The sequence below is a fragment of the Pinus tabuliformis genome, chromosome 5_1, assembly GCF_031772625.1.
Source record: "Pinus tabuliformis cultivar Carrire ecotype Pingquan chromosome 5_1, CPIR1, whole genome shotgun sequence".
Taxonomy (NCBI): Eukaryota; Viridiplantae; Streptophyta; class Pinopsida; order Pinales; family Pinaceae; genus Pinus; species Pinus tabuliformis.
In genome coordinates this window covers 240,140,224-240,284,402 of record NC_142305.1, presented here as the reverse complement: position 1 = coordinate 240,284,402, position 144,179 = coordinate 240,140,224, and the positions used below count along the sequence as shown (strand labels likewise).

General features: G+C 39.8%; 1 protein-coding gene across 5 annotated transcripts; it reads right to left on the bottom strand.

Moving 5' to 3' along the window:
* Positions 1 to 26,425: 26,425 nt before the first annotated feature.
* LOC149164299 (glutathione hydrolase 1-like) lies at positions 26,426 to 142,030 on the bottom strand. Of its 5 annotated transcripts, none has more exons than XM_089432033.1 (9): positions 141,707 to 142,030; positions 141,419 to 141,556; positions 139,970 to 140,131; positions 48,522 to 48,877; positions 47,579 to 48,094; positions 47,244 to 47,479; positions 28,364 to 28,628; positions 27,357 to 27,494; positions 26,426 to 27,183 (listed from the first exon to the last, which is right to left on the bottom strand). In XM_089432033.1, exons 3-9 carry the CDS (start codon positions 140,043 to 140,045, stop codon positions 26,908 to 26,910), a joined length of 1,863 nt encoding a protein of 620 aa, XP_089288159.1. In that variant the 5' UTR covers positions 140,046 to 140,131; positions 141,419 to 141,556; positions 141,707 to 142,030; the 3' UTR covers positions 26,426 to 26,907. The 5 variants fall into 5 exon arrangements, with proteins under 5 accessions (XP_089288159.1, XP_089288157.1, XP_089288160.1 ...); XM_089432031.1 differs by having other exon boundaries at positions 141,419 to 141,512; XM_089432034.1 differs by lacking the exon at positions 139,970 to 140,131 and having other exon boundaries at positions 141,419 to 141,512; positions 141,707 to 142,029.
* Positions 142,031 to 144,179: the final 2,149 nt, after the last annotated feature.

Sequence of the window (144,179 nt, the reverse complement as noted above, 5' to 3'; positions counted from 1 at the left end):
TCCATACCATCAATTATCAAACCCAAATATTTATTCGGATTATCATAACACTTCTTTCGATGCTTGTACAACTTTTTCCTTTCATTTGTTTGTTGTTTGCGATGCTCTTGAAGTTCTTTGACAATTGAATCTACACAACATAAAAGAAAGCCATTAAGAAATATGTTTTCATAGTTGATGACTATACAATTTTAAAAGTTAAAGTTATGAATGCTTACCTCTTTCTGACCCTTCACATGTGTCCCTTTTTTATTTAAGAGAAGCAAATGTACTGCAAATCCCCATCCTTGTCTTCTTAGGAATACGGATATTGTTGAATTATTTCTTCCATACCTTCACAAAATATTGATATGTAATAAAGCGGCCATGTCCCTTAGCACCTTCTACATATTCTTTGAATAAGTTGTAGATTTCTCGTCTTGAAAAATTATCTGGAATATGTATTGTCTCTCTATTTGGCATACACTCTCCATGCTTTGAAAAGAAATCTTTCATCCATGACATTGCAGTATTTGATAATGGCCCAAACTGTCTTTTATGACGTACTTCTAAATAAAATGTGGGATCCTTTTCCAAATTTTCTTGAATTCTTGAAAGACGAAAATTCCCAATCGAATGAAACATTTTGAAAGCTTTTCTATAGATAAATAAAGTCCTAATATGATAATCATAACCTGACAATGTAGATTGCATGCACCCAACTCAATATGAATTTTGCATGCTTTTATTCATTGACAAATATCTCTTCCTGCTCTCTAATGCAAATTTGAAATCCATATGTTTCAATCAATCTTTTTGGCAACATTCACTTGAAATGAGAGCGCTGATAGAACTTCTTCTCGTCAAATATTCTGCTCTATCCCTTGTATAACTAGAACATATTGCATTGATATGAAAAACTCTGCTCCTACTCCTCGATACAATATTTCTTGGCAACATCTCCATCATTGGATCATCATTTGTACAAGGATTTTCATCAGCTATGCTTTTCAAATACTGACTTGGAGGATATTCTTCATCTTCCTCTTTTTCAGTGCTATTTCATAGTCCTTAGAATTCAGATTGAATGGAAAATTTGATTCGATGTTTAATGGATATTCTTCCTCATGTGCATTGTCAGTGCTGCTCTCATAGTCCATAGAATTAGGACTACGTCGAAAATGTGACTGTTTACTTACTGAAGGTGCTACATCCTGTTCTTTGTCACTGCTACCTTTATACTCATTAGAATTAGGACTAAGTGCATCATCCTGTCCTTCATCACTGCTGATCTCATAGTCCTTAGAATTAGGACTAAGAGGACACTGTGACACTCCATTCTTTTGAAATTCATCATCATGCTCTTCATCACTGTTGCTCTCATAGTCCTTAGAATTAGGACTAAGTGGACACCGTGACACTCCATTCTTTTGAAATTCATCATCCCGCTCTTCATCACTGCTGTTATCATAGTCCTTAGAATTAGGACTAATTGGACACCGTGACACTCCATACTTTTGAAATTCATCATCATGCTCTTCATCATTGCTGCTCTCATAGTCCTTAAAAAAAGGACTAAGTGGACACTTTGACACTCCATTCTTTTGAAATTCTTTATCACGCTCTTCATCACTGCTGCTCTCGTAGTCCTTAGAATTAGGACTAAGTGGACATCGTGACACTCCATTCTTTTGAAATTCTTCATCATGCTCTTCAACACTGCTGCTCTCATAGTCCTTAGAATTAGGACTAAGTGGACACTGTGACACTCCATTCTTTTGAACTTCACCATCATGCTCTTCATCACTATTGCTCTCATAGTCCTTAGAATTAGGACTACGTGGACATCGTGACACTCCATTCTTTTGAAATTTGTCATCAAGTTCATCATCACTGCTGCTTTCATAGTCCTTAGAATTAGGACTAAGTGGAATATGTGACTCTTTATTTATTTGAAATTCTCCATCCCCTCTTTCATCAATGCTGCTCTCATAGTCCTTAGGATCAGGACTAAGTGGAAGAATTGACTTTCTATTCATAGTGGAAGAATTCCCGCTATATTCATCAATATGAATAGAGTTGTTACGCGATGAAGATGTTGATGCTATATAAATTGAAACTTCACTATCAGGACAATCCATCCCTTTCAAATAGAAGATGTTGAATGATACAAATGGAGAGTCTCCTAACGATATTATATAGCTTAGAGAATGAAATTTTCCCTCCAAAAAGTTTCGCGAAAATATTTCCCTCCAAAAAGTTTGTTAGAATTATTTTCCTTCATTATTTTATCCTACAATTTATTGAAAAATGTAAACTAAATTTTTTTATGAAATAAATCATTAAAGATAAAATTGTAAACTACACCTTCTACATAAATTATTTTAATAGTTAAAGTATATAATATTTACTAAACAATTGAATGTTTTTTTAAATTTTTATGATACATTCTAAAACAAATTAATCCCACATTCACCCTGCTGTAAAACAATTCCATAATATTCACTTTATCATATTTTCCTTCCTCGCCATAAAAAAATTAACATGTTAATTTTTTTTTAAACAAATTAATCCCACATTAACCGTATGGTAAAACATCTCCGTAATTTCACCTATATACTAAATTCCATTATCAGTATTACTCACATCACATCAAGGTTTTCTGAGGTTCGTTGAAAGACTTGGAGTGAATTTGTGGAGTAGCTACATTGTTATCAACAACATATTCAATGAATAATTCTAGCAATTGAAAGGTTAGTTAATTTTTTTTTCCTTGAAAATTTTCATATTAAATTAGTTTAATGAAGTAGATTTTTTTTTTAATTAATACTTTTTGTGCCCCAAATTAACCAATATGTCCGTCGTAAGCATGGTGGCCTGGTAAAGCTCACGACGATAGCCCACCCCGCGCCACCCCGGCGGCCCGCCCGCCCACCCGGGGTGGCATCCCCACCCCACGCCACTTGCCCGAGGTGGCTATTGGGTGATTCCCGGATTCGCCCAACAACCACCTCGAGCTGGCGGGCAGGCCGCCGAGGTGGCGCGGGGTGGGCTGCCGCCCCGGCAGCCCGCCCGCCCGCCGGGGGTGGATGGAGGGCTACCAGGGTGGTGCGGGGTGGGGCTGTGGCGAGAACCGCCCAACCCCCGCGGGCGGGCGGGCCGTCGGGGTGGCGCGGGAATCGCCCAACCCCCACGGGGGGGCGGGCGAGCTGCCGGGGTGGCGCGGGGTGGGGCTGCCGCAGCCCCACCCTGCGCTACGTCAGCGGCCCGCCCGCCTGCCCGCGGGGGTTGGGCGATTCCCGGAATCGCCTGCCACCCCGCGGATGGGTGGGCCGGCGGGGTGGTGCCGGGGGGCTTCTACCATTTCTCCTCATATTGATCTCCTTCTCCGTCTTCAATCTACCCCTCAAGGGGGACGCTGAGGGGTAGATTGAAGACGGAGAAGGAGATCAATGTGGGGAGAAATGGTAGAAGTTGTTGCCGCAGCCCCCCTCGTGCCACCCCGCCTAGCAGGCTGCCGGGGTGGTGCATGGGGAAGGCTATGGCAGCCCCCCGCACCACCCTGGCGGCCACCCCACGGGTGAGCGGGCCACCGGGGTGGTGCGGGGGGAGGCTGTGGCAACAACTCCTACCATTTCTCGCCCCATTGATCTCCTTCTCCATCTTCAATCTACCCCCTCGCCCCATTGATCTCCTTCTCCGTCTTCAATCTACCCCCTCGCCCCATTGATCTCCTTCTTCGTCTTCAATCTACTCCTTAACCTCCCCCTTGAGGGGTAGATTGCAGACGGAGAACGAGATCAATGTGGGGAGAAATGGTAGGAGTTGTTGCCACAACCTCCCCCCGCGCCACCCCGGCGGCTCGCCTGCCCGCAGGGTGGCGGACAATTTTCTTAGTGTTAATATTTTTTTAATTTCAATGATCTGATTATACAAATTAAAAATTTATGATATATTTTCGTTGTTAATTTAAGTTAATATGTTTTCGTTATTTACTGATTTATGTGTTTCTATTTTTCAGGAAAATGGCATCAAAGAATATTTCTGTGAATCTTTCTCGACCAAAGACTCTTAAAAGTGCATCTCCAAAAAACATTGGTGAACGAACTCCACCTGAGCTCATGGCTACAAATCTTTCAAGTGCCTCAAATGATAAGAAGATGATTTCATACTGGAAGAATTCAAAAGAAGTGAAATTTCCATCAAGAATCTGGTATGTGAAAGAAAGAGAAAGCCAAAATGTGAATATATATCTATATATTGATATACCGAATGATAATGGAATTTATGAGGTGATGGGAAGAGTCATAGATATGTGTTCGGTACCAGACACTGAAGTTGTTTACATACTTACAAAAGCTCCCAAGTCACATGAAAGGATTAAATACCGACTATCATATTCATTGTATGACACGAGAGAGGTATCTACAAAGTTGTGTAAACAAATCGTAAATGAGATGAAACAAAACATCGTAAGTATTGTTATTTATATTTGTATTCTGCATTCTTATAAGTGTCTCACTATATTTTTTTAACTTTGTTTTTATTGACATATGATATTTTTTTTGGCAGAATTTTGTTGAAAGTTGTTCAATTAGGTTGGGAGGCATTCATTTCATAGAGCATGATATTATGAAAGTTGTCAGCGGTTTTTACTGTCAGAAGAAGATATGGAAAACAAGCAAAATGTAGTAATTGATGATGCTACAAAACTACATCCAAGGGATCAGAAAAAAAGGCCTCTAGTGGATAAATCTAGCAAGGGTAGACAAGTTACTTTTGAGGACGATGAAGTTAAAACTAACAGTGAAGCATATGTTGTCATTACTGAAGATGACATTGGAACTGAGAAGAGTCGTAAAAGACCAAAAGTAATAATGCCCAAGAATAAATTTGTTACAGTTAATGATGAGAATGTTATGAAGAAGAAAAGTAAAGTTGAATATTTTGAAGTAGTCATTACCAGCAGTCAAGAACCTATTGAAACTTCAAAAGAAGGCAGAGAAATCATTACACCAGGAGTTGATTTAGAGGATGGCATTATCAAAACAAAACAAAAAGCCATTCGACAGAATTTGACAAAGAGAAGCTTAATTGATGGTGGTCGTACATTTTAGCTTAATGTAAAAAAAACCTATAAGGCAAGTGAAGGACAATGTCAATATCAAGTCAGAAAGCCACATCATCTGCATGTTCACAACTTGAAGACATTGATGAGGTACAATCCATATGCTCATGTGGTTAGTTATGTGTTTTTTGTTGATCCAGTTCAAGTTCCCAACAAAGAAGCATTTGATAAGTCAAAATGTTTTGAATACAATTATTATGTGCTTGGGGGGAACCATTCTGTAGAAGCTCAAAGACAATTGATGGAGGAATATCCTAATAACCCACGTTTTGAAACAATGAAATGTATAATTTATGCTGGTTTATCAGATACAAAAGCAAAGTTAGTGGCAAGGGATCATAATTCATATAATGAATATAGGATGTCTATGACTTTCATCCAAAGGGTTAGATTTATTCATAGTGAATTTCAAGAAAAATATGGTGGGGATAGGATAAATGTTACTGTAGATTTCCGAAAAGAATGTTGTATGGAAATAAGTTATCAAATTGAAGAGAAAACCAATTCAAAAGGTGGAAAAGGCAAAAAAATTAGTGATTTATTCAGAGGTGTTGATAACATTTTCTAGTTGGCATTTAGAACTGAAGATGTATGGGAGTTGATTGATGAGATTTTTAGCATGTGGGAAAACATTGGCATTAAAAACCAGAAGGTCAAAAAGTCTAAGCCATTGATATGTAGCAACAGTAAATCAACTCCTAAAATGAAATAGCTTCCAGAAGATATGACTATCAAAACAATATTATCTCGTGTGAGGTCAGGGGAATTATCATTGGAGGAAATGTCCGAGGAATTTCAAAAGTAAGTTTGTTGAATTATTTTTATTTATTTCTAGATTATAATTTTTTTTTAAATAAAACATGTTGTTGTTAGTAGTATTTGTTATACATATCATTATATTAAATTTTTGTTACTTTATCTATGCAGTCACAAAGTTTACATGAAAATTCAAGAACAAATGGTTAAATTTTTGAATGAAGATAATTGGGATTATGTTGTATGCAACTATCCAGATTCAAGTTCTACATCAACATTAAAAGCTTTTTATCTTGCATTTAGAAAGGTATCTTGATTTATACATTCATTTTTATTCATCTATGTTCTATTTTTAATTTGTAACTTACACATATATTTGTCTATTTTATAAAATATGAAGAAGGATGATAATGGAGTACCAAATAGTTTCAGAACCTTTATTGAAGAAATAAAGATCGAAAGACTGAGGAAGCAATGTATTAAAAATGTTGAACTTGATTCAACTCTTACTCATTTCATTTGGAATGGGCTAGACACTATTCAATATCAAGTAATACAAGGCGACTGTGAAGACATTGCTAAACTCATACCTACAAGGGATTATGCCCTAGTTAATGCAAATATTCCCCATGGTTTCAATATTCCAAACATTTACTATGATAGTGGCCCTTATACTTATCAAGCTCTTAGTAAAGTGGTTGCGGGATTTGTAGAAGTCACGTCATCACCATTATGGAGATTTGTGACATTTCATTCAAACACACAATTGGCAATGATATTGTCAAGCTTCAAGGGGAAAACAAATTCAAAGATGCAGCTTACATGGTAAGACATTTAAAATGTATATTTGATTAATGTTGAAAAATTCATTTATGTATAAGTTAATTGAACTTTTACTATTTCATGTTACAAGCAAAAGTCAAATCTTCTTAATCGTGAAGATCAACTATTTATAAATGATTGTGAGTTCATTCATATTGATAGTTGGGCAAAAGACGATAGCTATATGTCTATGATTTTTAATCGGGTACACAGAAAGAATCATAGCCAAACACTAACTTATGATGCTATTGTGAGAAAACTAACATATGAGGACAAAGAAGCAAAATAAGAGATAGTTAACATTTATCAAAAACCACAATTATTGATTAACTATCTTATAGACATATGTTCAAATGAAGGAGATTGGGTTCTGGATTTATTTTCTGGCTCAGGTAAGTTTTATTATATGGAATTGAATTTCAATATGTTATTTTTAATTAATATGTCATTGTACTAATTTACTTCATTATTTCTTTTATGCTTGATAATTAGGTACAACACTAGCATGTTGCCTTCAAAAAGGAAAAAATTGCATTGCAATTGAAAAAGATCCAATACAGTGCAATTTCATTCAGCAAAGAATTAATGCTCTTCAATTTCTTCCAGATGCAATGCAAGAAAGTGGATTGAAGAAAGGGACTTTAGTGAATCACGTGTGGCAAAAAGGCAAAGGAACCCCAACCACCATTACATGGAATGTTTGGAAAGAAATATATTGGGAGATTCGTAGACATCAAAGATCCATTAGAAGAGGAAAATGAGAAAAATGAAGCAGAAAATATTGTGGAAGAAGACAATGATGAAACTCTAGAGGACGAAGAGTTTGAATTACGTGACATTGTTGATTAAATTTAAGTTATGCTTGGAAATCAAGCTCATTTTTTGTAGCTATTAAGTAGTTATACTTGTAATTTTTTGACTTTGACATTTTATGAGAAGAATATACACTCAATTAAGGTTGTTATGCGTTCAATATTTGTAATATGTGATTTTCACATTAATTTTTAAGTTAATCATTATTTTTTGAAAAAAAAAATGATTATTATTATTTTTTTACATGAAATTCATAAAAAAAAAAAACTATTATTTAACCATTTTTAGTTAAAATTTTTGTATAAAAATTGTGATTTTGACATGTCAATTCTAGCAAAAAATTATCAAAACGTGTAGTTTTTTAGTTATATTTATGTTAAAAATGGTTATTTTTATGTCCATTGTTAAAAAATATTGTTTTTTACAAACAATTATTTCATGTGGATTGAAAAATTAATTAATGATATATAAATATGTAGAATATCGAAAATTCAAAATATCAACTACCTTTTTTAAATATGCAAAACAATAAAAACCTCATTATAAAAAAATTAAAATTAAAATAAAAACAAGAAAATATGAAAAAAAACCACTTCAAAAATTATTGAATTTACAAAATAATTATTTACATTTCATACATTAGAAAATAAATAATAAATAAATAAACCTTTTAAAAAGAGGGTCTGGTGTAGAATTACCACTTTTTAAAATCAACATAAAAAAAACTACCATTCTAAAACGCAATGTACATAAAAAAAAATTATAGTGCCAAAAACTATGCTCTAAAAAACACGTGTGTTCTGCATCACCCCTTTTCAAAATTGGGTCACTTTTTTGCTATCTCTACAAAACGGGTAACATTATGAGTTCTCGTTTCAAAGTTTACATTGTTAAGTGAATTCATGAAGAGGTTCCTAGTTTCATAAGGAATCAAATGGGAAGAGTAGCCCTAACAAATCTATGAGGTTAGTATCATGTGAATATGATTTGATATTATGTGCTTATGCCTATGTTTATGTTATAAAAGGTAATGCTAAGGGATACATCAACTAAATGAAAGTAGTGCAATCTGCGACATGTTGAGACAAGCATGGATAGTGGAAAGACACTAGAAGCTAGTTTGCTTGATAGAGACAATGTGGCCTCCGGCTGTGCAATACTATTGTTGTGTATATGTTGTACATATTGTACCTGTGGTGTTGCGTACATGTGGTACGGTGTGCATGTTGTATATGTGGTGCTATGTATAGGTGGTGTTGTGTACATATGGAATATGTGGTACTGTGTACATATGGTGTTGTGTGCATGTTGTATATATGGTATTGTGTACATATAGTGATATGTGCATGTTGTACATGTGGTGCGGTGTGCATGCTATATATGTGGTGTTGTGTGCATGTTGTACATATGGCGTTGTGTACGTTGTGTACATGTGGTATTGTGAACATGTCATACATGTTGTGTTGTGTATATTCAATATGGTGTTACTAGTATTGTGTAGTCATTGTATCGCGACATGTGTATTCGTGGTATTGTATGATGTATACGTATATGTATTGTGTTGTACACTGGGTTTAGGTGTATGTGTCATGTTGTACGCCGGGTGCAGGTGTATGTGTCGAGTTGTACACTGGGTGTAGGTGTATGTGTGGTGTTTTACATTGTATATGTATATGTGTTTTACAGTGTGATGAGATATGCAGATACGGGACAATCTAAACCCTTGTTTCTATTGAGGGTTGACGCAGGTTAGTCTCGGGATACCTTTGTTGCTATTGAGAGTTGAGTCAGTTTAGTCTCTGGATGCCCTTTTTGTTGATATTGAGGGTTGAGGCGATTTAGTCTCGGGATACCCTTGTTGCTATTGAGGGTTGAGGTGGTTTAGTCTCGGGATACCCTTGTTGTTGATATTTAGGGAGGAGGTGGTTTAGTCTCCGGATTCCCTTGTTTCTTAAAGAGAAGGCACTGGGTGCTTGCTGGGTTTGACAACCGAATCAATTGTGTACAAAAAGGACAAAGAACAAAGGCAAAAGAAAAAGAATCATTTGAAAGATAAGTATCAATATTTTATTTTAGTTTTAATTATGCATGTGATCTATGATTCTGATTTATTATGGTTGCATTTTGAGCTAACTGGATTTAATATATTTATACACGATGATTTGATCGAAGAGCTAGTTTGACCTGTTGTGACCAGAAGTAAACAGAATTGTAAGTGTACCTTATTGACAAGCAAATAATGAGGTATGATTTGAATTTATTTGAATTCCTTTTTGTCTAATGGCATTCATGTGCTTGGTACAAAACATCATGGTTCGAAAATGCTCGGTTTGGGTGAATTGAAATTGAATGCAAGGATTACCAAAAACAGTAAAAGGAATTGGAATACGCAGTAGTATGTTGGTAAAAACATTCAGGAGCGGGGCTATTGTGGGACAATGGTACCCAATATTGTCCATTGATTGGCATGAGCATGTTATGACTAGTATGATGGTTTTGAGGTAGGGATGTGCCTTAGTTTTTGGACCTTCCGATGTGAGGAAACCTTGCGAAGGGATGCATCGCCCGGAATAGGGGATGTTAGGGAACTTGGAAGGTGAGTGACTACATGGAAGGAGATGACTAGATTTACCAAGGGACTATGTAGCAGAGAAGAGAAGGTCGAGGGATGGATTTGTTTTGGTCATTAGCATTTCCATATGGAATCATATACACATTGGGAGTGTTCCCTAGAACAATGAGTTGGTAACTGTTCACTGAGGGATCATGTAGCGCAAGGATCGTAGCGTTGGATATTGGATGCAGACTTTGGTTTTGATAGTGGATTCTAAACTTCTTGGGAAGGAGGTGAATCCCGGTACTACTTTGAGGGTGGAGGTGTGAGCCTCTGGAATCCCTTGTAGCAGATGCAGACATCATATCATTTTATTTGTTGGTTAGAGAAAATGTGCATATGTGTATCCGTGTATATTATTGTAAATACTGTATCGAGCTCAATTTATAAAGCTCCATAGACAATATGGTTATTTGTTGGTTGAAGAAAATGTTCATAAGTGTATGTGGTTATTATTGTAAATATCGTAATGAGTTGTGTTATAAAGCTCCAGTAAGCGGTATGTTGTTTTGTTTCCACCATTAGTCATTGTAAATACTACAATGAGCTGGGTTATAAAGCTCCATATGCAGTATGTTTTTTTCATCGGTCTTGCTGGTTGTGGGTGTCATTGCACACCGAGGACGGTGTTCCCCTAAGGGGGAGGGATCTGTAACAACCCTGGGTTAAAAGTTCATGTAATAAAGTTAATAAAGGAAAAAAAATAAGACTAAGGCATGGGACACGTATTCAAAATTGAATGGTGGGAAAAACATCCTAGTGGGTGTTTATTTTGGTTTATTATGGCTAAAAAAATTGACAAAGGAAATGGAAAAGGCATTGAAAGGCAAAGAGACATTAATTGACATTTTATTTATGAAAATAAGGGAAAATAGGAGAAAAGAAATGTGAAAAGTCACAAGTTGCATGTGAGGAGGAAATTGAAGGAAAATAGAGAGAAAATAAAGAGATTAGAGACATCAATAATAAAAAGACAGTAGAGCATTAGTTTGGGGCCTTTTGTTAGTTCAATTTTGGAATTAGTCTAAGAGAGGATAAGAGCACCAAGAGGACAGGGAAATCAAGAAAGCAAATGAAGTACAAGGAAAACAAAGGAAGGAAAATAAGGATAAGGTCGGATCAAACGGCTTCAACAGGAATAATTGTAGGTACCAGGTTGCATGTATGATTTCCTAGCTGGTTTTGGTATGCATGGTATATGAATGTGTGTATTTGGTTCATTCACTATCATTGGAATGGGTTTTGCTGGGTTTTGTTAGTGGTTTTAGTCTTGCCTTTCCATTTCCAGATAACCATGGTATGATGGGATTCATTCTTGGTTGAGCTTTGGATTGCCAGAAGGTTTTGGATCCGAGTGAGGTGGTCTAAGGAAATTCCCAAGGGTTTGGAGTGGAGACGGTTTTCTCCAGGAAGCCCTCAATAGGTGGGTGGAGACAAGAAAATTCCCCAAAGGATGGTGAAGGAATTCTGAGGCATCCAAGCTCAATTTGGTTTTGTGATCTTGGAACCAGTTTAGGTGAGATCACGATAGTGTGAGGGTGGAGGTGGTTTAACCTATGGATTTTCTTGGTTATTTATGGATTGGTTTATCCCATGAGATCCCACATTCATGCTTGGAATATGGCACGGGGGTGATTGGTTGAAAGAAAGATTTGGTTCAACCTAATCTATGGTCGGGTGGTACGTGGAAGTCCTTGACTTGGTTGGCTTTTGCATATGTCAATAAGAGCTAAGTTATTTTTGTATCTTATGAGTAAATGTACTTGTTATTAAGTGGCTTTAATGACTATTCTATCATTGTTATTTATCTAGTTATAAGCATGGTCTTATGACAAATCCAAGTTAAGGCTCTTATCATGTTAGATTGATAAATGAATGGTTAATGAATGCATGACCTAATAGATGTTATTGCAACTATTGTGAGAGGGCATTAGTCCTTCTTGGTAAACCTCAGATAAATTTGAGATGTATATGTTCAAATGTGCCTTCATGACCTGCAGATTTCATGTTCATCATATGTTTGACATAATGAATGTCATGGTTAGATCGAGCTAGGTCAAGTACTTGATTAAGCTTTGTGTTAGAGGCTTTGTCTCTGTGTTATTTATCATTTCTCGGAGTTTCATTAAGTTCTAGGAAAAGGTTTGGATCTTAGCCTTGAAAAAGTGGCTCAAATCTCGGGGTCGTTGGCATAGAATTGAGTGAAAAAAATTGCAGTTGTTGGGAAGTAGGCCTGTGGGAGCGACCGGGGGATTCCAATCGCATAGAGGCCTTGTAATGGGAGCGACTAAGGCTCTAGGTCAGTGAAAAATAAATTTAAGTTAGGGGTTGGGCACCTTGAGTGGTTGGTTAGCTCTTGATGGTCCTGTAGCACATGAGAGAAGTCAGTAAGGTCTTGTTTTGTTGGCTCCATTTCTTTAAGGTTAACTAGGAGGTTGAGTCATGTCATAGTAGCCCTCAGCTCATGTTTACCCCGAGTAGGGCAGTGCAAGTGGGTAGATATGGGAGGAGGCGTTACATGTATACATTTTAAAAAACATGTAACAATATTCTTAACCATAGAGATTCATAGCCACTTTACCATGTAAATTTTGACTTGTAAATTTTTTTTGTTACAATATCATGGTCGATTCCATGGCTTATCAATACCACATGATCAATATGACATGTGTTGATATGAAATTCTCTTTAATTAATTAATTTGGGATAATTTAATTAAAACAACATGACTAACTTAGATAAATCTTAACCCTTGATTTGTACATATATATTACTATGAATATTCTAACATATTCTATAAAAGATGGATTTCTGCCATCCACCTAATATTTACTGATAATTAAATTAAAATTCTAAAAGTTCTATTTTAAAACTAGTCTAGATCCATCTTAACCTTTGATCTATCAAGCATCGAGAGGGATCAAATCTCTCAAGGTGCAAACCTTAAAAATTTTAACCTCGAGAGATTTGATCCCTCTTGGCACTCGATAGATCTGAGGCTAAGATGGATATAAGCTGGTTATATAATATATATACTTGTCTCTATGTGTCTCTTTTTTATTTTGTCTCTACCCCATTTTCTTTCCTCCTCTCCCCCCCAATCTCTCTCTCTCTCCTCCACTCCCTCTCTCCCCCATCTCTCTCACTTTCTCTCTCTATCTTTGCTTATTCCTCCTCCCCCCCTGCTCTCTCTCTGCCTATCCCTCCCTCTCTTTCCCCCATTATATTGTGTTTAAGAAAATATCTAAATTAAAAAAACTCAATTGATTGTAAAATATTAAACCTATATACAATAATGAAAAACATAAAAGAATCACATGTTATCTTTTAAGTCACTTTGTTTGCTCTCATCCCGTTACTCCTTGGTTAAGATGGACCTTGTTCTTAATAGTATTATTTATATTATATAAATTTCACATCTCTCTATATAAAAGTATTCTCATTTTTAATTTTATTAAAACCTTGATTTAATTTTTACGGGAATATTTTTTAGTAATCATGTGGAAAGAGGGTTTAGATATATCTCAAAAGTAATTATAACTTTCTTGCTTAGATTTAATTTAAAAAAAAAATGATTGTGAAATAAGTTATAGTTTTTGGGCATTTGGTATTGATAAGCCATGGTATTGGCCCATAATATTGTTACAACTTAATAATATCCATAGTAAAGTAGGGTGAATATCCATGGTTAAGAATTTTGTCATATTGTTCTAAAATATTTTGATTGTGTAATAAGTTATAGTTTTTGGGCATGTGGTATTGTAACGAAAACTATTTACAAGTTAATAGTATCCATGGTAATGTGGGGTGAATTTCTATGGTTAAAAATCTTGTCATATTCTAAGGTTATTGTAAGTATTAAGTTTTTATGTGCTTATTAATTAAATATAAATATGGGTAGGAAATCATTATTTTAACTTATAAGGTAAAATGGATTTTAATTTATACTTAGTACTTGTATGTTATATTGTTTAATGTCATATGTATATTATGATTTTATTTTATCTTATCTAAAAAATTGTTGGTAATTTTATTAATAAAAACAAAATTAAAATATAACAAATTGAATTTTATTATTGTTATCACTTTTAATTTTTAAAATTTTTTATCAACATTTAAAAATGTTTTCTTACATTACATCTACACATCTACCCTATACTAGATTGTCGAGCGCCTCTCAGCCTAATAAATATTTAATTCTAAAATAAAATTTAACTTATTAAATTTTAGTTAAACATTTATATGATCCCAGTTAGATAATCCGTTGTTCCATCTCCAATCTGAAAGAGACAACAACATACCTATGTTGAGAACCAATCCTAGGCGTGGATTCAATAGGTTAAACACTAGCTAGTAACATTATGATCAATCCTTTGTTTGCAAAGCTTTTCAACAGCATGGTAGAAAATAGAATCAGTAAGTGGGCAAAAGTAAAAGCAAAGAGGGCAAGAGGACAAGCGGGTTTTAGGCTGAAGCATGCTATAGTGGATCATGGTACCATGTTGAGACACATTGTTTGGGAGGAAAAATAAGAAGTATTATGCTACTTTGTTGACTTCAAAAAGACATTTGACACAGTCCCTAGAGATAGGTTGTGGCGTAGAATGGAAGAACTTGAAAATCCTTTGCATTATAGAGCCATTGTCCATAAACTTTATGAATAGGTGAAAGTCAAAATTAGAACCTCAACGGGTATTTTAGAAAGCTTTAGAAGTGACATTGGATTCAAGCTAGGTTGCCCTCTATCCCCTACTATTTTTGCTTTATATATTGATAAACTGGAAGAGTAGGTAAATTTGCAAGGTGGAGATGGTGTTCAGTTGGGGAGTTTGTGATAAAGATTCTTTTATATGCTGATGATCTTGTATTGATTTCTAAATCGGCCCATGGATTGCAAATGCACCTATATGCCCTTGCGCATTTTTGTACTAGCAAGACCAAAATAATGATTTTCCCTAATAAAAGGAAGTAGACCCAACATACATTCTTCTTTGGAGGAAACATTCTTCAAGAAGTAAATGAGTACAAGTACCTTGGGATTGATTTCAACAACAAAACTAATTGGGAGGACTGCAAAAAGAAGAGAATTTTAGGAGGGTGGAAAGCACTATATGCTCTTCCAAACAGATGTAGAGAGGCAAAGTTATGGGATTGGAAAACGATTGAAGTGATTTTGGACTCCTAGTTTGTCTAGTGTGTTGAAAAGTGTAACTAGGTTCAATCTTCATAATGACATGTAATTGTGACTTTTATAATTGATGTAATGAAGAAAAATAAAATTATTATTGTAAGCCTTGCTTCATGGGTTTGATAAGAAAGTGATTTTTATTTTAATTGACTCCCATTGAGAGCCTTAGGATTGGTCATTAAAAGTCAAAGGGTCTATGTCATGTATGAAGAACCCTTCTTGGGGATATATCAATGTAAATGAGCCTACAAAATGTCTAGATAGCCCTCCAACGACAAGCACTAGCCATCCTCTTCAAGTCGGCCTCCAAATGAATAAATTAAACGCATGTCGACTCATAGTTAAAGGGACACATCCCTTCGATAGATCATGTCGGCTTATTTATGGAGACAAACTACTATATATACACAGCTAGGCTCTTCGCATTTACACACAGAAATTCGGACATGTCTCTGAGATTTTTGGATAACAACTACAGTAAAAAATTTGGTGGTCTCTCTGTGATTTCAGATGGGTAATAGAAGAATGAAGTTCGAAAGAGGTTACAAGTCAAGTTCAGATCTCTGAATTTGGTGGGCAATCACAATCAGAATTTCGGATGGGCTGAACAGAGAGAGGTTCGAATCTCTATTACAGTGAAGACAATTTGGATGGGACAACGAAAGGACATCAAGGAATAATGAAAGGCCAGCGAAGCATTGTCTAGGTATAACAGTTCAGATATCATGAGTTAAGGGTTTCAGTGCTACAACAGAAGAACATCACTTGATAGAAGTATATATATACTACATCTCTGTCCTTTGAAAATGCCATAGCTCGGTGCTATCTTGGAGACCACTGTGTGTTCGTTGAAGAGATGATCTCAAGATGAAGAAGGTCGAAGAGGAAGAGGAGTCAAGATAAAGAACAAAGAACTAGTGTCTTGGTCTTGGAGTGGCTAATAGGTCAAGGGTCTTGGTCTTGGTCTTGGTATTGGTATTCGTCAATAGGAATCTCTATAAGAAGAATTTGTGTGGGTTTTCCTCTCAAAGAGTGAGAGGTTTTGGCCCTGGCTCATTGCCTACATGCTGTGTCTCTTATATATTTATGTTCATGCATTGGTTACTATTTGATGAAGAAGAACACTAATAATCTAACAGGAAGAAGATCCTAATCTAAAGAAGAAAAATGCATTCACAAAAAGTCACTAATAAAAGAGAAATCACCTAATGCTAATGCCCTAGATTTCTGAGTATGGTATCGAAGCTAAGGCGCTAAAGTCAAAGGAAGGGCATCTAATCAAAGAGACACTAAGATTCGAGTTTCAAGAAAGGTATCTAAGTAAGTCGAATATAAATATCTACTTTAAAGAATAAAACCCTAGATCGAAGAAGTAGTCTACAACAACAAAAGTTTTGGATCCTCTAGTCATCATCAAAACACCACAAAGACACTCATCAAGTTATCTACAAAGCAAGGTAGCTCAAAGAACATTAAAGACAAAGGTCACATCATTTTGAAGAAATTTAAAACCCTAGAAGCAATTCTGATTTGCACTCATTCACTACCAAAAAAGTCAAAGTATCTTGAAGGCTAGAAGGCATTGTCATCATCTTTCAGGTTATAAGGCAAGCAAGGATTCTCTCCTTATCCTTGAAGAAGATCATCTGAGGAAGCAAAAAATCATCCTCATCAAAAGGAGCCAGATCAAAAGGAATTGTCATCATAAGAGGAGAAATCTTCTTTATTGAAGAAAGGCTTTTCATTTGGAAGAAGATCATCCAAAAGGAAGCAATAATACATATTCTTCAACCATCATCAAAGTCATCAAGATAAAGATTTCATCTTCACTTGTCAAGTAAGTATCTTTCATTCTTTAATCAAACTTGGTAAATGACTTTGTGTTTGCAAGGAGATCTATAAGTTGGTTGGGTCATCAAAATTCCTTGCATGAAAAAGGAGGATAGATATAGTCCTCGAAGAAAGAGAAGTCATTGAACACATCAATGGAAAAGGTCTCCTCTGAATTCACGAAAGGGATTCTTATGAAAGGTCCCCTCATATAGCAATATTGGAGACAACAAAGAGATGTATATGATAAGATCGTAAGACTATTCTTTTAAGATGCGATAAAGAAGGTCACATGACTTAGATCTGATCTACAAAAAGTTGAAGGTATCAAAGAATGAAGGGATATCTTCATAAAATCTCAACTGCAAGATTCGGGAGAGATGATAAGAAGATAATCATCATTGTTCTAAATGCACTAATTGACGAACAAGGTAACAAATATCCATGGGGATAAGAAAGTTACCTCATTCAAAAACTTGTGGTTTCTATGCAAGATAGAAGAAGACAAGTTGAGGGAAAAAGTGTTGAAGGTTAAAGGAATCAAACATTTGCAGGAAGGAAAGGGAAGTTTGGAAAAATTGTTCCTCATAAAAAGAAAGAAGAGCATAACTGAGATTCAATGCTATGGATGTGAAATTATGGACATTACAGGAAAGGTTGTCCTAAAAGGACAATATCAAAAGAAGAAGAGAAGAATCACATATCACCAAAGAAGTGGAGCCGAAGAGAAGAAGTCCAAGAAAAGAGGAAGTAAGAGATCTCTACTACGCTGAGATAGTCTCCCTCACAAAAAAAAAGTCTTGTCATAGCTCCTAAATCTTTTATAGGATATGGCTATATTAAATAATAAGATGCATCGTGGCATCATGGAAGCATTAGAAACAAGAGCTCGTGACATCACCATAGGCAATCATGAAGGATAAACAGTACAAAATCCATGGCAATAAATTATGAAGGATATAGCTCTTGGGAACCTCATTGCAAACTTAAGGAAAGGAAGAAGTCATCCAGGACAAGGCTCATCATACATCAAGTCAAAAAGTAAACATCTGTCAGGTAGGGATATACAAGATCCTCAAAATTCTCTAATAGAATCTTCATCGTAGGATTCACCAATCTAGAGAGGAAGAAAGTGTTTCATCAGGGACTCCAACTTGTGGAGTTCATGGGATGATGATATGATGACATAGGATATTTAGCAGATAAAGGGGTTGAAGATATTTTCAATCAAGGAAGCTGCTGAAAGAAGCCTAGATGACCTAAAGCTAAATGAGGTATGTATGTTTGTATTTAATATTATAATGTCATATCACATGGTTGTAGGTAACATGGATCACTAATTCTATCTTGAGAAGCATGATAAAGGGAAAATGATCTTCTCTGAAAGGATGCAGGAAGGCATAGGTCACACTAGATGAAATCAACATAATATGTCCTCATATGAAGTATGAGGTGGTTGAGTACAATTAAGGAAATTTGATTGGAAGCTCCTGGGAATGGAATGTGTGAATAAAGGAAGGAAGAGAATGTGAGATGTGCAACCATGATAATGGAAATCAACATCCAAAATACCAAGAAGATTTGGCTAGGAAATCTCCCGGAAAGATATGAAGACTCTGATGGAAGTCTGGAAAAGATGGAGACCCTTGACAATGGATATATTTGGGAGATGTGTCAACATGAATGCGGGATGATGATACTGTGAAAATTTCTAAATCTAACGCATCAAAAACCCCTACTGCAATTTCTGGTTTACTATAGCCTACTTGTTCCTTACATTAACAAGTTATTTAATTGCATAAACATCAAAGTAAATATAAATGCAACCTTCATAGATATACAGATCATGCACTGGAGTAAACATAAACAATAATACAAGGGACACCGTTATTTTTGGACAATTGTCCCCAGAAAAACATAATGCGGGAAAACTGGTGCAACATATATGAGGGTTTTATTATTAAGCAGATTCTAGAATACAACTAGGGTGCCAAAATTGGCTCACCCAACAGAGAATGTCCTTGGCGGTAATACCTCTATCTAGAAATAGATATTCCGGAAAATCAACAACCGGATGATCAACCCCGCAATGACTCTAACTGTTCCTTGTGTTGGACAGTGAAAGTTGCTCCAAGCACTGCTTTGGAATTGCGTCACTCTTCAGGAACTACATCACCCTCTCCCAGCTAATTTTCTCTCAGTCTGCCCCAAAGAATTTCCCCAGCACTGCCTCTAAAGCCTAGCGTCAGTCTTTATGTCCCTATGCACTGCTTGTGTCAGCCTCTACGACTTTTGCGTTAGCCTTTTGCATCAACCTCTACGGCCTTTTGTGTCCTCTACATCAGCTCCTGCTGCCTCTGCGTCAGCCCTTCCAGGGCCTTCGCTGTCTCTCCTGCATTGCGCTGCCTCTTTGCTATGTATTCTTCAGCGTCTTGCTAAACTGATCACTAACTCGATTTCCTCAACAAGCCTCGCCCCAAAAAATCAAATTCTTGATCTTTCTTGGTGTGTCTCCAACTAACCCTCAAGCCTCCTCTTATACTTTTCCTGTTGACAATTCAACGACCAGATTAAGTCCCTAATCAATGGCTAAGATTAGAACTGACTTGATCCTCGTCACTTAGAACTTTCTCACCCATATTATATTAATACACATTAATATTTTTATTTTCTTAAGTTTAGACTTAAGAACCCATTAAAAATATTAATTATTTTAATATCTCTTCATTCGGGTGAAATTTCTCCAAACGATTTATGGGTCTTGGAGATCTCATGTGCCTTAGCCTCTCCACTAAATTTCAAGGCTAGAGCACATCCAATGCTACCCAAAATAAACACTCCCTCTTAGCGAGGAATGCGCTCTAGCAATGCTTCACCATAGAAGCATCACACTGATCCTCTGCGTCGGTCCTCTGTGCTAATGCTTGGTGCCCCACATCCATTGCACTGTTGCTTCCTGTACTGTTTCCCATGACACTGCCACTGCTACATCTGTATTGCAATTCCCTCTCAACACGCTGCATCATGCTACCCATAGCACTGCCACTGCTAACTACTGCACTGCAACTCAGTTACCAAGAAGTAAGTAACTGAATTCACCCAATCAATGACATCCTGGTCAGTCTGGAAGCCTTGTGATGCTGAAGCCACCTTTGCTGCTACCTTGTGATCCCTCTGCTGCCACTGCGTTGTTGCAACCTCTACTATGCCTCTCACATCGCTGCAACCTCCACTGCGCTGCTATAGACTTCTGCACTCTAGTATTGCCTTGTCGCTCCATCACACCTTGCTCCACTCGACACCTGTCATCATGCTACTATCTTTAAGGGCTCCTGTAGCCAGATGTGATCCAAGAGTTTGGGCCCCTCAAGGATCTTGCCCCTCTTCTGTAGTCCTTTCGACTACAGCTCTATGTCTTGCCACCTCTTCTCTGGAGGCGCATGAGCACTCATGGCACAATCATCATCAGTCTCAACATCCTTCTCCGCCTTTGCTGGAGCAGCCTTTGAGTCGGAAGCTTCTCCCTTGCCTTTCTTCTTGGGGCACTGAGAGGCATAATGTCCAAGCTCCCCACAGTTGAAGCACTTCACCTTGGAGATATCTTTCTTCTTCCTCTTTTGAACCCCCTGTTGTCCCGTAGATACTAGAGATGCATCCTCCTCCTCCTCTTTCTTGATTCGAACTCCCTTACCGCTACTCCCCACCTTAGTCAAACTCCTTATCTCCTCGTATCGAAGAGTTTCCCACATCTCCTCCCAACTAGGGAGAGTTGCTCTGCCCAAAATGATTTGGACAAACTTCTCCCAGTCCTCGGAGACTGCATTCAGAGCATTCTTGACCATAAACTCTAGATCCAGTGTAGACCCCACAGAAGTAAGCTGGTCACAAATTCCTTGCAACCTGAGAAGGAACAAATCTATCTCCTCACCTTTCTGCATCTGATATGACCTTAGCTGATTCTCTAATAAAATCTTCCGTTGCATGGAAGAGCCCTGGTATAAGATGGTCAACGTCTACCACATCTCCCTTGTTGTGTTATTCTTAGCAATATGTGGTATGACATGATCCTTGACCCCGTCTAGAATCATGCATTTTGCCTTCACCTCAGCCTCCTCATAATTCTCATTTGCATTAGGGTCAACTGGGACAATTATAGTTTTCAAGGCATAGTCCTTGATGCGATATTTATCCAGGGTTGCTAGGATCTTGGCCTTCCATATGACAAAATTGGAAGCCTCGTCCAATCTATCTTGATCCCTCAATCCATTCACTTCCATCTCTGCTCCTCTTCTTTAGACTCCCTTTGCATCCTAATTTCCCTCTCGGAAATCCTCTGGCCAACTGTCGAATCACTCCTCTCCAATCCTCCTTTGCCGTTGTAACCCGGATCTAGATCTCTTGGCTAGAAATCTGTCGAGGTATTCCTTCCCTCTACCTTGGTTCAGTCTCCTTAGACACTGTTCTGCACTCACAGAAACAGTGTCCCACCAGCTCCACAAATCAAAATCTGCTCAGCTCCCTTAGCCCCGACAACTGAAGAATCTGAGCCCTTTTGGCTCTGCGCAATCACAATGAGAGCTGGATTAGCTCCTCTTGGTCACTGTGTCAATCCTTCCCGGCTGAGAAAGATGACTTGGCACTGCGTAGGTTTGATCTGTCCCCCCTCCGCCTTTGCGCTGGCCTGGATAACTGACGCAGCTACTGTGAGGGATCCTCCTAGCTACTGCGTTAGCTTTACCTGGCTCAGAGTGCTAACGCAGGCATTGTGTGAGCCTCTGCGTCACCTTCTTTGCACTACGTCCCTCCTCCTTCTGTGTCTCTGGCTTTGGAACAACGTTGTCTCTCGGGACAGTTGCTTCTCTGTTGCAAATTCTCATATTTTCTCAGTTGGTATCTTCAGTCGCCTATGATCTACAATCGTTCCGATACCATGTGAATTTTTTTGAATCTAACACATTAGAAACCCTTACTGCAATTTCTAGTTTATTATCTTCTACTTGTTCTTTACATTAACAAGTTATTTAATTGCATAAACATCAAAGTAAACAAAAATGCAGCGTTCACAGATATACAAATCATGCACTGAAGTAAACAGAAACAATAACACAAGCGACGCCGTTATTTTTAGACAATCATCCCCGGAAAAACCTAATGCGGGAAAACTGGTGCAACATATATGAGGGTTTTATTATTAAGCAGATTCTCGAATACAACTAGGGTGCCGAAATTGGCTCACCCAATAGAGAATGTCCTTGGCAATAGTACCTCTATCCGGAGACATATATCCCGGAAATCAACAACCGGATGATCAACCCCATAGTGACTCTGACCGTTCCTTGTGTCGGACAACAAAAGCTGCTCTGGAACTGCGTCACTCTTTAGGAACTGCATCACCCTCTCCCAGTTGTTTTGCTCTCAGTCTGCCCCACAGAATTACCCCAGCGCTGCCTCTGAAGCCCAGCATCAGTCTCTACGGCCCTCTGCAATGCCCACGTTAGCCTCTATGACTTCTGTGTCAGCCTCTACGGCCTTCTGCGTCCGCGTCTATGGCCTTCTACGTCAACTCCTGATGCCTCTATGTCAGCCCTTCTAAGGCCTGTGCTGTCTCTCCTGCACTACACTGCTTCTCTGCTATGTATTCTTCAACCTCTTGCTCAGCTACCCCTCACTGCAACTGATCACTAACTCGATTTCCTCGGCAAACCTCGCCCCAGAAAATCGAATTCTTGATCTCTCTTGGTGTGTCTCCAACTAACTCTCAAGCCTCCTATTATACTTTTCCTGTTGACGATTCAACGGTCGAAATTAAGTCCCTAATCAACGACTAAGATTAGTACCGGCTTGATCCTCGTCACTTAGAAATTTGTCACCCATGTTATATTAATACACATTAATATTTTTATTTTCCTAAGTTTAGACTTAGGAACCCATTAAAAATATTATTTATTTTAATATCTCTTCATCCAAGTGGAATTTCTCCAAACGATTTATGGGTCTTGGAGATCTCATGTGCCTTATCCTCTCCACCAAATTTCAAGGCTATCGCACATCTGATGCTACCCAAAATCAACAGATAACTACAGGAAGATGTCACGATGAAAGACCATCATAAAGGTAATTTTGTTTTAAGTGTTCATTTCTTATTTTTGAACAAATATTTGGATGGGCTTATGCAAGCCTACCAAAGGGAAGAACTGTGGATGACTTCCAAAAGGACCATATAGAAGGATGTAATATCCTTTCGAAAATATGGCATGAAGAAAGCAACATGACATGAAGCAAGGTCAGATGAAGATTGATGGATCACTTTCTAATGAAAGGAATGATGATATGACTGACTTGTGGATGAAAGTGATGGATGGTCTGTGCCCTATGAAAGAAGCCATAAAAGATGAAGACTCCTGGACAAAGAAATTCATGACATCGAAGGTAGGATCTCTTCAAGCAACTAATCAAGGAGCTGTTGTAGGTCCCTAATTAAGAGGGAGCCTGAAAGTAAGTTTCTTACTTGGAAGAAACTTGGAAATTCCTAAGCCAAGAGGGAGCTTAGGTACATTCCTTCCGTAGGAATGAGTGCATTCCATTATTGGAATTGATATGTCCTCCCTAATTGAGAGGGAGAGATAGACACATCATTTTGGTCTTCATCTAGGAAGACCTAATGGAGGATTGGGTAATCATCTCGCATCCGATACCCTGAGGATAAGATAGGGCATTGAAGATAAGGGTAGTCGTGGACCAATATTCTTTGAGGACTGGTTATCCAAGATAAGAATAGTCCATAGAAGGTCATACTCTGTGAACACCCAAGTGGAGTATGTACCTTGAGAGACAATGATTTTGGTGTCTATGAATCATTGGTCTCGCCAGCATTGTGCTCTTATCATGTGGATAGAGTTGCTAGTCAAGGCCTTTCTATGTGACAATGATGGTTGATATGATGCTAGACATATGAGTTACCAATCTGATTCTTATTATGAGAAATTCTTTAGATTGAGAATGACCAAGTACCATTATGAATACCTCCCTAGTTAAGAGGGAGTGTTGAAAAGTGTAACTAGGTTCGGTCTTCATAATGACATGTAATTGTGACTTTCGTAAATGATGTAATGAAGAAAAATAAAATTATTGTTGTAAGCCTTGCTTCATGGGTTTGATGAGCAAGTGATTTTTATTTTAGTTGGCTCCCATTGAGAGCCTTAGGATTGTTCATTAAAAGTCAAAGAATCTATGTCATGTATGAAAAACCCTTCTTGGGGATATATCAATGTATATGTCTACAAAATGTCTAGATAGCCCTACAACGACAAGCACTAGCCATCCTCTTCAAGTCCGCCTCCAAATGAATAAATTAAAATCATGTCGGCTCATAGTTAAAGGGACACATCCCTTCAATAGATCATGTCAACTTATCTATGGAGACAAACTACTATATATACACAACTAGGCTCTTCGCATTTACACACAGAAATTCGATCCTATCTCTGAGATTTTCGGATAACAACTACATTCAGAAGTTCGGATGAGGTTATAAGTCAAGTTCGGATCTCTGAATTTGGTGGGCAATCACAGTCAGAATTTCAAATGGGCTAAACAGAGAGACGTTTGGATCTCTATTACAGTGAAGACAATTCGGATGGGACAATGAAGGGACAACAAGGAATAATGAAAGGCCAACGAAGTATTGTCTAGGTATAACAATTCGGATATCATGAGTTAAGGGTTTCAGTGCTACAACAGAAGAACACCACTTGATAGAAGTATATATATACTACATCTATGTCCTTTGAAAAGGCCAAAACTCGGTGCTATCTTGGAGACCATTGTGTGTTCGTTGAAGAGATGATCTTAGCATGAAGAAGGTCGGAGAGGAAGAGGAGTCAAGATGAAGAACAAAGAACTAGTGTCTTGGTCTTGGAGTGGCTAATAGGTCAAGGGTCTTGGTCTTGGTCTTGGCATTCGTCAATTGGAATCTTTATAAGAAGAATTTGTGCAGGTGGCTTTGGCCCTGGCTCATAGCCTACATGTTGTGTCTCTTGTTCATTTATGTTCATGCATTCGTTACTATTTGATGAAGAACACTAATAATTTAACAAGAAGAAGATCCTAATCTAAAGAAGAAAAATGCATTCACAAACAGTGACTAATAAAAGAGAAATCACCTAATGCTAATGCCCTAGATTTCTCAACACAGTGATGCTATATGGGTGTGAATTGTGGGCTAGCAACACCCCCGTCTCAAAATGGAAACAAATTGAGAAAATTCAAAATGCTTGATCATGAGCAAGTTCAAAATAAAAAGTTAGGTACCATATGAGATAATGTTGAGTGAAACATGAGAAACTCCCATCGAAGCAATTGCTATGGTGCAGCTCATAAGATATCTAAAAGGAATTGAGCAAATGGGAGTAGGTAGATGGCCTAATGTTATCTTGAACATAGGCATGAGTGAAAGAAATAAAACATGGATGAAACAAAACTACACATGGATGCAAAAATGGAATATCTACCTCAATGCCTGTCCCACAAATAGCAAGGAGCTAAAGAATTTTGTTATGGAGAAGTTTCATAAATGGGTATGGGGAAAATAATTGGGTAGAAAGAAGTACTACATTGAGGAATTCAACCCTACGTGTGATCTACAACAAAAAGAGTTCATTGGAGGTAGCATTCCGTGGATGGAAAAGGTTCTTATTGCTCACTTAAGAACCAACTTGCATCAACTTCGGTGTGAAACAGGAGGGTGGAAAAGGCCTAAAGAAGATTGAGAAGAACGGTTGTGTACATTTTGCACGTCTGGAGCAGTAGAATAGGAAAAACATTTCATTTTGGAATGTGATGCATTTAAAGACATCAGAGAAAGTTATGAGAATATGTTAGCATTGGTTTCTTGGCATTGTCTTTTCAACAAGGGGAATGTTGGAAGGTTGGGCTAGCTCTTCATCAATTTGAATAAGAAAATGATTGAATTGCAAAAGGTGAAACACAGGGAACTAATGGTCCCATGGACTATTTTTAGTCTCGTAGACGTTAAAATATGATTTCATTTCAAATGTTAATTATACAAATGAATATGTTTTATATGGTTTTGAAAATCAAAGAATGTTTCAAAAAATAACGCTTTATATTAAATTTGAATATTTTTTGAAAAATATGGTTTGAATATACTTCTAATCATAGGAAAATTGAATTTTTCATTATATTAATAATGGCTTTGTTTATTTCTCTATTACATGGAAATTAAATATTGTCCCAGAAATTAAATATTAACAATATGCATCTCAACATTGATTACTTTATATGTGATCAATTAAAACTTTTATTTCGAAGGGAAGGAATATCACTAACAAGCTCACACAATCAGCTTCCCAAACATTCAAACATGACATCTTCGGTTTTGTGACCAAATGTCTAGGTAAGGTGGTTAGTTTTTTTTTTTTGGGAATTAGACTGAGTCAGCCCCAATGTTGGATGGAAGAACCATGTTCACCCATGGGATGCTATCACTAGGATTGTTCTAAGCTCAGTCAAGTTTAGACGCCCCTTGGAATAGTTTAATTCCTGCAAAAGTGGTTCTATCCTCAAACCCTTCCTATAAGATTTGAACCTATGATACATGTCTTAATTGAATGTGCATTCTTCCATTGTTGCTTGAATGCCACATTGATGAAGCAGGACACAGAGAGAAAATACCAAGAAGTGGAGAGAAAATACTACTTAGTTGTTCTGAATGCAAGGGAGACTTTACAGATTTTCATAAGGATACTGAATTTTATTTCAAAATCCAGCAGGAAAACCAGCTTTCCTTGGATCACTAACTGCAATGAGATTTCCATATACAATATTCTTTTTTGCTTCATTTTGACCTTCCAATTCTGTCATATTTGCATGAGTATGGATATCATGAAGAATAATCTGGCAAATTGATCCTCCGACAACTCCCTGTAGCCTGTGGCCTCGTTTCTGTAACCCTGCTATCATTTTACTCGGAAGTTCAATATGTTCTCCCAAAACAGTTGTCCAGTTCTCATAGGAAACTACATTTGGGATCAGCTGCATTTCATCACAACAGTAATAAACGCTAGTGAATTGTGTGTTTGCATGTGTGTATGTATCTATAAGCTGTGGAGCAAGTGAAAAGTGGTAAACTTGAAATTTATTAAAATGAACATTGAAACCAGTAAAATATGTATCACAGTGCTGAATCAGAAAAAGGGTTATCAAACCTGATGATAAACTCGAGGTGCAGTGACAGATGATAATGGATCCATCCTCTTGACGAAATAGTTTAAAAACAACTCAGTAGTTGCAGCAATTATTTTGATTCCCCCACTTGCACCAAGTACTGCTCTCAATTGCCCATCCTGGTAATAAAGGAAACATATATATTAAAAGAATGCAGAGCTTCCATACTTTAAGATCTCATTACTGCACATGTAGTTCACAGTAGAAGTCAATATTGTGATCCAGGTTAAGTCTCCTCTCCAATATTTCAATCAAATATGTTTCTCATCTTTTAACACTTATTTTGAACCAGCTGGTCATCTCTTATTGGATAAGTGAAAAGGAAGATTGTTGAGTGCCAATTTCACCCGTTACATGAATTCCAGGAACAAGATTTTAGGGATACATAATATCAAGCAACGAAAATGAGGATCTAGAAACCAACACAAAATTTATAACCAAGTAGTTTTGTATTTAGTTGTGAAAAACACTGCTTGGAACTAATAATAAAACAAGAATGCTTCCTGCAAACAACATGGCAACAGGATAGTCATCTATATAATAAAAAATGAGCGTGGGAGTGGGCAGATGGAGGATCGTGGAATATTGTTCGTTTCAGAATTTAGTTAGATGATTGGATTGCTGATGCAACAAGTGATGAAATCAGTTGATCTTTCTATGCATATGTATAAAACTGTTTGGGGACTAAATACCTCATCTAATCCCAAGAAACAGACAAGGTAATATTAGATTGGATTGGGAAACTTTGCACGGCAATCTCATCAAATTAAGAGATTTTGCAAAGGACATGACGCTAGCATGGTGCTGCAACAAACAAATTCTTTGCAACATTCTTGAAGCCAAATATATTGTAATGAAGTGCAACGACAGGATAAAAATATTCATAATATTCATAAATTTCCTGCTGCTCCACTGAAATTCTTTTGTATCCCATTACCAATTATAAAAGAAACAAAAATTGCAACAAGAGAGAGAGAGCTGTAATTACCTGCAAAACTATTGTAGGATTCATTGAAGAGAGTGGGCGCTTGAAAGGTCTTATAAAGTTTACAGGAGCTGATGGAAGATCATTAGCAGAAATGTTTGAGGGAATTGAGAAGTCATCCATTTCATTATTGAGCACTATGCCAGTTGTCTGAGAAAGCAATCCAGCCCCAAAGTATGCATTTACAGTGCTTGTTATAGAAACAGCATTGCGATTCCTATCAACAATGCAAAAGTGGCTAGTACCATGGTCATCACTTTCATTCCACCTGCAAAAGTAAATTGGGTTTCATCAAGGATTTTCAACTCTATTACAGTATTCCAAATCCCCTTGCCAAAAATATTTAGCATTGTACGAGCTACAATAGAAATATATGCAAAGTACATACCTTGTGGCACCCACTCAGGCATAATAAAAGCATTGCATGCAGCAATTAATCAAACAAATGATTCACATCTCTTGAGGCTATGGAATTGTTGGAAGCTACCTTGTTCTTCTAAATATGATTCCATCATCTCAAGTTCAAAAATATGAAATATGTATATTTTTTAGTCTATATGATGCTGTCTTTCTGTACAGGAATTGTTGGAAGGTACCTTGTCCTTCTAAATATGATTCCATCACTTTGACATCAAAATTTGGAAATATGTATATTTTCTACAGTATCTATGATGCTGTCTTTCTGTACATGATACCCTAGTTTGTGATATCATCAACTAAAGTTGTGTGCCTCTTCTATAGTAAAAGAAATTAATTAATGAAAAGATGGTTTTCTCATTCTACCCTAAATGAGCACTATACTTATCATATTGAAATTTAAACTTGTTGGAATTTTATTACCTCAGAAGGTGTACCGCAGGGTACTGTTAATGGCAGTAGTGGTTAGAAAGACCTGGGTGCATACAAAGAAGGCATGTGTGACATGTGTGCAGGTCCAAACAGCAGCAAGGCAACCCTCCAGCCGATTTCTGTACAGAAGCTCCATATAGCCCTTCAGTGATTCCTTACAGCAATAGTGAGAGCAAAGGAGCATTTATGGAAAGAGAGATAGACGATGCATGCATGTTTTTGCATGCAACATCAACAGTATAGTTCCAGTTTAGATGCCTTTTATATTTAGTAGTTCAGTTCTATTTCTGGTTTTGCTTTAGTTAATATTTGCATACACAATTAGAGGACGTAGGTTCCTAGTTAAGCAAAGTGCTCATGCATGTGGATTCTAGTCTGAGTTAGGGCACATATCTCTAGGTAGATGCATGCTTGTATGCCTCATTTCATTTTCAGCAGAGGTGCACTTCACTTATGCTCATATATCCATGCAAAAAAGGTGCTTTGGGGTTATGATTTAATATTTGAAATTTCCAATTAAAGTGCTGTTGTGCATGTGTTTAGATTCATTGTACCTTCTACTTATATAGGAGAAGGCAGGCATATAGGTTTTATTCATTCAGTTTTCAGTTCAGCAATTAACAGTTTGCTATTTTCCTCTACTAGGTTTTCATTTTCAGAAGTAATGAATTGAAGCAACAGGTTTTGATGTTATTTTTTCGTGTTTCCATTATATATTTTCTACAATTTGTGTTTATGGATTCTAACAATAATTACAAAGAGCATTTTTGAATAACTTTAAGTTTTCTGCTGTTTTATTTTCTGAAGGAATTCTTTTAGAGTGCAGAGGTTTGAGAAAATCTAACATAGTAACAAAGCCCAGTTTCTGAAATCTTCCAAATACCCTTTATGAAGAGGCAAGCTGTCTGGGGCAGAGAGTTGTTGCAGGATTTCAGTGGGTAATATGTCCAAGCTTCAGCATTGAAGCAAAATCTGTGCCTGTGATGGCACATGGACATGAGAAGGGTTGTGGGGTATGAAACTCTACTTGATCCAGCGAGTGGAGATTGAAACTTGTTCAGTGGAGCTACATTAATGGCCATCCCTAGTATGTGCAAGAGTCACTCGTTGGAGGGAGCCTCAAACTTTGTGCTGTGGAAATTGAGATTGCAAAACTTCCTAGAAACGGTAGCTTATGACACCTTGTGGAGAAAGTGGTTTTCCAACCTACGTATCACAAAGATGTGGAAGAACACAATAAGAAGATAGTGGGAATGAAGCAAATCCTATTGGATTCAGTGAAGAATAACCTAATTCATCATATCACCAGGAAGAATACTACCAAAGAGATGTATGATGCCTTGCAAACCTTGTACTAGAGTGTGAATCTATCCAAGTAGATATTCTTAAAGAACAAGCTCAATGACACCTACATGAGCAAGATAGATACAATGACAAGCTATCTCACGAAGATATAGAGTTGAGAGATTAGATTGCTGCAATTGGGGACACAAATAAGGATAATGAACTAGTTCAAATTTCTTTGAATGGTCTCAGTCTAAGTTGTATGAAAACCCTGCCTAGTACATGTACCAGTCCCAAAAATGTGAAAACTAGTACAAAATGGCCTAGACACATTGTCAGCCATTTCGGCAAAAAATGGCAACATTTCCACAATTTTTTGGCTTGTGGGCCTGTTATAGCAAAATCTCATACTTCTTGAGATAAATTCTGAAAGATCAAGTGTGAAACCCATTGCACCTTAGAGGGGGTCACTATCACCTCACCAATCCTCTTCTCACCTCTCGGCCAACTCTCCTCCGGCTCAAGGGGGGTTCTCCCTGGGATAGGATTGATAGAGCATCGTAGTTCCAAGATTTGGGTACAAAGGTTCCTATGGATTAATCCAAAGGCTTATATCAACCAATAGAGTCTCAAATAGGCTTCTCGAATACACCAATTCAAGAAATTATCAGATGGTTCTGGAGATGAAGCACTAGCTAGGGAAAACAAACTAAATACCTAATGGTCCTGGAGAGGAATCCCTAGCTAGGGAAAATAAACTAAATACCTAATGGTCTTGGAGAGGAAACCCTAGCTAGGGAAAATAAACTAACTTACCCTAGGGTTTGAGATCTAGGGTCTCGAATTTTCCAGATGATTAAGGGAAAGAAAAATATATCTATATTCCTCAAATACTTGAATGAAGGGTTTAACTCAACAAGGGGCAATGAAGCAAATACCAAATAGACTTAGCGCATGAACATTTATCCCGTGGAACATAATATGAAGATATAACAAATAAACTAACTTACTTCACCATGCATCATCCAAGATTCACCGTAAGTATCCATGAAAAGAGATCACATTACATCACAATTCTACCCAAGAGAAGCTCAACTTATCCATCCATAGCCAAATTATAAGAGAGAAAAATGATATGAGATATCCTAAGGCTTTTCTTCCCCAAATCCAACCATGACAAATTGAGAAGTACACCTCTATTTATAGAAGAGGTGTTCAACTTCCCTCTCAATTAATCTTCTAGACCAAAATCCCCTATTCTAGCCTAAGGAGCGGCAAAAGGACCTCTTCAACAATTAATTATTCTAAAGTAATACAAAGTGGGAATTTGATGCCACATGCACAAAACTTAATGGCATAAGCATATTACCCACCACCTCTGGGTGACACCCATAGGAGAATTTTTTCTCCTAGACGGTCCTCAATCGGCAACCAACAACCCCTTGTAGCTACCAGATAGCTCGATGTGCCACCATCTCCACCACCAAAGCTAGCCATTATGCACCCTTGCCCCTCTGTCATGATTGTATGCTTGAAGGTGGAACTTCCAAGCCCGAAAGTATGGCTTTCATTATGTAGTTGGGTAATTTTGTTTATTTATCATGGACACTTTTGGGAATGGATTAGTAGGGGGATTCGATGGAAAGGATGGTCTTGGTTTGTACTCTTGGAGCCTCGAGCAGTTATATAAGAAAAATCAATAAAAGGAAAAAGACATATGAAGAAGGGTGGAAAAACAAAGGTTGGGGTAACTCATGTAACATGATTGCTCCCTCCTACATTCATACACCCAAGTGTCGGTTGCCCTCATCATGGCTACACTTGTAATGTGGCATGTAGCTTGGAGCCTTCCCCTAATGTCCCACTTTGTTCCATCATTATATCACAAGATACCTGCCACTTAAGGGATGTACCATGGACTTGTCACTCCCTTAGAGGTTGAAACCACTTAATAGGGTCCTTGATTAACCTCCTTCTTGAACTTGGAGACACTCGTACGTTCTAAAGCCCATTATGGAAGGGCACGCTACTGTGAAGTGTCCACTTAGTTCCATGATTTGTAAGCTCATTTACTCAATTGCGCTGATGATTTGTTGTACTGGAAGGTGAAGAGATGCATTGGATCTTATACAAAATTGCAGGTGGGTCATTTTAGGGTTTGGTCTCCCTATACAGGGTCCAAGCCCTCCAGAGGGTCATATTGGCATTTGTAGGGTGAGCATAGAGAACCATGGGCCTCCACTATAGCAGAGAGCAAATAGCCACATCATCGTATCCTTCAACTCCACTCAATGCTCGCTCTTATTCCATTTATTTGGCGTTGATGATGTACCTAGACCACCTTGCCTAATTGACTACACACTTGCACCACACACTTGGCAGTTGTTCCAGGGATCAGATGAGGATGTGTCTCACCATGGGAGATAAAGAGGGGGCTTGCATCAATATTCTAGCCCTTATAGATGGGATACAGACTTGTTTGATCCACTTGGAAACCCATGAGGATGTTTTTGTGCCCCCACAACCACTTGGGAGCACCACAGGTCATTTGGTTGGAGGTTGTTGTCACTCCCAGAGACAGCCTCGGATTGCTTACAAGACCAGTGCCCGAGTACATCTAAATCAGGAGTGTCTCAAATGATTCTCAGTAAAGGGAGACCTCACTTATGTTCTATATATATATATATATATATATATATATGTATATAGATACACAAACACACACACATATATATAGGAAATGGGTTGGTTCATTTGTCCAAAGAAATAAGACATGAATTTTTGGTACTTCTTCACAGGTTCAGATCTCAGAAATATGCATAAAAATAGTGGAGTCTGAGTAGTCCAAGGGCTTACAGCTTAATAAGCTTTTGCATAGCAGATGAGAGAGGAAAAATAGAAGGAGAAACTCATCACATAGAGCATAAGGCTTCAAGACTTCTACACTTAACACATAGAGCTTGAGGCATTAAGGATTTCTATACTTATTTGAGTTACAAGCAGAAATAATGGATGAAGGAGGGGTTGAATGCTATGATTCACGTGTTGCAGATTTAAAGATATGATTTCAATAGTCCACACAGGTATATGCATCAACAATATTGAGACAAGTGAATCTATGATATAATTACAAGCACTTGCATTCACATATCAATACAAATAAATATATGAGGAAGCTTGAAATATTTCTAGCAATTATAATTGCATGAATACAGAGAAGAAATATGAACACAAAATGGGTTTCAACAGAGGGAACACATACTGTAATTCTTGAAGAGGGAATCACCACCATTCCCTTGATATTCTGAAAAATTTGTGTTACAAAGAGATACAGTCTGAAAATAGCATGTAGTGTTTTCTATAGAATTTCTAAACCTTTTCTAAGTCTTGCTTTCCCCTATTTATCTGGAGAGGGGAGAAAGAACATTCATTACAACAAAATATCTCTAGTCTAGACTCAGTTGTCAGGTCGACTAGCTGTCTCAGTCATAAATGGCTTTGTGGCCCAAAATATTACAGAATTAAATGCCTCAGGAAAGGAGGCACGTTATAGTACAACAAATAAATAACCATAAGATGCAAAATATACAAAGATCTCCTTGCCCATCCTGTGATCATCTCTACTGCAGGAGTTGTTCTACTTAAGGCATGGCTTCCTGCACTACTTCACCAACCTCTGTCTTGCACTATAGGTGTCTTGATGTAATGTAACAGCGAAGTCTCTCGGCCGTGGGCTTTTTACCTCTAAAACAAGTGAAACGGGCACTTTTTGATTTCCCCCTTAGCCCCTCTTTATTATAGCCCCTTGTGTGACTCTCCTCATATGACCGGGGGTTGGAACCAGGGGCTTAGCCCTTTGGGCACTAAGGCTTTCAACCGCTGCTCGGGGGCCTTTTCCTTTGTAACTTGAAATGCCTTTGATAGCCCCTTACACCGCATCGGCCGATATCCTGGACACGAAGACCTTATCAAATAGATCGCAATAACTTATCGCATCTGGGGTCCTTTTTCTTTGTTACTCGGAATCCCGCATCCCGACGCTAAATGCACTTTTCCTTAAGTTTCTCCCCTAGGTAGCTGTGATTGTCGATATGCGAGATGACATCAACGTTGCCACGTGTCACCCGGAAATGCGCCTATAGGACCCCTGAAAACGTCAAAACTTCTTGACACGTGTCCACCAATACTACCACGTTAGTGTCCGTACTGCCATGTCACTGATGACATCAGTTGCCATGTTAGCTCTGAGGATCAATCATATGCCGCCACATGGCCCTCTAGAGGAGAGAGAAAAAGGCCTGCCCGGCCTTATTTTCGCATGCATTTCCTTTGTTAATGAATTTTGTCCCTCCTCAACAACTTTGCATTAAATCGCAAGATCGACGTTTTTCCATGGTTTAGAGTGGTGACCCTGCCGATCGCCAAAAATGCGGGATTGCAGGATTTTCCATTGCCGATATGTCGTACCGCCACGTGGAGAAGAGAGAAGGGGGCGGCCTGGTCCTGTTTTTACATGAAATTCCTTTGTATTTGGTTTTTGGCCTTTCCAGAAACTTTTACACTGTATCACAGAATTGGCCCCTGCACGGTCTTTAAAGTGGCAACCCTTTGCTCCGCCGATATGCCAATGCGTTGATCGCCGATACGCCAATATGTCGATGCGCCGATGCCACGTGGAGGAGAGAGAAGGGGGCAACCCTGCCTTGGTTTTACCATGCTTTTCCTTTGTAAATGAATTTCGGCCCTCCCCGACGATGTCACACCATATCGACGATTCCCCCCCCGCAATTCCTTAAGGATGGCCCATCAAGTATTGTAGGGGCCATGCGAGACTGTGGGATGCGGGACTATTGTGAATGTGGGGTCGCCGAGATGCAGGATGCGGGATTGCGGGGTCACCGAGATGCGATTTGCGGGATTGTGGGGTCATCTCCATGGGTCTCCAACTGTTCAAAGATGTCTTTTCTCCAGCGTTGAGGGCTTCTCAAGTGAAAATAGCCCTCCCTAGTCTCTAAAGGTGAGACCATCCTCATCTGGGCCCTAAATCAGTTGCCATCCATCAATTGGTGCTAAGGCCAACCTGGGTCATGCTGGGTCCAGGTGTGTCATCCTGAAGAATCATCAAATTGTGTGCAAAGGAATCCAACGTTTTGGGTGAAGGAGGTGCCTTGGAACATGTGTCATATGATGCTACTGTTAGGAGGCCCTAGAGTCTCAATGCTTCACTTGTTTATGCCAATATACTTCTCTAATGACCTGGGTACTTATGGAGAAGGTGCCCAAGACATGGGCTACTGAACCCCCTCACAATCACAACATAGATTATAGCGAAATCAACCATTCATTACGTACAAAGATCATTATTGCATCTAAGCGAACCAAGCTTGAATGTCATGGTTTATGTAATACTTCAAATAAGGATTCCCTTCCAAAATCAAGGCCTTGAACTCACAATGGTGTTTTCTCCTTAGGTAGGAGTGGCTAAAAGACAACCCTATTAGGTGTTTCCAGCCCCTAAGGGGAAGTATCATTTCCTCAGTCGACCCTTCAATGATTGGTGTTAATGAATAGTAATAATGGTAATGGAGGGGATAAGACTTCTTGGCCAAGTGCCATGATCAAAGGGATCGGCTGATGGGGGTATCCACATCACATCACTGTTGATTTTTGGTAGCATCGGATGTGCTCTAGCATTGAAATTTGGAGGAGAGTCTAAGGCACATGAGATATCCAAGACCCAGAAATCGTTTTGAGAAATTCCATCTGGATGAGGAGTTATTAAAATAATTAATATTTTTAATGGGTTTCTAAGTCTAAACTTAGGAAAATAAAAGTATTAATGGGTATTAATAAAGATAAGGATGAGAAGCTTCTAAGAGATGAGAATCAATTCTGTTTTAATCTTAGCCGTTGATTAGGGACTTAATCTCGACCGTTGATTCATCAACAAGAAAAGCATAAGAGAAGACTCGAGGGTCATTTGGAGACACACCAACAGATACTCAGTATCTCAAGGAAATTCAATTCTCAAGAGAGAGGAGGTCGATTTCAGAGGGATTTGCAGGGTGGAGGAAGAGGAGGGCTTCAACAGCAAGCAAATATCGAGGAGGAGGTGATGTAGGGGCAATGGAAGACAGCGCAGAAAGAGAGACGCAGTCCAAAGAAGAGACACAGGGCCTACAAAGGCTGACGGAGAGGGATGCAGAGCCACTCAAAGCCATGCTGGGTCAATCAGAGTGATGCATGGGTAACGCAGAAGTGGGAGAAGGGTCTCCAAAGAGTCAGATAGTCTTAGAGGAAAGTCTCAGGTGTTTTCTTTCAGTTCTCTGTAAAAATCATTCCTTGTAAAAGAAATTGTTGCTCAAGATTAATAAAGGCCTCATCTGCTACGCTGGTTTTCTCACATTGGGTTTTTCCGGGGACAATTGTCCAAAAATAATTATGTCAATGTGATTGATTCTTGTGCATGTATTTTTTCTCTGGGTAATTGTGTGATAATTGTAGTGGAATTTATTTTAATATTTGCTAAAGGAATTTCATAAATAACTTATTGAGAATAATAAGTAGTTGAAATAAATCAGTTGTTGCAGTGATAGAATTTCAGTTTAGAAATTTTCACATGGTATCAGAGCAAAGATCCGACAACAAGAAAGGAAAATTGATTATGGGTCAAGAGCATGATGCAGAGGCATCCACTCAAAGGGACTCGTGCAGATTTTCAGAAGAATGCATAAGGGACGAATATTCAATGCTGGCATCCAAATTAGAAGAAGAAGCCGCTTGCCTTGCAAGCTCTACCTCCTCAGAGCAATGTTTTAAAAACCGACTGGTCTGAATTGATAATCGGTCAAACCGGTCGGTTAGCAAGCCCACCAGGTCAAACCGGCTTAAAAACCCGGTTTACCTCCTCATTTCACCTTTTTTTTGCCCTAACTGGTCCTAACCAGCTGGTTTAGGGCGGAACCGGCTGGTTTGTGGTCAAACAGGCCGGTTAGCTGCCACGGCCACGGAAGACCCACGCAACACTGTTTTCCAATTTTTTAGGGTGTTTTGGAGGGAAAGTAAGGGTTCTTTCCCTCCAAAAACACCCCCTCCAAGACTTTAAAAGGCCCTTCTCCCTCTCATTTGTCTCACACATCTCATTCAGAGTATTTGTGAGTTTGATTGGGAGCTTGGAGAATGTTTAGTTTTTGCTGGAGTAGTGGAACAACAGAGAGTTTTAGCTAGGTAGTAGTCATCATGCCTCCAAACGCCAAAGATACTGGATGAGCTCATTGTGATATGATTGATGGCAAAATGATCTGCCAATATTGCCCAAAATCCATTGAAGGAGGGGGTATTAACAAGTTCAAGCAACACTTGGCTGGGATAGGAGGCCATGTAAAGCCATGTGGAGCACAAAATGAAGTAATAGGGCATATTAGGGCAGAATACCTTCAGAAGTTTGAGACTCAAGTCACTAAACCAATAGAGAATTTTGTGACTACAAAGTTTGGGAGTCGAGACTCAACCAACTGAGTTTGATCATGATGACTCATGAGAAGTTTCAAGCGATAATATTGATCACTATTATCATATATGTAGACTTGAGTCTTGTAGTAGGCCACTCGCCCCATAGTTTGTAGGCTTTGTTTTTGCACTCTAGAGGCCATTTAGAGCCTCATTGCTTATGTATTTTGTCGATGATATGTATTGCACTCGGTGCCATTTTGATATATTCACCTTTACATGGTATATAAATGAGGAATCTTTGCATATTTTGTCTCTTTTGGCTTGGAATCATGGTTTTAAATCTTAAAAATAGTTTTTTCATTAAAAATTAATTATTTAATGTTTTTTTTAAAACTGGTTCGTTTAGACCTGACCAGTCCCGGTTCGACCGGTTTCAGTTCGAAACCCAGTTCATTAGGTGCACCGGTCTGGTCGCCGGTTTCGGTTTTTAAAACATTGCCTCGGAGGTTTGGTACATAGACAGTGGAGCTTCTTGGCATATGACAGGAATCCGAGAATGTTTTTCAGATTATTAGGAAGAAAGAATGAATTTTCAGATCACCATGGGGAATAAGGCGAAGTGTACTCCAGTAGGAAGAGGTACCATAGTTTTTCAAACCGAAGCAGGAGAGCGACTTCGGGCAACCAATGTGTTGCATGTGCCGGGATTGGGGATGAACTTACTTTCCGTATCTCAACTTCAAAACAAGGGCTATGACGTTTTCTTCATTAAGGAGAAAGTGTATGTCAAACACCCAAGTTGGAAAAAGAAGGCTCAGATTGGAATCAGAAGTAACAGAATGTACGGGTTACAACTAGAATCACTAATGGCACTGATAGGCAGTAATGGAGACAAAGACTTGAATGAGCTATGTCACAGGAGGATGGGACACTTGCACCATGGGGCTCTGAGAATTCTCACGAAAACAGTATTAGGAGTTTCAAAACTAAGTATTGAATGGGATGATGTATGTAGAGGGTGCGCTCTGGGCAAGTATGCCAAAGTTGTGTTTTCTAGAAGTAACAATAGGGCGAAGAGTGTGCTAGGATTGATACACTCAGACATCTACGGACCGATGTCCACAAAATCTCTTAGCAGTGCCGAGTACTTCATCACCTTCATCGATGGCCATTCCAGGAAGACTTGGATCTACTTTTTGAAAAACAACGATGAGGTTTTCGGTTGATTCAAAGAGTTCAAGGCTCTAGTGGAGAATCTGACAGGAACGAAGATAAAAGTGTTGCGCTCGGACAATGGTGGAGAGTATGTTGACAAGGACTTCACCCTTTTTTGCGCTAAGGAGGGCATCAGAAGAGAGTGGACAACTCCCTACAATCTGGAGCAGAATGGAGTAGCAGAAAGGAAAAACATGACTATTGTGGAAGCAACTAGGGCAATGCTGTATGATCAAGATATGTCTAAATTCCTGTGGGCAGAGGCATGCAGCACAACAGTTTATGTCCAGAATAGGACTCCTCACAAGGCATTGGGAAAAATCACTTCAGAGAAGGTCTTCACTGGGAAGACTGTTGGAAACCTAATCCTCTATGGGTTAGTGTGGAAGCCGAATAGACTAAGGAAGTCCAAGAGACCTTGGGATGTGGAACCCAACGGTCAAACCATGTACTATAAATGTATATGTTTTGTTAATAGAAAACATACTCTCATGTTTTATCTTTCATACTCTTTCTACCATGTGTGTGTTTAACATGGTATCAGAGCAGGCCTATTCCTGCCCTTCATAATTACTTTGAGCCATTTGTTTTATGGCCTTTCTGTGCAGGTCAGTTTTGCATTTCATGAATGTTTTATCAGCCATATTTTAGCTGCATTCTCTGCGCACAATTCCCCAAATAGAAAATTCTGACATACCTCACGCTAACGCTTCCACTGGTCTGACATACCTGCTCCTGTCGCTGCTGGATACCTGCTCCTGCTGTGGAAAATTGTGCATTGAGACTGTTATACGAGCCACTGTGTTGTTTGCACACTGCTCCTCTGTCTACGCTCAAAGATTCACAGTCACGCCATCATTACGCATCGTTGTATTCTGTTAAACCCCTTAAATACTCTTTGTTCCAATTCTGATGCTTTTTTATCGAAGCCGACGGTTCACTCCCCTGACATTGTTTGAATACGATGCCGTGGTCCGGTGCACGGTCTCACTCTATGGAGAGGTGTTGTAGTAAATCTTTGAGCGGTTATTTTGTTACATTGGTGTGATAATTCTCATTGGCAGTCGTTTTCTTGAATCTTCGTCTTTAGCTTTGGGGGTTAATACTTTTGGGCCTGTCAACTTCAAAGGGAAGAGCGAGAAGTCTTGTGGTAGAAGTCAATTAACATCACTACAGTCCATCTCTGCATAATTGTTGGTCTCAACAGTGCTTTCTGAATGGGGAAAAATCTACTAATACCACGCCTGGCGAGAGAATTAATAAGTTCTTCATCAATTCCGAGCTTGGAAACATCAATCCTTTCATCGTCACCGCCAAATTTGTTTTTGGCTCCGACTTTTTTATCATAGTCGTTGTATTCTGAATCTGAGGCGTCTCGACCTCCTGACGCCCAAGACGCATGCCTCTCATCCTCTGCAACTACATATTCCACCAACAATTGGGAACCCACAATGCAGCCGAATGCTCCGACTAACTGGCAGATTGCAGGCTTCGGAGGATTGAAACCCTTCAAGTGAAACCTCGAGAGACGAGCAACAAAGTGTTTATCGGAATGAGATTCTTTAGAGGAAACAAACACGAGGAGAATCGAAGCCCTGTTGGTCCTCCTCCATTGAGGGATTTCAATAGGGGAAAAGCCGTAGCGGCTTTGGCTTCCTTCGAACTCAGTTGTCTACTTGCCATTCTTCTGACACCATCAGACCTACTTCTATCTAGTTAGTATAATATAACACCCTCGTTATAATATATATATCATATACCACCAGTCCACGAACGTTGCTTCTATACTGCCATATCGCTCCCATACCACAATGTTGTATACCAATGCTCCTATGCCATACATACCACCAAACTGTTGCGGTTCGTATCCTCCCAGCTCCACCGCCTGGCCCATACCACCATGAGTTGGTCGTGTTTATATGGTATGCTGCATAACTCCATATGTGTGTTAAAAAATAAATAAATTAAGGTCATGTCTTCAATAATGTGTTGATTGTTCAGTGAGTACATGTATGTTTTTGAAGACTATTGAAATATTATGCAATTCAATTCTTATCGGGTCCCCTTAGCACAAAAAAAAAAGGAGCACTTTGAAGAAGCAACACGGGGTCACCAACTGGTATCATTAATATTCCATGAGCTGAGGGTTAGAGCAGGTTTTGGAGGGTCGTGGCAATCTGAAATAGAGTGAAATCATAAGATGGCATACATTGGATCAGTTGAGATTATATGACTATATGTGCGCTCACTATACTTTGGAGTTAAATATGTGATTTGGTTTCAATAAATTTTATATGTGCATTGAAGACAAATTTATGTCAGTAGAAGAGTCACAGTTGTAGGAGTTGTTCTAAGTTTGAACAAATTTATGCCATTCAAAGAGTGAAGTCAGAAAATAAAAGGATTTTCCAATGGGAACACATACTGGTATTTTGGCATTTTTGTTTGCAGCAAGTGTTGAGATATAAAAGTTTTCAATAAGAACCAATCTGCATTGTCTAGTTTGTTGGCTCCTTGCAAATTTTGGGAAAGAAAGAATTATAGTGTTGAATGAATACTTAAGGTGATTCCTGGTATGCTTCAAGGCATTGCAGAAGGCTTAAAGTTTGTATACTTGCAGTATTTTCAATTAACATAATTTTGTGGCACTTGTGTGTCATGTGAAATACAAGCAACCTGTAGATTTGGAGGTCAAAGGGATACAAACACAATCTACATATATATGCATTGATTCCTTGTTACTTTGACTGCTGCATAAGAGTTTGGTGGGTTGTATAAAGGCAATGATTGTTTTGACAATTAAAAGTAGTCTTTTGTGGAGGAAAGTTTAGTCGGTTGTATTGTCAGAACATAGTGCTAGTCATGAGTAAACTCTTATTTTTATGTAATGGATTGTAATTGGTGCTTGCTGGTTGCACACTGATCATTTGCTACACATTTATAAAGGATATTGTTGTGTACTGTGAGTGGGTATTACTTTTCTGCATTGAGTAGTAGTTGTGATCAATTTTTAAGGTGTAATTCTGACATTGAAGAAAAAAAATGGCCAGAATCAATGAAGTATTAGAGTTCCTCAAAACTCTGATATTGTCTACTACTCATGATACATTAAAAGTTAGCAAAGTTTCTCTCACAGACATTCAGGTCTGTCTACAAAATGCACAAGAGAAAATTGATTTTTTGCAGCTCGAATCTCAGCTACAGCAAGAAGAATTAAAACAGAGGAGTCATCATTCTAAACCTGTTTTTATTCATAAGATTAAAACAGACTCCCATAAAGCAGAAGTTGTACATGCAGATGCAGAAATTCAGTCTGCACTTCTCAAGCCCATCATCGGACCTTGGGAAGAGCTTGTCCATAACAAGCACAAAACTAGTCTTGGATATGACAAGGACTTGTCCTTTCATATTCCAGACTACTCCAAACCAATCCAATTTCAAAGTGCTGGATTCATTCATGACAGTTCACCTCCAGCTGTTCCAGATTCTGCCCCTCTTCCACAGCACCCACAACAGATTGTGAAATGCCAACACTGTGATCAAGTTGGCCATATGAAAGATCACTGTTTTTATCTTCATCCATGTAAGCACTGTCATAAAACCAGTCATTCTTCAAACAGACCCTTTAAAAACAAACCTCCTACAAGAACAAAGATTCATCTTGGATGGATCGCTTCTTGGCAATGGGCATCAACAACCAAGAAGATATTTCAATCACATGTCAGAACTTGTTCAAGAGTATTGAACAGTCTTGCAGTTGAGTTTTTTTCATCTTCTCGCCTTGTATCTGACAGGGGGGAAAATGATGGTCATCTACAAGCTTCAAAGCCACACCAAGCAAGCCTGAGCCACAACTTGCTACACCAGATTCAAAGTTGTAGCCAGAGACAAAGATGCCCATGAGCATGCCTTCAGTTGGTAATCTGAGACACTTCCTCTAGCAGAAGACTTCGTCTTCTTGCCAGACTTGGAAGAGTTCCAGAAATTGCATTAAGCATTCCAGAGTTGTTGGTCATCCTTAAACCATCACAAGTTGAGACTTCCCTTTTCAGGTTGAAGTTCTCCCTTTTATGCGGGGTGAGACCTCCCTTTCATGGTTGAAGGTTTCCCTCTTCAAAACAATAGGAGCACTTCCTCTAGCATAAGACTTCAGCTTCTTGCCAGTTTTGGAAGAGTTCTAGGAATTGCACTAGCATTCCAGTGTTGGCGGTCATCCTTAAACCACCGCCCTTTATACCAACATTTTAGAGAGCACATTCAGCCAAGTGTTGCCATGCATTTTTTGCACATTTTGTATTACAACTCTCTTCTTGGACTCATACATAACCCTTCGGATTAAGGGGGGGAATGTTAGACACCTAATCCTCTATGGGTTAGTGTGGAAGCCGAATAGACTAAGGAAGTCCAAGAGACCTTGGGATGTGGAACCCAACGGTCAAACCATGTACTATAAATGTATATGTTTTGTTAATAAAAAATGTCCTCTCATGTTTTATCTTTCATACTCTTTCTTCCATGTGTGTGTTTAACAAAGACACCTGAAGTCGGCCATTTCAGGATATTTGGGAGTTTAGCATATTGCCGTATATCCGAAGAGAAGAGAAAGAAATTAGAACAAACTGCTGAGAAAGGATATCTTGTGGGATATAGTGAGAATGCTAAGGAATATAGAGTCTATCTTCCAGGGAGTAGGAAGGTAATAGTTCAGCGGGATGTAAATTTCATGGAGGATAGAGCTTTCAGGAAATCTCGAGAAATGCTTCCGAGGAGTAGTCGAAATACGAGCCGTTGGTCAGACCACTTCAACCAACGGAAACTGGTACCAGAAATCCTCCTGAAGAAAAGGCTTCAAAATAGGAGGAATCTCAGGAAGAAGGGGAGTTGAGATATGTACCTACTACCAGTGGAAGAATGAGCTGGGAACTCCGACAGATTCTACGAGATGCAGAAGACTTCATTGGTGCACCCAGGAATAGTAAAAGGGAGCGAAGACAACCAGACAAATACCAAGCCTTAGTAGCTCAGGTTGGGGAACCTTCTAGTTTTCAGGAGGCCGTTCAGCATCAAGTATGGGTAGATGCTATGGTGGAAGAATACAACTCTATAATGGTCAATGATGTCTGGGAAGTGGTACCTAGGCCTCAAGACAGATCAGTGGTAGGTTCGAGATGGATCTACAAGGTCAAATATGCTGCAAAGGGCAATGTGGAGAAATACAAAGGCAGGTATGTGGCAAAGGGGTATGCTCAGAAGGAAGGGATAGACTACGAAAAAACCTTCACCCAATAGCCAGGTATACTTCTATTAGGACCATGATATCTCTTTCAGTGCAAATGGGGTGGGAGATCCATTAGATGGATGTCAAGGCGACATTCTTGAACGGGGTAATAGAAGAGGAAGTATACATCAAACACCCAGAAGGTTTTAAGACACATGAGAAGAAATCTCATGTATGCAGATAAAAGAAAGCCTTGTATGGGCTGATATAGGGACCTAGGGCATGGTACGGTCGAATTGATGGCTACTTGCAAAAGATGGGGTTCATCAGGAGTGACATAGACCCTAATCTCTACTATCTAGTTGTAGAGAATGAGCCTCTAATCCTAGTGTTATATGTGGATGATCTCTTATTGACAGGATCATCCTGGCTCATCAAAGACTGCAAGAAGAACCTAGCCACAAAATTCGACATGAAGGATTTGGGACAGATGCATTATTTTTTGGGGTTGGAAGTTTGGCAGCAGAAGGGTGAGATCTTCCTAGGACAAGGGAGATATGCTACATAAACCTTGAAGAGATTCAGGATGAAGGACTGTAGACCTATGGCTACTCCAATGATCACCAATTGGAAGAAGATTGATGCATTAGAAGATAAAGATGTCGATCCCACCTTGTACAGGTAGCTCATAGAGGTCCGTGATGTATCTGGTCAATACTAGTTCAGACATTTGTTACGCTATCAACACCTTCAGTCAGTTCATGGTAAAACCTAAGAGGGCGCACTGGGAAACAACCAAACATGTTCTCAGGTATTTACAAAAAATATTCGAGCATGGACTATTGTACACCAGAGGCAATGATATCAGGTTGAGTGGGTTCACTAACATAGATTGGGTTGGAAGTTTAGTAGATCGGAAAAGTACAACTGGGTACTGTTTCAACATTGGATCAGGAATGACCTCCTGGTGCAGTAGGAAACAGAAATCCGTGGCTCTGAGCTCAGCTGAAGCAGAATATATGGCAGCTAGCACAACTTCGTGCAAAGCCATATGGCTTAGGAAATTGCTTGTGAATCTATTCAGGAGAAGGATGGAAGTGACTAGGATCATGTGTGATAATCAGAGTTGCATCAAGCTCTCTGAGAATCCAATATTTCATGATCGGTTGAAACACATTGATATCAGGTGTCACTTTGTCAGAGACTGTGTCCAACGAGGGGCAGTACAGTTGAGATACACTCCTACAGGAGAACAGGTGGCAGACATCCTCACCAAGGCTCTAGGAAGAACAAAGTTTGTTCATTTCAGGGAGAAGATGGGGATGGTAAAGAATCCATTTCAATAATGGATAAGTATCAGAAGTTGCAGTGCAACAGTTAGCAGTGGCAATGTTATGGGCAACATGATGCAACAGATTGAGAGGGAGCTGCAGTACAGATGTAGCAGTGGCAGTGGCAGTGTCATGGGCAACAGTATAGGAAGCAACAGTGTAGATGATGTAAGGCAGCAGGCCAAGCATCAACACAAGTACCAGTGCGGAGGATCAGTGTAATGTTTCAGTGATGGAGCATTACTAGAGCACATTCCTCGCTAAGAGGGAGTGTTGATTTGTGGTAGCATAGGATGTGTTCTAGCCTTGAAATTTGGAGGAGAGGCTAGGGCACATGAGATCTCCAAGACCCAGAAATCGTTTTGATAAATTCCATCCGGATGAGGAGTTATTAAAATAATTAATATTTTTAATGGGTTCCTAAGTCTAAACTTAGGAAAATAAGAATATTAATGGGTATTAATAAAGATAAGGATGAGAAGCTTCTAAGAGAGGAGGATCAAGCCTGTTTTAATCTTAGTCATTGATTAGGGACTTAATCTCGGCCGTTGATTCATCAACAAGAAAAGTATAAGAGAAGACTTGGGGATCATTTGGAGACACAGCAGCAGATACTCAGTATCTCAATGAAATTCGATTCTCAAGAGAGAGGAGATCGATTTCAAAGGGAGTTGCAGGGTGGAGGAAGAGGAGGGCTTCAGCAGCAAGCAGAGATTGAGGAGGAGGTGATGCAGGAGCAGTGGAAGACAACACAGAAAGAGAGACGCAATCCAGAGAAGAGACATAGCGCCTACGCATGCTGACGCAGAGCCACTCAAAGCCACGCTGGGTCAATCAGAGTGACACAGAAGTGGGAGTAGGGTCTCCAAAGTGTCAGATGGTCTCAGAGGGAAAATATCAGGTGTTTTCTTTCAGTTCTCTGTAAAAATCATTCCTTGTAAAAGCAATTGCTGCTGAAGATTAATAAAGCCCTCATCTGCTGCACCGATTTTCTTGTATCGGGTTTTTCCGGGGACAATTGTCCAAAAATAATTGTGTCGATGTGATTGATTCTTGTGCATGTATTTTTTCTCTGAATAATTGTGTGATAATTGCAGTAGAATTTATTTTAATATTTGCTGAAGGAACTTCGTAAATAACTTATTGAGAATAATAAGTAGGTGAAATAAATCAGTTGCTGCAGTGATAGAGTTTCAGTTTAGAAATTTTTACAATCACCAAATCTATACAATGGGAGATGTTGAGAACCATAATATAGTAAAATATCATCGCAAAATAACGAGAATGACTTCCAAATAGAAATGAGCATGTGGTCAAACGGCAATTAGTCCACTGCATGTTGCAAGTTCCATATTCATTACCATGATCCTAAAGGTGTGTTGGTCTCATTACAACCAGAAACAGTAGCAGATTGAAAAAGCACAGTGGTGCTTACAAAGCAAGGAAATAATCACCAAGAATCCAAACTCTGGAAAAAGCAACATCTACATTTATATTTCTGTATTATAAATATCAAAATGGAAAAATATCTTACTTGACACCATAATGACTAGGATCAAAGGTCATATTATCATATATAGTTTTCCTCAGCTCAGCAGCAAACTCTGGAGAGAGCATATCAGATAAAACATTTGTAACATTCACAAATTCTGGATCACCCAGATTCATTCTTAAGGCAAACATGTGTTTGAATGCTTCAATTGTTCGATGTAGCCCTACTATTCCAGAAGCTGCCCAAGGCACTCCATAGCTTGACAAAATGTTCAGGACCTGCAATTTAAACCAAGATTTGGCTAAGATTAAAACAAAATAAAGTGACTAAAACTACTATTTACTATCGTGTAAAAGCATGGAAGTTAGCGTACTTACTAGTATCATTCCAGCACCACCAGAAGAAGGAGGTGGCATGCCTAATATCTTATATCCCATAACATCGGCAGAAAGAGGTTTTGTTACCCTTACTCTGTAAGTTTGCAGATCTCTTAAGGTAAGAATCCCTCCTGCTCTTTCCACATCTTTGACCAGATGGACTCCAACAGTACCATTGTAAAAGACCTTTGGTCCATATTTGGCAATAGCTTCTAATGTCTTTGCCAGCTTTAAATTGTGGCATATGTCACCAACTTGCAGGAGATTCCCCTTGGATGTAAAAATATTATAAAGCCCTTTGTCTGCAAAAATTGCTTCTTTTGAAGAGTCAATCTGGTAAGCAAGATAAGGAGAGATGGTAAAGTGTTGTGCAAGATGGATAGCAGGTTGCACAAGTCTCTTCCACGGAAGTCTACCATACTTCAGCCATGCTTGATGCAGGCCTGCAAGCTCACCAGGGACAGCTACTGAAAGAGCACCATGTGATTTTGAGGAAGGATTGTTGGCATACATATTCTGCAATAAGATGAAAATGACACCATAACTTTTTTTTTCAACTGAAGAAATCACGCCTGGAGCAGCTTTCAGGTAAATTGACACCATAAAATATGGTTTGACTTGATCACCTACACTTCCCTATAAGACAAAACTTGTCATTCCCCTTCGAGAATCAACATTGTCTGCCAGTATAAGCAATCCAAAATTGTGCTAAAACAGGGTCACAACTCCCCAGGCACTGTACTTCTCAACCGCAGACAAAACAACTCTAGAATTACAATCTGTCTATAAAATTTTCAAGAACTGACACACACACAGACACACGAGGAGATCAATTACAAGGGAAATCCAAAATGGTAGATATTGTGGGATTATTCATGCCAGGATACAAGACTGATGAGAAAGGGATTGCTATTGTTGAATTTTCTTAGATGAAGAAGGGTACCTGTGAGGCTGAAGCAGGAGCTGTCTCTCGCATGTCATAAGCTTCCGCTTCACCAGTTGCCAGCCTTACCAGCATAAAAGCCCCTCCACCAAGACCGCTTGATGCCGGGCTTACCACACCCAGACACAAAGCAGTTGCAACTGTGGCATCCACTGCATGGCCACCCTCCCTGAGAACATCCCTTCCAATTTTAGAACAACGCCCATCATCTGCAGCAACTGCTCCTTGATGTGCCTTAATCAACTCTCGTCTTCTAGAAGGAAATAAATTGTTTACATTGGTACTGGCCTGGCTTGAACCCAAGCCCAAAAGAACCACTAATAGTATGGCTAAGAAAGACAGAGATTCAAATATACCTGCAAGCAAATGAATACCTCTCATTAAAGATAATACACAAGTTTTTTTTTCATAAATGTCTCTCTATGAATCCTATCCTTCTCAAATTGGTAGATATTAAGCATTGAGCAAGGAGAACAAAGTTTGTAAGTTCTAAGAGTGTTTTAATAAGATAAATGCATACCATGTCTAAAATGGAAAATTTCACGTACAAAGTGTTACTGTGTTCTGAGGAGCTGATCATGGAGTAAAATCACCAAGTTTGGAGGTTTTGGTGCAGCTACAGATCCAATGAGATATGCATTGTGCTTGTGGATATGGTTATGGATTCACTAGATTTTGAAAAGCAAGGATCCGGATATGGTGGGAAAACGCCACATACAAAAGATAAAAGATCTTTTTTGTTGAATTTCAAAAAACATGTTCAAGTTAAAATCAAAACCATTCATGAATCACAACGCTAGAACTGAAATCATCAGATAATTTATAAATCTGAAGACTGAAATCATAATGTATCATCCTTATACAAAAGGAATAACTGTAAATACAAAATTGAGTGTCTCATTAATGATCACTCTATTCATATGACGATGTAGAGAAGGTCTAAATACATATCCACAAATGGGTCTACATCCTCATCATTTCAAAATTCAACTCTAGATCATGATCAACCTGTTATCTTCCTTGAAATATGCCTAAAATATAAAAATTACTAGCTAATTACAATGGTAAATGAATACCATATATTGTTTGAGAACATGCTATAGTCTATGTATCATATGGTTCTAATACGAGTCTTCACCTAGAGGTGGATGGGATTGATAAAATTAAATTATTATTGATATAAGCATCCTCTGTACACAAATAAAACTAAAAACTAAGCATATACTTAGTACTATATACTATGCATTGGAAATACTGAGAGGGGGTGAATCAGTGTTTCTTAGCAATTAGCACTTTTTAATTTTTTTCAGAGCACTATTTAATTTTTAGTTATTATTATCGTTCTTCTTCAGATGATCATAAACAATAATCAACAATAGAAAACATCATACAACAAATTAGAAAGATAAAACAAAGGAAACAAAGGTTTTTAGATGAAAAACCCCCTCCGGGTCAAAAACTATCAAACGCTTCTTTAGTAATTGTCTTCTCCCTGTTAAAAGAAAATTGATTACATCAAGATTTCAGCTGCAACTAAGGGAGGTGTAAACCCCCTAATTCACAGGCTACAACATGTAGGACGCTACTAGACCCTAATATCCTATTGCAACTAAAAGAATGCCCCAACTCCCTGTAGATCAGGCTACAACCTGATGAGTGCCCCAACACTCTGTTTACCAGCCGCTGTTGGAGAGGATGTTTTGCTGCCCTATTAGTTTATCGGCCACAACTGAATGGACGCCACAACGCCCTGTGCAAGCCACAATTTTCCCTAGCACCACCCTGCCACCCTGAAGTGTTCTTAGGCCACGACCTGAAGGTGACTCCAATCACCAGAAGAGTCGGTAGATCACGTTTCAGAATTTTTACACTAGATCCCTTGTACTCTGAATCAATGTAGAATAGTTGTAAGGAAAATGTTGTATATCTATAAAATCCTGGTAGCCACTAACCACTTCACAATCAAACTGATCACTGCACAATGTTGCACATTAAATTCACTACTCAATTGCACATCATTGTCACTGCTCAACTGCACATCACTGTCACTACACACATAGATCACTGCACGTCTGATCACTACTCAATAGCAAGAGCTCAAAACGTTGGCTACCACTGCACGTCACGAATGAATAAGCATCAAGGCTCATATGCAGACAATCATACTTCACGCTGCTTCACTATTCCAAATTTCTCACAATGCTGCAACCATCTGGCATTGCTATCAAATGATGGCACAAACCAAGGTGCCTCAGGTCATCCCTATGACCTGCAATTAGTGCTCTCAACCTCTGTCGTCAAAGGGCTACCAACATATATGTAAACACTGTTGTTTAACTGGTCAAGCCCTGTTGTCCATTCTTCTTCAATGAGATTAACTTCAACTCTTGCTGGCCTGCAAGATTACAATTGTGTCACCATACACAAATCCCTAGGTCATAATAGAAACCCTAGGTCATTACTTCAAGGCTAATGTTAGGTCAATATTGTCATAAGTATGTAAGTCAAGTCAATCAGCGAAAGGTGTCAACTCAAGCACTACAACATTGTCATATAGTATCTTGATCAAGTATAGTCAAAGACTTGTCAACTAGATGTAAACTCACTGTCCCAAACCATGTGTCATAGTTAAGTCTTGTTCAACAAATTTAGTCAAGCTTAAGATGTCACCTAGAATATGGATATTACTGTCATATCATTATAAAGTCAGACATTATAGAGAGCTTACTAAGTCAATCACCGCTTTAAGGTATCACACAATTGTCAAAGTCAAGGTATAGTTAATTTGTCACTTGCAACATTAGTAGTCATATGGTGTCACAGTGAAGTAAGGTTGAAGTCAAACGTTTTATCATAGATGCTCACTATGCAAAGGATTTATATACAATCATCATTCTCTCAAGGATCACTATAACTACATATTAACGTAATCATATTAGCATATCATTTAAAGGGTACATTAATTAGTCTTTACATGAGATGTCAAGTCACTAATGAACTAGCTACTAATATATCATCAAGTGTGATGTTAAGTTACTAATGTTACAACTTCCAGTATATCACAGTGTATGTCATATGGTTCCATTTCTCAAACACAGCTATATCAAATTCATTGCATGGTTAGTGACAAAGTACTACTGTATGTGTCAAATCAAACAATGTCATCAAGGATCGTGACCATACTTCAATGTTTATGCAGAAAGGTCACTAGTTGTTATATATATATATATGGAGAGGCATGATATTCAATGTCAGGTCAATATCAAAGAACTTCTCACTGTTTTACAACATTACATGTTCAAGCCTTAGGACTTAAAACACCCCTATAGTAAGGCCTCATATCTAATGACTGTTTGTCAAATTACGGTCAATCTAATCTCAGATTTATCATATTCCAAGGAGCTATGTCTAGTCTATCAAGTCAAAGGACAAACTATTGTCAACCAAGGTGTTGTCGTTTAAGGTCACTATTACAAGCCTTGTTATGAGGCCCTGTGTCCTAGAGAGCTTTATTCACAGGCCTTTATTTTCATCAAAAAGAACCCAAAGAAAAGAGCCCTAACCAAAGACTTAACACACTTCCAACACAAGAAAAAAAAGGCTTGCAGTCTTTGTGATGGTGAGGCCAAAACAACTTGGAAGGAAGGTTGAGTCCTGAATCTTTTGCTGGTCATGATCTAAAATATGGTAAGCCTGCGACCTAACCTTACATTTGTACTTCAACGAATGCCAAAACAACTCATTTAAAATAGTCAACAAAAAGAAAACATACCTTGAAGGCCGAGTGGAGGATGGATACTTGGAGTGCAATCAACAAAATTTAACCAAGACTTTCGCTGCCCTAGATCCTTTGTTATCGTATTACAGGTAGCCGAAAATTACAGAGAAATACCACCAAAAATTTCAGAGAAAGATCTTGATAAATCAATGTGTTTTGAGAGGTTTTAAGGTCTCCTTTTATAGAGTTTAGAGGGACTTCATAAGTGACCGTTATAGGACAAGGAAAGGGCTTCATGAAGGAGTTATAACATTAAAATTTTAATTAAGTCATGTCTTGTGTGTTAAGTAAGAAAGGTCGTGAGCCTTATGAGTGAGAAAGGTCATGAGTCTTATGAGTGAAAGATATTAGCCTTTACAATATGAGGGATACCTTTTATAAAAAAAAAAAATTAATACTCTTCCTAAGATTCCTTAAGGTATGGTTAATTTATTTTATAAGTACTATAAATTTGTTTGTTTAAGCTCTAAGGAATTTGTACACTAACCCTCTTTGGTGTGTTTTGTAGTGTTGAGTTTTCTAAGTCTATCCGTTAGAAAATTAATCTGTATTCTGCTGGTTTATTTCTTCTACTTGTAAATTTTGAACAAGTTATTTAAAACATTTAAATACCGAAATAAACACAATACAGTCACAACATCTACAGATCATCAGCTGAAAGAAAACAAACATACAAGTGACACTGTTATTTTTGGACAAATGACCCCGGAAAAACCCAATGCGGGAAAACCAGTGCAACTATTCTGAGGATTTATTATTATGCAATATTTCCTTGAGTACAACTGGGTGCCTAACCGGCTCACCCGACAGAGAAAAATATACAGCAACAATACCTCTCTATTTGGAAACAGGTATTCAGAAAACCTGTCCCACGAAACCCTCTCCAGCGACTCTGAAGCTCTACGCTGGCCCTTTTGGCCTCTGCATCAGCCTCCTACTGCTTTGTGTCAGCCTCAAACCCCTCTGCGTCAGCCCTCTGAGGCACTGCGTAGCCTCTGGGACCCTTTGCGTCACTCCAGCTACTCTCTGCGTGGATGACGCAGTCTCTCAGGCCTCTGCACTGTCTCTGCTGGGCTCTGCGTGGCCTACTCTGGCTGCTGCTCTCACTCTCTGCTTCTGCGCTGGTCTCTTGGCACTGTCTCCAGTACTCACTGCTCCTGGCTGTTGATCACTGGTTCGACTTTGCCTAGAAACCCCGCTCTAGGAAATCGAATGATTGATCACTCTGGTGTATTCTCCAACTGACCCTCAAGCCTCTTCTTATACTTTTCTCGTTGGTCCTTCAACAACCGAGATTAAATCTCTAATCAACGGCTAAGATTAGATTTGGCTTGATCCATGACTTTTGGAACCTTCTAACCCAATTTTATATTAATACCCATTAATATTTTATTTTTCCTAAGTTTAGACTTAGGAACTCCAATAAAAATATTAATTATTTTAATATCTCCCAAACCGGGTACAATCTATCCAAACCATTTATGGTCCTTGGAGATCTCATGTGCTTTAGCCTCTCCACCAATTTTCATGGCTAGAGCACATCTGATGCTACCCCAAATCAACATGTAGGTGACACATGAGTGTATTAAGTCAATGATTGATTTATTGTCTTTAGTTTTGAATTTATGTAACTTATATGGAGTGATATTACAGTGATAAACAATGTCATATGTTGAAAACCGTAGGAGGAGGTGTCATGTCACTACCCCTGGGGGTTTCAGCTAAAAGACTAGGCAAAAACTGGGGTCACTAACTTCAATTGTGAATATCTCTCAAACCAGGAGGCCTCTCGGGGCATACCACATATCAACATAAACATATTTTCGAGGAGAATCTAATGACATATATATCTAATCCAAACTCAATGATTTGACCTATCAAAAACCCTTGAGAAATTCGGGCACATCCTCAATCCGGAGAACCCAAACCCCAAGACTTGGGTTTTTAAACATCCAACAATATAGCTTCCATCTTGACGTAATCCAACAATTACTAAGAAGCGTTCATTAACCATTTGACATCAATGAATTGTGTTTTTGGTCAAAGTCAAACCTAGTCAACTCCATGGGTTGACATCAATGACAACACCATCCAACACTATGATCTATATATTGTCTTAAAGCTTTCTTCTAGCATTATCAAAATTTGAAAATTAAGACTTCAATGTCTCAAACCTTTCTTGCTAACAATATCATGTACTATACAACCTACAATACTTAATAACTTAATTATACAGCTATAAAGTCTACATATTAGTAATAAGTAATCTAACTACAAGTCTAAATAGAATATTTGCTTTTTAGGGTTTCAAACAGGTGGAAAATAACCTTTAATTTATTTTTATTTTTAATTTCTTGGGATCCAGTGTGTGAGAGCTAGCTAGCACAAGATCCGTTTCAATGGCATGGGTCCATGGGATCTATTTCCAGGTTTGAAGGATGCATTTATGTGGAAGATCCCACTTGGAACTTGGTGGATCCATATCCGCATTTGTATTTGAAACATGGATCTGTGGATCCATCATCAAGACCCCGCAAATATTAGTTATGATGAATAGATATTATTTATTAAATGGAATATGCATGTGTTCTTACCATGACTTGGAAAGTAAAGGTCGTAATGAAGAATGGGCATCATTTATAAATTCTACCATGTTCTACAAGATGGTTGTAGAGGTTTGAAGGCTTAGGTCTTCAAAAAGGGATACCTTCCCTATGCAATGGACTTCATTATAAATGAAAAGAAAATACTGCCATGGAATTCTTTGAACAACTATTGTAAACTGTGAACATTACAAACCTAAGAAACAGGGTACGTCCAACGAGGGGGGCAAGTCTGTACTCCATGTATCAAACATGGACATGCTAAGACACATGTTTGGAACATGTCCTAACATTTTTTCATTTCTATTTTCTTACTTAGGGAAAGAGCTCTCATGGTCTCCCATTGTGCAAGTGAAAGATAAAAACAAGATTTGAAGGGATTCCAAGCATTTTGTATATGTTTTATTTTCTAAATATTTGGATCTTTATTTCTATATTTCATTTTTGTAATATATGTGTGTGTGTGTGTGTGTGTGTCCCTTGTTGCCTCAAAAATGAGTAGGCCTTGGAAGTGATCTCACAAGGGAAGAACTAAACTAAGACACAACAATGAGGCGGTTGCCACTGCCACCTTAGCGCTCTACCTCCTGCTCTTTAGTGGAATTTCACCATACGGGAGGTTTCCTAGTATATATCACCTAAAGATATTCTAAGTCAATTGGATCAAGGTTATGTAGAAGAAGCTTGATCAAGGTACTTCTCACTTGGATTAAGGCACAATTCTTTATGTAAAGGAATAGCATACCAATGAGGAATCCTAGAAAATAACACTTGAAGCCTAGGGTTTCAAGATGAGATTCATCAACAATGCATCTAGGCATACAAGCATAAGGAAAATGTTTGCTAGATGGATATGATCAAAAATATGAAATGACAAACCTTCAAAAAGTTCTAAGTTGAAGCCTTTTTGTTGAACCAAGGTTTCAAGAGGCCCTAAATTGCCTAGGATTGATGATAGCAACACTACTAAGGCAATTTCTACCAAGAAAGAGGCTAGATTTTGAGTTGACAAGGTCAATTAAGGTGAAAATATGCCAAATCAACTCCAACGTTGCCTTGAGGCAAGCCCTAGTTGAATTCGACCCTTACCCTAGCCCTAGCAACTTGCCTTGAACAACCAAATTGATAAAAGAAAGAGGAAAACGGTAGAATTTTCAAAGTTTTGATCATCAAAATGGATCCCATTGCCTTTTCCTACTTGGGTGATGGAGTATTAGGAATTTTAACCCTGGAGATATCAAATTTTTGAGAGGAATAAGGGGGGAACCTTATATTTCACTTTCTAAACCTAGCTATCTTTTTATGAGGGGAGAAATTAACTAGAAAAAGACTACTAGGATGTTTTTTAGGGAGTTCAAGGATAATAGATTTAACATGCAATAATTACCAAGAATTTATGATAAAATTTTGCATTTAGACAAGGAACAAATTAGAAACCCTAGCAACATTTCATTACATGTAAAACCGTAAATATATGCAACAACATACTCACAATTTATCCAAGAACTTACCTTCTTTCAATCCCAAAAAGATGTCTCCACAACAAAAACTAACCTCCCATATCCAAAATCCACATAAGATTACATCTCAAGTAGTGAAGTACAACAAGGCTAAGTCAAGCTCTTCTAGAGAGGTTGAAATCCATAAGTTTGATGATGAAAAATGAAAAGAGGCAATCCTATTTTTATATGAGGTCTATCACCTCTAATAATCCACTAAAAGCCCCTAAAACAAGTTTAATTTTGAGTAGACATAAAGCAAAATTGGGTTACAAGACAACCCACTAGCTCAACAATAAAATATGACAATAAATTCCAACACATGTGAGTTGTAAGCCTCTAGAAAGAATCACATAATGCCATTTTAGGGCTCAAAATGCTCCAAAAGTGCACTGGAAAGGCTAAATGAGTCTCCAAGCATCATGATCAACCTCAATTTGAGGAAAGGTCCTCAAATCAAACCTCAAAGCATCTCCATGTGTCCAAAAGCCAACTATGAGTACCATGCGTCACTCTATGGGTGCCAAGTAGACAACATTGTGTACTCTCTCTCTAGCATTGGGGCCCCATCAAGTGCAACAAGCCCTCTTCAATCATCTTGGGGGATAACCATCGTCATCTGGGCTCTGGATTAAGGCATACCCATCAAGTAGTGTCAAGGCCAACTTGGGGACATGCTGGGTCCACTAGTACATCATCAAGAATCCTCCATGTTGAGAAAGAGAATCTCAACGTTTTGGCATCTGAGGGTCTTCTTAGGTGTCCATCAACTTCCAAGATCATCAGTGTCCAACACTCTACTGAATAGGGGCAAATCTGCATCTGCAAGATCATCGTAGTCTCCAAAAGTGTATTATGGTTTGGGCATCATGTGGAGTAGGAGTGGAATACGGCGCCCACTAGGCCTCATCTACTCTAAACCACCTAGCAAAGCTATCTCAAAATCAATTGAAAGTAACCATTCATTAGAGACTAAAACCATAAAATGCATCTAAGTGGATCATACTTAAGGGTTAAGGGCATATTAATAATTTAAACTTGGATCACCTTCAAATATCTAACTAGACCAGTTCCCGTAAAAGTGTTCCCTACATTTGTAGGGGTGGCTAAATAGTCGACCCTATCAGGTGCTTCTAGCCCCCAAGGGGAGGTGGCATTTCCAAGGTTAACTCTTCAATCGATAGGTGTTATTGAGAATAGGTGGCAGTGGAGGAGAAAGACTTCTTGGCCAAGTGCCATGTCAGGGGACCAGCTAATGAAAGTCCACATCCTGAGTGTATAGATGTAATGGAGGGAGAAATCATGGAGGCATGAGTTATCCCTTTCCTCGACCTAATTTTTCCACCCCTCTGGTGTGCCTTTTATTTATTTTTGATAATGCTTTTAATGGTGCATAACTCAAGGATCAAAGCTTTCTCTTTATGATATAGCATTTATTTGAACCCTTAATACGAGACAATTTCTCACTCATCAAGGTTGGGACATGCAAGGATTCCATATGATGAGATGGATCATCAAGTGCTTAGGAACTAAGTGATGGATAATGAGGGGGTATATCTCATGCTAGGATTTTTTCTATTGCCACAAAATCCAACAGGTCTTGGAGAGGGGTACCTTACAAGGCTATCACTAGACTAAGTGACAACAACGGGGTGATGGCCCTTTGTCACCACATCCAAAACCCCCTGCTCTTTATGGATTCTTACCAATGGGAGGAGTCCTAATATGTATATAGGTCACCTAATAGGTATTCTAAGCTTGAAGGTGGAAGGTGACAAAGAGGCTTTCAAGGGAAAGACACAATTTAGGCACAAGGCTCTAAGAGGAGGCAATTTACTTTCCTTGAAAAGGCCAAATTACAACAACACAAGACCTAGGGTTTGATTGATATGTTGAGCGTTGGAATGGCCAAGGTCTAGGTGCAAAGAAAGGGTTTCCCACAATGTGTTCCAACAAGGTTAAGGCATACAAAACCCTCAAGAAGCCCTCAAGTTGAAGCTAAAACTAAACTAAGGTTTTCTCCTAGGGCAAACAACTAGGGCAAGAGAAACAATGGATGAAAATGGAGTGAATTGCCACCAGAAGGGAATTATTTTGTGGCAACCAGTCAACCCTCGATGTTTAGACTTTCCAAAGTCCAAAATTCCTCCTTGTTAATTTTCACTAAGACCTAGCTGACCGCTTGGCCTTGATAGGGCTAATTAGGCAATAAAGAGACAATAAAATTTATGGATAAAATTGACTTGATCACCAACAAATGGATGGCTAGTGCCTAATCCTTAGGTGGATGGAATCTATGGATGTTTAAGATCATCTAGTCCTTGCAAAGGAGTAAGGATATTTTTATGCCCTAGCATCAAAATGCTAACTATTATCTTTGTGAGGGATCTATTGTTGCAAAAACTAGCAGGCCTTGTAAAGAGGCAAGAGCTAGAGGCCACAACAACAATTTGGGACAAAGGCCCACTGTCACCACAGCCTAAGTCACCTTCTCTTCTATGATTTTCACCGACGGGAGGAGTCCCGGTATTCCTCACTTATGATTGATGTGCCTAGGATAGGTCATAAGTGAGGCAAGGTGGCTCATTCAAAGGAAAGGTTCAAATAAAGAGCAAGCGTTGGGAGAAGCTAGGAGGACTTTCCAATAAAAACCCCTTGAAAGTAAATCTACCCAAGGCCTAGGGTTGATATATTTGACAGGATAAAGGCTCATCCAAGGCTAGGGTAGATAAGATAAAATGCTATGATTGGTATACTTAGTACTTCAATAAGTATTAAAGTTCAAGCCTTCAAAAAATCCCCAAGTTGAAGGATATCACCTAGGGTTCCCACTTGGTATGATGGCTAGGGCATCAATTATCTTGAGATTTAACCATGAGAAATGCATCAAATCAGGAGAACTAGAGTAAACACCAACGCAAAAGGATGTCCAAACAATTTTGGGAAATCTCCCTCCTAATGAAATTCGTACCAAGCCCTAGGGAGGCCTCCTTATCCTTAAGGGGACAAGAAAAGGAAGCAAAGGAGAAGGTGAAGAGAAAGATGATTCTTTTGGTTAGGGGTGATCGCCAAGGATTTAGGACCGGTGCCTAACAATTGGGAGGATTGGAGTAAAAAATGATCTTGATTTGAGAATTTTGCTCTTCAAGGAGACCTAAAGGCAGCTTCGCTAGCCCTAATGGAGGCAGTTTCACGACTACGCTAGGAATTTATACTTCGTTGGCAAGGATCAATAGAATTTCAAGGATGCAATATACAACGCAACCTCTAGGAACATTCATTCACCATTATATATAAATAATGCATGCAGTACTTTCAATAGCTTCAATGTTCTAAAAATTCGCATTAAATTGGGGCACATTAAAGATCATGAAAAATCATTCCATACATTAGACATTTATCAAAGCAAAAATATAGCATCAAATAGTACTCACGAAAAATCATTCCATACATTAGACATTTATTAAAGCAAAAATATAGCATCAAATAGTACTCACAAGATAACGAAGAATATATCCATCCTTCAACATGCCAAAGAGAAGCTCCAAGAAAGATAACGAAAATTTCCAAACGTCAAAATGCATTAGAATCATCCAAATCACTCCACAAAGTTGCAGACCGAAAATCTCTAATGAGGCTGGCCAAAAATCCCAAGTGTGTCGATCCAAAGTGACAGAGAGTCTCTCTTATTTATACAAGCCTAATGAGTTCGAATTCTCAAAGAACAAGCCCCTAACATAATAAATGGTGTGAGATACGCTTGGTTACAAGCCAACCAAGATAGCTTAAACATTAATTATTGTTAAATTTGTCTCTTAGCCCATGTAATTAATGCAAACTTCTCTCCAAGGCTTGCGTTGAGGTCTCATGTGCTGAGAATGAGGGTGAGGACCTCAAAAGTGATGAATAAGAGGGGGATGCTCTCCAAATGCTACAAAACATCTCCAAACCCCAAGTTGGGCTCGGTGGGCTCCAAATGGGTCTCATGGGTCTCCAAATTTCTCAAGATCAAGTTAGTGCTCCATCAATGAGGGCTAGAAGATGACACATGCCCTCCCATGTCTTTCCAGTTGAGACAAAACCTCCTCTGGGCCTTGGATCAGCTTCCAAGTGTCGGGTACAATGTGAAGTTAGCTGGGCAACGTTGCCCAAGTGCATCATCATCTTTGTATAATTGGGAAACGAACAAGCAATGTGGTGATGTTGAAGAAGCCCATGGTGTGGAAATCAATGCTCCACAAGGCTGGAGGCCCATGGCTCTCAACGCTCACCCTACAAGTGCCATTATGACCCTTCGAAGGGCTTGGATCCTATATAGGGAGGCCAAGCCCAAGATGTAGACCCACCTGTAATTTTTTATAGGATCTAATGTGTATCCTCACCTTCCAATACAATTAATCATTAGTGCAATTGAGTAAATAAACTTGCTAATCAAGAGAAAAAGTGGACACTTCATGGTGGCATTCCCTTGCAAATGGGCTTTAAACATACACAAATGTTTCCTTCCTTGGCAAGAGGGGTTAATGAAGGACCCTATTAGGTGGTTTCAACCTCTAAGGGAATGATAGGTCCATGGTACATCCATCGAAGGGCAGGCGTCAAGTGAGATAATGATGGAATGGAATGGGGGCAAGAGGGAAGGCTCTAGGCCACATGCCATGGTACAAGGGTAGCTATAATGAAGGAGGCCCACACCTTGGGTATATGAATGTAGGAGGGAGTAATCGTGGTACATGAGTTACCCCGACCTTTGTTTTTCCACCCTTTATTGATTTTACTACCTGGGGCTCAAGGGGATGAGAGCATGATGTGTAAGATGTAGCAATGATTACCTCGTTAAAGTGGGGCAGTTCATCACCCACCAGGGGTTGGGGCAATCATGGATTCCATAATGATGCAAGGGGCACTGATAGGGGCCCTAGGAACCAAGGTGATGGCCATAATGATAGGGGATAGAGCTGATGTCTGGCCTTTGCCCACATGCTAAATTTTATTGTCCCGGCCATCTTTTGCATTTTATGGTACATCTCCTGTTGTATGTGACCATATTATGCTTTTATGTTTATTTTTAGCTACATCAACCACCAGGGCATCGTTCCAGACCCAACCCAAGGTGTGGACAAGGGGCAGGGAAGGCTAACACATTGTGGACCCAATGGAAAAATGTGGACCTAGGTAGAAAAAATGTAAGAAGGACTTGTAATGAGTGGAGGGTAGTGAAATAAATGGTATCAAGAAGCGAGACCACGCAACCAAAATCAGGGTTTCACATGTATTGCCACTCCTAAAGCTAATAGCCAATAAAGGAGATACCATGGGACTAGGATAAAGAATTATCCCCCAAGTTGAGGTAAGGGAACAAGTGTACAGTCAAATATCGTTCTTTCTTCTGAATCCCCCCACTAATCCATACCCAAATGTACCCAAGAAAAGCAAGCATAAACACCCAATTACATAATAAAAAATCATACCTTTAGGGTTGTATGGCCTGCCTTCAAACATACGATCATAATAGATGAGTGAGGGAAAATAATGGTTGGCTCAGGTGGTAGAGAATAGTAGCACATCGAGCTATCATGTGGTTTCAAGGGATTGTTGGCTTTTGGCTAAGGGCAAATCTAGGAGAAAATTTCTCCTATAAGGGTCACCCACAGGGGGTGGGTAACAGGATCAAAGGGACTTGGGAGAGATACAACACGATTTCACCAAGGGGAATACCATTCACATGTTATATAATGAGTAATGCATGCAATAATGATATCTAGCTTCTATGGAATTGATTTTTAACAAATTAGGGCACAATAGAAAAACCTTAGATTACCAATATATTCCATACATTAGACATAAAGCAAAAAATTGTCAAATACAAGGCTCATTTACAAGATAACATGTATGAATAATACATCATTGATCCAAGATAACTTTTTCAAAGACAAAGACATAGATCGAATACCAAATTTGTTCCATAGATCACATCTCTCCACAAGTAAACAAGGCTAAAATTCTCCTAAGAGAGGTCGAATTGTCCTAGTGATGATGATGATAAATGAACAATTCCTCTCCTCTATTTATATGAGGATAAGGTCTAATTTTTAGTCTAAAGCCCCTACTAACAAGTAAAATTACAATAGTGCCTTGGGTTACAAACCAACCAACTAGATTAGATATAAACTCGAGTGAAAAAACTCACACGTGTGAGTAGTGAGGCCAAAAAGGCTGACATCATCCATTAAGTAAGCTCCATGTGGCATGCATTGAGGCTCTAGAGTACCATCAGTGGTGTAGAAGCCTCTAAAAATCATGATGTGAGGGTTGGCCCTCAAATCTCTGTCAATATCCCTTTGTGGACCCCAAACTCCAATTTAGGGCACCAAAGGTGGTCTCCTAAGTCTCCAACTGCTCAAAATGTCCATATTTTCTTGAACGTTGAGGGATTTCTAGATGCTACTAGCCGTCCCATGTCTTAGAAGGTGAGACGATCCTCATCTGGGCTCTAGATTAGCTGCCATTGTGAAATTTCCACAATTGCAATGACTAGTATTATTCTCCTAACTTGTGCAGTTTATTTGTCTTCAGTAAATTTATTTACGGAAAACAATGAATAATGCACTGCTACAATCTTCACAAAAAAAAACTGCAATATTGCACACACACAAAATAATTTTGACACCATTATTTCTGGACGAATGTCCCTAGAAAAACCCCAAACGGAAAACCAGTGCAATAGATGAGAGTTTTATTATTATTCAGCAATTTGAGAAATTACAACTGGTTGCCTTTCACTGGAAAATCTCCGACAAATAATAATCTCCATTGGAAAATTAACTGGAGACTTAGTGTTTCCCTCTGCAACCCAACTTGGCCTCCTCCTAGCCACTTGCACTTCCTCCCGATAGTCACATGACTACCTGAAATGTGCATCATTGACTGAGGATAATTCGCACAGCCTCCAAAAACCCTTTCCAACGGTTACTCTGCCTCTAGCTTCTCTCTGAATCTACTTGCTCTTGTGAAAATTTCTGAATCTAACAAATCAGAAATCCTACTACAGTAAACTGATTTGCATTACCTATTTGTGTTCTTCGTCTTAACAAGTTATTTTCATAAATATTCAGAAAATATTAATGCAAATACATTGCAGTCTACACCAATATACAGATCAACTACTGAAAAATAAATGAGACAATCACACAAAGGACACACTTATTTTTGGAATAAACGTCCCCAAAAAAACCCAATGCGAGAAAACTGGTGTAGCAACTCTAAGGGTTTTCTATTATTAAGCAGTAGTTGTGAATACAAATGTTGGTTGCCATCCCGGAAAACCAGTGAAAGAGAATTACAATGGCAAAAATCCTAAGTGACTTTACCTCATTTCACCCAGCAGATTCCGGCTGATCCGACAACAAAACTAGCTAGCCCCGGCTACTTCTGCGTTGGCCCTGTGTAGGCCCTGCATCAATCCCATAGGCTTTGCATTAGCTCTTCTTCCCACTATGTCAGCTTTCCCGGCTATTCTGACACTTCCCGACAATTCCAGCTTTTTGCGTGGAAGGTAGCTTTCTCCTCTGCGTTGGCCCTTCTGGCTCTGCGTCAAGGTTGCATGGGCCCAAACTGGCCCAACGTCAATCCTCCTAGCTACTGCACTGCCTCCACAAGATTCTCTCTGCCTCTCTGTCAGTATTCCCGAACTATCCCTGCCCTTCAGCTACAAGATCTCCCCAATCGATTTTCCTCCTGAGAACTTCTCACCTCAAAAAATCGATTTCCTCAATCTCTCTGCGTGTGTTCTCTAATTGACCCCAATCCTTCCTTTATACTTTTCTTGTTGAGAAATCAACGGCCATGATCTAATCTCTAATCAATGGCTAATATTAAATTAGACTCGATCCTCGTCACTTAGAAGCTTCTCACCCATATTCACATTAATTCACTTTAATTATTTTAGTTTCCTAAGTTTTAACTTAGGCACCATTAAAATAATTAATTATTTGAATAACATGCACTCCGGGTGGAATTTCTCCTAACGATTTTTGGGTCTTGGATATATCATGTGTTCTAGCCCCTCCACAAAATTTCAGAGCTAGAGAACATCCGATGCTACCCAAAAATCAACACTCCCTCTTAGCGAGGAATGTGCTCTAGCAATACTTCCCAGCAGAAGTATCACACTGATCCACGGCATTGGTCCTCTGCGCTGCTAATGCTTGACCTACTGCCATTCATCCACTGCACTATTGCAATCTGTACTGCTGCCCATGACACTGCCACTGCCACTGTTGTATTTGTACTACAACTACCTCTCAATATGCTACAACATGCTGCCCATAGCACTGCCACTGCTAACTGTTGCACTGCAACTCAGTTGCTGAGAAGTAAGCAAATGAAAAGCCACCCAAAAGCTAACATGCTGGTTAGTATGGATACCCCTTGACGCCGAACCTACCTCTGCTACTAATTTGTGTTGACCCTCTGATGCTACTGCACTGTTGTTGTATCTGCTCTGTGCCTTTCGCACTGCTGCAACACTCCACTGCGTTGCTTCAGAATTTGGCTCTCTAGCTCTGCCACTGTTTCTCCATCATCCCTCGCACCAACTAACTCCTGTCATTCTGCTACTGTCATTAGGGGCTCCTATAGTCGTATTTGATCCAAGAGTTTGGGCACCTCAAAGATCCTGCCCCATATGTAGTCCTCCCAACTACAACTTAATATCGCCCTACCTCTTCTCTAGAGGTGCATGAGCACTCGTGGCGCAATCATCATCATCCTCTCCATCAGCTTTCGTTGGAGCAACCTTTGATTCAGACTTCTCTTCTTTGCCCTTTTTCCAAGGGCACTGCGTTGCGAAATGACCCATTTCTCCACATCTGAAGCATCTGACTTTGGATATGTCCTTTTCGTTTTTACTGCCCTTGGTGTCCCGCTGATGCGAGAGCCACATCCTCCTCTTCCTCCTTCTTGATTCTGATCCCTTTGCTGCTACTTCCCGCCTTGGTCAATCGTCTAATCTCTTCTTGTCGAAGAGCTGCCCACATCTCCTCCCAACTGGGAAGAGAAACCCTGCCCAAGATGCTTTGGACAAAGGTTTCCTAGTCTTCAGTGACTGCATTCAGGGCAATCCTGACCATAAATTCAACATCTGGTGTAGACCCTACGGACGTTAGCTGGTCACGGATCCTTTGCAACCTGAGAGGGAAGGGATCGATTTCTTCTCCCTTCTGCATCTGAAATTGTCTCAACTGAATCTCAAGCAACATCTTCCGCTGAATAGAAGTTCCCTCGTACAATGTGGTCAAGGCCTCCCACATTTCCCTTGTTGTGTCTTTCTCAGCAATATGTGGAATCACATGATCCTTGACCCTGTCTAGGATCGTGCACTTTGATTTTGCCTGAGCCTCCTCGTACTTCTTCAGAGGATCAGCATCAACCAGAACAACAACTATCCTTAAGGCATAATCCTTGATGCGATTTTTATCCAAAACTTCCAGGATCCTGGGCTTCCAGATGACGAAGTTGGATGCTCCATCCAACCTATCCTGATCCCTCAGTCTGTTAATGGCCATCTCTGCTCAAATGAATGTCGAAATGGTACTCTTCTCCCTCTTTCGTTGCTGCCCCAACAAAACTTGACTATGGATTTCTTTGGCACTAGAAATCCTCTAAGGAACAAGCTCCCTCTAAATTTCGATTTCCTTCTCGGAAATCCTTCTGCCAACCATTGTTGAACCACCCCTCTCTGATATCTCTTTGCTGCTTGTCAACACCGGATCTAGATTTCTTGGCAAGAAATATTCTGAGGAACTAATTCTCTCTACTTTACTTCTGTCCCACTAGGCACTGTTCTACACCAACAGAATCAGCACCCCACCAGCAACTCCAGATAAAAATTTCGTTGCACCTCTAGCCACAACAACTGGAAAAGTGAGACTCAACAGTCTCCGTGTTGGCCTAGCAACCACTACGCTACCCTCTACAACAACAACGTCAACCAATCAAGCTGACGCATGATCTGCGTGAGCCTCCCTCGGTGACTACGTCACCCTTCTTTTGCTCTCTTGGCATGAAACTGCTCTCTCTCTGGACAGCTGTCTTCACACACAAATTTTTCCTCCGTCCTTTTGTTGATGGCTTCAATCCTCCTTGATCTGCCATCACTCTGATACCATGTAAAATTTTTTGAATCTAACAAATCAAAAATCCTACTGCAGTAAACTGATTTGCATTACCTACTTGTGTTCTTCGTCTTAAAAAGTTATTTTCAGAAATATTCAGAAAATATTAATGCAAATACACTACAGTCTACACCAATATACAGATGAACTACTGAAAAATAAATGAGACAATCACACAAAGGACACTTATTTTTGGACTAAATTTCCCCGAAAAAACCCAATGTAGGAAAATCGATGCAACAACTCTGAGGGTTTTCTATTATTAAGCAGTAGTTCTGAATACAAATGCTGGTTTCCCTCCCGACAAACCAGTGACAGAGAAGTACAATGGCAGAAAATCTGAGTGAGTTTTACCTCACTTCACCTGGCATATTCCAGTTGATCTGGAAGCAATACTGGCTAGCCCCGACTACTTCTGCATTGGCCCTGTGTAGGCCCTGCGTCAACCCACAGGCTCTACGTCAGCTCTTCTTCCCACTATGTCAGCTTTCCCGGTTGTTCCGACACTTCCTGGCAGTTTCAGCTTTCTGAGTGGAAGGTAGCTTTCTCCTCTGCGTTGGCCCTTCTGGCTCTGCGTCAAGGCTGCATGGGCCCAGACTGGCCCAACGTCAGTCCTCCTAGCTACTGCGCTACCTCCACAAGCTTCTCTTCGCCTCTTTGTCAGTATTCTGAACTATCCCTCCCCTTCAGTTGCAAGATCTCCCCAATCAATTTTCCTCCTCAGAACTTCTCACCTCAAAAAATCGATTTCCTCAATCTCTCTATATGTGTTCTCCAACTGACCCCAAGCCTTCCTTTATACCTTTCCTGTTGAGAAATCAATGGCCATGATCTAATCTCTAATCAAAGGCTAAGATTAAATTAGACTTGATCCTCGTCACTCAGAAGATTCTCACCCATATTTACATTAATTCACTTTAATTATTTTAATTTCCTAAGTTTTAACTTAAGCAACATTAAAAATAATTAATTATTTGAATAACATGCACTTTGGGTGGAATTTCTCCAAACTATTTCTGGGCCTTGGAGATCTCATGTGTTCTAGCCCCTCCACAAAATTTCGGAGCCAAATCACATCCGATGCTACCCAAAAATCAATAGCTCTACCTTTGAATCACCTTCTAGCACTGGCACATGATTTGCAACTCACACTGGCTCGATTGGCTAATTCACACTGTTGTTTTGTAACCTCCTCTTCAAATAATTCAGCCTCCCTTTTCTTGTCTCTCAGACACTGGAAAAACTTTCGAAATCTCCTCCGGAATCCTACTCTCAAATCTCTACTGAAACCTCACTGCTGGTGTCTCCCTAGCTTCAAGTGCACCCTTGCTAAATCACTGCAACTAGGTAATTTGAATTGCTTGAACTTACTCAATTGTATTCTCCAAACCCCATCAACCCTGCTCTTATAATCTTCTATTGGGAAACCAATGGCCATGATCACATCTCAATTGATGACTATGATCATCTTGACTCTGTCAATTAACTTTTCTAGAGGCCTCTAGAGCAAAATCGACCTCCCTCAATTAATCTGATTTAATTAACTACTTTTCTTAAGTTAGACTTTGGGAAATATTTAATTATGGCTAATTAATCTAATTGAGTTGTCCCTAAGGATTTTCTCGCGAAACCTTTTATGGGTTTTGGAAATCCATATTCCTTAGCCTCTTAGACACCATAAAAACTAGAACACTTGTCCGCTGCTACCCCAAAAACTAACTCCCTCTTAGCGAGGAAGGTGTTCTCCACTACTACCATCTTCTCTCTGAAGAATACAAACTTGGCCCTTCCCAAAGCCTTTGTGAGTATATCAGCAACCTGCTGATCTATGGGAACATGTTGTAGCCAAACCAATCCACGTTGTTGGTGTCTGACATCTGTTATGCAACTAGTTGTCGTAGAATTAGAAAACCTTCAGTAAATTTCATTTCTTCACTTTTGCTCACTGATCTGACCTCCTAGAAGCTACTTGGCCTCTCCAAATCAATTCAGCTTCCTATTGAGACCTTGAATCGACCTCTGCTATTTTTTTTTGGCAATCTCCGACAAAAATGCCTTGCTAGGAAATCAACCACTGCCTCGATCAGAAAATCAAACCGTCAAACTAAGAACCGCTTCTCCTTTGCAAATCGAACTAAGCAACAAAGTATCTCATTGCCTCGGAAACTCCTTCTACCTCAGTCAACTTGCACTCTTGGAGAGACTACATCCTCCCTCTACAAATAAATCTCCCTTTGCCACTAAGAAACTGGAAATCTCTGTGAAGAAAATTCCCCAGTAATCACTGTCCAAACTCCACCATGCTACTGTGCTACTCTGATTCATCTGCTACATGTTGTAGCTGAACCAATCTGTTCTTCCACTACACTACACTAATCTCACATTGTTTATGCTTTTGCGCTGGAGTGTCACTAGATGGAACTGCACCTTGCTCTCTGCAATTAGCCAATTCATAGTGCCTTCATCTGCGCTGCTGGTATCACTGTAATTTTGTGTACTAATCTCTCCCGATCTATTATGTCACTACAACTAGCTCTAGAACTTTCTCCCAAGTCTTTGACTGCACCTTGGTCCCTCTGTAACTGGATCTGCACTATCTCTCGAGTATTCGACTGCACCTTGTTGACTTTTTTATCCTCTTGCTACTTTAACTCTTGGTCTCCCGTAGCAAAGGTAATGGTCCAACTAAGAAATCCCACACACAACAACTGGATCTGTTCTACTGATCAAGCCCTCCTAGCTATGATCTAGATCTCCTTGTTGCTCCTTGGACCCTGCCCATCTAACAGACTGGAATCTGGATTGTCATACTCCTCCTCCACTTGGAGGTACTGTTGTTATCAGTGTGAATTCATCCTCCATCTTGGAAGATAAATCCTCAATCTCTACTGAAGCAATTGTCTGCTTCCCTTATTTGTCCTTCTTCCTTTTAGAACATTGGCTTACGTAGTGACCAAGTTCACCACAACCAAAACACTTAACCTTCGACAAGTCCTTCTGCTTTTATCCTTTCAGGTCTTGTCCCTTACTGGAAATGGAATTACTTCTCTAGATTTGCATACTGGGAAATCCGGTTAGTCATACTCCTTGCTTCGGCCTTGTTTAACTTTATGAATACTAGAGAAATCAATAAATTGGGTTTTCAAACCCTTGTGTGCTTTCTTTTCTTTTCCCTGCATTGATCTACTACTGCAAAACACTTTTACTGCAAACCCTCTACACTAGATCTACTCTGCGAAATTTGATTTGCCTCTGGAAACCCTTTCTGGCAACCTCACTTCCTACTGCTACTCACTAAGACAACTCGCACTTCCTCTGGATCACCTCCCTAGACTGGAAACTGAACTACTGCCTCTGAAACACGAACTACCAAACTGGCCTACATAGATCTACTCTTCAGTGCTTCAAATATACTTTGATATGCACCAACCTTACTCTAGAGCCTTTTGTTATGATCTGCTCTAATACCATTTGAAATTTCCACAATTGTAATGACTGGGTATTATTCTCCTAACTTCTATAGTTTATTTGTCTTCTGTAAATTTATTTTTGGCAAATAATGAATAATCCACTATTGCAATCTTCACAAATAAAAATGCTTTACGGAATATAAAATATGGAACTAAGAAAATAATGCAAATACACACTGATTTTGACACCGTTATTTTAGGACGAATGTCCCTAGAAAAATCACGAAGGGAAAACCAGTGCAACAAATGAGGCATTTATTACTATTCAGCAATTTGAGAAATTACAATTGGCTGCCTTTCACTTACAAACCTCCAACAAATAATAGTCTCCATTAGCAAAATATCCTGGAGACTTATTGTCTCCCTCTGCAACGTAACTCAACCTCCTCCTAGCCACACGCTCTTCCTCGTGGCACTTGCACGACCTACCCGAAATGCACATTGCTGACTGAGGAGAATTCACACATCCTTTAGAAACACTTGCCAGCAATCACTCTACCTCTAGGTTCTCTGTGAAGTTACTCATTCTGCCTCTAGATCACCTTCCATCACTGGCACACGATATGCAACCTTTGCAACTCACAGTAACTCGATTAGCTAATTCACACTGTTTTTTTCAGCCTCCTCTTTAGATAATTCAACCTCCCTTTCTTGTCTCTTAGACGCTAGAAAACCTTTAGGAATCTCCTCCAAATCTTGCTCCCAAATCTCTGCTGAAACCTCGCTACTGGTGTCTCTCTAGCTTCAACTACACCCTTGCTGAATCACTGCAACTAGGTGAGTTGAACTGCTTGAACTTACTTGATTGGATTCTCCAAACCCCATCAACACTGCTCTTATAATCTTCTGTTGGGAAACCAACGACTATGATCACATCTTAATCAATGGATATGATCATCTTGACTCCGTGAATTAACTTTTCCAGAAGTCTCTAGAGCAAAATCCAACTCCCTCAATTAATCTGATTTAATTAACCACTTTTTCTAGGTTAGACTTAGGGAAATATTTAATTATGGCTCATTGAGGTGCCTCTAAGGCTTTTCTTGCAAAATCTTTTCTGGGTTTTGGAGATCTCGTATTCCTTAGCCTCTTAGACACCATAGATACTAGAAAACCTATCCACTACTACCTCAGAAACTAACAACTATCTCTCAGAGAGTGCTAAGGCTAGCCTATAGGCATGTTGGTCCAAGTGTATCATCTTGAAGAATCATCAAATGTAGTGCAAAGTGGCAAAACATCCTAGGTGCATAAGGTGTCCAAGGGTAGGTGTGATGTGTTGTTGCTCGGACACCCAAGGATCTCAACGCTTCATCTATGGGTGCCAATATACTTCTCTAGGGCCTGAGTATCTATGGATAAGGTACCCAGGTCATGGGCTGCTGAACCACCTGAAAATCACAACATAAAGTCTAGTGAAAGTAACTAGTCATCAATGGTAATAATTGTTTTTGCATCTAAGTGCACCAATCTTGAATGTAAAGTGGTATTTAATGCTTCAAATAAGGTTTCCCTTCCAAAATTAGGGCCTTGAACTCACTATGGTGTTTTCTCCCTTGGCAGGAGTGGCTAAAGGACAACCCTATTAGGTGTTTCCAACCCCCAAGGGGAAGTAACATTTCCTTAGTCCATCATTCAATCGATAGGTGTTAGTGAATAATAATTGTATGGAGGGGAGAAGACTTCATGGCCAAATGCCATGGTTAAAGGAACCAACATGATGGGGATCCACATCTTGAGTTTAGAGATGTGATGAGGGAGCAATCGTGGATGCATGAGTTACCAACTTGGCCTTTGTTTTTCTACCCCTCTTGTGCGTCTTTTACTTTTGCTTGATTTTTCTTTGTATTACTAGTCATAGATCAAAGGGTTTAGATTTTTCTTTGCATGATGCATAGTAGTTTTATTAACCTTTTAATGATGAGGCAGCTCATTTCCCATCGGGTTTGGGACATGCAAGGGTTACTTTTATGATGTATATGAGCAATATGTGCTAAAGAACTAGGTGAGGGCGATAATGAGTGAGGTAGAGCTCATGCTAGGCTTTTTACCACATGCTAATGTGTATGTCCCGACTGTTGTCGCACAGATTGACACGACAATGCTCAGACCGGGGGCTGTCACCCTGATCCCCGATCTCTCCGTTTAAGCTTGTCTCCCGCGGCTAAGGGGGGTAGACCCTATGAGGTGATGAAGACCAACTGTCGACCAGTTGGTTTGGGAGACACGAAGCACTAAAATGATTTTATTAACTTAGCGGACCAGTGCCTTGTGGAGTAAATGTTTAATCGATTGATTATCAGACACTGTAGCAATATAAACCATGAAGAGCAATCATTTATCATCAAATAACTTCGAACGATGCAAGATAACCAGTAAAATATTAACCAGAGATCACATTCATGCAATTAATCTTCAGATGAACATTGAATCATGTTAAACATTAATTCCCACATCAAAATTTTAGCCTCAGCATAAAAGATGAAACCTAAAAAATTCCTGAGCTAAGACTGAAATTGAAAAATATATATATATATTTAAATTTAAATTATTTAACTAAGCTAAATTAGAAAATTTTATTCCTAAACTTAAAATAAAACTATTGAAATCAAAATGGTCTATTCTAATATCTAAAGTAAACTAATAGCTAAACTATACAAACGTATAACACTAAATCAAAAATAATTAAACGCTAAACCACAAGATCTAAACTAATGAAACGTCGTAACCCTAGACTAAAATGTGAATGAATACTCAAATCTCATTTACGCTGAAACAATACGCATACTTACGCAGAGATTACCTGGCCCGTGAATGAAGATGGCGGACAGCCATACGATTGCAGTTGTTACCTGGTTTTCACGTAAACCTGAAGCCCCCACGCAAAATGCCCAACGTTGGTTCACTTGAAAACCTTTCACGTTGGACACAGTGACAGGTCGGTGGAGTAAACGCGTTTATCTTTGTCCAGCCAACGCACCGATGCATGAAATGATGGCCCAGAAAACTTCAGCACATGATTTGCGGCCTCAGATCAGAAGTGCATGAGGCATACAGAACGCAGAGAGAGACGCTAAAAGAGTGAGTCGCTCGCTGGTTTCTTTGATGACGGATGACAACAAAATAATTCACCTCGACAGCGTGTATCAAAAAGACGATTCTTCTCTGCAGTTTGGAGTCGAAATAAATGTGCAGATTGAAACCAACGAAAGCTGGTGGATAGATCAGCAAGATTTTAAAATGAATTTGTTGGGCGTAATATATGCAGGTTGGTGTTGAAGCAGCCGGTGTGAAAAAGGGGAAAAAAGGGCAGAAAAAATGTCTTCGTGAGGATGGATAGAGCCCAGATGGAGCTGAGATTATTGTAGAGATGGTTTGAATGGCAGAATTTGCAGCAAATGAATCGATGTGAAAATTTTTCCAGACCTGCAAAACACTGGACAGCAAAACGGTGACCCTGCAAAACTTTCAAAACTTGTACCTGCAACCTACAATAACAGAAAACCCAGAAATAAAATATGCTAGAGACAAAACCCTAAAGCCAACTAAATAATTACAGTATTTACAGATCTAAGGCTCTTTAGTAGCCAGATTTATCAATAATCACAGTAATATTATCATAATTTAATTTAAATGTAAAACGCTTCAGAAAACCCTGCATGCATTCATAAAAAATATTTCGAATGATAAGCCCGGGATCAAGAACTGGCTGGGCTCTTTCAGAAAACACAACCCGGGAGTTGGCTGGTTCAGCCGAGAACTTCCCCTAACGCCCAGTAATCTAAAGAAAGATTTCCTGCACAGCTTAAAATCAACCATCAACATAGAAGGAGAAAACAATAGTGAAAACCCGATCAAATGGAGATATCTGCCACTATATTTCAGAATCTAAACCATCATTCAAACCCCAAAGATCAGACAAGATACCTGTGTCTAGATCAATCTTCATTAAGTTATCATTAATGGTTGAAAATAAAACTATGCAGAACAAATAGAACAATCTTACAGCATTTTCAGAAGAGTAACACCAGCAAGATTTTTAACCCCAAAGTCTTCTTTATTGCACAAAAAATGAACTACAAGAGAGCTTCTTCAGCACAAGACTCACTGATCGAATGATCTCAAATGACCCCCCTAGGACCCTATTTAAAGGAAAAAATCCCAACGGCTAGTTCGAGTGATCCATGTTGAAATGATCTCGACCTTCGATGAGAATCAAGATATCTCTTAATTTCATCCGTCGAATTAGTTAATTCATTAAAAAATGAAATTTTACATTTATTTACTCAAAAATATTATTATTTTATTATTTTTAGGGTTTTTGCTTTATTTTATAATTTTTCTTTAATTTTTTTATTATTTTTTTATTTTATTTTATTATTTGTTTAAAAAAAATTTAATTTTTTAATTAAATGGATCCTCGAACTCAGCCTTTGGAAAAATCACCTAGGACCTAGGACTTAAGACTTAAAACTTATGAGGGGATTAAAACATTTTCTAACCCTCAAGACACTTTACATCATGACTTTTACAACTTTACATCCTAAGGGGGAAAACCCATTTGACATAGACCCTCATAAACCACCCAGTTTTGCGACACAACTATAATCTAGCAGATTAACACACTAGGATTCTCCTAAAATTCTAATGACAAAATCCATCCCGGCTTTGGGGTTAGGCTGAAGGAAAACTCTGCCAATCATGGATCGGTGAGACGAAAAACCTTCCGAAACGTAGATTATCACTTAGAAAATTAGGTCCACCTAGGCAATTTACAGACATGACTCACATCTGCTAAGATTATTTACAAATTTATACATGCAGACTGGGTTTACAAATAAATTGATCAAGCTGCTGATGACTGCAGAATGGCACGAACATGTCGATCAAGCGCTACCCCTTTTTGCAAAGAAAAGGGGGTGTACTGCTATGGGCAGTTGACCGGTAGTGGTCAACATCTGGCTCTACTTGGGGACACGTTGCTGCACTGTAGGAATGTGAGAATCCAGAATCTGCACCCATGCAACACACAACAAGACATAAGTAGCGTCCATCCAAAAAATCGTCATATAACATTAAGCACAGGAAAGATATAAGCTCTTCATTTATTAACTAATCTAGAAAAACAAATCTAATCCTAAAAAAAAATTGAAAGTGCGGAAAAAAAAACAAGGAGTAGGGTTAGAAATACAATACAAAGGATGCCCCATGGCATCAGATGTGTTCAATATAGTGTATACTGAGCATTTGCCTGCTTTCAGGCAAATCTGTCGGTTGCTTGTCGGATGTGCCATGTCCAATTCTACATATGGTAGGACTTTTTCCTATCCGAAAATCAAGCTGCTTGCGGCCGTCTGATGCATCAAATCTTCTTCTCATTTTCTTTCTCTTGCGCTTTTTCTTTGTGGCAGGTTGTATTACTGATGACGTGGAACTTTTTGTTTCAAAGCTATCAGATGAAGTATGTAAGATATGCGTAACATGTCTTTCTTTATCCTGCATCTGATCTTTATCATTTTTAATTCTATCTGGATCACCTTCAATTAACCACCTTTCAATCGAACCAATGACCTCCTCATAATAAGATGGAACTTGTTGCAACAAATGAGAAGGCTCCTGATCTGCTGATGTCCCCTGGTTTCTCTCATCCCTTGACCATTGTTGAAACTTTTGAACCTGTATTTTAATGGCATCCATCTGACTAGAGTGTTCAACCTTTATAGCACTGATTTGCCTGACATGGTCTTCTTCCATATCTTTTATTACTTTATCGTTCTTTTCCTTTACGTTCATCAAGCAATACTGCATAGAGTTTATTTCTTCTTTATGATTTGCTTGCATGGTAGCTAACTGATTATTATGATCAAATGTCATGATAGTCATTTCTTCATCCATATTTAATAACTTGTTTTGCATAGAATTAATTTCCCTATCATGATCAGCTTTCATGGTCGTCATATTTTCCTCTAAGCCTGAAATCTTGCTTTGCATGAATCTAATTTCTGTGTCATGATTAATCTTCATGGCTTCAATTTCCTTACTATGTTGATTTTGCATGATCTCCATCTCCCTATTACGCTTTTCCAAGTGAGTGCATAAAGTTCTCACATCATTGGCGTAATTAGTTTGATTTATCTCTATATTTCTTACCAGTAGCAATAGATCTTGTATAATTTGCTTATGATCTTCCTTTTCATTGTCAACACTACTATGATCTGCAATGGTACAAGTGGATGGCACATTCTGATATGAAGAATTGTCTTGGACAGCTGGACCTTTTACAAGATTACTTTCATTTTGTTGCACAATTTTAGGGGCACAAGGCGAGCTATCTGGATCACCATATCTATCTTTAAAAGCATTGACAATGTCTTGCAAAGAAATGAAGGAATCTTCAGGAAAACTATTAAACCAGTTCAAAGCATCACCCTTAAAGAATGGACAAATAGACGCATCTTGAAATCTTCATGATTATATTGAGGAAGTCTACAATATATGATCATTACACAAGTAAACCTGTTTAAATGTTGTCTAACAGCGACCGAATCACCACCTGAGAACTTAAATAATTTAGAAATGGCCTCTTTCGGAAAATCATGGAGATTATCAGTAAAATGACATGGTTTAAATGAATAATCCATGATGAATAATAAGAGATCAAATGGATGATAGAAAGAGATTTCTGCTCAAGAGAATTAAGAGATGAAAGAAGTGAAGTCACCACTTGAACAATGAATCTAATTCTAAGATCCAAAAAGCAACAAACAAGCAGATATGAGGAAGGCTTCTTGCCTAGGAAAAAATAAGAAAATGGAGTCGCCACCCAAACAAGAAACAAACTGAAGAAAATCTGCTGATATGACGAAAAATAAGGCGATAAAAGATCCAAATGATAACAAAAAATGTTGAATCTGCCAGCTCAAATGGGAGATGAGAAAAAAATGAAAGAATGATGAGAAATGAGAAGATGAATGTCGTTGAAACGCCAGGAATAGAAAAACTCTATCCCCGGCAACGGCGCCAAAAAATGTTGGCATTGCCGGCTCAAACGAATGATAGAAAGATGAACGATGAATGATGAAAAGTCAAATAAACCAAGGACAGAAAAAACTCTATCCCCGGCAACGGCGCCAAAAAATGTTGTTGCACAGATTGACACGACAACGCTCAGACCGGGGGCTGTCACCCTGATCCCCGATCTCTCCGTTTAAGCCTGTCTTCCGCGGCTAAGGGGGGTAGACCCTATGAGGTGATGAAGACAAACTGTCGACCAGTTGGTTTGGGAGACACGAAGCACTAAAATGATTTTATTAACTTAGCGGACCAGTGCCTTGTGGAGTAAATGTCTAATCGATTGATTATCACACACTGTAGCAATATAAACCATGAAGAGCAATCATTTATCATCAAATAACTTCGAACGATGCAAGATAACCAGTAAAATATTAACCAAAGATCACATTCATGCAATTAATCTTCAGATGAACATTGAATCATGTTAAACATTAATTCCCACATCAAAATTTTAGCCTCAGCATAAAAGATGAAACCTAAAAAATTCCTGAGCTAAGATTGAAATTGCAAAATATATATATATATATATATATATATATATATTAAATTTAAATTATTTAACTAAGCTAAATTAGAAAATTTTATTCCTAAACTTAAAATAAAACTATTGAAATCAAAATGGTCTATTCTAATATCTAAAGTAAACTAATAGCTAAACTATACAAACGTATAACACTAAATCAAAAATAATTAAACGCTAAACCACAAGATCTAAACTAATGAAACGTCGTAACCCTAGACTAAAATGCAAATGAATACTCAAATCTCATTTACGCTGAAACAATACACATACTTACACAGAGATTACCTGGCCCGTGAATGAAGACAGCGGACAACCATACGATTGCAGTTGTTACCTGGTTTTCACATAAACCTGAAGCCCCCACGCAAAATGCCCAACACTGGTTCACTTGAAAACCTTTCACGCTGGACGCAGTGACAGGTCGGTGGAGTAAACGCGTTTATCTTTGTCCAGCCAAAGCACCAATGCATGAAATGATGGCCCAAAAAACCTCAGCACATGATTTGCGGCCTCAGATCAGAAGTGCGTGAGGCATACAGAACGCAGAGAGAGACGCTAAAAGAGTGAGTCGCTCACTGGTTTCTTTGATGACGGATGACAACAAAATAATTCACCTGGACAGCGTGTATCAAAAAGACGCTTCTTCTCTGCAGTTTGGAGTCGAAATAAATGTGCAGATTGAAACCAACGAAAGCTGGTGGATAGATCAGCAAGATTTTAAAATGAATTTGCTGGGCGTAATATATGCAGGTTGGTGTTGAAGCTGCCGGTGTGAAAAAGGGGAAAAAAGGGCAGAAAAAATGTCTTCGTGAGGGTGGATAGAGCCCAGATGGAGCTGAGATTATTGTAGAGAGGGTTTGAATGGCAGATTTTGCAGCAAATGAATCGATGTGAAAATTTTTCCAGACCTGCAAAACCCTGGACAGCGAAACGGTGACCCTGCAAAACTTTCAAAACTTGTACCTGCAACCTACAATAACAGAAAACCCAGAAATAAAATATGCTAGAGACAAAACCCTAAAGCCAACTAAATAATTACAGTATTTACAGATCTAAGGCTCTTTAGTAGCTAGATTTATCAATAATCACAGTAATATTATCAGAATTTAATTTAAATGTAAAACGCTTCAGAAAACCCTGCATGCATTCATAAAAAATATTTCGAATGATAAGCCCGGGATCAAGAACTGGCTGGGCTCTTTCAGAAAACACAACCCGGGAGTTGGCTGGTTCAGCCGAGAACTTCCCCTAACACCTAGTAATCTAAAGAAAGATTTCCTGCACAGCTTAAAATCAACCATCAACATAGAAGGAGAAAACAATAGTGAAAACCCGATCAAATGGAGATATCTGCCACTATATTTCAGAATCTAAACTATCATTCAAACCCCAAAGATCAGACAAGATACCTGTGCCTAGATCAATCTTCATTAAGCTATCATTAATGGCTGAAAATAAAATTATGCAGAACAAATAGAACAATCTTACAGCATTTTCAGAAGAGTAACACCAGCAAGATTTTTAACCCCAAAGTCTTCTTTATTGCACAAAAAATGAACTACAAGAGAGCTTCTTCAGCACAAGACTCACAGATCCCATGTCTCAAATGACCCCCTAGGACCCTATTTAAAGGAAAAAATCCCAACGGCTAGTTCGAGTGATCCATGTTGAAATGATCTCGACCGTCGATGAGAATCAAGATATCTCTTAATTTCATCCGTCGAATTAGTTAATTCATTAAAAAATGAAATTTTACATTTATTTACTCAAAAATATTATTATTTTATTATTTTTAGGGTTTTTGCTTTATTTTATAATTTTTCTTTAATTTTTTATTATTTTTTTATTTTATTTTATTATTTGTTTAAAAAAAAATTAATTTTTTAATTTTTTTAATTTTTTAATTAAATGGATCCTCGAACTTAGCCTTTGGAAAAATCACCTAGGACCTAGAATTTCTGTTGTTGCATAAATAATAAAACCCTTAACTGCTGCACCAATTTTCCCACATTGGGTTTTTCCGAGGACAATTGTCCAAAAATAACTATGTCACAATTCTTGTGTGTGTGCCAGAATTTTTCAGTTTCCATTATTTTATTTTTTGCAATATTTTTATGGTGAAAATTGCAGCTGTGATTTATTCATTGTTTGTCGTAGCAAATAAACTGCATAATTAAATTTACAATTAGGAGAATAATTTCTAGTAACTGCAATAGATGAAATTTTCACATGGTATCAGAGCCTAAGTGAACAGGAGGGTATCTCAGAAGTGGAGGAGAGAATTTCGTTGTTCAGAGGGAGCAACAGGCCGAAATTCTCAGAGGGAGCGCAGTGCTCAGACAGGCATATTGAATCGCTGGGAAGGAGTTTGTTTTTTTTTTTTTCAGTGCAGAAAATTCGACTTACCAGATTCAGTGATTCCAGCAGTTAGAGGGAGTGGAAACAACTCAAATTTTCACTGAGCAGACTTCTGGTTGGATGTAGAAGGTTTTGAAGCAGCAGAATAAACATCGGGTAAAAGAGGAATAACACACAAATTGTCTTTTCTATGACCATGGACAAAATTGACATTCAGGAGGCTTCAAATTTGTCTTCCATGTTGGAGGAAAAATTTGCTTGCTTGTCATGATCAACTTCACAGGGTGTCTGGTATATAGACAGTGGAGCATCAACTTATTGTGAAAATTCTATCATTGCAGCAACTGATTTACTTTTCCTACTTATTTCATCATAAGTTATTCATGAAATTACTTCAACAAACATTAAAATAAATACTGTTGCAAATATCACACCGTAATACAGAAACAAACATATGCACACATTGACACAATTATTTTGGACTAATGTCCCCGGAAAAACCCAATGTGGGAAAACCGGTGCAGCAAGGGAGGAATTTATTATTCAACAATTTTCTTGTACAACAGGGTGCCAAACTAGCTTACCCACAGATAGACAAACTTCCAGCACTTTTCTAAACCCAGCATAGGCCCTACTGACCTCTGCTATAGCCTGAAACCTTTTGCGTCAACCTAAAACCCTCTGCGTCAGCCTACTGAGGCTCTGCGCAACCTTTCTGGGCTTCTGCGTCACTCCTGCAGCCTCTGCGTGGATAACGCAGGCCCTTCTAGCACTGCGCAGTCTCTACTGCCTCTGCGTGGCTTCCTCTAGTTCTACGTCTGCCTCTTCTGCGTTGATCTCTCGTCTCTCTATTCTGTACTTGTTGCCTCCTGACTGCTCTCCAGACCACTGGTTCAATTTCTCAACAAACCCCGCTCCAAAAATTGAACTAACTGGTCTCCCTCAGTGTATTCTCCAAGTGCCCCTCAAGCCTCCTCTTATACTTTTTTTGTTGACATCTCAACAACCGAGATTAAGTCCCTAATCAACAGCTAAGATTAGATCTGGCTTGATCCATATCTTTTGGACCATTCTAACACAGATTCATATTAATACACATTAATATTTTATTTTCCATTAAAAATATTAATTATTTTAATATCTCCTGATCTGTTCAGAATCTACCCAAACCCTTTCTGGGTATTGGATATCTTATGTGCCCCAACCTTTCCACCAAATTTCGTGGCTAGAGCACATTCGATGCTACCCCAAATCAACACTCCCTCTTAGCGAGGACTGTGCTCTAGCAATACTCCTCACTGAGTATTACTCTGATCATCTGGCATCGGTACTTGTGCTGATGCTAGGCCTTCCTGCGCAACATCCTCTGCACTGTTGCCTACTGTACTGCTGCCCATGACTCTGCTACTGCCACTGCTGCATCTGTACAACAGCTCCCTCTGCATCCATGCTACTGCCCATGACTCTGCTACTGCCACTGCTGCATCTGTACGACAGCTCCCTCTGCATCCGTGCTGCTGCTGGTCCTTTCTCCCAACACTGCATCCGCACTGCAACTTCCTCTGCATCTGTGCTGTTGTTGGTCCTTTCTCCCAACACTGCATCTACACTACAACTCCCTCTTCATTCGTGCTGCTAACAAAACACTTCTGAAAGGGGTTCTTTACCATCCCCATATTTTCCCTGAAGTAGTCAAATTTTGACTTTCCAAGGGCCTTGGTGAGGATATCTACCTCTTGTTCCCCTGTAGGAGTGTAGCTCAACTCTACAGCTCCTCATTAGACACAATCTCTAACAAAGTGACACAGGATATCAATATGCTTTGACCTATCATGAAATACTAGATTCTCAAAAAGTTTGATGCAACTCTGATTATCACACATGATCCTGGCCGCCTCCATATTTCTTCTGAATAGGTTTACCAATGGTTTTCTAAGCCATATGGCCTCACACGAAGCTGTGCTTGCTGCCATATATTCTGTCTCAAACGAGCTCATAGCCACAGACTTTTGTTTCCTACTGCACCAGGAGGTTATTCCTGATCCAATGTTGAAACAGTACCCAAAGGTAATTTTCTGATCCACTAAACTTCCTGCCCAATCTGCATCAGTAAATCCATTCAACCTGATATCCTTCCCCTTGTTGTACAAGAGCCCATAATCAACTGTTCTCTGTAAATACCTGAGAACGTGCTTGGCTGCTGCCCAGTGAGCCCTCTTTGGTTCCACCATGAACTAACTGAGGGTGTTGACAGCGTAACAAATATCTGGGCTGGTATTGACTAGATACATTAGGGACCCTATGAGCTATCGGTATAGGGTGGGATCGACATCCTTGTCTTCTGATGCATCAATCTTCTTCCAGTTGGTGATCATTGGCGTCACTCTTGACAAACCCCATCTTTTGCAAGTAGCCATCTATTCAACCATACCACGTTCTTGGTGCCTTCTTCAACCCATACAAGGCTTTCTTCAGTATGCATACATGAGATTTCTTCTCATGAGTTTCAAAGCCCTCTGGTTGTTCAATGTATACTTCTTCTTCTATTACCACGTTCAGAAATGTCGTCTTGACATCCATCTGATGGATCTCCCATCCCATCTGGGCTGCAAGAGATATCATGGTCCTAATAGATGTATACCTGGCTACCGAGGCGAAGGTTTCCTCATGGTCAATCCCTTCCTTTTGAGCATACCCCTTAGCCACAAACCTAGCCTTGTATTTTTCAATACTGTCATCTGCAGCATATTTGATCTTGTAGATCCATGTTGAACCTACCACAGATCTGTCTTGAGGCCTTAACACCACCTCCCAGACATCGTTTACCATTATGGAGTTATACTCCTCCACCATTGCATCTAGCCAGACCTGATGCTGAGCTGCCTCCTTGAAGCTGGCAGGCTCTCCATCCTGAGCTACTAACGCCTGATACTTGTCTGGCTGTTTTCACTCCCTTTTACTGTTCCTTGGCTCTCCGATGAAGTTCTCTGCATCACACAGAATCTAACAAAGTTCCCTGCTGGTTCTTCCTCTGCCAACAGGTGCTTCTGTTCGCTCCTCTTCCTCATCCTGAGAATCTTCCTGATCTGAGGAAGGATTCTTCACTTCCGTTGGTTGAAGAGGCATGACCAACAGATCCTCTTTCGACTGCTCCTTGGAAGGCATTTTGCGAGATCTTCTGAAAACTTTGTCCTCCATGAACTTTACATTTTGTCGTACTACTACCTTCCTGCTCTCTGGAAGATAGATCCTGTATGCCTTAGCGTTCTCATTATATCCTGCCAGATACCCCTTTTCTGCAGTCTGATCCAGCTTCTTCCTCTTTTCTTCGGGTATGCGACAATATACCAAACTCCCAAATATCCTGAAATGACTGACTTCAGGTGTCTTCCCAGTGAAGACTTTCTCTAGAGTAATCTTGTGTAATGCTTGATGAGGAGTCCTATTCTGAACGTAGATAGTTGTGTTGCATGCTTCCGCCCACAAGAATTTTGGCATATCCTGATCATACAGCATGGCCCTAGCTACTTCTACAATAGTCCTGTTTTTCCTTTCTGCCACCACATTCTGCTCCGGATTGTAGGGAGTTGTCCACTCTCTTATGATGCCCTCCATAGCGCAATAATTAGTGAAGTCCTTATCGACATATTCTCCACCATTATCTGAGGGCAAGATTTTTATTTTCTTACTTGTCAGATTCTCCACTAGAGCCTTGAAATCCTTGAATCGACAGAAAACCTCATCCTTGGTTTTTAGAAAATAGATCCAAGTTTTCCTCGAGTGGTCACCAATGAAGGTAAGGAAATATTTGGCACCGCTGAGAGCTTTGACGGACATAGGTCCGTAGATATATGAGTGTATCAATCCTAGTACACTCTTGGCCCTGTGGTTGCTCCTAAGAAATGTCGCCTTGGCATACTTTCCTAGAGCGCATCCCCTGCATACATCATCTCGTTCCGTACTCAGATCCGGAACTCCTGTTACAGTTCTCCTAAGAATTCTCAGAGCTCCATGGTGTAAGTGACCCATCCTTATGTGCCATAGTTCGTTCAAGTCTTTGTCCCCATGACTGCCTATTAGTGCCATTGGAGATTCTAGTTGTAATATGTACAACCGATTACTTTTGATCCCGATCTGCACTTTCTTTTTCCAGCTCGGGTATTTGACATATACCTTTTCCTTGATGAAGTAGACGTCATAGCCCTTGCCTTGTAGTTGTGACACGGAAAGTAAGTTCATCCCCAATCATGGCACATGCAGCGCATTTGTGGCATGGAACCGCTCTCCCAATTCTGTCTAAAAAACTATGGTACCCTTTCCTACTGGAGTACACTTTGCCTTGTTCCCCATGGTGATCTGAAAGTTCATCTTCTCTTCTCGATATTTTGAAAAACACTCCCTGATTCTCGTCATATGCCACGAGGCTCCACTGCCTATATACCATACTTCTGATGATGCAGCACTAGTCATGCACGCCACTTCTTCTTCCAACCTGGAAGTTAACATAGAGAAATCGAAATCTCTCTCTCTCTCTTGTGCAATCTTCTGAAAATCTGCGTGAGTCCCCTGAGGTGGATGCCTCTGCATCGTGGTCTCGACCCATAACTGATTTTCCCTTTCTATCTCTGATTACTTGCTCTGATCTCATGTGAAAATTCTATCACTGCAGCAACTGATTTACTTTTCCTACTTATTTCATCATAAGTTATTCATGAAATTACTTCAACAAACATTAAAATAAATACTGCTGCAGATATCACACCATAATACAGAAACAAACATATGCACACATTGACATATATTTTGGACAAATGTCCGTAGAAAAACCCAATGTGGGAAAACCAATGTAGTGAGGGAGGAATTTATTATTCAGCAATTTTCTTGTACAACAGGGTGCCAAACTGGCTTACCCACAGATAGACAAACTTCCAACACTTTTCTAAACCTAGCATAGGCCCTACTGACCTCTGCTACAACCTGAAACCCTCTGCGTCAGCCTACTGAGGCTCTGCGTAGCCTCTCTGGGCTTCTACGTCACTCCTGTAGCCTCTGCATGGATGACGCAGGCCCTTCTAGCTCTGCGCAGTCTCTGTTGCCTCTGCGTGGCTTCCTTTGGCTCTACGTCTGCCTCTTCTGCGCTGATCTCCCGTCTCTCTGTTCTATACTTGCTGCCTCCTGACTGCTCTCCAGACCACTGGTTCAATTTCTCAGCAAACCCCGCTCCAAAAATTGAACTGACTAGTCTCCCTCAGTGTGTTCTCCAAGTGCCCCTCAAGCCTCCTCTTATACTTTTTCTGTTGACATCTCAACAGCCGAGATTAAGTCCCTAATCAACGGCTAAGATTAGATCTGGCTTGATCCATGTCTTTTGGACCATTCTAACACAGATTCATATTAATACACATTAATATTTTATTTTCCCTAATTTTAGACTTAGGGACTCCATTAAAAATATTAATTATTTTAATATCTCCTGATCTGTTTAGAATCTGCCCAAACCCTTTCTGGGTATTGGAGATCTTATGTGCCCCAACCTTTCCACCAAATTTCGTGGCTAGAGCACATCCGATGCTACCCCAAATCAACACTTATATGACAAGGGTTAGAGAATATTTCTCTAGCTACAAGGAGGAATAGATGGACCTCCAGATTATGATGGGAAACAGAACGAAGTATACTTCAGTAGGGAGAGGTACCATCGATTTTCAGAGGGAGTTAGGAGCAAGCACCAACGCTACAGATGTATTGCATGTGTCAGGATTGGGTATGAACCTGATTTCAGTATCCTAGTTACAGGATAAGGGATATGATATCCACTTTGTAGGGAAGAAAGTGTTTTTCAAACACTCAAGCTGGAAGAGGGTAAGACAGATTGGAGTTTGAAGCAACAGATTGTACAGGTTGCAGCTCGACTCTCCAATGGCACTAATAGGCAGTGACAGTAGCAGTGGGAAGGAACTGAATGAGTTATGGCATAGAAGAATGGGACATCTACACCATGGAACACTCAAGATGCTCAAGGAAACAGTAAGAAGGGTTCCAGAACTTAGCACAAAACACACTGATGTGTGCAAAGGATGCGTACTTGGGAAGTATGCTAAGGCAACATTCCCAAGAAGTGACAGCAGAGCAAATGGCGTGTTAGGACTTATACATTCAAATATTTGTGTCCTGATGTCCACTAGAGCTCTCAGTGGTGGCGAATACTTAGTCACCGTTATTGATGATCATTTCAGGAAAAACTAGATCTACTTTTTGAAGACCAAAGATGAAGTCTTCGATCATTTAATAGAGTTTAAGACTCTCGTGGAGAATGTGACAGGGAAGAAGATCAAGGTGCTTTGCTCAAATAATGGTGGAGAATATATCGATAAAGACATCATAGATTTTTGTGCGAAGGAAAGCATCAAAAGGGAATTGACAACTCTGTATAATCCACAACATAATGGGGTAGCGGAGCGGAAAAATAGAACCATAGTTGGGGTTGCAAAAGCTATGTTATACGACCAGGATTTTCCCAAGTTTCTTTTGGCAGAGGCATGTAACACGACAATGTATATTCATAGCAAGACTCCTCATAGAGCATTGGGAAAAAACATCAGAACGGGTCTTCAAAGGGAAGAAGCCGGAAGTTAGTCACTTCAGGATCTTTGGCAGCGTTGCTTATTGCCATGTGCCACATGAGAAGCACACCAAATTAAATCAAACTGTAGAGAAGGGGTTTCGTGTTGGGTATAGCGAGACCTCCAAGGCATACATGATCTACATTCCTAGCAATAGGAAGATTGTACTGAGACGGGACGCAAAGTTCATGGAAGACTGAGCTCTCAAGAGATTTTGTGAGATGCCTGCAGGTGATCAGAATCAGCTAGTTGAAGCTCCATTGGTCCAACAACAAGGACAACCACAAGGGCAGCCAGCGGGACCACCAGTGGGCCAGTCACAGGGATCCAATACAGTAACCAGTGAGATCTCTAGAAACGGAGCAATAGGGCCAGGATAAGGAGGAGGAGCTGGTAGAACCTCCCACTACTAGTGGTCGAGCTAGCATAGAAGTTCGTCATACATTGAGAGATGTAGAAGAGTTTGTTGGAGCCCCTAGGACGAAAAAAGAGAGCGCGGACAGCCTGACAGATATCAAGCATTAGTAGCTCAGGTTGCAGAACCTTCCATCTTTCAGGAAGCCGCACAACATCAGGTGTGGGTAGATTCCATGGTAGAAGAATACAACTCTATCATGACGAATGATGTTTGGGAGGTGGTGCTGAGGCCTAAGGACAGGTCAATTGTAGGTTCTCGATGGATCAACTGTTGAAATTTCTAAGTCTAACACGTTAGAAATCCCTACTGCATTATCTGGTTTATTTCACCTACTTGTTTATTCCATTAACAAGTTATTTATACATATAAATACTGAAAATAAACATAAATGCAGCCTTAACTCATATACAGATCAACAACTAAAATACTAGACAAACACACAAGGGACACCGTTATTTTTGGATAAAACATCCCCGAAAAAACCCAATGTGGGAAAACCGGTGAAGCAAATTTGAGGGTTTTATTATTATGCAGATTTCTTGAGTACAACTAGGGTGTCGAACTGGCTCACCCAACTGAGATTGTTACACGACAGTAATACCTCTTCTCGAAGATAGATATTCAGCTAGTCTGCCCCACGAAAATCCTTTCGGCGCTTCTCCTAGGCTCTGCGTCAACCCTATTAGCCTTAGCATAGCCCTCGAACCCTCTGCATCAGCCTTCTGCCTCTCTGCGACAGATCTCTGGCATTTTGCGTCACCCACGCAAGCCCCTTAGCCTCTACGCAGTCTCTAGCTACCTTTGCATGGATCTTGCTGCCTCTACGTAGCTTTGGCTGCCTCTGGGTCAACCTCTTAAGCCACTGCGCTAACCCTCAGGTACTATCTATGCCTCTCTGCTATGTACTCACTGCCCCTCACCGCAACAGATCACTTGTTCGAATTTTCTCAGCAAGCCCCGCTCTAGAAAATCAAACTGATTGATCAATCTTGGTGTATCTCCAACTAACCCTCAAGCCTCCTCTTATACTTTTCCCGTTGAGTCTTCAACAGCCGAGATTAAGTCTCTAATCAACAACTAAGATTAGATTTGGCTTGATCCATGTCATTTCGAACGTTCTCACCCAATTTTATATTAATACCCATTAATATTTTAATTTTCCTAAGTTTAGACTTAGGAACTCCATTAAAGATATTAATTATTTTAATATCTCTCTAACCGAGTGGAATTTCCCCAAACCATTTCTTGGTCTTGGAGATCTCAGTTGCTTTAACCTCTACCAATTTTCATGGCTATAGCACATCTGATGCTACAACAAATCAACATCTACAAGATCAAGTATGTTGCAGATGGCAGTGTGGAGAAGTACAAGGCTAGATTTGTGGCAAAGGGGTATGCAAAGAAAGAAGAGATAGATTATGAGGAGACCTTCGCTCCAGTTTCCAGATACACTTTTATTCGGTCAATTATATCCCTAGCAGCTCAGATGGGATGGAAGATTCACCAGATGGATGTCAAGACAACATTCTTGAACGGGGTGATAGAGGAAGAGGTGTACATTGAACAACCAGAGGGCTTCGAGACTCATGAGAGGCGCACTCATGTGTGCATATTGAAGAAAGCTTTATACGGGCTCAAGCAGGCTCCCAGGGCATGGTATGGTCGGATTGACAGCTACTTGCAGCAGATGGGATTCGTCAAGAGTGACGCAGTTCCCAACCTTTACTATTTGATGGTAGAGGGTAAGCCACTCATCCTACTATTGTATGTGGATGATCTCTTTTCGAAAAGATGATCAAGGCTCATAGAGGACTGCAAGAGGAACCTAGCAGCAAAGTTTGATATGAAGTATTTGGGTTGATGCACTATTTCCTAAGATTGGAAGTGTGGTAGAAGGACAGGGAGATCTTCCTTGGGTAGGGAAGATACACTACAGATATTCTGAAGAGGTTCAGAATGAAGGATTGTAGACCCATGTCTACGCCCATGATCACCAATTGGAAGAAGATAGATGCATCAGATGACAAGGATGTCGACCCCACCTTGTATAGACAGCTTATCGGTTCTCTCATGTATCTGGTCAACACTAGGCTAGATATTTGCTTCACAATCAATACCCTCAGTCAGTTTATGGTAGAACCGAAGAGGGTACATTGGGCAGCAGCGAGGCATATTTTGAGGTATGTGCACAACACAATCAAGTATGGGTTGAGATATACCCGAGGGGATGATGTCAGACTATGTGGGTTCACAGATGCAGATTGGGCAGGCAGTTCAGTGGACAGGAAAAGTACCTCTAGGTACTACTTCAACATTGGATCAGGGATGGTTTCTTGGTGTAGCAGGAAGTAGAAGTCAATAGCACTAAGCTCTGCAGAAGCAAAGTATATGGCAGCAAGCACAACTATGTGTGAAGCTATATGGCTTTGGAAGTTGCTAGTATGCTTGTTCAGGTAGAGGATGGGGGCGACCAACATCTATTGTGATAATCAGAGTTGCATTAATCTCTCTGAAAATCCAGTGTTTCATGACAAGTCGCAACACATGGATATTCAATGTCGTTTCATCAGAGATTATGTACAGTGTGGAGCAGTCCAGCAACAATATGTTCCCACAGAAGCGCAGGTTACAGATATATTCATGAAAGCTCTATGGAGAGTTAAGTTATTCTATTTCAGAGAACAAATGGGTATGGTGGAGAACCCCTTTCAATAATAGGGACAAATTATTTTGGATGTTTCTCAGTTGCAATAGTTGTAGTTGCAGCAACAACAGACGAGAGAGATTTGCAATCCATATGCAGCGTGTTGATTTGGGGTAGCATTGAATGTGCTCTAGCCATGAAAATTGGTGGAGAGGCTAAAGTACATGATATCTCCAAGACCCAGAAATGGTTTGGGCATATTCTAACCGGTTTGGGAGATATTAAAATAATTAATATTTTTAATGGAGTTCCTAAGTCTAAACTTAGGAAAAATAAAATATTAATGGGTAATAATATAAAACTGGATTAGAAGGTTCCAAAAGTCATGGATCAAGCCAAATCTAATCGTAGTCGTTGATTAGAGATTTAATTTCAGCCATTGAAGGACCAACGAGAAAATTATAAGAGTCGGCTTGAGGGTTAGTTGGAAGGCACACCAGACTGATCAGTCATTCGATTTGCTAGAGCGAGGTTGCTAAGCAATGTCGAATCAGTGATCAGTTGCGAGGGGCAGTGAGTACTGGACAAAGAGGCAGAGACAGTGCCAAAAGACCATCGTAGAGGCAGAGACAGTGCAAAGGCCAACAGAGACAGCGCAGAGGCCAGCAGAGGCTAGAGGGACTACATCATCCACGTAGAGAGAAGCTAGAGTAATGCAGAGGGTCCCAGAGGCTGCACAGTGCCTTAGAGGGCTAACGCAGAGGCCAGAAGGGCTAGCGCAGTGCTTTAGAGTCGCTAGAGAAGGTTTCGTGGGACAGGTTTTCTGAATACCTGTTTCCGAATAGAGAGGTATTGCTGCTAGTTATTTTTCTCTGTCGGGTGAGCCAGTTTGGCACCCAGTTGTACTCAAGGAAATATTGCATAATAATAAACCTTAGAATAGTTGCACTGGTTTTCCCGCATTGGGTTTTTTTCGGGGACATTTGTCTACAAATAATGGTATCACTTGTGTGTTTGTTTTCTTTCAGCTGATGATCTGTAGATGTTGAGATTGTATTGTGTTTATTTCATTATTTATATGTTTTAAATAACTTGTTCGAATTTAAAAAGTCGAAGAAATAAACCAAAAGAATACAGAATAAATTTCTAACAGATAGACTTAGAAATTTCAACTTGGTATTAGAGCGTGGTTGCAGATCACAGGAAAGTTGAAGGCATCAACTAAGCGAAGCATTTGTAGCAGAATCAATTGTCCCGAGTGACAGAAGTTGATCCTTACAGAAGCGACAGAAGAAAGGTTGACGCAGAGGGTCTGTGTTATCAGTTCGGGCCAGAGAGAGGCCAACGCAGAGGCTGAGAAGGGCAGAAAGAGGCTCACGTAAAGCCACGTAGATACCAAGAGGGTTGACGCAGTTGGCTAAGGGGGTTGTTTTGCTAGTGCCAGGATTGCGCAGAGCCTAGAGGTTCAATCCTTCAGTTGCTAGGGCATAGGACGCTGTGGGGAGGTTACAGAGCGAAGCAGGTGGGGTACTGTGGGCAGAACAATACCTAACAGGGCAAAACCAAGGTAGAGGGAGTTGCTACCAAGGCAGATTTCTAGCCAAGAAATCTGGACCAGTGTTACAGGTGCACAGAAGATCGGGGAGGTGCAACTTGACGATTGGTAAGAGGATTTCCAAAAGGGAAATCGAGACTCAGAGGGAGTCTAACAGAGAACTTCTAGCCAGGAAATAGAGAGACTCGGAGGAGTCGACAGAAGAGCAAAGAGATGACCGTGAATGGGTTGAGGGATCAGGACAGGCTGGATGGGGCGTCCAACTTTGTGGTCTGGAAGGACAAGATCCTGTCCATTCTAGATAGACATCGCACAAGGGCTTCACCTTGAGAACAATGGCTATCCCAGTTGACCCAGTAGCTAATGAGAAGTACGAGGAGGCAATGGCCAATGCAAAATGCATCATCCTTGATGGGGTCAAGGATCATGTGGTCCATCATATTGCCGAGAAGCAGACGACAAAGGAAATGTGGGACACCTTGAAAACATTGTACCAGCATACTTCCTTGCAGAGGAAGATGTTACTTGAGAATCAGCTGCGGTCATACCAGATGCAGAAGGGGGAGCAGATAGATCACTTCCTCGATCGGTTGAAGGAGATCCGGGACCAACTGACTTCCATAGGGGCTACGCCGGATGAGGAGATGATGGTAAGGACCGCACTTAACGTAGTTCTCAAGGAGTGGGCGACCTTTGTCCAGAGCATATTGGGCAGGGCAGATCTTCCAAATTGGAAAGAATAGTGGGCAGCTCTTCGTCAAGAGGAGATCAGGCGGTTGAGCAAGGCGGGAAGTAGCAGCAAAGTAGTCCAGATCAAGAAGGAAGAGGAAGAGGATGCAACTCTGGCAGCTGCAAGAAAGTAGGAGAAGAGGAAGAAGAAAGACCTCTCCAAGGTCAAGTGCTTCCACTGTGGGGAATTGGGTCATTATGTGAACCAGTGTCCAAGGAAGAAGAACAAGGGAGAGGCGTTTGACTCTAAGGCAGCGCTAGCAAAGGTGTAGAAGGAAGTCGAGGAGGATGACGATTGTGCCATGAGTGCTCATGTACCTCTAGAGAAGAGGTGAGGAGACATCGAGCCGTAGTCAGGAAGACTACAGACGATGAGGGGCAGGATCTTTGAGGTACCCAACCTCTTGGATTATACCTTGCTACGGGAGCCTCGAAGAGTGAGTAGCAGGACTGGCAGATGTCGGTAGAAACGGATGCAGAGGAAGCGAAAAAGAGTGCTACAGTGCAAGAGTCCCTAGGCAGTGCGAGGCTAGCAAGCTGAAGTAGTTCGAGAGGCAAAGAGAGTGTTGCAACAATGCAGGATGGCACAGAGAGGTTTGCAACAGTGCAAGATGCATGGAGTTGTTGCACCAACGCAGAGGTCAGCAGAGGGAGCACTTGTTAGCGGCAAAGGGAGCTTCAGCATTAGGAGTGTTTCTATCCTGACAGGGATGTCAGTAGTTGGGTAGATCAGTTACTTACTTCTCAGTAACTGAGTTGCAGTGCAGTAGCAGTATGCAGTAGCACGATGCAACATGATGAGAGGGGGTTGCAGTGCAGATGCAGTGTTGGGAGAAAGGACCAATAGCAACACGGATGCAGAGGGAGTTGTCGTACGAATGCAGCAGTGGCAGTGGCAGAGCCGTGGGCAACAGTACAAAATGCAGCAGTGTAGAGGATGTTGGGCGGGGAGGCCTAACATCAACACAGGTACCAGTGCCGTATAATCAGAGTGATGCTCAGTGTGGAGTATTACTAGAGCACAGTCCTCGCTAAGAAGGAGTGTTGATTTGGGGTAGCAGCAGATGTGCTTTAGCCATGAAAATTGGTGGAGAGGTTAAAGCAAATGAGATATCCAAGACCCATAAATGGTTTGGGCAGATTCGAACCGGTTTGGGAGATATTAAAATCATTAATATTTTTAATGGAGTTCCTAAGTCTAAACTTAGGAAAAATAAAATATTAATGGGTATTAATATAAAATTGGGTTAGGAGGTTCCAAAAGTCATGGATCAAGCCAAATCTAATCTTAGCCATTGATTAGAGATTTAATCTCGGCCGTTGAAGGACCAACGAGAAAAGTATAAGAGGAGGCTTGAGGGTCAGTTGGAAGACACAATAGAGTGATCAGTCATTCAATTTGCTAGAGCGGGGTTTGCTAAGAAAAGTCGAATCGGTGATCAGCAACGAGGGGCAGTGAGTATTGGACAGAGAGGCAGAGACGGTGCCAAGAGACCAGCGCAGAGGCAAAGAGCGAGAAGCAACAGCCAGAGCAGGCCACGCAAAGCCCAGCAGAGACAATGCAGAGGCCAGGGGGCCTGTGTCATCCACGCAGAGAGCAGCTGGAGTGACGCAGAGGGTCCCAAAGGCTACGCAGTGCCTCAAAGGGCTGATGCAGAGACCAAGAGGGCCAGCGCAGTGCTTAAGAGTCGCTGGAGAGGGTTTCGTTGGTCAAGTTTTCTGAATACCTGTTTCCGAATAGAAATGTATTGCTGCTAGTTATTTTTCTCTATCGAGTGAGCTAGTTTGGCACCCAGTTGTACTCAAGGAAATACTGCATAATAATAAACCCTCAGACTAGCTGCACCGGTTCTCCTGCATTGGGTTTTTCCAGGGACATTTGTCCAAAAATAACAGCAGTGTTGCGGGGGAGCGCCCCCCCCGCCCTTCAAACCCGCTCCCAAAGCGCGCTCCGGGCGGGAGCGGCTCGGGAGCGCGCTCCCAAAATCGCTCCCGGACGAGAGCGATTTTCGGGAGCGCGCTCCCGTAAAAAAATTTACGCTCCCTGGTCTGTTAGGGAGCGACTCAGGGAGCGATCGCTCCCGCGCTCCCAGAGCGTTTTTTAATGCCCGGGAGCGATTGGGGAGCGATCGCTCCCTGATCGCCAGCATTAAAAAACGCTCCGGGAGCGAATCGGGCCGGGCCGGGAGCGGTTTGGCGGAAAAAAAAATCCGCCGGACCCGAAAAAAATAAAAAATTTTGATTTTTTTTTTTGTTTTATAAGGCCAATGGGCCAAAAAAACTTTCATTATCACTTCATTGAGCAAGTTGGAGCTGGAGCAAGAGCATTGGAGCGAAGAGCAAGTGCTGAGGAGCGAGGAGCAACTGCCAAGGAGCGAGGAGCAAGCCTGCAGAGGTAAGTAACTTAGTAATCTAGTTAGTTTAGCTGGTTAGGTAGTTAATTTAGTTGATTTAATTTAGTTGTTTGAGTTTAACTGTTTAAAAATCATGTATTTAAATTAAATTAATAAATTAAATGAATTAATCCCAATAAACTAAATTAATTTGCAGATTCAAGACTCAAAACCCTACAAACATCAAACACCATGGACCTGGGGATATTTATTGGCATTTTCCTCTTCCTGGTCCCTTTTATGGTTATTATGGTGGTGGAGAGTAGGAAACGGAGGGGGCCTCAAACTGAAGAGGTGGATGAAGAAGCCGGAGGAAGTCAAATGGGTGAAAACCCCAGTGAGGAGGAGGTGGAGGAGGGTGAACATGACCCTCAAAAAACTAAACAAGACCAAACTCCATTGTGGAAATATGTTCACAGGGCTGAAACAGGGAGAGGGGGTGGAACCACTAAATTTCATTGCCCCCATTGCAACACTGATTACACAGGCTCATACACCCGTGCTAGAAGACACCTCTGCGGGAAAAGGCCATGGGATGGAGAGAAACAAATAGGAATCAAAACTTGTGCAGCGGTGTCAACAGCAGATAGAGCCAAATACATAAAGGAAGAGGAGGACGCCCAATACAGAACAAAAAGATCAAGGGGTTTCTTTGAACCAAGCTCACAATCACAAAGAACTCCTTCAGCATCCTCCCAAGGCAGTGGATATGGACATGGAGGCACAGGGTCATCATCTTTAAGGCGTAGAACCATATCAGATTTCCTTGATGAGGGGTGTAGGAATGATGTGGATTCAAAAGTTTACAGGTTCCTCTATGCATGTGGGATACCATTCAATGTTCTATGCTCACCTTATTGGCACGAAATGGTTTCTGCCATAAATGATGCCCCTAAAGGATACAAGAGCCCTGGGTATGACAAGGCAAGAACTGTTGGCCTTGATCATGAAAAAGCAAAAATATCACATTCTTTGAATAAAATGACAAGTTCTTGGACTGACAATGGGATGTCCATTGTATCTGATGGATGGACAAATGTAAAAGGCAAGCCATTGATAAGTGTTCTTGCTGTGTCTGTTAGTGGTCCCATCTTTCTAGCTGCACATGATTACTCAGACAAGTTCAAGACCGCTATCAACATTGCAGAAGCATTACTTGAAACAATTGAGCGTATTGGCCCATACAATGTCATCCAAGTCATCACTGATAATGCTCCTAATTGTAAGGCAGCGGGAGCAATTATTGAGGATAAATACCCGAACATATTTTGGTCTGGATGATTGGTTCACACATTGAACCTTCTGTTGCATGATATTGTCAAAAACAAAAATGAACAATACCAATGGATTGGTGATTTGTACAAGAAAGGAAAACAAACGATAAAATTTATTACAAATCATAGCAATACCCATGGCCTTTTCCGCAGTCACTCAAGATTGGAGTTGCTGAAGATTGCGAGGACTAGATTTGGTAGCTATTACCTCACCTTCAGGCGCCTTTTGAAGGTAAGAGAGGCATTAGCTAGCATGGTATCAAGTCCACATTGGCAGGTGTTAAAGGAAAGGGCTACAAATGTAGCTAACATGGCAGGTTTTGAAACGGTGGAGGAGGCCGCTCTTGATGGGCAGTTTTGGACAACTGTGAGGCAGGTATTGGATTTCACCAAGCCAATTTATCACATGATTCGGTTTGCAAATACAGACAAACCAGTGATTGGCGAGGTGTATGAGCAAATGGATACCATGTTGGGGGAAATAAAAGACATTGTTCATAATAAAGATCCCAACTTGTACAAATTGATTCATGATTGTGTGTGTGAATGGTGGAATAGGCTTAACCTTCCACTACATTGCTTGGCGTATATCCTTACGCCAAAATACTACTCTACATCTTGGTTGGGCCAACCTGCAGCAGGGGGTGGGGTTAGGACCAAACCCCATTTAGATCAAGAGGTAACTAAAGGATATCTGGAAGCATTAGAAAAGTTGGTGCCTGACAGGGAGGAATGTGCAACTGTGCGCCTTGAAATAGGCAGATACTTCAGTGGCACTGGTTTGTATGGTAACTTCCATGCAATGGACGAGAAAGATAAATTTGATTCTCTCACATGGTGGGAAACATATGGTGGCCACGGACTTTTGCCAAAATTGGCAAAAAAAGTTCTTTCACAGGTTGTAAATTCTTCTTCTGCAGAGAGGTGTTGGAGCACCTACACTTATATACATAATGTGAAAAGAAACAGACTCAACGAAAACCGAGCAGAAAGCTTGGTTTATGTGCACTACAACTTGAGGTTGTTGAGCCATTACTGTGATTGGGCTAATGAAGATCCCACATATAAAATTTGGGACAATCACCCTGAGGACGACAATTTGGAGGATGGCATTGTACATATTGAAGAACTAGAAGAGGAGCTTGTACGGGATGAAAATGAAGCAGCTGCAGCAGCCATGCCACCTCCACCTCCACCATCCAGTAGTAGTGCTCGAGGCCCGAGTCTTGTTCCATTGTTGTCGCCACCTCCATCGACACCCTCGCGTGGAGGTTCTAGTTCTGGTCATCGGTCTGTGCGGGAGACTCCTAGAAGACCACCACGACCTGCTTATACTCCTGGAGACTCTCGTGGCAAGGGCCACTTGTAGATTTACAGTTTACTTGTCTTTTTTAGTTTCTATTAGACTTTAGTTTTCATAACTGTTGAGTTTTGAGTCCTTGACTCTTGACTCTTGACTCTTTCATATCATTATGACATTATGATATTTTTTGTAAACATTATATCACTGTGACAATGAAAATTTGAAGTTTGAAGTTGGGCCTTGGCAATTATAACTCATTGGTAATGATTGTGAATTATGAATATGATGCTTTGTGAAAGACTAAAGTTGTTTCATTTCATCTCATTATTCATGTTTCATTTTATTAATTTTTAACATTTCATATCATGTTAACAGTTAGAAGTTAGGACTTAGAAATATCTTCGATATTACTTCTTGTAATGGTTAAACTTGGCTTACAAGTACAACTTTGGTGATCAATGATGATAAATGTTATTGAATTTTCAATTCTGAAAGCTTGAAGTTGAAACTTTAATATTGAATTTGATGAATCATGATTTATAAGACTCAATATGTTGCAGTTGTAATATGTATTTTACTAACTTGTGGACATGGTTGATGACGATTATAATTTCTAGATGATTGATGTGATATGGTTCAATGATCAATTTATGTTTTTTTATGTTTTTTATGTCTATTTCATCATTCTACATGTTTTTGTTGACATATATGTATCAAAAATTAAAAAATATAAAAAATATATATATTTTTAAAAAATCGCTCCCGGATTCGCTCCCAAACCGGGAGCTTCTGAAAATGGTCGCTCCCGCTCCCGCTCCCGCTCCCAAGTAACATTGAATAATGGTGTCACTTGTGTGTTTGTTTTATTTCAGTTGATGATTTGTAGATGTTGAGACTATATTGTTTTTATTTCGTTATTTATATGTTTTAAATAACTTGTTTGAATTTAACAAGTAGAAGAAATAAACCAGAAGAATACAGATTAATTTTCTAACGGATAAACTTAGAAATTTCAACATAGTGATGGCAACAATATAGTTGATCCGGATCTTGGGGGGAGGCCCCCAAAATCTGAAAAATTGAAATGCTAAAAGAAAAGTGGAGAACACCTAGTAAACAAAACCACAAAAAAACTTTTTTATTAAAACAAAGAATAGTTGTAAAAACTACATTGTGGTGGACAATTTGTCCTTTTACAAAATGTGACTTGTTACTTATAGTCTTTTTTTAGTTATAATACCATAGGTAAATTCCATGGGTGGGTAGATACCATGTGTGATTGAATACCATAGGTGGATCTCAATTACAATACCATGGGTGAATGAATACCATGGGTGGATGCCACTTACAATACGATGGATAAATTCCATGGGTGGATAAATACCTTGGGTGGATGAATACCATGGGTAGATACCACTTACAATACCATGGGTATATGCCATGAATGGATAAATACCATGGGTCGATGAATACCATGGCTGGATGCCAATTTCCATTCGGATCATTCCTCCCTACTTAAGAAGCAATGATCCCTGTTGACCACTCCATGTCAACTACCACATAGCTATACATCTTTTCGTGCATGGATTTCCATCATGTTCGAGCACTCAGATGATCCACAGATTCATCATTATCAGCTATATGTACACTAGAGTTTTGTAAACCCATTCTACATTTTGTAATGTAAATGATCCCAGTAAGACAAAAGTATGTAACAACCTAGGTAAATTTATTTTTCTGATGATGATTTCTATCCTAGGAGGTTTTTAGTCTCACCCATTCATGTGTGTTTCTAAACATGGATGATTGGCAGAGCTTTTCCCTCCAGCCTCACCCCAAAGCTAGGGTAGATTTTGTCGTTAGGATTTTAAATGAGTTCTAGTGTTATTTATCGAGTCTCTGTAAAAGTGATTTGGGAATAACTCTAACTATTTGGTTAGATTATTTTATTACAAGTCACTTAGTCTACTAGATTATATTTTGTGTCGTAGAAATGGGTAATTATTGAAGGTCTATAACGAACAGGTTTCCACCCTTCATGGGCTAGAAATGTAATATTTCATGTAAAAAGATATTTAGTGCATGGTCCCTCATATCAGACACCATGGCTAAATATTAGAGGGTTGGAAAAATTAATAATCTCCTCATGAGTCAATTAATTAAAATTTCTGGCTAAAATAAATTAAAATGCTAAAGCGAGAAATTTAATTAAATTAGCTCCTAGGAAAAATTAAATTCTCCAACATTTAAAATTCGTGGGTTTTAAAATTTTAATTTTTGGAGGTCCCCGGCTAAGGGAATATTGAAAATTTCAAGATATTTTGAACCCTTGGGTCATAATAGTTAAGTCAAAGTCAACTTTTTGCGGCAATTAGCTCAAAATAATCATTTTTGAGTTAATTAAAAAAATTAAAAGTGATTCGAATGTTCTCAAAGAATAACTTTATTTCAACAGTGATAATTAAAAGATCATTTGATCTTCATTAACGGTTGAGATTGCTCTGACGGGGATCAAGCTAACTAGCCGTTGGAGAAATTTTCTATAAATGAGAGGTCTCTCTTCATTATTTGCATCCGATTTTTGAATCGTGTACTTGTTCTAAGAAAGCTCTTGTAATTTTTTTCTGGCTAATAAAACGCAAAGAATTTGGGGTTTCAGGTCGTGGTGTTCCTCTTTCAGATTTAAGTGGTAATATTGTTCTTAATACTTTGTTGTTTTTATTTGCATTTGTTGGTTAATAGCCTTTGAGGATTGATCTGTGTACAGGTATCTTGTGTAGATTTCTGGGTTTTTTAGAATATCATTTTATTTGATAAAAGTAGCAGGTGTCTCTATTTCTTGATAATTTTATGATCATTTTTTAAATCTCTATTAATCTAAAAACTAGATTTAATTGTGCAAAAGTTATCATTCAGAATTTGGGCATTTGGGGAAGTTTTCAGTAGAACCAACTGACTCCCAGTTTACAGAATCTAAAAGAGCCCACTGTATTTTTAATTTCTGAAGTCATTTTATAGAATATCTTACTTACAAGGGTTTTTCTTAGGCTTGTGCCTCTTTAAAATTTTAAATTTATTTCTAAATATTGTGCAAAATTTGTTTAAATCTGACTAATAAAGGGCTTTGATCCGCTAGATATGTAGAATATTATTGTAGATTTGTAAATAACAAATTTCTAATTCATTGGGGTTTTGGGTATTTCATATTTTTGTATATATATGCTTTGGGGTTTTCTGTTTTTTATTTGTGCAGGAAAAAATATGAAAAATTGCAGGTGATTTTTGTGGATTTCAGAGAGAGATCTGAGCCCCAGAGGGCATCTCTATTTTGTTTGCAAGTTGAAAAGAAATTGCAAGAAGATCGTGGGAATTTTTTTTAGGGCTTTGAGGCCCTGCGCTGGCCATCTCCTACCTCCTTATGACCTCCCATCATTCTCCTTCCAGCCTCCCTTTCTTCACCTTCCTTCATCACTAAACTTTCTCCATAAATTTCCCTAAAAAATTTAACAATATTTAACAAAAAAATTCTGAGTTTGGCATTTGCATTGGAGAATTTTCAGTGACTTGGGCATCCCATCTTCAAATGTCTTCAAGCCCCTAGGGGCTGACTGGTGCACATCCTCTAAACCCTTATCTATTTCATTGATATAATTGAAAGCAAGATTAATACTAGCATAAAATTTTAGTTATCTGAAATTTAACAGCAAATTAGTAATTTTTTGAGTTTTTAGATCAAATACATCAATAGATCATAAAGAATTAAACTCAGAAATTTTCTGAATTGAGAAATTTAATTTACTTTTTACTGTTGTATAATTGCAGAAATAGAAGTTAGCTTCAGTAACTTTTGCAAACAAATTTTTGAAAATTGTTTTACTGTTATTCAGTAGTTTATTTCTGAGTTTTTTAGATCAAATACATCAATAGATCAGAAATAATTAAACTCAGAAATTTTCTAAATTGTAGTTATCAGTTTGTCATTTAAAGTTTCTGCTATTATACATAGAAATTTCTGAATATTACATGGTTACAAGACTGTTGTTTTAGAATATATTGTTGGTTTTAACATTTGATGTAAAAGCAAATTACTAGACTGATATTTCATTAATGTGATATGAGTTTAAAACATTTAGTTTAATTTCTGAAGTTCATTTGTTTTTTACATGCTTATGCAAGCAAAGCTAATCTAGTTTTACTTATGCATCTAATGATCTTGATTGAGTATTTTATACAAATGAAATTTTTAATTTAAAGGTGTTTTATTCCAACATTTTACATTTAAGTCCATTGTGCATTTCAGTGATTATTTGTGCAGATTTTACATTTTGCAGTGCTGGTATAAGTACTTTCTTTAACATTTAGATCACCACCTTTTTGAGCCTTAAGTTAAGTAACATTTAAGACATTTCAAAAATAATTTTAGGTCCTCATTTAACTAAAATTAACCAAGTCCCTGCATTTCACATAGTTTTAAATTTTGCATTTGTATGAGACAGACAAGCCTTTTCAGCAGTAGTTTCCCATCCTTTACTTGAATCTTATTTTCTTCACAAGATAGTTGACTTCACAAGGCACTGGTATCACTTTCTTCAAATCATTTTGCATCCTTAAAATCTTGTGTAATCTAAAACAAGTATTGGTTGCTTAGTTGTGTCTCCCAAGTTGGTTGGTTCCCAACTAATCTTTCATTTTTCCATTTCCATATGGTCTACCCCCCTTAGTCTGCTATTGGGAGACAACTCAAACGCAGTGATTGGGGATCAGTGTGACAACCCCCGTTCTGAGCCTTTGTCACGGTGCCTAGACATTCTGTGCAACAACAATCCCCATTGCGTGAAGTTCCCTCCTAAGAATCATTTGTTGAATATGAAGAACCACTAAAGATAAGGTTTTTGTGTAGTTAACCCATAACCGTGATGAATGAAGATCCGATGATAGAGATACCCTGTAATGCTTGTGACCAACTATGATACTGACAGTGTGCGGCCTAGCAAATGGGCTTCAATGAAGTGTGGGTTTGTGAATGACCCATAACTATGACAAACAAAGATCTGAGGATATAGTACCTTGTAATGATTGTGACTAACTATGATACTAATAGTGTGCGGCCTATCAAATGGACTTCGATAACAAGGATTTTGTGCGGTTGATCCATAACCATGACGCTGACTATTGATGAAGTAGCAGGTGCCTACATAGCCTAGGATGGGGACACGTCTCCAAATAACCCAAGACGAATGTTTCTATGCTGAAACTGATGAATGTAAACCAGATGCCTACTAAAGCGGAGTGAGAAGGCACGTCTCCAAAGGGAACTCGGTCCAAATGCTGCTCCAGATATAAAAACTAATTTAAAATGGGCATAATTCAGTCAATATAACTCAAAATATTTATTATGACATATTGTTGGAAATAGAATGACCATTCTACATCTTCTCATGTGATTGAAATCCCTATTTGGACACTAAAAACTCATATTCACGCTACAACTGTCCCGTCATAAAAATTCTGAAAAAAATAGTTGATTTTAAATCAGCGATATCTCCCTCATTCGAACTTTAATTCGACCAATTTCTTTTTTTTTAAACTCGGAGATTTTTCAAGAGGGGCTCAGATCTACAATTAGTTTTCTGAAATTCTGCACAAAAACTACAAAAATGATAGGAAAACCGTTGTCTACGAATTGTCGTCAGAAAAATTTATGCAACACAACTGATTTTAAATCAACAATATCTCCCTCATTTGGACTCTGATTCGGTTGATTTTTTTTTGAATTTGGGTATTTTTTCACAAGGAATCCAGATTTGTTATTTATTTTTGTAAATTTTGCACAAAAAGTTTTAGATCTAATTTGCAAGCTCGCCGCCCAAAAAATTCCTGTAAAAAAATGAAAAAAATAAAAAAATAAATTCTTTTTGTTTTTCCCAAGAAAGTGTTTTGTGGAGGTCGTAGCACGTGCATGAAGATTGTTGAAGATTGTTGCAAAAGTTTGAAACTCAAATATGTGTCAAACCCTCATTCCCATGGAGTCGTAAACTGAATCTGATACCACTGATCCGGATCTAGGGGGGGCAAGATCTGAAAAATTGGAATGCCAGAAGAAAAGTGGAGAACACCCAGTAAACAAAACCACAACTTTTTTTTTTTATTAAAACAAAGAATAGTTGTAAAAACTACATTGTGGTGGACAATCTGTCCTTTTACAAAATGCGACTTGTTACTTATAGTCTTTTTTTAGTTATAATACCACAGGTAAATTCCATGGGTGGGTAGATACCATGGGTGATTGAATACCATTGGTGGATCTCACTTACAATACCATGGGTGGATGCCACTTACAATAATATGGGTCGATGCCACTTACAATACCATGGGTAAATTCCATTGGGTGGATAAATACCTTGGGTGGATGAATACCATGGGTGATACCACTTACAATACCATGGGTATATTCCATGAGTGGATAAATACCATGGGTGGATGTCAATTTCCATTCGGATCAATAGCAGGGTTAGCAACGGCATGGATGCAACATCAGAGTTACGCAGTGGTTGGTGGGCAGTATGGCCAGACATCAGCAACGTGACAGAGGATGATACAAAAACAAAGTGTTGTAGCAGGGTGTGCAGCACTAGAACATAGTCCTCGCTAAGAGGGAGTGTTAGTTTTTGTAGCATCGGATGTGTTCTAATCACAAAACTTGGTGGAGAGGCTAGAATACATGAGATATACAAAACCCATAAATCGTTTATGGAAATTCCACCTAGAAATGACTTAATTCGATTATTAACCTATTTTTTTTAATGTTTCCTAAGTCTAAACTTAAGCAAACTGGTTAACTAATCAGAATTAATTAAGTCAAGGTGAGAATTCTCTAAAAACTCACAGGGATCGACAGGGAATTAATATGGGCCCTTGATTAAGTTTTAATCTTGGCCATCAGAGGATTATAAGAAGTCAATGAGCACTATGAGAAAACACCAGAGCAAAGACTCAACGATCTAGACAATTCGATTTTCCAGTGCAGGTGATTCAGCAAGAGAAATCGAGTCAGAGGTCAAGTTGCACCTGGAAAAGGGGAAGACTAGCAGATTTTCAACGGAGTCCCCAATTCTGGAAGAGTTAGAAGAGAAGGCCGAAAATATTGCTTAGGAGGCAGCACTGGGACTGCGCAGTGCCTCAAGATAGGCAGTTTGATTCAGCTAGCAAGAGGGTTGATTAAGCTTCTAGAGGCCAAGAAAATTTCCAGGAGGCCTAAAGAATCACTTCCAGTGGCAGCAATAGGGTATATGTCACATCAGAAGCAATTTTTGGGCAATACGAGTAGGGTCTGCGAAGAAGGCTGACACAGAGGTTTCTAGAGCCAATTCTGAGGCTCTGGTTGTTGCGGGATTGCTTGAGGAGGAGGGTAAATTCCCTTAGATATTTTTGCCAATATTTTTCTCATAAAGAAACGCCAATTTGGCATCATTTTATTGTACTCAGAATTTTTGCTGCTGCATAAATAATAAAATCGTTAACTGCTGCACCGGTTTTCTCACATTGGGTTTTTCTGGGGATAATTATCTAAAAATAACGGTGTCACAATTCTTGTGTGTGCTAAAATTTATAAGTTTCCAGTGTTTTATTTTCTGCAGTATTTTTATGGTGAAAATTGCAGTTGTGATTTATTCATTGTTTGTCGTAGCAAATAAACTGCATAATTAAATTACAGTTAAGAGAATAATTTTTAGTTACTTCAATAGATGAAATTTTCACATGCTAATAATGGGACAACGACCCACTATCACCACAACCAATGTCCCATGCTCTTTATGGACTTTCACTGATGGGAGGAGTCTCGGTAAAATAGATAATCACCTTTGATAGATATTCTAAGGTTTATGAGGTAGGACCTATCAAGGGAAGCTTAGGTGATGGAATGATGCTTCTACAAATACTTTGCTCCCTCTAAGAGACCCTAAAGTTACTTGTGCAAGACCTAGGGTTTTATGCGTTATCATGGATAGAGGCACTCCCAAGATCAAGGCAAGGAGGAGAAAGGGATTCTTATGATTTAATTCACCAAGTACTAGGCTCATACAACCTTGAAAAAAGTCCCCAAGTTGAGGCAACAACAAGCTAAGTTTTCCCTCTTAGGGCACACCTAGGGCAAGATATTTTATGGATGAAAACCTACTATATGCCCACCAAACTTTGAGATCAAGAAGGTAAGACCTTAATCTTGGTGTTTAGGCTCTTGGGATCCACCAAATTTCATTTTATTGCATTTCACTCTATGCCCTAGCCTAGCCATCCTATTCTAGGGGACCAAAATTTAGAAAGGGAAATTTATGGAGAAAATTTGAGTTTGATCACCAAAGGCTTGGACTAGTGCCTTGTGCTTTGGGCATATGGAGTCCTAGATGCTTTAGATTAGCCAAATTTGTCCTTAAGGAAGTCAAGAATTGATGTCCTAGGTACCAACCCTCAACAATTACACACTCAAGAATTATAGAGTTTTATGGAGAAAATCAATATTTCACCACTACGAACATTCATCACATGTCATAACATGAATAACATATGCAATTGCCAACCAAATAGCTTTCAAAATTTATCTTCACAAAATTAGGGCACAATGTAGCATTAATCTAGTTGCAACAATTCCATACATTAGACATTATTTCAAAAGCAAAATTTCAACAAAAGGTACTTACAAGATGACATGCAATATATCCATCCATAATCCAAGAGATAGCTCCAAAAGAAGATCAAAAATCAGCTCCAAATATCAAAATGCATCCAAGATACTCCAATAGCCAATCCAAGAACAAGTGTGAATTAGCCTAAGAGGTCGAAATTCCCAAGTGATGATGATGATCAATTAAAATGAAATGATGTTCTATTTATATGTGTCCTACTAGGTCGAATCATGCTTACAAGCCCCTCAACATTATAAAAATTGGTAAGATACATCCCTTGGTCACAAGCCGACTATGTAGCTTCACAAAAATATGAATTAGCCATCCAAATGCAAGCCAAAATGATGACACCATGTTTTTGTAGGGCCATTGGAAGGCAACGCTGAGTCCTCTTTGTGCCAAAATGTGTGATAGGGCTCCATAAATCTTGAACTAGGGGATGACCCCTAATTTTCCATGTAAGTCATCATGTGGGCCCTAATTTTGTGTTTGGGGCGTAAAAACTAGTCTCACGGGTCTCCTGGTGATAGAATATCCTAGGATGCTCCAATACTAAGGGCTCTGATGATGATGCTTTCCCTCCCATGTCTCAAGGGATGAGACAAACCTCCTCTAGGCCTTGGATTAGCTGCCACACCACACGGTAAATGCTAAGTCGGTTGGGATACATTGGTCCAAGTGCATCATATTGTAAATAATGTGGGGCAATGAAAAACTGTTGAGGGTGATGAAGGTTCCCACAGTGTGAAATGATGCTCTACACATGATGGAGTCCCATGGCTCTCAACGCTTCACATGAGGGTGTCAATATGATCCTCTGGTGGACTTGGGCCCCAATTAAGTTGCCCAACCCATGATGAAACGACTTGCCAATCACATATAATGTCCAATGTTGCATCCTCACCATTAGGTACAATAATTCATTAGTGCATCTAATTTAACCAAACTTGTTATCAAGGGCACATTGAGACTTCATATGGGGCTTCCCTTCCAAATTTGGGGCTTTGATCTCGAAGTAGTGTTACCTCCCTAGGTAGGAATGGTTAATAAATGACCCTATTAGGTGTTCCCAAACCCTAAGGAGAAAGACAAGTCCTTGGTACATCCTTCAATTGATAGGTGGCATATGCATGATGATGAAATGGATGGGGTCGTAGGGGTATCAAGGCCAAATTCCATGGGTACAAAGATAGCAATAATGAGGGATGTCCACATATTGAATATATAGATGTAGGAGGGAGCAATCGTGGATACATGAGTTACCCCAAACTTTGTTTCTCTACCCCTTTTTATTTGTCTTTTCCTTTTCTTGATATTTTATTTGCATTACTGCTCGGGGCTCTAGGGAATGAGAGCATGTCGTGAATGATATAAAGCATTTACTACCCCCTTAAAGTGGGGCAGTCCATCGCCCACCAGGGATTGGGACATGCATGCGTTCCTTAATGATGTGGGGGGACTCATGGGCCCTAAGAACTAGGGTGATGGCCATGACAAGGGGTAGAGCTCATGTTTGGCTTTTTCCCACATGCTATATTGAATGTCTCGACCACCTTTTGCATTTTAAAATATTATTTTTCTTTTATTTCTTGCTTGTGTCCATGACATGCTTTTAATTTTCTTTTAGTTGCATCAACTTTTGACGCAATGTTTCCATGCCCGACCCATATATGTGGACAAGGGGAGGGGGAGTGCCAGTGCCTTGTGGGCCTAGTGGTCATGTGGAACCAGAGAAGGAAAATGATGAAATAGGGCTTGTAATGTGTGGAGGGGAGTGAAAAATGTGGAACAAGAAAGAGGACCACGCTACCAAAATTGGGGTTTCCCAAGTAGTGTCCTTCCTGAAACCATAGTTCAACAGCAGAGATCCCACGGGACTAGAATTGAGGATTAACCCTCCATTTAAGGTGAGGGAACAAAACCACGGTCAAAACCCTTCCTTCTTCCAAGTCACCCAATAATCCATGCCCAAAATGCCCAAGAAAAACAAGCATAAGCACCCGATTGAACAATCAAAAACATAACTTTTCGTCTGGATTGCCCACCTTCTAACATATGTTCTTGACATATGGGTGAGGGTACATATGACTAATGCAGGGAACGAAGATCAAATGGCACAATATATCGGCTACATCAATCGCTATCAGGGGTTGCTGGCTGGAGAGATATCTAGGAGAAAAAATTTCCTATGGGGTCACCCACTTTTGGTGGGTAACAAGCTTCATGGACAATATGCTTTTAGGACTACAAGAACATTTAAGCCAGTCCCTTTGATCTTCCCCAAAAGAATTAGTGAAAAAACACATGAGAACATCCTCATGAACCATGTTGATCTCTGATATATGATCCATGGCTGAAGAAGGATCGCCATTGAATTTTACAACATTTCTCATAGAATTTATGTCACACTAACTTGGATATCCAAGGATCTCCTTGATATCCAAAGCAGGGAACATATTATGCAAATCCCAAGGAGCCATTGCCTCAAGTTTCACATAGAAACCAAATGCCAAGGTGAATTCAAAATGCCTTGAGAGATGCTTGATTCACCCTACAAGCATTGAATTTGGAAGTTCAATGAAGAACAAGGGATTCATTTTTCCAATGGAGTCGCCAAAAATGGCTTTATCTTGTTGTTAGAGATGAAGCTAAATCTTCAAATTACAAGGAGACAGACTCTCTTCGATCCTCGACAATGGCACCAAAGATGTTGCCGTAAAATCAACCAAGCCTTGGAGAGGGGTACCCTACAAGGCTATCACTGGACTAAGTGTTGAGTTTCCATGATCCTAGTGTCTAGGATAGAATATTAAATCAATGATGCTACCAAACGAAAGATCACAACAAAACTAATTTGCACAACGGAATATAAACAACAGAAAATCGTAGAGTGCACAAAATATAGACAACTATTTACAATTTTCAACCCAACTTCGTTATATTAATCCAACTGAATAATACAACAGTCTAGGGCTACCGTACCTAGGATAATGGCCCTTGTACATCCACTAGTACAAAAATACAAAATTGGGGCTTGGTGTCAATCCATTGACAACCAATCTACCCTCAGCAAGATACTGTGACCATCTAGTTGTCGCATGCTCTCTCATCTCCTCTCAGTCATACCCTGTACCTACCTGGTCCTTCCATTCCCAATCTGTAGCACTGCCTCTATCAACAATCCAATTCCATCTTGTCACTGAACCTCGGCTATAAAATATGCTAACTAGTGGTGCCTTAGTCCATCAAGGGAACAACACATCGAGACTCCTGTCAAGTTGTTCACAACTCTGTTTGTGAACAACTCTCATCTGCCCACTGTTGCTCCTTAGCAACTTAGGTACTTCATCCCACTATAGTCTTCCTATGCTGCTCCAATGAAGACTAACATAGGGTGCAGAGGGTTTCCACCTATCACTACAAGATGTCCATCTTCCTTAATGAACACGGGCTAGGAGGATTGCCCATCATCTGCTGTAGAATTCCTTCTCCACACAGAAGTCTACGGCTGCTCAACTGCTCTTCTCATTGATCAAACCTTGAGCTCAACAACTGCCACTCTAGCAACCACCTAGGTCCATGAAGATGGTGCACACTGGGCTCCAACTTGGGCACTATCACGTTGCCCTCCAACAAACCATAAATGCCCATTCCTTGTCCACACTTGGTCCACTCTCACGCTGCCCTCCAACAGACCACGAGTGACCAATCCTTGTTGTAACATCTGCCTCTGGCTAGGGCATCCTCACACCTAGGAAACCCTGCTCTTGGATTCCAACGGACTTCTCAACATGTCCTCTCCTAGGACCCTCGTCCTCTAGCATCCAATCATCAATCAAGATGACATATGCAGCTTCCCACTACTGCCACCTTACCTTGGGATCTTTGTATGACGTAGTTTGGTTAGGGCACAACCAATAGCCCTAAATCGCTGCACAAATCACTGTAACTCCTTCTCCAATTGGGTTTCCATCTATGTTGTCCACACAAGGCTCCTTAAGCATTGTACTTGGCCTTAGAAAACTTCACAAGACACCCTTCTGTACTTTGCCTAGAACAACAACACAAAATAGTCCCCTAGCATAAGAAGATACCATTGTTTGGGTTGCGTCCTCCTCTAGAAGTCTGCGGCTAGGAGAGAGAGTCTCTCTATCCCTTTGGGACCTCTCAACAAACCTCCACAATGTGCTATTGTAGCAGCCTATCCCTGTGGCCCAGAACAATGCCAAATCCACTCACAAATACATCAAACCTTACGTTAAACCTGTGGCTTTATCTGTTAGGGACCTATTGCCCTTTTGCTGCCCTTCCAAGCATCCACGCTAGCCAGAATAGGCCTAAGATCCCTGTGGCCTACCTTTGCAAGAAATCCGTGTGAAAAATTGGAAGCCCAAATTTCTACTGCAGCAACTGATTAATTTCTTTCTATTTGTTAATTACTGAACACATTATTTACTACTTCCTACAACAAATACTGAAACTAATACATTGCAACCTTTACCAATTAAAATTATATGCGGAAACAAGATACTGCGAAAGAAAGAAATACACAACACATTACACCGTTATTTTTGGACAAATGTCCCCGGATAAACCCAATGCGGGAAAATCGGTGCATCCGCTAAGGGTTTGTATTATTAAGCAGTGGTTTTTGGAATACAATCTTTGGATGCCTTGCTGGCTATCCAATACAGAGAATATGACTCACAGAGAGATGAGTGAGATATGCCTCACACTATCACTGGTGATCCTGACTGATCCAGCCACAGAATGGCCAGTGCCTTGCTGCCTCTGCGCAGCATATGCACAATCACTATGTAGGCCCTGCGTCATAGCTTCTGGGGACTGCGTCACTCCTTCTGCTGATCGATTTTCCTTTGAGACTTCGACTTCTGTCCTCCTGGTCTCACACCTCGGCTTCTAGCTCTGGAAATCGATTCTCTAGCAAATTTGCGGATTCCCTCTGATTCTCTGTGTTGCTTCTGTGTCAGGCTACGCTGCCCAGCGTAGCCTCTGTGTTGCCTCTTCTAGATCTCTCTCTGCCTCCTCTGCAATGTATTCTCGGATCAGGAAATTCTCCAACCGAAACTATCCCTACCCCTCACTGCAAGAAATCACTCGATATTCTCTCTAGCAACTGCTGCGCTGCCCTCTTTGAGAAATTTGATCTCCTGATTTCTCACTGATGTATCTTCCAGATGCCCATCAAGCCTCCTCTTATAATCCTTCAGTTGAGAACCAACGACCCATATTAGATTCTAATCAATGGCTCAGATCATTTTGGCTTGATCCTCGTCTTGAAGTTTCACCCACATTTTGACTAATACCCTTTAATTATTTTAATTTCCTAAGTTTAGACTTAGGCACCCATTAAAAATAATTAATTATTTTAATAAAACTATCTCCGGGTGGAATTTCTAAAACAATTTCTGGGTATTGTGGAATACATGTGTCCAAGCCTACCTGCAAATTTTGAGGCTTAGATCACATCCAATGCTACTAGAAATCAACACTCCCTCTTAGCGAGGAATGTGCTCTAATAATACAACCTGCTGAAGAATCACCCTTCTTTGTAACATCTCCCTTTGTGTTGCTGATGTCTGACATCGTTGCCCACCAAGTTCCAACTACTGTGCAAATGCTTCATTTGTACTGCGGCTCACACTGCCACTACCAACACTGCATCTGTACTACAACCCTCATAAGTTTTGCATCTGTGCTGCTGCTAGCACTACCACTGCCAACACTGCATTTTTGCTGCAACCTTCTCCAACTGCTGTTGCTATTGCATCAGCAACGGAAAAGCATCCAAAATTACTGAACAGGTGTTCAGCATGATGCATCTGTTGCTGGATTTTTTACTGCTGCTAGTCTCTGCGCTGACCCTCTGAAGCCTCTACATTGCTGCTGATTCTGCACTGCTACCAACTCTGCTCTACGCTACTCAGTCTCTGGCGCTCCTAGCCACTTGCAACTGTCACTACGACACTCCTCTGCACCAACACTAGTCCATCTTGCTACTTCTCATCTAGGTTCACGTAGCAAGGTATTGATCCAAGAGGTGGACTCCTCAAGGATACTGCCCATCTACAGTTCTTTCGAACTATAGTTCTAGATCGCCCCACCTCTCCCCTGGAGATATCTGGGCAACCATGGAAAACACTTCCTCCTCGATCCTTTCGGATGCAGCCTGTTAGCGCTTGAGATTTCACCCTAGGCTGAGGAAGGTAAACCTTCAAGGCAACATCAAACCATTTCACCTCGTAGCTAGCCCTACGGGGTATGAGAAGGCTCTCTCCGGTCAAACTCGGTAGATCTTTCAATAGGATGAGCTGACCCAATTAGGAACACTGATATTAGGCTAGTAAACTGATAAGGAGGGTTGATTTAAAGTTTTTGGGGTTTTTGGTGGCAATTGGAGGGAGTGCAATTCAGGGTGTGGGGATTGAGCTCAGTTTTTGCAGGTGGGTCTTTGGGGCAAGGAAGGAGTTTGTGCTGATGCCTTAAGCTGAGATGGATGATCAGGGAAGAAAGAGAGGGAGCTAAAGAGGGCAAACAATGACTTTGAATCCTCTTTAGACAGTGGAAAACATAAATATTAAACAAAATTGAAAGCTGAGCATGGCATGCATGAATTCAAACTTTATCACTTCTTTTGTTTAATTGGCAGCAATAGAATAAGAGATGGAACACATAAACACACTTACAATGACAAGTAGGAAATACACCATCAACACAATAATCCACAAGAATCCACAATGATGTCTGCAAAACCCTGGCCTTCCTTTTCCTCAAATTGCAGAGATACAAGTAAAATATACAATAGGAGCTTCTCCCTCAAGAGTCCAACCATGAAAATGAGTAAGAGAAGGCATAATATAGATCATCTAACTCCTTTCCCCACCTCTAGGGGTCGAGCTCAGCTTCCTAGGAGCAGTTTGAACTAATTCTAAACTAAGCACTAGATAATAGGCAGTCAAAACAACTTGCCTCTAAAACTTAGGTAACCCATCCATGCATTTAATATTCACTATTTACATCAAGGAAACTTCTAGAAGTGTTAAAGGAGAGTAAATGTATCCATGTGCCATGAAAATTACCCAACAATCCATCATTTACATGCATTAAGAGTCAACCAAAGTAAAAACAGTGTTTTGCAGGCCGAAATAGTCAAAATGGTGAAATTTCCCTGAGTGGTCGCGCCCCTCCCTTGGAGTGGTCGCGCACATTGGCAGCTGTGTTTGAGGGCCTTCCTGGTGTCCAAATCAAGTGCAAGATAGTTTGTTGGAAAGGTCTATGAGTCTACTTTCCAACCCCATTGGAATTTCTGAATTTGGAGTTGATTTGACCCCTCAAAAGTCATTTCTCCCAAGGCAGCTTTCTGCAACTCTAAATAGGGGCAGAAAGTCAAAAATTGCATGTATTTTGAGCTTTTGGAGGCCCAAATCTCCATAAAAACTTGACCCCATGCATAGGCAAGTGTATTTTTGCATGAAAATTCCAAAAATGCAAAGTTTTTCTCATTCTGAGCTGTCCCCACGAGTGGTCGCGCGCGGGGTGAGACCACTCCAACGGCCAAAACCTGTAAATTGCACAAAAAATTCACAAATGACAAAATTTTCTCCAAATTTCTTGAAATTTGGGCTGGGAGTCCCCAATCAAGTACCATGCTCAGTCAAAGAGGCTTTGGCCAAAATTTGGAGTGGATCGGGCGTTTTCCTTCGTTTTTGTGCTTTGGCCAACCGTCCTTGGAGCACCTTCGTTCTCGCCGGTATTTTTGATATTTCTCTCAAACCATGACACCTGTGTAAAAAGTGAAAGAGGTTTTTCTTCCTTGTCATGTTGTGGACAAAAACCTCTCTCAGTTTTGCAAAATTCATCTTTGATTGCTCAAAAACAGCTTTTGAGTGAAACTTGTCCCGATGTGTGAAACAAGGGATTTTGTCGAAATGGAGCGAAATGAAGGGGATAGAGGGCTTCTAAATTCTTGGGGAAATTTTTGGGAGTGGGGAGGGATGTTAGGAAGCAGGGGAAAGTGGAATCTCAGAGATTGAGTGAGGGGAAGGGGTCGAAAAGGACAAAACACAGGCCAAACCTAGAAAATTGCCAAGTTGTAGCTAGAAACTAGGGTTTGTGCAAAAATGAGGAATTTGGCGGATCTAAGGGATGGGAAGTGTTTGATAAGGTACTTTAAGGATAGGGGAAGGTGTATGAACATCAGGAAACAAGTTTTGCCGGTGATTTGACCATCCAAGAGAAATTTCCTTCAAAACCCTAGGAGAGGGAAATGACCTTGCCTGGGCGCAACATGAAGCATGAACAAGGTGTAAAATGACTCATTAGACACTGACATGATAATGACAACCCTACGAATGATGATAAACTCAGCTGAATGGTGACATGGACTGACATTTGGGCAAACCCTAGACCTAATGCCTAGTGACCAAATTTTGCTTGAAGACTCACTGAAATGACAAAATTTGACCTTGACAATCTGAGACCACTTTGTAAGAGCATATTTGATCACTGTAGGAAGGCTGGAAAGACTGACACTAACATTGGCTCCAATGGGGATGGTAGCTCCTTGGAGGTGCCAAGAACCTTAGACCTCTAGGAGAGCAGACCAGTGCCTTACAATCATTGGGCAATGGAGTCATAAACTCAAGCTGAAATGCAAGACTGAAAACTGACACAAACTAACTTAACCACAAGGCTAAAAATTGACTCATAAAGGACTCATGACTCAACTAAAAACTGACTCGATACTTAAACACACTCGACCAACTGAAAATGATGCTCAAAGTGGAGCTTATTCATCACAACCTACTCTAACAGTTTCATTCATCACCTGGTCAAGTGAAATGAAACAACCAATGTAACCAAGTAAGTGTCCCATTTGCTGTTCGAATTCTCCACAAGTGCTTGCTTATGAACAACAAAAGAGAACTATTGAAAGGCAACTCCCATGACAACTTAGAAACAGACCCATTGAATGATATGAATTCTCTATCCGCCTCCAATAACACTGCATAAGGATCTTGAAATTCAAGCACACTGGAACTTAGCTCATCCAATGGATTACTTCTCTTTTCCTCATTACATGAATGCAAACTTTGATCTGAACCTTGTGACGAGACCTCTGTTGAAAATGACAAAGAAACCGGCTGCCGGATCAAATTCATATCAGCACATGTTTCAAGCTCACATGTGGTCAATGGAGAAAGACTTTGACTGCAAACCTCATCCAAAACATCAGCTATTGGATCATGAAAAGCTTGAAAAGACTGCTGCAATGTATCCATTGAAAATGTATGACATCCTTCTAGCTGTTCATCTTTTTCTTGAGAGATTTTATGAGAATTCTGCCTTATAAACTGAAATGATTCAAAACAAAAAGGTAGGGAACCTTCTTGTATCATTTGATCAAATATGTCAACTTCCATGCTTTCATCTGCAACTTGAAAACCAATGGCATTTGGGGGCTGCAAATCTGAATATGAGAAGTCTTGAACAAAATTTTCATTGCTCTCAAGATGGTCCAAATCAAGACTTGTTGACAGCTGATTTCTAATTTCATGGAAGTTGTCTCTAATGAACTGACATGAATCAAAACAAAAAGGCAAAGATCCGCCACTTACTTCAAACTGTGCTGCACTTTCCTCGTCAATGTCATAGCTTATATGTGATGGCTAAACATTGTATTCAAGCTGCTGAAAATGAACCTCTTCCTCCCACAAACTAGCTGTTGGTTTATCTACAAGATTAGCTTCTGTTTGGAGAACATAATCATCGTCATATTGATCAAACCGAGGCAAATCATCGGTATAAAACATATCATCAAGCATGCAGGTCATATCAACAGTTCCTTCTTCTCCAAGGTGATCTACAAAGCAATCATTATCAGATCTACGACAACTAGGATAAGAAACAAAATGTTTTGGAGCAGCAACTTGTTCTTCTTCAATCAGCGAGCCATGATCCTGAACATCATAAGCATTTCTTGCATTGATCTTGTACATCATCTTTTCCACTGCACTTACCAAAATATCAAGCTTTACCTCTAGAGATGTTGATTTTTCCGGATCTATGTTTTTCATCTCTTCTTCCTTCAACCTTGCCCTTCGGATCAGCAGATGAGCTTCTACATTCACTGCACTGTTTTGCATCTCGTGAAGTGTTGCAATATTCTTTTCTCTCAACTAAAACTCCATCTCCGGATCAAAGGCACTCGGATAGTGCAAGAGAGCAGATCTAGGAGTAGGCCTTATATCAATTGGGATTGAATAATAAACTTGATTAAATCTGGCTGAAAACTGTTGTACTGTCTCCCCTGGCAATCTTTTCAGATGGTTATACTCTTCTACAATCAAGAAAAGGTTTTGCCCGATCATCCACCTGTCGAGAAAAACTTTGACGAACTGCTGGAAATCTGAGATGCTTGCATCAGGCAGGGTTTTGAACCAACTCTTAACTTCAGCTTGCAAAGAAAGAGCAAAAAGCCTCATACTAACATCTTCATCATCGACTTCAAAAAGATCTAGAAAATTCTCAAAATTCTGGACATGTTGCTCAGCGTTGACATTCTTACATTCACCATCAAACATCGGCAAGTATAGATCATAGTTTTTGGGGAAAGCATGAAGAACAAAAGGTAAAACAAGAGGCTTATACCGATCTGGAATTTTACAAGGTGTATGGGTATGTACAGCAGGTATATAATCGGACTTGGTCGCTTGGGGTTCATCACAAAATTCGGAAAAAGGATCTTGATCAAGCTCAAAAGCATGCAAATCTTTGGTATTCACAATCTTCGAAGGAAAAGAATTAACTGTAGGCTGAGGATCTCTTCTCAAATACAATATACTTTGCAAAGCCTTCTTGACATTCGTGGGAAAAGAGAAGAAATAATTTATGACAAAGAACAAAATGTCTTGGATGAAATTCCAACTTGAATACCTGATTTTGCCATATTCTCCTTTCGTGTTTCTGCTGGTCGGGATCATCCTCCAGTGGAGTCTTTGGATCTGATCTTCAAAACTGATTTAGAGTCGCCAAGTGAATGATTTCAGCCTTTCAAGTGTCTGATCGCTGTTCACCATCAACAATCAGATCTGAACTTGATACATGTACTGGGGTAAAATGCAAATGAAGTGCTACGTTCACAAGCTCACGAAGATTGACTGAAGCAGCGTTTATCTACTGACGCTGATGTAAAACAAGAGCGTTTTCGAAGGCTACCTGGCGTAACTTCAGGCTCCGTCTAAGACTTATGAAACAAACACATCAACCCACAACAAGTTTGTTCTCCCCAGTATGGTCGCCACTATGTTAGCGCTTGAGATTTCACCCTAGGCTGAGGAAGGTAAACCTTCAAGGCAACATCAAACCATTTCACCTCGTAGCTAGCCCTACGGGGTATGAGAAGGCTCTCTCCGGTCAAACTCGGTAGATCTTTCAATAGGATGAGCTGACCCAATTAGGAACACTGATATTAGGCTAGTAAACTGATAAGGAGGGTTGATTTAAAGTTTTTGGGGTTTTTGGTGGCAATTGGAGGGAGTGCAATTCAGGGTGTGGGGATTGAGCTCAGTTTTTGCAGGTGGGTCTTTGGGGCAAGGAAGGAGTTTGTGCTGATGCCTTAAGCTGAGATGGATGATCAGGGAAGAAAGAGAGGGAGCTAAAGAGGGCAAACAATGACTTTGAATCCTCTTTAGACAGTGGAAAACATAAATATTAAACAAAATTGAAAGCTGAGCATGGCATGCATGAATTCAAACTTTATCACTTCTTTTGTTTAATTGGCAGCAATAGAATAAGAGATGGAACACATAAACACACTTACAATGACAAGTAGGAAACACACCATCAACACAATAATCCACAAGAATCCACAATGATGTCTGCAAAACCCTGGCCTTCTTTTTCCTCAAATTGCAGAGATACAAGTAAAATATACAATAGGAGCTTCTCCCTCAAGAGTCCAACCATGAAAATGAGTAAGAGAAGGCATAATATAGATCATCTAACTCCTTTCCCCACCTCTAGGGGTCGAGCTCAGCTTCCTAGGAGCAGTTTGAACTAATTCTAAACTAAGCACTAGATAATAGGCAGTCAAAACAACTTGCCTCTAAAACTTAGGTAACCCATCCATGCATTTAATATTCACTATTTACATCAAGGAAACTTCTAGAAGTGTTAAAGGAGAGTAAATGTATCCATGTGCCATGAAAATTACCCAACAATCCATCATTTACATGCATTAAGAGTCAACCAAAGTAAAAACAGTGTTTTGCAGGCCAAAATAGTCAAAATGGTGAAATTTCCCTGAGTGGTCGCGCCCCTCCCTTGGAGTGGTCGCGCACATTGGCAGCTGTGTTTGAGGGCCTTCCTGGTGTCCAAATCAAGTGCAAGATAGCTTGTTGGAAAGGTCTATGAGTCTACTTTCCAACCCCACTGGAATTTCTGAATTTGGAGTTGATTTGACCCCTCAAAAGTCATTTCTCCCAAGGCAGCTTTCTGCAACTCTAAATAGGGGCAGAAAGTCAAAAATTGCATGTATTTTGAGCTTTTGGAGGCCCAAATCTCCATAAAAACTTGACCCCATGCATAGGCAAGTGTATTTTTGCATGAAAATTCCAAAAATGCAAAGTTTTTCTCATTCTGAGCTGTCCCCACGAGTGGTCGCGCGCAGGGTGAGACCACTCCAACGGCCAAAACCTGTAAATTGCACAAAAAATTCACAAATGACAAAATTTTCTCCAAATTTCTTGAAATTTGGGCTGGGAGTCCCCAATCAAGTACCATGCTCATTCAAAGAGGCTTTGGCCAAAATTTGGAGTGGATCGGGCGTTTTCCTTCGTTTTTGTGCTTTGGCCAACCGTCCTTGGAGCACCTTCGTTCTCGCCGGTATTTTTGACATTTCTCTCAAACCATGACACCTGTGTAAAAAGTGAAAGAGGTTTTTCTTCCTTGTCATGTTGTGGACAAAAACCTCTCTCAGTTTTGCAAAATTCATCTTTGATTGCTCAGAAACAGCTTTTGAGTGAAACTTGTCCCGATGTGTGAAACAAGGGATTTTGTCGAAATGAGCGAAATGAAGGGGATAGAGGGCTTCTAAATTCTTGGGGAAATTTTTGGGAGTGGGGAGGGATGTTAGGAAGCAGGGGAAAGTGGAATCTCAGAGATTGAGTGAGGGGAAGGGGTCGAAAAGGACAAAACACAGGCCAAACCTAGAAAATTGTCAGGTTGTAGCTAGAAACTAGGGTTTGTGCAAAAATGAGGAATTTGGCAGATCTAAGGGATGGGAAGTGTTTGATAAAGTACTTTAAGGATAGGGGAAGGTGTATGAACATCAGGAAACAAGTTTTGCCGGTGATTTGACCATCCAAGAGAAATTTCCTTCAAAACCCTAGGAGAGGGAAATGACCTTGCCTGGGCGCAACATGAAGCATGAACAAGGTGTAAAATGACTCATTAGACACTGACATGATAATGAAAACCCTACGAATGATGATAAACTCACTGAATGGTGACATGGACTGACATTTGGGCAAACCCTAGACCTAATGCCTAGTGACCAAATTTTGCTTGAAGACTCACTGAAATGACAAAATTTGACCTTGACAATCTGAGACCACTTTGTAAGAGCATATTTGATCACTGTAGGAAGGCTGGAAAGACTGACACTAACACAGCCTTCGGATCATGCTTCTTGTCCTTGTCCTTCTTCTTGAGAGGACACTGCATAGCGTAGTGACCAAGTTCAACACACCATAAGCACTTGATCTTCGAAACATATTTCTTCTTCTTTTGTTGCTCCTGCTACCCCTTGGATGTAAGGGTTGCATTCTCTTCATCCTCCTTTTCCTTCGTCCCACTGTTGTTTATGCTACTATCAAGTTTGCACTTGACTAAGTCTCTCCTCATCTCTTCCTGCTAAAGAGCGGCCCACATTCCTTCCCAATCCGACAATCTCTCTCTGCCTAGGATACTTTAGACAAACACTTGCCATTCTTCTAAAACGTAATTCAAGGCCAACCTCACCATCTTAGTAGGCTGAGGTGTTGACCCCATAGCTGCCGACGAGTCTCAGATTTCTTGAAGCTTCATCAGAAACAGATCAATGTGTTCCCCCTTCTGCACCTGCATGGATCTCATCTTCTGCTCCAAGTACATATTCCGCTACTTGGAAGATCCTTCTTATAGCGTGGCCAAAGCTTCCCACATCTGCTGAGCAGTATCCTTGTCGACAATGTGACACACTACATGATCCCTCACTCCGTCGAGGATCAACCTCTTGGCCTTCGCCATCTTGACCTTGTACTTCTTGAGCGGATCTGGATCGGTTGGTACAACTACCACACTGTCGACATATGTTTTGAGATCGTGCTCATCTAGAAGGCATGAGATCCTTGCCTTCTAGATCACGTAGTTGGATGCACCCTCCAACCAATCCTAATCTTGTAACCCGCGAGCTGCCATCTCTGCCAGTGAAATGTCAAACTGTCTCCTCTCTCCCCTGCGCTGCTGCTGGGCTGACCTACGCACTCCCTGTTGGAATTAGTAGATCTGCTTCTCCTTGTTGTTTCCCAGTAAATGAGAATTCAAACTTCTTGGCTGGAAGTCCTTTGAGGACGAATTACCTCAACAGTGTCTCTCTTCTTCGTTCTGACGTTTTTCTACCCCAGCAACTATTGCAAAAAACTGCGTCACACCAAAAACCTCCTCTTCACTGAAGCTTCTGCGCTGCTCCCTCTGATACTGGCAAACTTCGATTTGGAAGTCTTACCTCTCTGTCGACTCACTCAGAGAGAGACCTTCCTCAAAAGTTTTGCCCTCCTGGCCTGGACTGTGCAATCCCTCTGGGTATTCATTTTGCTACCTGCGCAACGCTTCAACCCTCCTACTCTTTAGCGCTGGGTTCTTCCAACTCTGCTCTCTTGCTTCACCCACAAGTCTGATACCATGTGAAAATCTGGAAGCCCAAATTTCTACTTCAGTGACTGATTAAGTTCCTTCTATTTGTTAATTACTAAACAAATTATTTACTGCTTCCTACAACAAATATCGAAACTAATACACTACAGCCTTCACCAATTAAAATTATATGCGGAACAAGAAACTGAGCAAGAAAGACATACAACACAGTACATTGTTATTTTTGGACAAATGTCCCTGGAAAAACCCAATGCGGGAAAACCGGTGCAGCAGCTAAGGGTTTGTATTATTAAGCAGTAGTTTTCTGAATACAATCTTTGAATGCCTTACTGGCTATCCAATACAGAGAATATGACTAACAGAGAGATGAGTGAGACATACATCACACTATCACTGGGGATCCTGACTGATCCAGACACAGAAAGGCTAGTCCCTTGCTGCCTCTGCGCAATCACTGCATAGGCCCTGCGTCACAGCTTCTGGGGACTGCGTCACTCCTTCTACTAATCAATTTTCCTCTGAGACTTCAACTTCTGCCCTCTTGGTCTCACAACCTGGCTTCTGGCTCTGGAAATCGATTCTCCAACAAATTTTTGGATTCCCTCTGAGGCTCTGCACTACTTCTGCGTTAGCTTACGCTGCCTAGCGTAGCCTCTGCGCTGCTTCTTCCATATCTCTCTCTGCCTCCTCTGCAATGTATTCCCGGATCAGGAAATTCTCCAATCGCAACTATCCCTGCCCCTCATTGCAAGAAATCACTTCGATCTTCTCTCTAGCAATTGATGTGCTACCCTCTCTGAGACATTTGATCTCCTGATCTCTCACTAATGTATCTTCCAAATGCCCAACACGCCTCATCTTATAATTGTTCAGTTGAGAACCAACAGCCCAAATCAGATTCTAATCAATGGCTCAGATCATTTTGGCTTGATCAATGTTGCATGAAGCGGGGACGAAATGGGGATGTTTTTTGGAAGCGGGGACGCGGAAGCGTCATTTTCCAAAAATCTAGGAAGCAAAGCATTTGCGGAAGCGTCTGCTATATATATATATATAGATATATATTTTTATATTTTTTGCATTTATACTCAAAACAAACATCCCAAATACCAAATTAGTTGTAGAAGACATGAAAACATGCATATTTTTGCATAAATCAAGATAGATATAGCATCCATTGTACATTAATAATTAATTATTCGAGCATCAACCATCTAGAATCTAGATTCTTCTCCTCTTGTCTAGCCTTTGCCTCTACCTCGATTGTCTAGGGATATTAGTCAACATTGCCCAATTTTGATCAAACTACCTAATCCAAGACTTAAAATATGGTAGAAAAAGCTTAACATGCTTGATCGATGATTTTGACTTGATTGAAAGGTAATTTTTTGCTAAGGGCGTGACAAAGGAGTTCAACAATTAACACCACCAACACTAGGGTACATATAGGGCTTGGTGCTCTTGATTAAATGCTAATCACATACCTTCATACTTGATATAATCTAATGAAATGCCACAATCCCATTGATCCTGAATTCCTGAAAACTGTTGAGTCTGCTGAATTTTGAATAGGATACGAAATTCTATTTTCTCCATATGAAGTCCAATGAGGCTGGAACCACTCTCAAACATCCTGAGTCATTTCATGGTAATGTTAAAAATTTAAGTAAAAGGATGACAATGAAAAATAAAGGAGAATGTCACTTTTACTTTAAGAATTTAACATTACCATGAGGGAGCATCTGCTATATTTATATTTTTTTGCTATATTATATATATATATATATATAGATATTTTTAATTTTTTATAATTTTTTTCGGAAGCTTGACGCTTCGTACGGCCGAAGCGCCGTCCGAAACGCGGTTCGAAAAAACCGAAATGCGGTTCGGAAAAAACCGAAACGTGGTTCGGAAAAAATGAAACGCGTTTCGGGCAGACGCTTCCTGAAATTTCCAGAAAGCGTGTTTATCAACCCGAAATGCGTTTCAGACGGCGCTTCCCCACGCATCCGCACAGATCCCGGATCGGAGTTTTGATCCGGGAGGGGGGGGGAGTCGTTTCCTGCAACACTGGACTTGATCCTCGTCTTCTTCTAGAAGTTTCACCCACAGTTTGATTAATACCCTTTAATTATTTTAATTTCCTAAGTTTAGACATAGGCACCCATTAAAAATAATTAATTATTTTAATAAAACTGTCTTCGATTGCAATTTCCCAAAACGATTTCTGGGTATTGTGGAATACATGTGCGCAAGCCTCCCTGCAAATTTTGAGGCTTAGAGCACATCCGATGCTACCAGAAATCAGCTGTCCGCACCCAAAACACAAGAGAGAACTTCCTCCAAATATGTGCCAAACTCATCCTTCTTGCCTCAAACCCGCACCAAAATTCAGAGGTGTTTATGATGCTAGATGCACATTGGATATCACAATGAGGTCTCACAAGGTCTCTATTTATATATTTCATGTGGGGATCGAACAACCCTCCAAAGGGCACCTCTAACAAAAGGCCGACTTGCCTTCATGTCCCTCCTTGCCCACCATAACACATAAAAATTAATATCTTCACTTTTAGACCTCAAATTTCGATGATTTTTGTTGTGTTGGTTTCGTCTCAACATCGTCTATCATCTCCATCCATCACATGCTGAAATCTCATCACGATTTTGGCCCAACAACTTTGGGTGCAAAACCCCAAGCTTTGGTTTCAATCCCACAAGGCCACTTGTGGAGTTCCTTCCTCCAAGACCTCGATCCTCAAGGCTTGGAGTACCTCCCAAGCTACCAAAGTCAACACTCCCTCTTAGAGAGGGACATACTTCCAAGACTGGAAGTAACCATCATCATCTCTAGCGACACTAGCCCATCTGGCGTCAATCACTGCAGCATACTATGTAGAATGAACCCTGCAATATCAGTAGTGTCTCTGCCTCATCACATCTGAACCTGAAGATCCCAAACCTCCATAGGGTTGCTCCCTTTGAGGCTAAACTCCCTTTGAGCCTACACGATCTCCACTGGCTCAGTTCTGTAAGCACTCGTCCTCCTGGATCAAATATGACATGTGCAAATCCCTCCAATCTTGGATATGCAACATCATGATTCGATGAAGACTCTAGTTTGCCAACCTGTAGTCCATCACATGAAGCAATCTCAATCATATTGATATCATCCATGCTAAAGAAGTCCTCGAGATGTCCCAACCATCCATGATAAGACATAGGAAGTCCACGATCTGCAAACCACCACACAACATATTGAAGTGCACCAAGTTCACGACCGATCCACCAGAACTCCCATCCTATCTCACCATGTAGTCTATCGAGACCACATTTCCATGTGTTCAGCTGAACCCTCTACTCCATGATATAGACACCCACAACTCTCTTTGAGAAGCTTCGCTGTGCACACTATGATTCACTATCCCTCAAAGTAGCTCAGACATGCTCTGTTACCATGTTTAGTTTCCACGATCTTGGTGTCTGGGAAAGAATCTTAAATCACTAATGCTACCAAACCAAAGATCACAACGAAACTACTTTTCACAGCGGAATATAAACAACAATAAATCATAGAGTGCACAAAATATAGACAACCTTTTACAATTTTCAGCACAACTTCGTTATATTAATCCAATTGAATAATACAACAGCCTAGGGCTCCCATACTAGGGATAATGTCCCTCATACATCCACTAGTACAAGAATACAAAATTGTGGCTTGGTGTCAATCCATTGACAACCAATCTACCCTCAACAAGATACTCTGACCATCTGGTTGTCACATGCTCTCTCAGCTCCTCTCAGTCATACCCTATACCTGCTCGCTCCTCAGCTCCCGATCTGCAGCATTGCCTCTATCAATGATCGAATTCCATTTGGTCATTGAACCTCGACTATCAAATCTGCTCACTAGTTGTGACTTAGTCTATCAAGGACACAAAACATTGATAATCTTGTCGAGTTGTGCACAACCCCGTTTGTGAACAACTCTCATCTGCCCACTGTTGCTCCTCAGCTACTTAGGGACTTCAAACCACTATAGTCTTCCTGCGCTTCTCCAATAAAGACTAACATAGGGCTCAGAGGGCTTCCACCTATCACTACAAGATGTCAATCTTCCTTAATGAACACGGGCTAGGAGGACTACCCATCATTTGCTATAGAATTCCTTCTCCACACACAAGTCTAGGGCTGCTCAACTACTCCTTTGGCTGATCAAACCTTGAGCTCAACAACTTCCACTCTAGCAACCACCTAGGTCCATGAAGATGGTGCTCACCAGGCTCCAACTTGGGCACTATCACGTTGCCCTCCAATAGGCCATAAATGCCCAATCTTGTCGACACTTGGTCCACTCCCACGCTGCCCTCCAATAGACGACGAGTGACCAATGCTTGTTGTAGCATCTGCCTTTAGCTAGGGAATCCTCACACCACGGAAACCCTCCTCTTGGCTGCCAACAAACTTCTCAACATGTCATCTCCTAGGGCCCTCATCCTCTAGCATCCAATCATCAATCAAGATGACATTTGCAAATCCCTACTATTGCCACCTTGCCTTGTGATCTGTGTCTATAGCAGTCTAGTTAGGGCACACCCAACAACCCTAAATCCCTGCACAAATCATTGTATCTCCTTCTCCAATTGGGCTGCCATCTATGCTGTCCACACAAGGCTCCTTAAGCATTGTACTTGGCCTTGGAAAACTTCACAAGACACCCTCCTGTACTCTACCCAAAACAACAACACAAAACAGTCCCCTAGCACAAGAAGATACCATTGTTTGGGTTGCGGCCTCTTCTAGAAGTCTGCGGCTAGGAGAGAGGGTCTCTCTAGCCCTCTCGACCCTCTCAACAAACCTCCACAACATGTTGTTGTAGCAACCTATCCCTGCGGCCCAGAACAGTGCCAAATCCACGCAAAAATACATCAAACCTTACCTCAGACCTACAACCTTCTCTGTTAGGGATCTGCTACCCTTTTGTTGCCCTTCCAAGCATCTACACTAGCTAGAGCATACCTAAGACACCTGCGGCCTACCTCTGCAAGAAGTCCACACCCAAAACACAAGAGAACATCCTCCCAGCAGGTGCCAAACTTGTCCTTCTTGCCTCCCTGCGTCCTGCCTCAGATCCGCACCAAAATTCAAAGGTGTTTATGATGATAGATGCACATTGGATGTCACAATGAGATCTCACAAGGTCTCTATTAATATGTTTCATGTGGGGATCAAACAACCCTCGAAAGGGCACCTCTAACACAAGGCCGACTTGCATTCATGTCCCTCTTTGCCCACCATAACACATAAAAATTAATATCTCCACTTGTAGACCTCAGAATTCGATGATTTTCATTGCGTTGGATTCGTCTCAACGTCCTCTATCATCTCCATCCATCACATACCGAAATATCGTAACAGTTTTGGCCCAACAACTTGGGGTGAAAAACCCCAAGCTTGCGTTTCGAGCCCAGAAGGCCACTTGTGGAGCTCCTTCCTCCAAGCCCTTGATCCTTAAGGCTTGGAGTACCTCCCAAGCTACCAAAATCAACACTAAGTGGCAACAATGGGGTTATGGCCTATTGTCACCACAACCAAAACCCCCTACTCTTTATGGATACTCACCAATGGGAGGAATCTTGATATGCATATGGGTCACCTAATAGGTATTCTAAGCTTAAAGGTGCAAGGTGACAAAGAGGCCTCCAAGGGAAAGACACAAATTAGGCACAAGGATCCAAGAAGAGGCAATTCGCTTTCCTTGAAGAGGCCAAATTAGGGCAACACAAGAACTAGGGTTTGGTTGATAGGTTGAGAGTTGGGTTGAGCAAGGTCTAGTTGCAAAGAAAGGGTTTCCTAGAACGTATTCCAACAAAGTTAAGGCATATGAAACCCTCAAGAAGCCCTCACATTGAAGCTAAAACAAAACTAGGGTTTTCTCCTAGGGCAAACAACTAGGGCAAGAGAAATTATAGATGGAAATGGAATGAATGCCCACCAGAAGGGAATTATTTTGTGGAAACCACTCAACCCTTGATGTTTAGACTTTTCGAAGTCCAAAATTCCTCCTTGTCAATTTGCACTAGCCCTAGTTGACCACCTCTCCTTAAGAGGGACAAATTAGGCAAGAAAGAGTAAAATTTAAGGATAAAATTGACTTGATCACCAAGTAATGGATGGCCAGTGCCTAATCCTTGGGTGGATGGAGTATATGGATGTTTAAGGTCAGCTAATCCTTGCAAAGGAGTAAGGATATTTTGATGCCCTAGCATCAAAACCCTAACTATTATCTTTGTGAGGGATCAAAGGCACTTGGGAGAGCTACAACATGAGTTCACCAAGGGGAATACCATTCACATGTTATATAATGAGTAATGCATGCAATAATGATATCTAGATTCTATGCAATTGATTTTCAACAAATTAGGGCACAATAGAAAAACCCTAGATTACCAATATCTTCCATACATTGGACATAAAGAAAAAACTAATCAAATACAAGGCTCACTTACAAGATAACATGTATGAATAATCCATCATTGATCCAAGATAATTTCTCCAAAGAAAAATACATAGCTCCAATAAAATATTCGTTCCATAGATCACATCTCTCCACAAGTAAAGGAGGCTGAAATTCTCCTAAGAGAGGCTGAATTGTCCAAGCGATGATGATGACAAATGAACAAGTCCTCGTCTATTTATATGAGGAGGATAAGGTCTAATTTTTAGTCTAAAGCCCCTACTAACAAGTAAAATTACATTAGAACCCTGGTTTACAAGCCAACCCAACTAGCTTAAACATAAACTGAAGTGAAAAGCCCACATGTGTGAGCCATGAGGCCTAAAAGGCTAACATCATCCATTAAGTAAGCTCCATGTGGCATGTGTTGAGGCTCTAGAGTGCCATGAGTGGTGTAGAAGCCTCTAAAAATCATGATGTGAGGGTTGGCCCTCAAATTATCAATATCCCTCTGTGGACCCCAAAATCCAATTTGGGGCACCAAAGGTGGTCTCCTAGGTCTCCAACTGCTCAAAATTTCCATCTCCGCTCTAATGTTGAGGGCTTTCCAAGTGCTACTAGCCCTCCCATGTCTCAAAAGCTGAGACCATCCTGTTACACAGTATTTTGTCACGCCTCCTGCACTTCCTTGTGACATACCCCGAAGTGCTCGAAACATGATCATTATACAGTATACTCATCTAGGTATACAGCTCAGATCCCTCCTAAAACTTTGCTTGGAAAATGTCTTGAGCTTTCCCTGAAGAAATAGCTCTTAAAACCCTAAAATGAGGGTCGTCGCTCTTATGAAGCTCAAAACCGCGTTGGTCACCTGTTGTACCGTGTTTGACCCGTGATGGAATCACTTTGTTCCCTGTCATACCCGCGATGATCCCAAAAAAGTAATTTTTGTTGAAGTTTCTAAGTCTACCAGTTAGAAACCCTCCATGCACTTTACTGATTTATTCCTACCTACTTGTTTTGTTACTTAACAAGTTATTTACAATGTAAATACTGAAAATAAACACTAGTGCATGCTCAACATATTACAAATCAACAACTGAAGGAAACAGAAACAAGCACACACAATGACACCATTATTTTTGGACCAATGTCCCCAAAAAAACCCAATGCGGGAAAACCGGTGCAACTATCTGAGGGTTTTCTTATTAAGCAATTTCAGAGTATAATCTGGGTGCCGAAACCGGCTTACCCAACAAAGAATTTCCTTGGCAGTAGTACCTCTCAATCTGAGACAAATGTCCCGGCTGAAACCCTGGATAAACCCTCCGGTAGCTCCTCAGCTCCAATCTGCCCGAGAAACCCGAGCGTCTGCCTCTCTGGATTGCGTCAACCTCTCTCTGCCCAGCGCTGGTCTTGTGTCACCCTGAATGGGCCTGCGTCAGCCTTCTGGCCCTCTGTGTCAGCAACGCTGGCCTCTCTGAAGCACTGCGCAGCTCCTGGCTGCCTCTGCATGGCCCTGCGTGAGCCCTCGCTGCTACTGTGTCACTCTCTCTGGCTCCTGCACTGATCTCCCGGCACTATCTCTGCCTCTCTGTCTCTCCGTACTCAACGCCCCTCAGCTGCAACTCCATCACTGATTCTATCTCTCTTAGCAAAGCCCGCTCTAAAGAATAGAATGACTGATCATCTGGTGTATTCTCCAAGTGACCCTCAAGCCTCCTCTTATACTTTTCTTGTTGACATATCAACAGCCGAGATTAAGTCCCTAATCAACGTTTAAGATTAGATCTGGCTTGATCCATGTCTTTTGGACCATTCTAACATAGTTTTATATTAATCCACATTAATATTTTAATTTCCCGAAGTTTAGACTTAGGGACTCCATTAAAAATATTAATTATTTTAATATCTCTTGAACTGTTTAGAATCTGCCCAAACACTTTCGGGGTATTGGAGATTTCATGTGCCCCAAACTCTCCACCACATTTCATGGCTAGAGCACATCCGATGCGACTACAAATCAACAATTTTCCCAAAGAGGATGAGAAGCTTCATGATCTAGAAGCTTCCAGAGCGACAAGCTAGAGGTGGTTTCGCATAGATGAGTTTGAATCCTCCTAACTTGGCCTCTTTGTCTTATCCCTATGAGCTAGCTCCTTGAGATGTGGCCTAATCCTATCTTTGGAGGAGTCCTAACTCCCTCTCCCAGCGTATAAATTCCTCCTCTCCCATTCCCAAATGGTTGGTCAGGTTAGAGGCTAGTTGGTCTATGTCCATTTGCACCCGTATGATGAGCTTGTGCTTAGAGGCTATTCATTAGACTCGGAGAAGGAGTGTTTGGAGAGTTTCTTGGCTTGGACTTGGATTACCACTCAAGGAGAGCCTTTTAACATCAAGGTTATGGTTGTAAGATTCACTTTATTCTTTAAATAATATACAACTGTTGGTTCATCTTCCCAAAATATATATGTTCATGTATGTATTAGCTTGGCATTCCTTGATCAGCTAAGTAGGTTATTATTGGATTTTCTATCGGTTTTGGCATGCTTTGTTGTCTCTTCATCACTTGTGCCGGTACATAAGCGTTGAAAGAAGCAGGAACAAGTCCGTGACACAAGCAGTTCGATGATCTCAACAAAGGAAATCGGAATAGCATCAGAGTGAGGTAGGTCATCTCTTTCGTTCTATTTTTCAATTATAATCTAGGAAGATGTCTAGTTGATTGTCACTTCAATTGCTAGACCCACTCATTGGGCTAGAAGGATCGTCTCTATCTGCAGAGAGGATTAACCTTGTCAACAAAATGGCGACTCCGCTAGGGAGCCTATGACCCTTTCCATCCAATCTTTCACGCTGATCTTTTGTCTAGTTTGACCAACCGTCGATTTTTCGACTTGTCTACATCAGCCTAGGTTTATACCATCACTGATTACTGCCTTAAAGTGCTAAGTCTGGATTGTTTCTTGGAATCTTTTTAGATTTTTCCCATATTCCTCGCCCATCGCGGTTTTACCTTTACAGTCGCGATGGAATCGCAGTTTTTACCTTTACAGTTTCGATGATCGTGGTTTTTACCTTTACAGTTGCAATGAAAAAATTTACTCATTTTTTGGTCGTGCTGAAATCATCACTACTTTTGCTATACAAAGTAGTGATGCCATCGCGGGTTTGCCTATGCAAAGTAGCGATAATCGCGGGTTTGGGTATGTAAAGTAGCGATGATCCTTGAATATGAGAATTTTTAAGATTTCTTCCTTAGAATCCAGTGTGTCTTGGCCCCTAAGGTCTTTTCCCATCCTGTATGCTTGGATTTGTCAATGTTTTGATTGATTGCCTTGATTAATTTGCAAAATTTGTCTCGTTGGCTTCGAAGTGAAATCTGACTGAATTCTAGGGTTTCTGGTCAATTGGTCATCACTTGCTGCTTGTTGGTGTCATTGAGATGCTTGTTTTGTTGATTGGTTGAGTCTTGTTTTTTGTGGAAATCATTGAAAACATCGTTTTGCATTTGTTTTAGCTTGTACTTCAAAATTTACTTTTCGTGAAAATGCATTAGATTAGTTGCATTGAAAAGTTATCTTTTGAGATTCATCATTGAAAATAGATCGCATTTTGCGATGATTGAAAGCGAAAAACTATATTAGGTGCATCAAATCATTCAAAATTAAAAGAAAAGCATAATTCATATAAGTGCATCTTAGTAAAGTAAAATCATTTTTCTTTCGAAAAAGTTACATTTAGGATATTTTTGGCATTTGGAAGATGAAAAGCAAAGTTAGTGGAAGGCATTTTGCATGATGCATTATTGATTGAAATTTCTTCCCTTGGTTAGTCTAGCTTTCATTGAAGTGGAAAATTTCCTTTTTTCATATAGTTGCATCATAGGTGTTTAGGTGACATCGTTTTGAGCCTCAAAACTGAAACTTAATTGAAGATTAACTTAAAATCTATCAATTAATCTAAGGAGCATTTGAAACATTAACGTTCATACTTAGTGGTCTAGGCTAGAGACGTGTTTCGGTGTCTTTAAAACTTAGCAGTTGTCGTTCGCTTTTGCATTAGACAGCGCTAGCATGGACTTGTGCTCCCCGTACCGTCGAGTATATAAAGGGAGACCCTCATAGGTTGCAAACCTTTATCCATAGGAAGTCGATTATGCCGCCCTGTAAACATGATACACTGAACACAGCATTCGGGGAAATTGCCTGCACGTACGTCAAGTCCTTGGTCAATTTATTTGCTGGGGTGTATTGCAGTTCACAGTTACTTGGTAATCCTTTTTGCCTAGAGTTACCTGAGTAGTCATTTCGATCTTTTCTGACTCCTTAAATTTGAAAATATCATTGAGCACTTGTCCTTTCAAGCTCGCTAAACTTACGAAAGTGACTAGAGTCACCTTTTCGTCCTTTTCTCGACTCTTAAAACATGAAAAGGCCAAGTTTTTGTTTCAAATTCTAAAATTAATTGACCACGGAACAACATCCTTCCTGTGGAAATACTCCTTAGTAGATCTTAGGTTGATACCAATGGCAACATTTCCTGAGTCTACCAGTCAAGGAAACCCCTCTGATGGGAATCCTAGTCCTTTTCCTTCTTTTGGAAATACTAGTGCTCCCTATATGGCGACGTTGTCCCTTCCTGGATTGACCATTGGTCTGCCAGTTTGGTTATTTTCGACCTTGGTGGTTCCGAGTGTCCAAACTGCTTTTCAACCAAGTTCTCCTCCACCTGAACAACATCAACCTCATGTTGATCCTAAAGTTGACCCTTTCCCTTCTTCGCCTATTTCTTCACCTCGTTCTTTCTCTTCGCCTAGTGAAGGTCTAGATTCTAGCAACCAGGAAGCTAAGAAGAAGAAGAGGATGAAGAAGAAGAAGAAAAATAAGCAAGGGAGAAACCAAGCATTCATTGCTACAGATGAAACTGATGTAGGAAAATCATCCAACCAGCCTCGGAAAGTAAAATTCCCTTGCATGTTATGTAAGGGTGACCACCTTCTTCGGAATTGTCTTGGTATTCCCAAAGTCTTAAAAGTGTGTAGTCTTTAGGTTCACATCAACCTTTGTCATCAGTCTCTGGTGATCATGCTAGTGATAAACCCTCAAGTAGTAACAGTAAAGCTCATGGGAAAAAGGGAATAGTTAAATTTCCCTGTAATTTGTGTGAAGGTAATCATCCCATTCACCTTTGTCCTCTTATGGATGAAGCTTCCAAAGAGTTGGAAAACCTTACAGCTTCTCAACCTCGTCTTCCGACTGGGTATCGAAAGCTTTCCCTTGATCCTCCGCTAGTTGATCCAGTGTTTGATCGAAAGTCATCTTTGGTCAATCCCACTCTCTCTGAAAGTGAGTCTCGTGAGTTTGTTCTCGACCAACCATTGATTGAGAAACCGGTAGACTTGACCCCACCTTCAGTTAACCGTACCTTTCCGGTAGAGAGTGAACCTCATACTGCTCAGGTTCTTATGGTTTCTTCAGTTTCAAATGAACTGGAGGGAAATCCTCCTATTCCCGAGGTGCATGAGAGCATTTCTCCTATTCCCATCGAGCAAGAGGGTATCTCTCACGTTCCTACGACACCCCCTCCGAGTAGTTTAGTCACTTCTTTTAATTGGAGTCCACTAGCAAGATATTGCCTTCCGCCTTATGTTCCTTTCCAGATTACAGTACAGGCTTACCATATGGCCGTACCTAGCACAGTCATAGACAAGGGCGCATATGTTAGTATCCTGTCCTCAATTGCTTGGCAAGCTTTAGGTTCTCCTTAGCTTGTCCCCGTCACCCAGAATCTATTAGATTTTAACAGAAGAACCAATCCACTATTAGGGATCCTTCCTAAGTTACCTGTTACTTTGTGAGGAAAGACTTTCTATATAGACGTAATGGTTATCCAAGGTCCTTTGTATTTTAATCTACTCCTTGGCCGTGACTATGTTTATGTCATGGGAGCTCTTGTTTCTTCCCTCTTTCGAGTGATGTGTTTCCTGCATGAAGGAAACATTGTGATCATTGATCAGCTTACATTCATTGGTCCTAAATCATCTCCCACTCAACCATCATCCCTAAATGGTTCTTATGTGCAAGCAGTATCACCCCCACCACAGGTTAATTACGTGGCCACCTGTTCCATGCCCACATCTACTGATGATCTAGTAGGTGATGTAGTACACCATGTACTGGGGGCATTGGAGCCCGATTTTTCATTTGGATCCCTGGACATGTATCCCTTCCAGAGTGTTGTTCTCCCATCTAATGAGAACCTCTTGGAAGCCATGGCCTCTTTTGGTCTGTGATCAGGACCATGGAGAAGAGTTCCTTGTCTTGTGTCAAGCTCCTTAAAAAATGAAACAAGGGATATGAGGATAGTTCTTTTACTATGTCAACCTTGCTAAAAAATGAAATAGGTATTCATGAGCATGGTTCTTTTCCTATGTCAAGCTTGTTAAAAAATGAAACAAACCCCCTTCCAGTTCGAGTCTTTGATTAGATCTCGTAAAATCCCAGTCAAGTCTTTCACTTAATCTCGTAATTGAACCTTCTTTCCATCCACTTAGGTGAACGAAATGAAGCTAGGGGGGTATGTGCCTCGAATTGAGTCATTATGCTGGGGGCATGCAAACTTATCTCAAGCATAGTTTTTCTTTGTTTCAAGCTTGTGTAAAAATGAAACCAAATTCAAGCACAATTTGTTTCTGTTTCAATCTTGTGTAAAAATGAAACAAAATCCAAGCATAGTTTATCTTTGTTTCAAGCTTGTGTAAAAATGAAACCATCTTCAAGTATCCTCAAGCATAGTTCCTATGTTTCAAGCTCGTGTAAAAATGAAACTATTCCCATTTTACATCTCGTGATTGTTGTTTTAATCAGCCGATTTTTTCTAGATGAGCCTTGGTTGTTGCATTCCATCGCCACCGTCTCTTTGGCCGATCATTCGCTTTCACTTGGTTGTTTTTCCTTTGCCTAAGGAACATCTGCGATGAGTGGTATTATTAGCCAGCCTCTTGACCATTACATGTTTTGAGCAGTTCCATCATTACCAGAACTAGTTGCTATCCTTTTATACCACTCGTTCCTCCAGGAGGAGTCCTCTTTCAGCTCTTTTCAGACTCCAAAAATATGAAAATATTATTGAGTACTTGTCTTTTTGAACTCGTTAAATTAAATGAAATGACGTCTACTTAGAATAAGTTTAACCCTTTTTGGGGCTAAGATTGAATACTTACGGAAAAGGTACCCCTTAGTCGAACATGGCTAAGAGATTCTCTCGAATATTGTTTTCTACCTTTTTGGATTCGAGAGACAAATTACGAAAAGGGACCTGGTGGAGTTTTATTTTTTTCGTCTCTTTTTCAAATTCTCTAAATATGAAAAAGGTACCGAGTTATTCTTCCGTCGGACTCGTTAAAATTTTACAACGAAAAACTCGTCACCATGATGAGATCGAGTTTCTCCTTCCTAGGGCTCGTAAAACTTACTAGGATGGACTCATCCAAAGGATGGACTTATATGACAAGCATATGGTATCCTCTTCAAGCTTGTGTAAAAATAAAAAGGTACTTGCTAGAAATAGTGGGGGAAAAATGAAGATGAAACATCCTTTGTATAGGCAGCATGTCGCTCTTGAACATGACACTCATCTGTTTCTCGTGTCGGGTTTGGGATATCCTCACTTAGTCACTTGTCCTTCCGGGTTTGGGTGATCCATTTTGCCTCTCATTTGACTATTCCACTTCGTCATTATGACCCTTGGTCCTATGTTGAGTCTAATGCTGCCACACTCCAGAGTCGTGTCGCCAATATGTTCAAGAGAAGTCCAATCTGCAGTTATTTACCTATACATTGTTTGAGTCATTGTTACAGTCTTGAAACTTATTCCACTTTGTTCCTCGTTTCATGTCGATGATGAGGGAATCATTATGACCCTCCTTCGATGGTTCACTTCCTCTCGACTTCAACTCATTATCCTGGAAGATGACTTAGGAATCCCCTTTTAGTACCTTAGAGCTGGCATGCCCTAATGGCCAGTTCTTCGCATCCGAAAATAGGTCTTCATTATTGGCTTTCGATCGGGTGATTCCACGAGTGTTCGACCTCAGCTTCATTATCACATTCACAGATTGTACTGTTGTACCTTGAGAGCCATTGTCATTATTGGTGGTTTCTCTTGTACCTGTTAATGGTCCACATCATTGGCCGGTAATCAGGTGGTTTTCTAGCATGTTCGACTTCAACATGTTTATTCGCATGTTAGGATTCATACATTGATCGGGTCGGGATGGAGCGCAAGACCCTGAGTCTTGTCTGTTATGACTCAAGCTGCATGGAGTTATATGTCATTCATGATTGTACACATGTTTCTACTATACGGATGGCTGTGACCATACCGTGAGACTTTATATCTATGATGATCCTTGTTATCTGGATGGTTGCGCCCATACCATGGATCTTTTCATATAGTCTTCATCATTCGGATGGTTGTGTCCATGCCGTGGATTCATGTCTTGATCTTAGATATGTATATGTATATGCGTCCTTGATTTGCAGGTCTCCTGACAGTGCGTGTCCTCATCCTTGCAAGAGCTCATAAAGAATCTCAACCATCACTCTGCGTTCTACCTTCATGCTTTAGGGGGCATTTGTTACACAGTGTTTTGTCACGCCTCCTGCACTTCCTTGTGACATACCCCGAAGTGCCTGAAACATGATCATTATACAGTATACTCATCCATGTATACAACTCAGATCCCTCCTAAAACTTTGCTTGGAAAATGTCTTGAGCTTTCCCTGAAGAAATAGCTCTTAAAACCCAAAAATGAGGGTCATTGCTCTTATGAAGCTCAAAACCGCAATGGTCGCCTGTTGTACCGTGTTTGACCCGCAATGGCATCACTCTGTTCCCTGTCATACCCGCAATGATCCCAAAAAGGTATTTTTCCCAATGAGGATGAGAAGCTTCTAGAGCGACGAGCTAGAGTTGGTTTCGCATAGATGAGGTCAAATCCTTCTAACTTGACCTCTTTGTCTTATCCCTATGAGCTACCTCCTTGAGATGTGGGCCTAATCCTATCTTTGGAGGAGTCCTAACTCCCTCCCAACCTATAAATTCCTCCTCTCCCATTCCCAAATGGTTGGTTAGGTTAGAGGCTAGTTGGTCTATGTCCATTTACACCCCTATGCTGAGCTTGTGCTTAGAGGCTATTCATTAGACTTGGAGAAGGAGCGTTTGGAGAGTTTCTTGGCTTGGACTTGGATTACCACTCAAGGAGATCCTTTCAACATCAAGGCTATGGTTGTAAGCTGCCCTTTATTCTTTAAATAATATACAACTGCTGGTTCATCTTCCCAAAATATATATGTTCATATATGTATTAGCTTGGCATTCCTTGATTAGCTAAGTAGGTTATTATTGGATTTGCTATCGATTTTGGCATGCTTTGTTGTCTCTTGATCACTTGTGCAGTTACATAAGCGCTGAAAGAAGCAGGAGCAAGTCCGTGACACAAGCGGTTCGAGGATCTCAACAAAGGAAATCGGAATAGCATCAGAGTGAGGTAGGTCATCTCTTTCATTCTATTTTTCAATTATAATCTCGGAAGATGTCTAGTTGATTGTCACTTCAGTTGCTCGACCTAGTCATTAGGCTAGAGGGACCGTCTCTGTCCGCAGAGAGGATTAACCTTGTCAACACATCCTCATCAAGGCTCTGGATCAATTTCCATCTCTCAAAGAGTGCTAATACCAACCTGGGGGCATGCTGGTCTAGGTGCATCATCCTAAAGAATCATCAAATGCAGTGCAAAGTGGCAGAACATCCTGGGTGCAGAAGGTGTCCAAGGGTAGGTATGATGTGCGACTACTGCTTGAAGACCCAAGGCTTCCAACGCTTCACCTATGGGTACCAATATACTTCTCTGGGCCTGGGTATCTATGGGTAAGGTTCCCAGGTCATGGGTTGCTGAACCACCTGACAATCACAACATAAAGTCTAGTGAAAGCAACCAGTCATCAGGGACAATAATCATTTTTGCATCTAAGTGAACCAAGTTTGAATGTAAAGGGCTATTTAATACTTCACATAAGACTTCCATTCCAAAATTAGGGCCTTGAACTCGCAATGGTGTTTCCTCCCTAGGTAAGAGTGGCTAAAGGACAACCCTATTAGGTGTTTCCAACCCCCAAGGGTAAGTAACATTTCCTCAATCCACCTTTCAATCAATAAGTGTTAGTGAATAATGATGGTACAGAGGGGAGAAGACTTCAAGGCCAATTTCCATGGTCAAAGGGACCAGCATGATGGGAATCCACATTTTGAGTGTATAGATGTGAGGAGGGAGAAATCATGGATGCATGAGTTACCAATTCGGCCTTTTAATCTTGTGTGCCTTTTAATTTTGCTTGATTTTTCTTTGTATTACTGCTCGTAGCTCAAAAGGTTATAGCTTGCTTTGCATGATGTATAGCAATTGTGTTAAACCTTAATGATGAGGCAACTAATTTCCCATTGGGGTTGGGACATGCAAGGGTTCCTCTTATGATGTATAGGAGCAACATGTGCTCAGGAACTGGGTGATTCCCATAATGAATGAGGTAGAACTCATGCTAGGCTTTTTCCCACGTGCTAATGCATATGTCCCAACCATCTTTTGCTTTTTGATATTCTTTTATTTTATTTTGTCGTCATAATATGCTTTTTCCTTTTCTTTTAGTTGCATCAGCTTCCCAGGGAGAAGTTTCAGACCCTACCGAGGTATGTGAATGTGTGGGTGCCAAATCCCAGAGAACCAATGGTCAGTTGAACCCGAAGAATGGCAGTGGAATATGGGTCTGTAATGTAATATGGAAAGTGGTAAGTATGGAATAGGGATAGATGGAAAACACTATTTCAATCAAGGCTTCCCGATTAGTGCCACTCTTATACCCATTGGGTCATTAGGGGAAGTCCCACTAGTTTAGGATCGAAGATTAACCCCCCATTTAAGCTGAGGGAATAGATCACAGTCAAAACCCCTCATTCTTCTAGGTCACCCCATAATCCATACCAAAAGCCCAAATACAAACAAGCATAAGAACTCGATTACAAAATGAATAAAGTACCTTTTGATGGGAAATTGACCTTCGTCCATGTGCTCTTGCCAGATGGGTGAAAGGTATATGACTGATCCACATGGTAGAGATAAAATGGCACATTGTCAGCTAGTGGTGGATGTCAAGGGCTACATGGCTGGCCAGTTGGATGTGAAGAATGTGAGATTTTTTTCTCCTATGGGGTTACCTATTTTGGTGGGTAACATTGCCCACACGCTAACTTTTAACCCGACCATCTTTTACATTTTAACTTTTGTTTTTCTTTTGTTGTGGCCATCTTATGTTTTTTCATTCTTTTAGTTGCATCAACCTTCAGAGATTTTTTTTTGGCCTAACCCAAGGATGTGGATATATGAATGCCAAATCACTATGAACCAATGACATTTGACCCAAAGGATTGAGATGGCATCAAAGGAAATGATGTGATATGGAAGATGTTAAGTAGGGAAAGGGTAATGGACACGCTACTTCAGTCCAAGTTTCCCAAGTAGTTCCCCTCCACCCTAAGGCCTTAGAGGAGGTCCCATTGGATTAGGCTTAAAGATTAACCCCCCTGGTAAGGTGAGAGGGCAATTTTATAGTCAAGATCAATCAATCATCCAGATCACCTCTTTATCCATGTCAAAATGCCCAAAACATTAAGTAAAAGCACTCGATTGCAAAATGGTCAAAGTACCTATTGAATGGTAGCCCGCCTTCATCCAAGAGGAATGCCAAATGGTGAGAGGTGCATGAATAGTGTAGATGGTGGAGAAAAAAATGGCATATCATCATTAATGAGCAACAATGTAGGGTCGCTGGTTGGCTGGCTATCCAAGGTAGGAGGTAAGTTGTTTCCTATGGGGTTACCATTTTGATGGGTAACATCCCCCATGTCTTGTTTCTGGCCTCAATGTGTCCTATGTCAGATACTCGTGCTTTTGTGTCCAGTGTCCTCGTGTCATGTGACTTAGAGACTAACTTATATGTTCAATCTAAATCACTTTGATACATATCCTTTTTGACAAAAACAAAGATAAGTAAGAATCTTCTTGGGTTTGAACTCACCACTTCTTACCTTAATAAGATCCTCGTTGGTCATCCTAGGTAGGTTTTCAAAGGGCTAGGTATGAGGAGCCAGCCAATAGAAGCAACATCTAGCAGCCTAACTTGTCTCTCCCAACCTGGCCTGTAGCACTAAGGACCAACCTAGTAAGGCCAATGCTTAAAATGTAGATAAACGTTGGCACAAGACCTTACCTGCTTCAAGATTGACTAACCCTTTGTTAGAAAGATTTATCGGCACCTCACTAAGCCGGATCAAAGCAATCAATACCAACCCAATAAGGCCAACTTTGATAAGTGTTCACTTGTCTAGACCGACCCTTGCTTAGGCAAGGTTTTTAATCTTCTCTTCTCTTGAGGGCTTGGTCTTAAATGTCTACTACATAATGCTGGTGTAGGACCTTACCCGTGTCAAGGTTGTCTAATCCTTTGTTAGAAGGGTCTATCCAGATCTTAGTGAGTTGGATCGGAATAATCAATACCAATTCAATAATGTCAACTTTGATAAGAGTTTAATGGTTCAGACTAAACCTTGCTGAAGCAAGGTCTTTTATCTTCTTTTCTCTTGAAGCGTTGAACATGGAACGTTCTTATTTGAGCTCACCCAAAACTTAGATCGCAATAGATTTTCCATCATCGAATTGTATCTTTACTAACATGGAATGTGATCCACTGTATTCACTATTTAACTCTATTTTTTCTTTATACTTTCCTCAAAACTAACACAAAATATATCTTGAAGAATATATAGTTTTTTATTCTCTTTGTAATTTCCCAAAACTAAAACAAAATATAACTTGAAGAGCATGTACAGTACCTTTTATTCTCTTTGTATTTTCCCGAAAACTGACACACAAGATAACTTGACGAGCATAGGCTACATGCTTGTTCATGACAGGGACCCTTATTGGTTCAGTGTCAAGGTACAGGTTGCTATTTCCAATACAACCTGATTAGTGTGAAAAACCAACTTGTCCAACTTATCTCCACAGTAAATACGAGCCACGACATGTGGAAAGCATCAGTTACCATTGAAATTCATTAAAACAAAATTGATAACGATTTAAAGCACTTTTCAGAATACACTAACAGTTCATATAGCAATCTTCAGGACTTGCGTAGAAAAGCTAACATATCCATTGATAACAATATGAAGCACTTGTCAGACTAAATGGACATTTCATTTAGCGATCTTTAGAACTTGTGTAGAAAAGCCTTTATATCCAAAAATTACTTTCTGAAGAGAGGGCAGACTGCCATTCAACGTAAAAACATATATGACTTGGCCTACATCCAAGTCTGTCACATTCAACCGTTATTTGTAAAAATCATGCCCATTTGCCTCACTTTGAATTATTAGAGAAAATCATTTAAAGACCCTTAGGATAGTTATTGTATAACAAATGCTGTAACCTACAGCAGAATCACAGCCGGAGGAGGTCTGAACAGACCAGAAATATATTTTATATAGCCCATGCATTGTATCACACCAGTATAAATCTATTTTAAATAGGGATCCAACCTATGGACAAGAGGATTCAATTTTTCCAAGTGTAAATTTAGGCAATATTATTTAAATGTTTTGTATAATTATTTAATTTTTAGATTTTTAGATTTTTCAAATTTTTTATTTTGACTGAGATGAACAAAATTTCAATTTACACATTATACTGGGCTGTAGAATGGGCCTCTGGGTTCAATAACCAAAAATAAGGACTCAATAACCAGAAATAAGAGCAGGTTCAACATAACACTCACCAATCAAAATATTTTACTATCACCCATCAAAATATTTTGTCATAGAGAGAACTCAAACTGAGTGTAGAATGAGCCTCTGGGCTCAATAACCAGAAATAAAGTCCAACATAACACCCACTAATCACAATATTTTACTATGACAGAGAAAACTCAAATGGCAAATCTCATGGATCCTTGATCAAAAAAGGAAACGGGTGTCTTGGACAATGCAAACCTTATGGATCCTTAATCAAAAAAGGAAACTGGTGTCTTGAGCAATGTACCCATTATCATTAGTTTGTATCAAAATCTTCTACTGTTACAAAGAAAGAACTCAACGGTAAACCTTGTGGATACTTAACCAAAAACGAAACTGTTGCCTTGGGCAATACGTCCATCATCATTAGTTTTTTGAAATAAGAGGGAGAGATTTTGCAAGAACAAGTATTGGACCATGAGCCATTCTCATTATCATATGCGAGAGGTGTTGCAAAAACATCAAATAACGAAGAAGGTTAAAAGTTCTTACTTGCCATCTCTGTAGCATAAGTCAGTTTGCTGTATACTTGGCCCTTGGCTGAGCTTTGTAAGCCCAGTGACTGTTATCTATTTGATGTTACTATCTGCAAACCATCTTAGCCGTGTGTTTATCTTTATATGCAATTATCTGATAATATATTTACATGTGGAGGGAATTTGTAATTACTCTACTATTTCTGAGCAAAGAAATACTGTGATAATATTAGATTTTTGAAAAATGGCCATTAACAACGTATGTGTGAAGATGCATTCAGGGATTCTGAATTAGCATACATACCAGACATGTGAATCCCTAATAACAAGGGGGGCTGTTGGATTTTGGTGGAGGCATTAATTATGCCCCACTTGCATTTCTGCATGAAAGAGTGGCAAAGGAGAATACGGCAGCCCAAGCACCTTGGCCATTACTTCCTATCAGCATGAGTTCACATAGAAGATATGTGAATCTCTAACAACCAGGGGGGCTGTTGGATTTTGGTGGGAGAATTTTCTAGGTCCAACTTGTATCTGTCCAGGAAGGAGTGACTAAACAGAATACGGCAGCCTAAGAACCTTGACCATGAGTTCTGGTCAGCATAGCTTCTCAGTTGAATGCATTGATTTCAAAAATATTTTGAACTTTGATAACAACAACGTGTTTGATCTAGTTTTTCATATTTATCAAATTTTGAAATATTTCTAAAATCTATAATTTACATAATAGTTCACATATAAATGAGTATGATGCTTTTACAATTGAGATAAAAATAACTTTATATTGCTGTCATGGAAAGCATGAATGAGTATAATTTGATACATATATGAATGAATATGCATAAAGGATAGACTTTCTTGTTCTTTCTTCCATAAAGGATAGACTCTTTAGCTAAATTGCAAGCTAAACTATACATCTTTCATATTTATTTTTATATAAGGATGGTGTTTGATTGCTGACAAGGATGGTGCTTGTTGATATAGGTGTCTGAATGGGTATGGATATGTATAAATTGGTTATATGAATGGGTACAAAGAATATCTCTAAAAGATGGTGCTTGATTGCTGACATGGGTGTATAAATGGGTATGAAAGATATGTATGAATTAAATATATGAATGAGTACAAAAGATATCTTTAAATTTATGAAAAAAATATGTATAAATTAGCTGTATGAATAGGTATGAAAAATACCCATTTATATACTCATGTCACCGATCGAGCAACCAACTATTCAACGCAATCTGTTGTCATGAAATTTTTTCGCATGTTGAGCAAAATGAAATCCTTTCGCATGTTGATCAAAATAGGAGTCGTCTAAGGAGGCAGAGGAATTGCCTGGACGGCTAAAAGTGGTTGGAATCAGGGCAAAAAAGTTTCAAAAAATCTTGTAGAGGCATTGTTTGAATCGTGTTTTTGATGGTGGAAATGGATTTAGCACCATCAAAAACTTCTAGAACACCTAAAATTTTGAAGTTTAACAATTATAATTTGAATTTACAAAAGTCTCTAAATATAACTGGAATTTCCATAACTTTCCAGACAAACTTCTAGAACACCTAAAATTTTGAAGTTTAACAATTATAATTTGAATTTACAAAAATCCTTCCAAATTTTCTCTAAATATAACTGGAATTTTCATAACTTTCCAGACAACTCTACGACTACACAATAAAAATATACACATACATGGACATTGACTTTCAATCTGTTAGGTGCATTGGATTTATCATAAGGTGGATAAACCGACCCACGTTTCCAGAATAGGTTGGAGGTATATATAGATGACTTGAGTTACTTATTCCTTTGACCAATCCTACTCTATATATCCCCATGGTTACGTTCAATCGTAAATCACATGCACCGGCGCCAAACATAGACTGTAGATTCTATAGTGTTGTGCCAAATGGCAATTGTGGGATAGTAGCAATATTCTGTCCACCGTTTTCAGATACGCCCGTGTTTCCATCCTAGGTTGGAGATATAAATAAAACACTTACATTATTTCTTATAATTCTTTTTATTGATTTGAACTAACATAAATGTTGTATTGACTAAGCAGTGAATGTTGTATTGCCTAATGTTGTATTGACTAAGCAGTGAATGTTTGCGTGTGATTTTAAATGATAATGATAATGAAATGATATGATATTTTAAGGTTTATGAGATTAATGATAAAAAATATATATAATAATGTTGTTGGTAATAAATTATGGATGGTTTTAAAATATTTTATATTTTTTTAAATTTAAATTTAATAAATTTTAATGTTTTAATAAAAATATAATGTAATATGAATCAGTGTTATATAGTAGTTTATTTTTGTTTATTTGTAAAAAAATGAATTTATCTTATTATTGTGATATACTAAAAGAACTAGGGACTAAGTTTTGTAAATGTAGTTGTAAAATGTATCTTTGTAATAGGATTGGTTTCATTTAATATACATCTTAACTTCAAAAATTAAGAAATAATACAATGTGTTATATATAAATAGCTACTTATAGTATATAGTTTGTTTTGGATATTTTTTTAAATATTAAATGTTATAACTATATTAAGTAAATATAAAATGGTAAATATATTTAGTGAAGATACATATATAAATTTAAAAATATAAAGAAGTTATTTATTATGGAGATTACAAAATTCACTTACAAAATTATTAGACATTTTTCATGTTAATTATAATAGTAAATTTTTTAATTAATAAAAAAAAATTGAAATTTTTAATAAAGAAATGTATCAATTACCTAATTATGTGATGTATTACTCAC

Excerpts from the sequence above, each read along its gene's own strand:
- LOC149164299 (XM_089432030.1), bottom strand. The coding sequence starts at position 141,788 with ATGCAGAAATGCAAGTGGGGCATAATTAATGCCTCCACCAAAATCCAA. Across the intron at positions 48,095-48,521 it reads CTCCTGCTTCAGCCTCACAG|AATATGTATGCCAACAATCC; the intron begins GTACCCTTCTTC and ends ATCTTATTGCAG. Across the intron at positions 27,495-28,363 it reads ATCCTACAATAGTTTTGCAG|GATGGGCAATTGAGAGCAGT; the intron begins GTAATTACAGCT and ends CTTTATTACCAG.